Raw genomic sequence first — 121,896 nt, forward strand, 5'->3', positions numbered from 1 at the left:
ATACTAACAAAACTTACCACAGTCCTTCTCCACGGCTTTAGCGGACTTCGATTTTTCGAGAGAAAACCAAGTTGGAGGCAGGGCGTTCTTCTCCTCGGCGAGGACGGACCAAAGCGGAACCCGAACACGACCGATTAAATTGCTGGAGACATTGAAGAAGCCGTGGTAATCGTTAGGGTGGAAGAGGGAGACGATAATCTCTTCATCCAGGTCATGGATGCTGAATACGAACTCCTCGTACCAGACAGGGTTCAGGGCTTTATTCACGACTCTGGTCCGGGACTTATACTTGCCAACCCGAAGCTTGACATAGAAGCCCTCCACGGAATCCTTCACAGACAAATCCTTACCTTCTAATACGTACACGTAAAGCCTCATCTCGGTAACTTCTGCTTTTACTTCTTCTGCCGCTGTAAGTGACCGAAAGCAGAAGAGTGTTCTGAAGAACGTTTGGGTCCGAGAGAGGAGCAGGGAGGGAGGTGCTCTGTAACTATGAAGTGTCTGTTTCTCGCAGGACTGAAAAGGAAAAGTGTAATGTTACTGTTACCGAGCAACATAGCAACAACGTGGCCATGAAAGAAAGTAACACGATCACGAAAGACTCCACCGCTCCAGAGAGAGAGAGAGGAAAACGATTATCCAGACTCTTAAAGTCGGTTCGCTTGCGGTTGCAGAGACACGAATACGATCAATACTATTCGACTTCGACCTCGCCGAGTCCTACACAATCCATGTCAGCATTTTTTCGTTCAAATAAAAAACAAGAATTTACATAGCTGAATATTACTAAACAGAAAAAACCGCAAATAAGAGTTCCGACTTCCGACTTTCTAGAATTGGACGCTTGAAGCAGAGACGACTTCTTGGGCTAAACAGCGACTCCCTTCCCCGTTGTGTGCCTGTCTCCAATGGGTCCAAGGTAAGGCCGATTCTTCTTGGGGCCCGTTTGGTTTATAGCCAAAATCGGAATCGAAATTGAAATGGTCTATTTCCATAGTCTGTTTGTTTTATATAAGAATGGGATAAGAATTGGAATCAATAGAAATGGGATTTCATTTCCATGGGAGGAGTAGGGAATGATGACCTTTCCCTCAAATGGGGGAATGTCATTTCAGCAAAACATGAGAATGGGATTCTGATTCCGCTTAACCAAACAGCTGGAATTAGAATAGCCCATTCCGATTCCGATTTCAAACCCCTATTCCTATGAACCAAACAGGGCCTTAGAAGTCTAGAAGACTATGGCTGTCGATTGGCCTGTGGCTTCTACTACAATGGTACTTGTGATTCCTTTACTTTGTCGTTTTCATTATCCAAATCATGGTTTTTGAATTGCCATTGACCCAGATAGTTGGACTGTTTGGCCTGGGAACCGTCCAGGCAACCGGTTCTATTTTACCCCAAACCCGGTCCCTGGACAAAAATCATTGAATCGGTCAACGACCCATTGACCTGGGCAGCCAAACTATCAACCTATCAACCTGTTCAATAGTTTTTGGCCGTTTTTTTTTAATTTTTATTGTTAAAACGGGCCATTTATTCGTACCGTCAACCTGGAAACTGACGGCCAGAACAGTTCCACTTTTGTGTCATTTTTTAAAACAATGATCCAGACCAGACCAACAGCGAGGTTGGCATTGTGTTGCCTAACTTAGGCTTCCCACAAGTAGTCCGGTTTGCCAATCAAGACCACCCTGTAAGATCAAATGCGGCATTGGCCCTCACAACAGAAAGAAACTTGATCTTAAAAGAAGTTGATGGTACATTTGTTTGGTCGATAAATACAACTTCGAATCTCCTACCTACGAGAACTCTGCCCATGTTTACCCACAACACACTACCCCCATGAATTAAGAACATCCCTACATAATACCATGTAGGAGGATGAGATGTTCTCCATGTTATGTGATTGAGACAGGAAATCTCGTGCTCTTCAGGCTGTTTGGTAGTCCTTTGATCACCCAACAGATTGTTTGGTCCTAGGTCAGACGTTGATTGAGGGGCATAAACTCATGGCTAGCATATCCGCTTCAAACTGGACTCAATGTGTTCTATCACTTATTGTTACTAAAGAAGGTTTATTTGCTTTTGCTGAATCCGATTTTTTACAGGGCTATTTCAAGCACAAGATGTCTATTATCAAAGGGAACATTCCTAACAAACAACTAAGCTATGCGAGATTCTTGAATGAAAGTTTGACTATGTAATTAGGAACAGGATTCAATCAGAGCTAAGTCTATTCGAACAGCCATCATAACTTTGTATTGAAAATATTTTCCTATAAAATAAAATATAGAAGTATGGAAATATTTTCGATATAAGGCTATAAAGTCTGTTCGAACGGACTTTACTCTGACTGAAGCCCATCTCATGTATATAATGTCTACTGACTCAAACGTTGCAGATATTTATATACTTGCATCATCAATTCAATACATGAAGTTGGGTTCAGACGGGCATTTGAGAGTTTACAGAGAGTGTCTCAACTTCAGGCATTCAATTCTTAAAATCCGGAAGTCGGAATTCAAAGGTTTTATTTGAACAAAATAGGAAGAAGAAACCTAACTCCTGTTATTTATTTATTTTAAAATTTTAATATATTAAAAACAGAATATGAGGACGTTTGAAACGTCTATTGGTTGCACTTGCACATCTCCTACTCACACATATAGAAAGTGATGACATGACACCTGATTTTATGTACAAAAAGTTATTCTAAACAGGATAAACAACTTCAAACAACAATTTCGCTTCATTGAAGAGAGCACATTTGAAAGACACGTGTTATAAAATTAACTGACGTGTCCAATAATAAATAAATTAGTGAATTTGTTTTGACTAAAAATCAAAACATGGGCGTGAATAGGTAAACTGTCCAGAATGGGGTGCCCAGCTCAGAAATCGTCTCAACAGCCTATGCTGTTGGGCCCCAACAGCCAAAATTAACTCATAAAATGCTGATTTTCGAATTGCAGTGCACCTCCCAGATTCTGGATCTTTTGCTACAAACTACGTGAAATAAGGGCTACGAACCCCAATCAGCAAATTGCTGATAGGAAGTCCTGCTCACAAGAATTGGAGACGCCGGATCTCCTATAGGGACTATTGGAGATGCCAAATCTCCTATTCACAAGAATTCTGTTCACACCTACCCATAATGTACTATCCCCGTGAATTGGGAACATTTCCCACTATGCATAGGATGAAATATTCTCCATATATAGTTGCGATAAATGTGGGCAAATTCTTGTAGACAGGAGATCTAGACTCACTATTGGATTTAATTGGCAAATGGTTAATAGTAGACCCGGACTCATGCCTAGGCTGCACTAATTATTCATTCCATGTGACGGGATTACTCCTCACACGAGGCGCCTCACGTGCACGTCTACCATGCCTCACAGCCACATCTACTGTGTATTAGAAACATCTCCCATGAATAATGAATAATAAGTAATAACTACCGTATTCTCAATGCAAGGAATGCATGGTGAAGCGGGATATGCATGTGAAGCGCCAGTTGTGAGGAGCAGATCCGATCTCGCATTGGGAATACGGGAGATATTGCAACTTGCAAATGCATGCTACGATGTGCGTGTGAGACGCGAGTGAGGAGCAGATCCGGCCTCCACAAAAACAGAGCCAGGTCGCGATCAACAAGCAAGTGAGAGAGAGGGTAGGGAGTTGGAGAGCTGAGGAGGAGCAGGATGTTGCAGTTTCCGGCGTTCATGACACAATATCCGGGGAAGACAACCATGATCCCATCGTTGGTTCTTTTTCCATCATAATGGCCCCACCCGCAGGGCGACGAAATCCTCTTGGCCATGGAAGAGTCTGATCTTGAAGACAAGGTAAATTCCCCACGAAAATTTTCTTCTCATTCCACTAGTCTCCACGCTCCAGTAGTAAGTGGAGAAATCTCAGGTAAAGGTCCATTCTGCCATATAGCCTCTGTTGTCGGATTATTTTCTGGTTAAGAGGTTCAATTGCCTTGGTGCGAGTCTTGTCTTTCTAAGTTGTGCTTCCACCGGCGATTCAGCTCCATTATTTACTGTGGTTTCGACCCTTTTCAATCAAGAACTTAAGTCGCATATATCAACATTTGGTTAGGAAGACATCATGACTACTGCTTTTCTTTCTCCTTAATTCTTGAGTTTTCAACATTTTACCTCTGTCATTAGTTAAACCAGTTTCAAATTTATGTATAGACGTCCACTCATATTTACTAATATTTTAGATTAATCAATCAGATATAGCTGTTCGTGATTTTCTTGAGTGGAAGCTCGCGGTCTTACATATGTTATTTAGATTTTTCTTTCAGGCCATGTTACTGAAGTATACTGCTGTGCCTTCCAAAAATTTATATCAATCTGGGCCTACTGACAACTGGAAATCAACAATTGCTCCTACGAGAAAAAGGACATTACGAGTTTAGAAGACTCTAATCTGATTTTACTAACCCAAATTCATGGATACTTCGGCTTTTCTGTTCAAGCCTGAGTTGAAACCCGGGATACCATCTTGCCAATAATAAGCATAGTTTCTTATCAATGTGTTCATATACTGATACGTTTATTATCTCAAATATGATCTTATGCAGTACCCTAATTTGTTTAACTGAACTTAGGCTCAATTTTCACATGGTAATCCTTGATATAAGTGAAAAGTTATTCCGGACATCTAGTGTGGCAATTCAGAATGCAGTTTATTAGATTTCCTGTCATATATACCATAGGAGAATACCAATTATGTTGAATTTGGTGGCCTATTAGAGATAATAAACTTGTTAGCACATCAACACATTGATAAGAAACTGTGCTTTCTGGCAAGATGATACCCTGGGTTTCAACTCAGGCTTGAATAGGTGCACTGAAGTGAATTATCCATGCATTTGGGTTAGTATCTTCGTGGAAAGTTTAATTATAGTAATGTATTTGTGTTTTGTTTAGTACTTCTGTACTTAAGTTATACAGGTGGATGGACCTTTTCAATTTTACTGGATACTCATTTTGAAACTTACTGGTCCAAATAAAATTATGGAATTCATATCATGATTCATGAATCACGCTTTAATTTTTTGAAAGAAGTAGCATCTAAAGAATTGATATAACCAGCCACCATTATCATCATCATATGGGGTCCCAAATAAGGCTTGTCCCAAATATATGAGATTGGATACAAGAATCCTGTTGTGCTTCAGGATCCATTTTCATAGGAGTTTGGAAAAGTTTTAGTGTTGCCTGCCAACCTGACATAACCTCCTCCTCCTTTGTCTGGGCCCGGGATCAGCAGTTTAAGGGCTTGTTCGTTTCCTCTTAACTCTTATCTCTTAAGAGGAATCTGTTGGGACCCAAATACCTTCCCCAAACCCAACACAGGGAGTGGAGCAGGCCACTACCCATCAACAGTACTCAAGGAAGCAGAAAGGACAGGCGACAGCACCTCAGAATTAGTTACACACAGAGAGGGTGATTCTGTCGACAGAAGATATTCCCTCCATGATATTTCCCAGAGTTTGTTATCAGTTAGTTATTCTGCCAATCAGAGGATATTCCCTCTATGATTACACCTGTAGACCAGATATATAAAGCCATACTCTTTTAAAGAAGGCATGAATGAATATCCCCTGTTTTCTCTTTCACTGAATCCCTCTTTTCCTACCTTCCCTTCTCTTCTTCCTCTCCATTTTCTGTTTCAGGAGGTTAAGCCACCCTCGAAGGGGCTTCCGAGGTGAGCGGTATCTCACCAAGTTGGTATCAGAGCAAGGTTGTAGACCAGCTATGCCGCAGACAAGATCCTCTACCATGGAAGACAGAGTCGAGCAACTTGAGATTGGGTTCCACCAAGTACTGAACGAACTCAGGGATCTCAAGGTGGTCATCTCTAACCTCGCCTCCCAACAACAGTCCGGCAAGACCAGTCAGCCAACAGGGGCCGACGCCTCTGTTTCCGGTAGCCAGGGAACTGGGGGTTACCCCGCCGGAAAGGTTACTAAAATCAATTTTCCCAACTATTCCAGTGGAGATCCCATTCCTTGGATCTTCAGAGCAGAGAGATTCTTCGAGTATCATGAAACCCCTGCACACCAGCGCGTCGCCATCGCGTCGCCATTGCCTCCATTCACCTTGAAGGAAACGCTATTCTCTGGCTTCAGTGGTATCGACAAACCTATCCTCAGGTAGCTTGGGCGGAGTTCATAGAAGCTCTGTGCATCCATTTTGGGCCGACGGCGTTCGTGGATTATGACGAACTCCTCACTCGATTAAAACAGACGGGGACAGTAGCAGACTACCAGCTCGAGTTCGAAAGAATGGTGACCAGAGTACACAGATGGCCGGAGAAGGCCTTGGTTGGGTGTTTTGTGGGAGGTCTCAAAGAAGACATCTGCTTGGAAGTGAGAGCTCTTCGACCAGCGACAGTCATGGCGGCAGTGGGCATGGCTCGCTTGCAAGAAGAGAAGATTGATAGCATGCGCAGGACTAGCAAGCCATCCTATCCGAATGTTAGGGCTCTCCAGCGGGCCGAACAGCAACCCCAAAAACAAGTTGGGGATCCTCAGAAGCCCATTTTGCCCAGGCCCACTGTGCCTTTCAAGCGCCTCTCATGGGCTGAGATGCAGGCCCGACGCGAGAGGGCCTCTGTTACAACTGCGATGATAAGTTTGGGCCGGGCCATAAGTGTTGGGTCCAGCGAGTATTTCTCCTTCAAACAGAGGGAGAACCGGAGGGGACAGAACCAGAGCACCTCGAAGACTGTGAGCTGATATCAGGCGAACCAGAACTGGTTGGAGCCGAGATCTCTCTACACACTCTCATGGGCCTCAACCCTCTTCAGTCCATGCGAGTAGAAGGAAGATTGGGTGGCCGATCTGTGATGGTTTTGATTGACAGTGGCTCTACTTTGAATTTCATCACTTGCCGTTTGGCAAAGCAACTAGGTATGACTATACACCCCACTCCTCTCTTTTCAATCCATGTGGCTAATGGGAATCGGATGTTATGTGATGGTGTATGTAAGAAGGAAAGGATCCTCGTACAGGGCCATAATTTCGTGGTAGATCTCCACCCATTGGAATTCTCGGGGGCTGATATTATTTTGGGAATCCATTGGTTACGTGGCCTAGGTCCTGCACTGTGTGATTGGGCCAGAATGACAATGGATTTTTGCCAAAATGGACAGACCTGCCATTTGCAAGGGGTGCGGCCCCCTAGTCCCCGAGGTGATACCTTAGCCTCTATAATACGGGCCTCCAAGGATACTGGATAGCCCTTGTTTATGCATTTAGGCATTCGGCCCACAGTTCCAATTTTAAACAATCAGGACTATGACCAACCTACTGAAGCCCAACACCAGAGCCTAAGATCGATCATCGATCAGTTTGGTGACATATTCAAGGAACCGAACCAGTTACCTCCACCCCGGGCCCATGACCATCAGATACCCCTCTTACTCGAATCCAAACCAGCCAATGTGAGGCCATATAGATACCCTTATTTCCAAAAGCTGGAAATTGAGAAGGCAGTAAAAGAGCTACTGGACAAGGGGCATATACAGACCAGCACCAGCCCGTTTTCATCCCCCGTACTCCTAGTGAAGAAGAAGGATGGTAGTTGGCGGTTTTGTGTAGATTACCGGGCCCTGAATCAGATTACAATGAAGGACAAGTTCCCAATACCTCTCATTGATGAACTGCTGGACGAGTTAGGGGAAGCACAAGTGTTCTCCAAACTGGACCTGCGGTCCGGATATCATCAGATCCGGGTTCACCAGGCTGATATCCACAAGACATCCTTTAGGACCCACGATGGCCATTGTGAGTTTCTAGTTATGCCGTTTGGTCTTACCAACGCCCCCTCCACCTTTTAGGCCCTCATGAATGACATTTTCAGACCTTTCTTAAGGCAATTTATTCTGGTATTTTTCGATGACATCTTGGTTTACAGCAAGGATTGGGGCACCCATATGAAACATCTTAAACTTACCCTCACAATTCTAAGAGAGCACCAGTTGCATGCCAAATTGGCAAAGTGCTCCTTTGGACAAAGACAGATTCGGTACTTAGGCCATGTGGTTGCTGCAGACCAGGTCATGGTAGACCTAGAAAAGATAGGTGCCATCCAAAAATGGCCCAAGCCCACCACTGTAAAGGCTCTCAGGGGTTTTCTTGGGCTTACCGGTTATTATAGGCGCTTCATTAAGGGGTATGGGCTTATGGCCGCCCCTCTAACACGCCTGTTAAAGAAGGATTCTTTTGGGTGGGCTGATGATGCCCAACGGGCCTTTGAAGACTTGAAGACAGCAGTTTCTAGCCCTCCAGTCCTCACTCTTCCGGATTTCTCTCAACCCTTTGAGATAGAGTGTGATGCATCGGGTGTCGGAGTGGGGGCCGTTCTGATGCAAAAGGAGCAACCCATTGCTTATTTCAGCAAAGCTCTCTCAGCAGCTCACGAAAATCAGTCCACCTATGTCAAGGAAATGATGGCCGTGGTAATGGCAGTACAGAAATGGTGTGCATACCTATTGGGACGCCAATTTATCATAGGGACAAACCAAAGAAGTTTGAAGTACATAGCAGAACAAAGGGTGCACACCCCGGAGCAGCAAAAATGGCTTAGTAAACTAATGGGATTCGACTACCACATCGAGTATAAACCCGGACCTACCCACAAAGTAGCTGATGCCTTATCACGGGTAGAAGAGCTGACCCAACTAACCTTCTCTCAGCCCAGTTTTCCCTTATTTGAAGCTATACGGCAAGAAGCCAGATCTGATCCACAGCTGCAAGACATTAGGGAAAGGTGGAAAAGTGACCCTTCTCAGGTTCCGGGTTACCAAATTGTGGGGCCTGATCTTTTCTTCAAGGGTAGGTTTGTGGTTGCTCCAAATTCCACCCACAAAACTGAACTGCTAAGGTTGTTTCATGATTCCGCGTTGGGAGGACATTCAGGGGTGCTACGGACCCTAAAAAGACTCAACAGCCACTACCATTGGGTAGGAATGCGCAAGGATGTGTTGCACTATGCATCAGAATGCCCAACTTGTCAACAATAGAAATACTCCTCACAGTCACCTGCGGGCCTTCTACAACCCCTCAAGATTCCAGAGCAAGTGTGGGAAGACCTCTCCATGGATTTCATCACAGGACTCCCTCGTTCTGCAGGAAAAGAGGTCATCATGGTAGTGGTTGACCGCCTCACCAAGTATAGCCATTTCTCTGCTTTGCCTCACCCTTACACTGCAGCGATGGTGGCCGACATTTTCATACGGGACGTGGCGAAACTGCATGGAACACCAAGATCCATTGTCTCGGACCGTGACCCTGCCTTCCTAAGTTCATTTTGGAAGGAGTACTTCAGATTGCAAGGAACCCGACTAAACCCATCCATCACCCGCAAACTGATGGACAGGCTGAAGTCATTAATCGATGCTTAGAAGCCTACCTTAGATGCTTCATAGGGGAGAAGCCTAGACAATGGGCTCACTGGCTTCCGTGGGCAGAATACTGGTACAACTCAACTTATTAGTCAGCTGCAGGGATGACACCTTTCAAGGCCCTATATGGCAGAGAACCCCCTCCCATATTACCCTATGAATATGGGTCGTCCAAGGTGGCAGAAGTAGAGACTCGCCTACTGGAAAGAGACGAGATTCTTAGATTGCTCAAGGCCAATTTGACAAAGGCCCAGCAACGAATGAAGATCAGCTATGACTCTCACCACCACCCATTAGAGTTTCAGGTGGGTGATTTTGTCTACCTTAAGCTCCAACCTTACCGCCAGGTCTCAGTGGTAAGACGGGCTTGGCACAAGCTAGCTCCCAGGTATTATGGGCCCTACAAGGTGCTGGAAAGAGTGGGCCTTGTTGCTTACAGATTGGACCTCCCTACTACCTCGAAGCTTCATCCAGTGTTTCACATCTCTCTTCTCAAGAAGGCTGTGGGAAATCATACTCCTATCTCATCTAGCTTACCCCAATTCACTGAAGAAGGGGACATTTACACAGAGCCCATCAAAATTGTGGATTTTCGATGGGTCCAACGAGGTGGGCAGGTTGTACCAGAAGCCAAGGTAGAATGGGCCGGGCTGCCCCCAGAAGATGCCACTTGGGAACCTTATCTAAGGCTGAATGAGAGGTTCCCGAACCTAGACCTTGAGGGCAAGGTCAATGCTAAGGAGTGAGGAATTGTTGGGACCCAAATACCTTCCCCCAACCCAACACAGGGAGTGGAGCAGGCCACTACCCATCAGCAGTACTCAAGGAAGCAGAAAGGACAGGCGACAAGGCCTCAGGGACAGGCGACAGAGCCTCAGAATTAGTTACACACAGAGAGGGTGATTCTGTCGACAGAAGATATTCCCTCCATGATATTTCCCAGAGTTTGTTATCAGTTAGTTATTCTGCCAATCAGAGGATATTCCCTCTATGATTACACCTGTAGGCCAGATATATAAGGCCATACTCTTTTAAAGAAGGCATGAATGAATATCCCCTGTTTTCTCTTTCACTGAATCCCTCTTTTTCCTACCTTCCCTTCTCTTCTTCCTCTCCATTTTCTGTTTCAGGAGGTTAAGCCACCCTCGAAGGGGCTTCCGAGGTGAGCGGTATCTCACCAGAATCTTTTAACTTTAAGAGAAAAATGGTTGTTCGTTTCCTCTTATCTCTTATCTCTTAAAGTGTAATCATACAACTTTTTGTTTTCCAATGATACCCCCAAAAAGACAAACAAAAACACTCATATATGGGGTCAAAATGGATATTTGATAATTTTCTGAATTCAGAATTCAGAACAACATTCTCTGCATTCAAATGTCAGGCTTCAAGACTTCAGAGCAAATGAACAGGCCCTAAGACATGCTCAACCAGCAAAAAGAATATAAAAAGACAATGTATTCTGGGTTGGTTCCCAGGTCATGTTCTGTGTCAGGTACATTTCAGCTTTCTTGTGTCAGAAAAAGTAATTTTCTGTTCATCATCTTCTTTTCCTGTTTTCAGTTAAACTTAAGTCATGAATTAGGAAGTTTTGTGGTATATATGACTGAATTTTATTTGAACGATTGTACTTCACACCTATGGCTACATGGATTTCTTTCCCAGTACAATGAGATCAGAAGGACAAATAACAACCTCGTTGTGATGGGAAAGACAACTGTTGACAACGACAAAGAAGACTTTGATAATGATGCAGATGATGATGATGCTGATAACGTGGAGGAGTCTGAAGGTGATGAGTTTGAGCAGGAAACTGGTTAAGAGATGCAGTAAACATAGTGGGTATTTGTTGTATAGTTTCTGGAGTTATCCTGAGTTGCTTATTTTCATTGTGTGAAAATTCTGTTAGATGTGTGTAGGTACCTGTTATTGCTCAACCTTGCTTTTTCTGTACTATATTGCTGAAGAAATATGTGAGCTGTGTAAACCTGTAGCCTGCTTTTCCTAAATTTCCGTTGCACTGCTGAGAACTGTGTTCATGCTTAAGTGTTAGCAAAAAGTTTACCTAGTTACCATGTTTCTGCTATAGACCTATGCAGGGGCTGGCAGTTCCATAGTGACAACTGAAAATGACATGGTTGCGAAGTATTCAAATTGATGTAGCCATCTAGCATGTCAACTCCTAGAATAGTCCACTGTTACATTGCAAGGCAGCTCTGGCACCTAGGCTTGGTGAGTCATTGGCAATGAGTAGTTCCTGGTAATATGAATAACTTGCTTTGTTATTGGGGAAGCCAAGGCCTAGGAATGTAGGGGTAGATTTATTGGAAAGCTGTTGCACATGCAGTATTATGGGGCATGCAGGAAGAAAGGAATGTATGCATTTTTGAGAACAAGGAAAACTCCTTTGGGGCCTTGACAGGATGTCTGATTATCCTTTTTAGCTGTTAGTTATTTCTCTATGACGAGTTTAGGGAGATTATGTATGAATATGACCACTTTAAAAGTGGCATTATCTTTAGGGCCTATAAGTAACGCTGATTCCACTGAAGTGAAAATGAAAACTCTCTATGTGGAAACTTGAATCATAAAGCAATCCCAACTAGCCCTCATAAATGTTGAAGAAGAATTAGCCAATGCCATAAGCTGGTGCCAAAGAATGGGAAGTGGCCTTTGGCATCAAGTTCGTTTCCTCAACAAGACTAGGGACTCTTGACCTCTTTGTCAGCTGAGATCAGGTGGATTCCATGAGAGCAAAACAGTATTGCCAATTCCACAATAGATTAGGGACGGAGAGGGATTTCTTGTTTAGTAAATTAATACTCCCTTCCTGAATAGTTTGTAAATGGAATGACCTACTTTTATAGTTTTGTGCATCTATTTATATTCTTTTATGTATTCTTTTTTATTTATATACTTCATATAATTGGTACAGGTAGATCTTTTTCTTAATATATTTTATGTTTATATAAATATGTATGTATAAGCAATCTGAATCTGGCACCCCATTGGATGTGCCCTTTCTCAATACACCTATATGAGTGCCAAGTGACAATTTCTTTCTTTTTTGTGTTTTTATTTGGTACTATCATTACTTTAGAAACTTCTCTTTCAAAAGGAAAAAAAAAAATCATTACTTTGCAAACTTAGAGATGAAATTTAGGAGTCTTTCCCTGGAGAACTGGTATGCAAGGCACCTGTTGTTCTAGGATCACCCTCTATAATAATTTTTCCATACCCCATATACAGTAACTATGCAAATTGCAACTTTTGAAAGCAAGTTGTATTTGACAAATGTGGACATATCATACTCTTTTGACAATGAATAAAGAGAAATTTCATTAAAACAAAAAGGAGGTACATGAATAGATAAGGTGATGTGATAACACTCCAATCCAAAAGGGAGATGCATCATAAAATGACACTCACATTTTAATTCAGATTTCCTGATCAGAATCCAATTTAAGAGTATCCCAAATTCCCAACTCAGCCTGAAGGAAGACCGATTGACCTTAGGTCCCTTGTTTTTGGTGGAAATAGGTCCTTAAATATGTGGTCACAAAGAAAATATATCATCTGGATTGTAAGGATGGAAGACTTGTAATTTGAATAGATAAAAAGTTCTATAAAAATTCCATTATAGTACAGGGCACAAAGAAATGCCTCACATTGTTTTCACAATTTTTGCACACGTAGTATAAACTTGTCATCTTGAAGCCCCTCTTCTTCAAATGGTCAATTGTGAGAATGCTATGCAACATCATCAAACCTATCAGTTTTTTTAAAAATTCAAACCTAAAATTGGTTAACCGCTTGACTGGTTAAGTTTTTTGGTTTTGGTTTTTTGTTTTTATAATGTATATATAATATAAATACCATAAATACATATAATATATTATTGTAAATACTATAAATATATATAACTGGAAAACTAAAATTTTCAAAAATAAAAAAACCAAAACCAAATCGACCGGTTCGGTTAATCAGATTTTTTTTATTATTTAGATTACCAATTTTGATTTTCCGTTTTTTCATGAGCACCCCTAAATAGGGTTGCCACCAAGGTTCAAAATTTTGCAACGTGGACTGTATCGGCACGGAACGCATAGAAATTATACAGTTCCAAAACGATACAGCCTGATACAAGTCCCCTTCTCTCTCATTAATTTCATTAATAACCCTCTTATTTCATTAATAACCCTCTTATTCCAATTAGCAATAGCAAGATTCGAACCCTAGACATTAAGCTTTAAGAACTAAAGGTTCACCACTAAGCCACGCCCTTCTACTTGGTATTTGTTTATGCATTTTTATTTTTAAGTAATTTTTCTCTTTTTCTTAGTGTATGTTTATCAATAAATGTTAGAATTAATTATTAAAATTTATGTATTAATAAATATTAAGATAAATTATATTAATCATTTTAAAATCAACGCATATCAATATACATTTTAATTTTTTTTTCACGTTTTAGTTATTCCATCATTTGTCAATAGTTATTAAGTGTGCCTTGATATCTCAAATTTTATATAGACCATTAAAATTACAGTTTTTTACTTTTAAATAACTTATTTACAATCATCTAAAACTTGTAACTATCGTTATTAATATGTTTTTTAGAATTCATTTAAACTTTTTAGCATATTTATGCGTATCTTAATTTTTCGTCCGTATTCATACGATTCAAAGCGTATCCCGATACGTTTCTTAAAATTATTTTTTTGATATACCTTACATTTTCGATACTTTGAACCTTGATTGCTACAAATCCCTCTAATGTTGGTAGCCTCCACCTGGTTTATAATAATAGCACTATAGTATGACTTAACTGCAAATAGACCATTACATCATTCTTTCCACCATCGAGCTAGCGTAGAGGGTGAAATTTGCTAAACTTCTAGTTTGCTAAGTAAAGAAATACGCTTCTCAAGCTTCTACCACCCCATATCAATCATCTTCGCAATGTCTTATTCTTGACCTCTCCCCCGCTTTAAATTTAGTATTCCACAAAAGATGCTAAATAGTAAATATACATAACCCCCTTCTAAGGTCTGAACATGATATTGGCACCCCTAGAGTCAGTTAGAGATCCTATCCCAAGCTTACTACCAATTCTATGGCCTTGTATCTTTTTAGTCGGCATTGATGCTCTGGGGGGTATGATGAAGAGGATATATGGACACCATAACTTTTACAAGTTCTCAGTTGGCAAAGAGTTGGATTCTTAAGTGGTCCTCATTTCAGCATCTTTCTTTCTACTCCGAATCTTCTACCCACGAACTGTTCCCACATTCATACCCACAAGGCACTATGATATACCCAATGCGTGCCTATAATGGTGTCTTGTGGTTATGGATGTGGGAAGTAGGAGTGCAAATGGTATCCGATTATCTAATTCCGAATTCGATATCTGACGTAATTGAATCGAATTCCAATGTTTCGATGAATTTAATAGTTGAATTCAATTTTATACATTTTACCGATTAGCTTATCAAATTTGAATTCGAATTAGTGTTGATCCCGTTCGATTAAAATTCAAATTCGATTAATTATATACATTTAATAATTATTAGTAATAATTATATACATTCAAAGTCTTAAAGAGGGGTCATGTCCCTGGTAAAAAAAGCTGACAAATGATGCCACCTACACTTATCTACTTGAGTGGTCATTTCAATGACCCTCTCTCTTGTCCTTTCCTCTCCCTCTTTTAAGTTTTAATTTCATTCTTCTTCCTCCCTCTCCCTCCATCTTTTCTATTCGCACTTCTCTTCTCTTTCTCTCTCTCTCTCCCTCTTTTTTCTTCTCCTTCTTCTTCTTTTTATTTCCAATCTTTGCAAGCTATCAACACCGATGACAGCATCAGTGATAGCAGTCGAGTATTGGTCACCGACCACTACCATCTCCTCTGCCGCTGCTCAAACTCAAATTCAACACCTCAAGGCCCTCAAGTGTCCAGCATCACGGGTCATTGTTTTGCAACAGTCCAACATCACCAGCCAACATTGTTCACTACCATCGCATTTGCACCGTTAGGAACCCATGATTGCCTCTGTCACACACTCACACTTGGCCCACCGCCAGAAACCCATGTCTGTCGCCGTCAATCCCCTACCTCTTTTCTCAAGTTAATTACTTGTTTTTCTTTCCAAAATCAGTCATTTAAGATTATAAGCCTCGTGCCAGTCAAATTTGAATTGATTCGAATATTTGATTTAATAATAGAATTCGAATTCGAATTGAAACATTTGATATCCGACATCGATTTTGAATTCGAATCTAGCCTGATTCAATTCGAATTTGATCCGTTTACAGGCCTAGTGGGAAGAGTGTGTGGATAGGAGATCCGAGCTACTTTAATTTCTTTCTTGTTCACCTTTTATTTGTCAAGAATTAATCAGATCTCTATGTTTCTTCATTCCTTTACACAAAGGAATTTGGGAGGTTAGAAACAACTTAATTGAAGCACAAGTCGGTCATCCAACAGATTCCAGTAAATGACCGAAATATTGAGTTTAGATTGTGCCTTAAGAGGTAAACGAATTCCATGCCTTCCTTTAATTTGTCCCCAGGAGCAGTAGTGATTAAGAGGCTTCTGCAAGAAATCTGTAACCTTTTGTCATGGGGGTAGTTTTGCAGCGGAAGAAACCCGTGCGGTGTCCAGGCCAAGGCAAGTAGGACAAGCCTTTTGTATGCTTAGGGCTAGGAGTTGCCCGATGAGATGGCTCCACCAAGGTCAGTAACACTGGATCATGACCTCAAGTCGCATGGCCGGGGCTCTCGGCTGGCTCTTACCGGTCAATGGGAGGCGCCTCTTACGTGCTAAAGGGGGAAGGCCATGATGTGAGGTGACTTTGTGCCGATGTGAAGGGTCTCCTGTATGCCGATGATGTAGGCACCCGATGTACTGCTGATGATAGGCAATCGCTGGGCCGAAACACACCAGTGCGTTAGGGGCAATGGGATAGTTCATTCAGCTTTGGCAAGGGACTGGCATGGTGAAGGGTCATGCTTAGGCCAGGCTTGCATGCCAAGCCTCCCTTGAGTGTCGGTGGCGCAGTGCCGGTCCATGCACTGTCCCCATGAGCATGTGTGCACCCATGAGGAACCCTGATAGCCATGCTAGCCATTAACCAGAGCCACCCCGCAAGGGATGTTGGTCTAGGAGTGTCAAAGGTTAGGCACCCAAAGAGGTCAACCACCATTCCTCAAAGAGTAAGTTAAACTTTTGGTGGTCTGTCTGAAGTTGACATGGGATTTTTTAATAATCTTACAGGCAAAAATGATGATTGTGTCCCTTAACGTAAGTCCATCAAACATAGACAAGGCTAAGCTTGTATTGTGACACTGGCATTCTAGCACAATTTTGATGAGGTGTGCATAGGATTGTATTTGCATTGCATGGGGCAGGCCTTTTCATGAATGATCTATGAGATCAATTAATGCCTCTAGAAATTTTCACTTTCATTGTGAATTTAGGTCCGTACCCAGTCTACCCTCTCAAGACCCCCCCCCCAGCCCCCCAAATAGGTGGGATCAACATTGGTAATGGTTATTTTATTGGGAGTTGGGACCATAGAGACCGCCTTCTTAAGAAGAAATCGAGAAAAATATCTATGCAACACTTTGTTGACAAATTACAGAAAGAAAGCCAAAAAAGAAAAATATCTTTCTTTCTTTTTGGCAAAAGAGACGCAAAAATATATTAAGTATTAAAGGTTACATGTTTAGAAAGTTTGGAGTTAAAGTGCAAAGTAAACTGGCCTTTACAGCATGGTTTTTAAAACCGAACTAGTCAGGGCACCGTTTTCCGGTTCGGCAGTTCAACCGTCTGGGTCGAACGATTTGACCCGTGACGTTATAAATAAATAAGAAAACAAAAAATATTTATATATAATAAAAATACCAAAGAAATTTAAATAAAATATAAAAAATACACAGAAAAATAAAGAAAAAAAAACAACATATGAAAAATAAAATATCTAAATATAAAAATAATAAAATATAGAAAATTTTCCAAAAAAATACAGAAAATTTTCCAAAAAGTATAGAAAAAATTCCAACTATAGTACTTAGACCCTTTGGCCTACCTGAAGCATTTGTGCTAAAAGATCTGTAGTCTAATAACCAAAAACCGAAGGCCCTGACACAAGGCAGCTTGGCCCCATCTCGCTTTGGGATAGTCTAATAATCTATAGTTATGTACAGATCTGTAGTTCCAAAAGATCTGTAGTTCTGAATTTCCAATTAGAAACCAAAGAGATAGGTCTGGCATGGTTGGGCGGTTTGAAAAATTCCATTCTTTCCATTCTAAAATGCTCAGTCAGTAATGGTTATAGAATCGAATGAACTCTTATCTTCCAGCATGAACATCTAGAGATGGGTAGATAAGACTTCCCTACAATTTACATATATGCAAAAAAGATGTTCGAAATTAAGCGTCTATGGAGTCACCAAGTAAAAAATGCATCATTTTTATTCAAACATATTCTGCTTGTAATCTATCAACTTATCGTATGTTGCTCCTAATTATAAAATATTCACTAAAATCCTCTGCCTAGTAGGCCCAAAGCAAAATGATGAACCAAATGAAGAACAAATAGGGGTTGATGAACCAAATGAACGAAAAAATTCAAAAAATCAATTAAATCACAAAAAAAAATACCTTCAGGGATTCGTCGCCGGTGGGCTCGAGCAATCGAACTTGGTCACAGGCAAGTTGCCGCTGTAAGCCTGCAAGTGCTGCTCCAAGAAGTTTGACAGTGGGCTTACTCGCCAATGCCCAATGTCGAGTGCCAAGTGCCGCTGCAAGCTCACCGTCTGCCGCTACATGCTCGTCGTTCGCCGCTGCAAGTGCTGGTGTCTGGTGAATCTTTTCGCTGCTGGACGTCGTTGCAAGTGCTGGGGTAAAGGTGACTCTTTTCACTACTGCAAGCTCGCCGGTCACCGTCGGATGCCGGAGGTGATGGCCGCCGCAGGTGGTAGGGTGCGAGGGTTGAGAGGAGTGAGGAGTGAGGGGGAACTTGGGAAATAACCCTAAAGCTAAAGGGAAAACCGAATAAGGGATTCGAACTGGTTGGGATATACTAGGTACTTTATTTTTTGTTTTTTTTTTATTTAAAACATTAAAAATAAAAATATTAATCCACGAACCGCTGCTCGGGTCGAACGGTTTAGCGGTTTGACCGCTTGGGTCAATGGTTTTCTGACTTTTTCAACGCTTTTAACAAATTCTGATTTTTAGTAAAATCGAACCCGGGTGGTTGAGTGGTTACCGGTTTTTCTGGTCCAGTCCGGTTTTGAAAACCATGCTTTACAAGCTAAGTAAGCAAAAAGATGAGCTGTTTGGTTGAGCTGCCTCAAAATATGTACAAACTTTATAAATACAAAAGAGTATATTAAATGTTGCAGATGTCTTCTATGCAACTGCTCGAACTAGAAAGATACTCGATCAGTGTTTGCTAGCTCTAGTAAAGTTGCATTATTTGTATATACCAAAAGATGAGAGATGCCACTGGAGAGTGCCGTCCGTAGTCCTCCTAGAAGGGCTCGTATTTTGGCATCATAGTTGGTAAGGGCCCAAGAAGGTTTGCCTTCAGTGATGGTAAAATGTTCATGGGAGTGTTGGAGGACGAACCCTCGTCTTGCATTACCTATAGCTGTATCAAAAGAACCATTAGTATATAGAGTGGGAAGGAGAATTTGCCTTGGCTGATCCCGTTGTTGCTGCCTAGGCTGGTTTATTGGGATCTCCACATGATAACTTAACGCTGAGCTTACCACTTGTGTAGGATATTGCATGACATTTTTCAAAAATCTGTTTATTCCTTGCTTTCCATATGAAGTATAAGATGATAGAAAATATCTATGCAACACTTTGTTGACAAATTACAGAAAGAAATACATAATTAGTTGTAACTCTAATCAAGGTTTTTAAAATTGAATTGGACAACAACTCAGTCAGGGGTCTAGTTTCTGGGTTGAACGGTCCGATCGTTCAAATTAAATAGGATGGTCCGTTCTGATAAAAAATAAAAAAATAAAAAATGACCAAACACTTGAATGGTTTAAACGGTTTGACCGCTTGGGTCAGCGGTTTACTGACCAAATCAATAATTTTTGGGAAAATAACAGTTCTGGGGTAAAACGGAACGATTACCTAACTGATTCCCAATTTTTCCTGTCTGACTATCCAGTCTGGTCCAATTTTAAAAACCATGACTATAATAAAGATTCTATGGCCAACATATGAACTAAGGAATTGGCAAATTATAATTGATTAATAACACTTAGGAATCAAATGTCTTGACAAGGGCTCTGAATTGGTTTAGTTTTTCAACATTCCAATTTATAGTCAGTTGCAAATATCCTGGTTCAGTGTGACCTTGGAAAATCTGGTACAGAAAGCCCCTGTAGTTGCAAGTATCCTTGTAGGGTGACTTCACCGGGGAATGAGGGTCCAAATTAAAATGTACAATACTAGATACTAGAGGGGGAAGTGTTTTATCTCACTGTGAAGACCTCCACTGGATCCTTAAACTTGTTGAAAGATTAAATACAAGTGTAGACCTAAGAGTTCCCACTCGGCAATCCTACGGTCCTACCAGAGGTGAGAGGCCTTCACTTTTTCTGCTCCATACAAATGAATCATTGTATGTGAGTATTATTAACAGTAGTTGGGGAATCTTTTCATAGTAGGACATTCCGACCTATGTCACTCATCGGATAATTCATAATGTGCCAGTGCCACCAACGCATTTTCTGAATTCTGACGTAATCAATTCTAAGTAAAATCTGTCGAGATCAGAGTCGATTTCATTTCCCCATGGCCCATATAGTGTATGTAGGACTCCACTATGTGGTAAGTTGATAGGAATAATTGCCGTCAGCTTACCCCACTCTAGATTCCTAGCAGGACAGCGCGGGTGCATTATCATGTTCACGTTGCTCTTGTCCTGGAGTTCCCCTGTCCTGTGGAAATGAGATCCTAAACACGGTTCAAATACGATGAACTGCGCGGTCTGCGCGGGTTCCAATCTCCGGGGAATCCGTCAACAATGATGATGGATGATGGGGGCAGAGGCGCCATATGTTCCTCCTTTACCTTTCCCAATTCCCATGCTAATGCTTAATCTTTTCTTTGTTTAAGAAAAACAAGGAAAAATAAAATTAAAGGTCAAGGGCTCAAAAGCCACCGGTGATCGTAATTTGTAAAATATAAGAATCTATTGAATCTTCTATTCGAATCAAAACTCTGAGCCAAATCCATTTTTTTTAATACTATAAGATAATGATTTCTTCCTGAATTAATTTGTTGACTCGTTTATGTTACTTTCTTCTGTTATAAAAATAAAGGAAAATTTTCTTAAATTACCCTTATGATTTAGTTAATTAATTAATTCTACTCTTATTGTTTGCATATTATTTTATGATACCTTTATTATTTCTGACAATTGTCTAAAATCTCTCCTACCATTAATTTCCTATTATAAATCGTTCACATATAGCATCACTTGATTGATATATTTTTTAAAATCTTTAAAAATACCCATACACTAAGATTCTAAATACAGGCCGATACATCATAAGAAGAATGAACAGCCATAATGATAGAATGAAATAGGGCTTTGGTGATACTTTGATTTAATAAATTATAATTGTCAAAGTGGCAACAACCATAATGATGAATGAAGACAATACACAAGTTCGCGACCTCGACTAGAAAGGACAGAATTCTCGATGACAAACGGTGGAGAGATGGCCAGCCGGGGATCTAGGCAGATTACCTGATGTTACATAGAGGAGGAAAGGAGAAAGTGATTACAGTTTTTCAAATTTTTTATGAGTTTGGGTTTTATTTTAAAAATTTAAAGAATGGTGAAAGGCAAATTTGATATATTTTTTTTTCCATTAGTACTTTAAGATAATGTCAATTGTTAGTGAACTTAGTGATATTTTAAAATAATATATAAATAATAAGAATAAAATTAGTCAATAAGGGTAATTTAAGAAATTTACCAGAAAAATTGGAGCCGCATACAAAAAATTGTCCATCCCCCTTCCATTGGGGAATCATGTTATTGTCAAATTTATTAAAGTTTTTTTAAAAGAAAATAATCAGTGATGAAACAAATCATTATTGATTCTACTGAGAACTGTTTAATCAACAGATGTTTAGCCGTCCGCGCAAACTAGTAGCACCTTTCGTGAAAGCCCCGAGAGAAACAGGATAAAGCGTTCTTCGTCTTATTTTCTCTGCTGGTTCGTGAGATAGAGAGCTGGTATCGTTGCCATATCGCAGAGGCATATTTTATTCTTCTTCGGTCTTCCCCACTCGTTATCGAACTAATGTATTTTTCTATTCAATACAAGTAGGCAAAACACAGGTCCACTTAACAGCTTTCGAGCTCAGGCCTCAGAGAAGTATAAAGGGAGAGAGAAATAGAGAAATTATTATTTCCGATCTATCGATGCACAGCACTCGTTTCACATAATTGTTTTTCAGATCAAATTTCTCCCAAACACCAAGTGGCTTCCAAATAGGCCTTTGGACTCTGGGTGGCCACTGGCCAGCGAGACATCGTTTATAATGACTAATGAGTTTTACGTCTTTTTTGCTCTCTTCCCCCCGCGCGCTTTTCTCTCTCGTGTCGCCTAATGACTGATAAGTCTTACCGCCTTTCGCCTAATGACTAATGACTGATACCGGTTCCGGTTCATTGGTTATAAGTTTTTCCGGTATCAGACTCTTTTTAACCTTCACCTTGACAAATAAAATCCCATGCCAGTCGGTCCCCCCTCAGGTCTCAGCACAAGACACAAGAGAGTGAGCGGGCCGGATCTGCATCATCCGAAGTTCTCGCCTTGAATAAAGGAAAAGTATCACCGATTTTTTTCCTTCTCTTTCTCTCAAAATTCAAAACCTCTCTCTCCTCTCTCTCTTTAAGTTTAACCTTGGGTTGGGGAAAAAGAGAGATCGAGGACGACATCACCTTCATCATCACGATCCATTAAATCCTCTTTCTTTCTTTCATTCTCTCTATAGCTTAAGGCAGAGGGCAGCCCCTACTGGCTCATTTTCACATGTCTGCAAAATCCAACAAAAAACAAAAGCTGGTCAGATATCAGACTAATTACCAAGCAAAGACATGCACGCTACGGAAAAACATAAAATAAACTTAAAATTCACATCGAACAGAGCTTCTCGGATATGGCTACCCAAAAAAAAGAACCAAGGGAGAATGGACAGACTCTGAGAGAGTGACACAGAAAGAAGTAACGGTGTAGGGATGGCTACCGAAAGAAAGAACAAGAAGATGGACGGACTACGAGTGGAATGACAAAGAAATAATGATGTACGTGGCATATAGGACATCGACGCCAAATGGACACCTGCCTTTACAGTTTATTTCATTTGGAATAAACGACGAAGTTTGACGGAACGCAAACGGCAATGGATTTATACGCCAATGCAAAATCATGGTATCAAGGGAGACTTTGAATGAAAGAAGAAAACTCCCGATCAAAATTGGGACTGAAAATGCATTATTGGCCTCGCATCGGAGGCGCTTTTTTTTTAACGAACTACAGTCCGATTACATCAAATAACTTCTTCGGTTTCTTCTTCTTCGTATCCTTCAAATAACTTCTGTGTTCCTTTTTATGTTTTTTTAATCTTGTTTTTTTTTTTTCTTTTAGGTGTTATTGCCAGTGATTTCCATTGTGTACAAGGTAGATATGCCTAGGGTTCCCTTGAGCATGATAGCCATAATAACGGTATTTTCCGGTGGATTTCTCGAAGCAGATGGGATACCCTACCGGTGTGGAGATGTGATTGAAGCATCGATCGGTCGCCATGCCTGGAATAACCGAACGAGTTCCAGAGTACGGGTGGAACGATTTCGATGCTGCCGCAGCATCGGCACTGGAGGTGGTGGAGGAACTCGCCGAAGGAGGTGGTGATATTTTTTTGATGGATTTGGGCGGGGATAAGAACGCCCTGATCTTTAGCTGAGGAGGAGCCGACGACGTCTCCCTGTCTCGACTCATGTTTGCTCTATCGTATTCCTCAATGAGATTGGCGAGATCCTCATCCGAGGTAATCGAAACCAAGGCGTCTAGATCTTCAGTCGGCAACTGACATCTGAGACTCACCGAGGATCCACACAACTCTCCAAGCTTCACCAAAAGTTCTGTATACAAAATATCCAAACATCTCACTCTAAATCCTCCGAAACTGTTTTTGAATTGAACGGAAAATAAATCAATCGAAATTTCTCCTCTTTCTTTTGACATGAAGTAGATCCACTAACAGAGAAGATTTTTTTTTTCTTTGTTTTCAAAAAGAATAAGTGAACAGGATAACTGAACGAACCTGCAAACGGGGTGGAGCGATCAACGGCGAGGACCCTGGTATCTCCACCAACGTAACGGAGCTTTCCGTCAGGATAACGGGGAAGAATCTTGCCACCATAGCTACAGAGAAACTTGACGGTGTTGTTGATGTTGGCTGTTTTGGCGGCGACGTCGTTGGATTGCAGAGAAGTTCCGACCATACTTGTAAAGATTTTAAGCTTGCGAGTCAAGAAATTAGGAGAGAAGGCGAAGAAGAGACTAGAGAGAGAGAGATGCTCGAGCTGCGCCTTCAAGCCTCTCCCAAGCACCCTCTATCCCTTATTTATAGAGAGCTTTCTTGAGTTTCTTCTCTTCCGTCTAGGAGAAAGCATGCGTCTACCAAATTACCATCTCCACACGGAAGGATTAGGCATAATAATAATACTTAGAAGTTAGAAGAGGAAGTGTTATTGGGGTGGCCCACGAGTTCTTAGATCCTGACCGCTCAAATTCTGGCAAGGTAAATTTACATGTTGAGATTTGGGCCCTTCAGTCAGTCCATGATTCATTGATTTGGCAAGGCAAAATGACCAAATTGACCACGGGAGTAAAGGACCATAGTTATCAAATAAATCGTTGAAACACGTTATCATAGTTCAGTTGAGATGTGGCAGCTTCTGCCAGGCCCAACTGCCTTGCCTTCACTCTCTCACTCCTCAACTGGTTGGTTAACTGGTATTAACTAAACCCATAAAAAATGGCGCAGTATGGTATTGGTAACGCCTGAAAGCTGAAGCCCATATTCATATTCTACCCACATTCATATTCTGCCAACCTGATTGTCGTTACTACTTACTGTTAGCACAAAACTACAAAAAAGATAATAAATATAATGAACGAAAAACGGAAAAAAAAGAAGGAAGAAAAGAAAAAAAAAAAGGGTAAAAGGACAGGAAAATGGGTTATATGGTGGATGTTGGGCCCTTGGCCCGGACTGGACTCAGAATCAAGATTTTCGTGTTTATGAAGAAAAGTATTTTTTTTTAAACGGGAAATTGAAAATAGAAAAACAGAAAAAAGTGCAGAGGCAATGCAAAAGGAGTTTTTTTTTTTTTTCCTTTAATTTTTTTGCAAGCAGAACCGACCCTTTGGTTTGGTCGGCTTTGAGAAATACTTACCTGCTTTTTCCGAAGCTGATGGAGATGGACGCATCCATTTCCTCGGGATGTTGACGAGGACGACATATAATATGGTATGTTTTTCTTTTTTGTATTGTTAAATTGCTGACCTAGGAATATTAAAATAGGATGCCTTTTTTTTTTTTTAATTGAAGGAAAAGCAGAAAGGCATTTTCCTGTGTTTCTTCGGATTCCATACATCGGTGATATTGTGACGCAAGGTGCAGGACCATCACCATCCTCGGACCACAGATTTAACCCTTCTTCAACAGATTCATTCAGATTCAGATTGGGGATGAATAAGCCACACTCATCTTCATCATCTTGATAAAATATAGGGAATACAGCGACTCCTAATTTTGGACTGACTCCCTCACTTATCTTCCATCTGTAACCTTTCCCATCACCAGTTCTTATTGGTGAAGGTATACCCACGACCACCAAACTGCCAATTCAAGCATGCCAAGCCATGGTACTGGAGCAAGGTTTAAACAAGGTTTAGTTGAACGATTTAACTGTTCAGCGGGATGTGGAATTAATAATAAGATTTTACGGGTTAAGGTTTAAAATATCGATACTCTTGATATGTTGGTAGGGGTGTATCAGGTGAAACAATAATATTTTTTATTGTTTTTTTTTTTTTAACCGGTTCGGAGAGGGCTAGTTTAAGGCTCCTTCATCCCCTGAATCGGTCAGACCCCGATATACCTATTATAGGAGTGTATTGGAGGAGTCTATATGGGCCAATACATATCAATACTTTGAATCTAAATACAGGCCATAAATTTAATACTGACATAAAACCTTATCATTAATTACACAATCAATTGAACTGAATTCTCCTATTATGAGGCCTGCCTTAAGATCTGTACATAAATCACTTCCCTGCGTTTGTTGCTGATATTTATTTATTTATTTTCATATTTTAGGACCAGCTTGTCCCTCCCCTCCTCCACAAACCCAAAAGACTGAAGCTACAAGCCTACAAATATCAAAGACCACATCATACATGAATAGAGTTTTTATTAATCAATTGCTCCAAGTACACCAGATTTTATGTTTGGGAGAGTGTTCTTCTTAGTTATACTTCACTTGTTTTAGGGAGCATAATGCCCTGACCGAAACCGATTTTGCCTTTTCGGATTGGCTTCTTCTTCTTCTTCTCTTCGTTCAGAAAAGAAATTGGGCTTTTAGACTAAATACTAAAACTGGCCGGGTTTTTTTTTTTTAAATCACTATAACTCATGGTTGGCAATAAAAAAGGGTGCCCTTAAAAAAAGTGATGGTCCAAACTCCAAACAGTAATTGCATGATTCTAGATTTTTCTTTGAACAAAGAACCCTGTCCCACAGTTGAAAATAAATTTTCCCTCCTATTCTGTAATTTACAACAAAAATAAGAAATATAAATCCATTTTTCATTATTTTCTTATGCAAAGTTGGTTTATAAAAAAATAAAACTCTTCCCATTTTCATAAAGCTATTGAGAAACTCTCAAAACTGCCATAAATCATCTAATTCCTTATATATATGGCACAACTGAAATTTATTATTCTTTTGGTATATTTGGTATCAGATGGGTTTGACAGAAGAAATTTGAAAAAGAAGGGTGTTCTTTTACCCATTATTTTGGTCCTGTTGAAGCATGTGCAATAATGTTTGAACCATTATTTTGTAAAAGATTCCTTTTTATGACAATCAAGATTTTTTTTTTTTGAATCTTTTTGCAAAATACTCGTATATCTTTAATACAAAAATGCCAAATTAGACGAACATGCCATTTGGGTCCTACTTGGTTATTGATACATATCCACGTGTGCAGAGCATATCCAGCTTTTTATTTTTTTTGGTCTTTTAGGAATATTTGTTATAGGGAGGGGGGTGCCAAGCATATCCATCTTTTTTATCTCCTTATCCTCTTGGAGATCATCGGTGACAAATAAGAAACCAAATTAATTAAAAGGAAAGAAAAAAATTTATGCTTCCAAGTTCCAACCATAATGCCTTTTGCTGTAGCTGGGATATGCGATTACGATCGGCCCTATCTTCACAATGGAAATTTGGAATGGACCCAACCAGGCGTTAGGCGGCAGGCGCCAAACGCCAAAACCATCAAACTCGTAGGAGAGGGGAGCCTGGCCAATGGGCAAATAGAGAAGACGAACAAATGAAAGGGTAAAAGTCTGTTCGATTGACCGGCGACAGCAACAGTTGGTGATGAAGACCCAAATTAAACCATTATCAATTATTATACCTCAGGCTCTGTGTTTGGCATACAAGCTTTCCTGTCTCGTCCAGGAAGGAAGGCATAAAATGAACAAGAGCCAGCCAGCATGGGTCATGGATATCACTTAATTAAAACGTAAAAAAGGGTTGAACTTAAACCGTGTATATATGCTAAATTTGCTGTAATTCAGTGACGAAGGAGAGGTCAGTTGCAGCTGCAGTTGAGATATGGTCACTCACCATCAGTCCCAAATTGGAGGTTCCTTTTGTGGTGTGGCCAGTGGGTCTCAACGGGAGAGAAAGAGAAAGAGAAAGGATAAAATTCGCTTTGAAGAGAGTGGAGAGATGATTCTTCTATTGTGGATGGAGACGTGGTGATGCTGGTCGTCCAACGAATATACTTTCTTTGATTCTCAAACAAAATTTGGGGCTACGCAAACTTGTTACAAGTTGTTACTGTTGCCGACCTAATACTTATAAACGGGCCAACCCAATTAAACACAAGTCTCTCTGGCCAAGTCTAAACTAAAAGATCGCGCGTGGTCCTCTTGGTCTTTGAACGAGTAAAGACCAAGAAGGCGTTGAAATCTTCAAGGCTTTTGATCACAACGAGGAGACTTCTACAAAATAGAATATTCTTTACGCCAACAACAAGGGAAGTTGCAGAGTCTTCTAGCATTCCTAAAGTGAAAATTCAGCGTTTGCTGCTTTGGACCTTTTACATTCAAAATTTCAAATAGGAATATGAAGCTTCTGAATTCATGATGGGCCTATTTGTGTATGACTTTTGAAGAGTATAACGCCACTGTTGCATCAATAAACCGTAATATCAACTAGTGTAAATGCACGTACTGTGCTATGCATATGTACAATTAAGGCCTTATTTGGATTTTTTTGAAAGTTATTTATTGGGGTAAATGTGTTTATTTGGACAAATGTTTTTTTAAATAGTTACCTAGTTAATTACACTTATTATTATTTTTATATTTCTTAAGTAAAATTAATCAATGATTGTTTTATTCGTAAAAGTAATTTTTAAAGGAACAATGTTGTCTTTATCAGGTATTAGTTTTTTTTTTTGTGTGTGTGAAAGGAAAATAATTTCCTTCAATCTAAACGATTTTGATATATTAGTAAAGCACACAACATAATACTTACCCAAATAAATGACCACATTCAAAAATTGTTCTTTTTCCATGGGACTCAATACCAAAAAGAATGCAAATAAATTAGTCAATTCTCGCCCTACCAACTTACCCGCTCCCAAAACAAATGAGGCATATAGGTAAACATGTAATTTAACAAATCAAGTGGTATTTATTGATAACTCAAGAATAACATGATGAAAACTAGTCAAATTCAGTCTGAATTGAACGAAGTCTTTGACTGATTTTTTACCATATTGGTTAACACTCTTGACCAGGTTGGCAAAATTTCTTTGACTCGATCAAGTGTGTCACCCAAGTTGGAATTCAAATAATTTATATTTCTTTTTTTTTTTTTTCATAAGACTAGGCTAATCCCAATACGGGACCGGACCGGATTTAGTAGGTACAACATAAGTAAGCATGTTAAATGAACACTTAATAAATATTTTGACAACTGTCAAAAATTGGTTTTATTCTTTTTCAGAGATGGGCTGAGGATATGGTTCAAAGTATCGATACACTTATGCGTATCGGTACTTAGATACACATGGAAAAAGGTTTTTTTTTTCAAATTTTGATTTTTAGAGAGTTAAAAAAGGGTAGGGTAAATAGGTGTTTTGGAACCTAAAAGATACGATATGATACACCCAATATGGAACGTATTATATTGATTTTTTGAACCTTGGTTAAGAATAATTTAAGAGACAGATGTCAAAAAATTTCAACTGCTCATTGAACGTACTTGCAATGTTATACCTACCTGATCCTAACAGATCACAATACACCGGATAGGCTCTCTCTACATCAACAGATGGGTGGTTCAATTGGAACATTTATTGGCTCTTTCCAGCAGAGATGGAATCTCAACCAAATACCAAAAAGAAGAAAGAAAAAAAAATTAGGCTTTGTACATGTAGGTCTTACATACCAGTCCGATGCAGGGAAATCTAGATCTCCTGGGTGTGGAAATTCCGAGTAAAAGTCTGATTTTCCAACCACTCCTGATTTATGGTATAAATTGCGTAGTGGGATAATGAAGCTCATTGGATCTCCACATAATCTACACCATTTCTACAAGGTGTAGATAGAAAAATGTCTAAATATGGATATAGCTGATTCAAACCATCATCTAGATGTATGGAAATTCTTGGATTAGCTATACGTTATATCATCGTCCTAATGGATGTTGTATTGTAGCTCTCTCCAAATTGATATTAGCCATTCAAAGCTTCACCTTTTCAATCCAAAAAAATTCAGAAAAGAGATTATTATGGACACGTGGCAATACTTTTTAGGCTGATACTTCCTCCATGATTGAAGGATTATGAAAAGAACAAGTATAGCTTTTCTGGCATGTATATATATTGCCAAGTATATGGAAGAATACTTCCGATCAATATATCAAATCCAAAAATCCGATGAGATTCCCCAATTTTTGGCATCGGGCAGCTGGCAAGATGTTAGTTTTTTGTTATACATCCTATATCTGAAAAACCTGTGACCAATCAATCAGTATTATAAATGTATTAACCAATCAGAAGGTATATTTATTAACATTCATGGGTGGATTTTGATTGATTATAGATATGTAATCAATCAACAACGTAGATCTAATTTGAATTCTATATCAATTGAGCAGGAAATAGATTTCAAATATGGTAAATACTTTTATTATTGGTTTGGATTTAGATCCCCTGATTTGATCTTATTAAAATTCAACAGAACAATATTTTTAATAAATATCACATATATATACTAGTGTAAGAGCATGTATTATGGGTGTGTATAAGTAATTATAAATCATTTATGATACATGATGTCCAGCTTTAACTTGTAAAGATTTGCATGAAACCTAAGGCAAGTATCATCTTCATTTATTATTATAGATTATAAATAATTTAACATAAATTTATTAAAAGAGTTTTGTGTTTAATATTGTACTTTTAATTAAGACTATGTTTGGTTTGAAGGAAAAGATAGGAAAAGAAAGGGAAAGATATGGAAAACTTTACAATCCTTGTATTGGTTTCCCTGCCTTTCCCTTCTTTTCCCTATATAACCTTTTCCTTCAAACCAAACATAACCTAAAGGGTTGCTGATTCCATAGGAGTCCAAATCTCCTGCCCACGTTTATTTCAGCCATGGGGGGAAATGTATTGTGGGTGGGAGTGGACAGGAGATCCGGTGTCATTCCATAGTCCATCATCTTCTGTTCTTACTCCAAATCCGTATGAGTTCAATCCGACTCCCATGAATTAGATTCCATTTGAACCCAATATCAATTGGACTGATCTTAGATATTTTATGTCCATTTCAAACCACCCAAATGACAATCCTGTCAATGACAGTGAAAAGGATTGAGGGATCGGGTTGAGCTTAGCCATCCAAAATTTCAATTTTTTTCTTTTTTTAATTTCAATAAAAGAAGGGTTCAGTTCCGGAAACTAAAATTTGGTCCAAAAAAGAAGAGTGAGGAAGGGAACAAGTAGGACCGAAAATATTGTTGTTTGTCTAAGAAGATTGACTAGGATCGGTAGCTTGTAATCTTTCATTATTGTACAATCACATTGCTATTAATGACAACTTAGCTAGATCCCAGCAGGAGCAGAGCAGTGGATGTGCTCATCAACCCAACCCCTTCAGCCCCTCTTCACCTACTATACAAAGCTTTTAGCTAGCATAATGAAATGATGAAAAAGCTCTAAGCGCATTTAAAGTGATTATCTTTGAAATGTTGAAAATGTTGTAAGCTTTTATTCTCTAACAGCTATAAGTCTCTCCTTAGTAAATTGAGTATTATAATTAATGCCAATTAATACAAACTGAAGTCCATCACTTGAACAACCATTTCCACTGTAAGCATGCATGTACATCAACTCCTACCAAATTGTATGTAATTAAGTTCTCATATATTAACTTAGTAAGTGGGGCACCTCTAAAATAGATTGTGGACAAATGGAAAAGCTCATCATATGTCGTGGCCAATCAAGTAAATCAAAAAGAATAATCTCAAAAGGAATTGAAGCTTTCGGACATTGCACCGTGTAAAAAGTGAGAAAGTTTGTGGCTTGGAAAGTTTATACTCTCTCAACTCTGAAATCAATCTTGAAGAAGCTGCTTCCGAAGTTAAACCTAAACGACCATTGTGGCATTGATTGATTGAACTAGGATTCTCTCTCTCCCCCACAGTCGAGACGAAGAGCTAGATATATACTAGGATCCGTCAGCTCCACCAAGCGGCGCAAAAATCTCCAACTATTAAAATGTGTGAAAACTGAAAAGCAAAGTAACGACGTTAGGCATGAAGTGACGACGGAGCAAGTCTCCTCTTCTTTTCCTGTTTGGTCTGACCAAAGTGCGGAAACGCAGAGAGAAAAAATTGAAGATTGTATGGCGCTTTGGTTGTTACAAACAGTTATAATTTAAATTAAGTTGGGAAATATTTTGCTTGTTGATCGGCCACAGATGATAGTGTGGATCTAACAAATTAATTAACAACTGGATTGACCGGGCTTTATTTCCTATATTAATTAAGGGCTTGTTTGGTTCATGGGAATAGGGGTTTGGAATCGGGAATTAGAATAAGTCATTTCAATTTCAACTATTTGGTTGGGCAGAATTGAAATCGCATCTTATTCTTAATGAAATGGCATTCTACCATTTGAGGTAATGGCCATTTCCTCTCCTCTCTTGGGAATGAAATTCCATTCCAATTGATTTTAAATCTTATTTCAATTCATTAAAATAAACTATGAGAATAGACCAATCTGATTTAGATTATGCGAGATTTTGATTCTGATTCCAACTATAAACCAAACAGAAAAGTATGAACAAGCCCAATGTAAATTTCTGAATTTCACTATAAATCTATAAACATTCAAAATATCAAAAATCTTCCACTCTATACACCTATATCTGCCTGTAAATTAGCATCAATTGTAAACTGGCACCTACCCTATCTGTACTTTGGGCCTAAAAATTCTGACCCTGAGCTGAACCACCATTCTCCCTAAACCAAATGGACTCTAAATATTTTGTATTATTTGTTTCCACGAACCACAAGGGTATGAATTGGAAGCGAGTCTAATTGTGACAGCAACATAATGAAACTCCTTCGAATATGCGCCACCAATGAAGGAGGAGGAGGAGATTGCTACCACAATCCCTGTCTGTCTGCCATAAAGCATCTCACCAGTCACAAGAGAATTATATTTAAATTAATGATCGAACAGGACATGCCATGATTCATGTATCATTCATTTTATCTCTGTTTTGTTTATACAAATTAAATTAATTAACGGCAGTATATAGTATTTATTGAAAAAATTGATGCTGATTTCTCAAGTTTCTTTTTCCCTTGTCCGTTTTCTAGTTTCGTATTCCTTGAGGAATAAGTTATAAGGAGGTCGAGCTTGAAATTGGTTAATAAAAGAAATGTGAGAGTGAATATTCCTGTCTCTCTTGAACATTTCACGCTACAAAGCAAAGCAAGCGTCTTTGTTAGAATGTTAAACTTTTGTGGTTTACACATAAACGGGGGCTTGTCAGTCTGTACTGTAATTTACCTTAAAATATATTTTTTTTAAAAGCCAAATAGATATATGCTGAGGGCAGATTTGGCCCTCAAGTGAAATTGTGACACGTGGCACATCATGACAACTAGGCAAATACCCAGGCAAACAACTAAGTTGGTGTCCCACCCGGGCACCGATCTGGTTGGCCCGGCGCGACCTGCACGCGGCCTAGCATGGTCCGCGCGGCCTGCGCGCGGCCTGGCATGACTTGGCCGGATCAGCCTGGCACATGATCCGATCTGGCCGACCTGGCAACCTATAAGACGCCCACCGAGAACCATTAACGGCATACCCCGCGAGCTCGGTAGCTCACCAAAGAGCTCGCCAAGGAGTAAGGCAGCTCTCCAAGGAGATCGCCACCAAGGAGCCAAGCAGCTCGGCAAAGCTTGCCACAAGCAGCTCGGCATAGCCCAAGGACCTCGGCATAGCTCCCCCGGGCTTCTCGCCACTTGTAGGGTAGCTCGATACAGAAGAGTGGTTTGGCGTATCGCAGGAAGATCTCCTGCCTAACAACCTGGCCCAGACACCAACCCGCCGGCTGACACAGGCGCCGACCTGACAACCTGGACCAAACACCGACCCGCCGACTAACATAGGCGCCGACCTGACAACCTGGCCCAGACACCGACCCGCCGGCTAACACAGGCGCCGACCTGACAACCTGGGCCGGGCGCCGACCTGACAACCTGGCCCGGGCACCGACCTGGCCGCTTGACACAAGCGCCAGCCTGACAACCTCGAGGAGTTCACCACCGTATCCCACTTCTGACGGGATGTGACGAGTCTTACCGTTTGGAGGCTCTTCACCCACCTAACCCGCGAGGACTCCGGTATATAAAGACCTCACCCCCCAAAGGGGAGGGGGGGAGAAAAAGGATGGTAACCCGTGCTCTCTAGCTCTCTCATTTCTCTCCAAGCTCTCTGTAATCAGAATGCTAACTTAGGCATCGGAGAGTCCTCGCCGGGAAAATACCCCCGGGTCCTCTGGTTCAGTTCTCGTAGGTCCCTTAGCAACCGTCGCCTACAAAGGAGAGGAAATCACCTCACGCGGAGGGTAGTCGGGTTGCGTTGCACCAGGGAGCTCCACCATCCTCTGAATTGCAGGCCGCCTAGGAGCAAGTCAAGTGACGAGGCCTCCAGGGAGTTCGCCACCAGGCAGTTCGCCACCAGGCAGCTCGCCACCAGGCAATTCGCCACCAGGGAGTTCGCCTCCAGGCAGTTCGCCACCAGGGAATTCACCACCAAGCAGTTTGTCACCAAGTAGTTCATCACCAAGGCACATCACCACCTGGTCAAATAACGAGGTACTTAGCCAAAAAATTTATACATCACAAAAAATGGTACGTGACCAGAAACGGTTACATCAATTGGCGCCGTCTATGGGAACACGCAACAAAAAGCTAAGTTCTCATCCTACAAAAGCTAAGTTCTCATCTTACCAAAGCTAAGTCCTCACTTTTTAGAAATTGAAGCTATCGCTTTATAGTTTACATTTTTTATGAACTCAAAGACTATGCAAGGAGCTAACAGACTAAGTAGCTCTACCAACCTTACTTTCAATTCAGATAATGCCTCATCAGTCCTCTCCGCAAGGTCCCCCTTACAAAGATGAGCTCTTCGTGGCTTCCGCGGAAGTTGACGGCCAACAGACTACATAGGTGCCCTTACCGGTCGAGCCTTCCAAGGCTCCCGTGTGAGCTGGCGACCTAAAGTTAGTAGTGCTGCCCCCGAAGGTCAAGCTCCTAGTAGCTTCTTGTAGGAGTGGGTGACCGGCATTACGAAGCTGATGCAGCACAATCATAGCTCGACACTTCACAGGCAAAGCCTACGGGCCACATTACTGCTTAAGACCCGGTCGCCTCTCCAGCACGGGCAAAGTCAAAAAAGAGTAGACTATGAGTCACTCCCAAAGCCTACGAGCCACATTACTGCTTAAGACCCGGTCGCCTCTCCGGCATGGGAAAGTCAAAAAAGAGTAGACTACGAGTCACTCCCAAAGCCTACAGGCCACATTAGTGCTTAAGGCCCGGTCGCCTCTCCGGCACGGGCGAAAGTCAAAAAAGAGTATACTATGAGTCACTCCCAAAGCCTACGGGCCACACTATTGCTAAATATCCAGTCGCTTCCCCAGCAGGAGCAAAATCAGCAAAAGTGAACTATAAGAGCCTAAGGGCCACACTACTGAACTGGAAGGAGACCCCCTCGCCTTAGTGGCAGCTCGCCACATACAGGCAGCTCCCGAAGCCTAAGGAATTGGATCAGCACTTACTAGCTCGTCGACTTACGGGCCAAAAGAAATCTACTCCCTTCGTTGAGTTACTCTCAGCTCGGGAGTGGGGGGCAATTGATGAGGGCAGATTTGGCCCTCAAGTGAAATTGCGACACGTGGCACCTCGTGACAACTATGCAAACACCCAGGCAAACAACTTACCAAGTTGGTGTCTCACCCGGGCACCGGTCTGGCTGGCCTGGCGCGACCTGCACGCGGCCTGGCGCGGCCCGCACGGCCTACGCGACCTAGCCGGATCCGCCTGGCACATGATCCGACCAGGCCGACCTGGCAACCTATAAGACGCCCACCGAGAACCATTAACGGCTTACCCCGCGAGCTCGGTAGCTCACCAAGGAGCTCGGTAGCTCACCAAAGAGCTCGCCAAGGAGCAAGGTAGCTCTCCAAGGAGCTCGCCACCAAGGAGCCAAGTAGCTCGGCATAGCTCCCCCGGGCTTCTCGCCACTTGTAGGGTAGCTCGGTACAGAAGAGTGGTTTGGCATATCGCAGGAAGATCTCCTGCCTGACAACCTGGCCCAGACACAGACCCGCCGGCTGACACAGGTGCCGACCTGACAACCTAGCCCATACACTGACCCGCCGACTGACATAGGCGCCGACCTGACAACCTGGCCCAAACACCGACCCGCCGGCTGACACAGGCGCCGACCTGACAACCTGTGCCGGGCACCGACCTGACAACCTGGCCCAGGAGCCAACCTGGCCGCCTAACACAAGCGCCAGCCTGACGACCTCGAGGAGTTCACCACCGCATCCCGATTCTGACGGGATGTGACGAGTCTTACCGTTTGGAAGCTCTTCACCCACCTAACCCGCGAGGACTCCGGTATATAAAGACCTCACCCCCCAAAGGGGAGGAGGGGGGGGGAGAAAAAGGATGGTAACCCCTGCTCTCTAGCTCTCTCATTTCTCTCCAAGCTCTCTGTAATCAGAATGCTAACTTAGGCATCGAAGAGTCCCCACCGGGAAAATACCCCCGGGTCCTCTGATTCAGTTCTCGCAGGTCCCTCAGCTCCCGTCGCCTACAAAGGAGAGGAAATCACCTCACGCGGAGGGTAGTCAGGTTGCGCTGCACTAGAGAGCTCCACCTTCCTCTGAATTGCAGGCCGCCTAGGAGCAAGTCAAGTGACGAGGCCTCCAGGGAGTTCGCCACTAGGCAGTTCGCCACCAGGCAGTTCGCCACCAGGGAGTTCGCCTTCAAGCAGTTCGTCACCAGGGAGTTCACCACTAGGCAGTTCGCCAACAGGCAGTTCATCACCAAGTAGTTCATCACCAAGGCACGTCACCACCGGGTCAAATAACGAGGTACTTAGCCAAAAAATTTATACATCACAAAAAATGGTACGTGACCAGAAACGGTTACATCAATTGGCGCCGTTTGTGGGAACACGCTACAAAGCAAAGCATGCGTCTTTGTTAGATTGTTAAACTTTTGTGGTTTCCACAGAAATGAGGGCTTGTCAGTCTGTACTGTAATTTACCTTAAAATACTTTTTTTAGAAAGCCAAATAGATATATGATGAGGGCAGATTTGACCCTCAAGTGAAATTGCGACACGTGGCACCTCGTGACAACTAGGCAAACACCCAGGCAAACAACTTACCAAGTTGGTGTCCCACCCGGGCACCGGTCTGGCTGGCCTAGCGTGACCTACACGCGGCCTGGCGTGGCCTTCGCGCGGCCTGCGCGACCTGGCCGGATCAGCTTGGCACATGATCCGACCTGGCCGACCTGGCAACCTATAAGACGCCCACCGAGAACCATTAACGGCATTCCCCGCGAGCTCGGTAGCTCACCAAGGAGCTCGCCAAGGAGCTCGGTAGCTCACCAAAGAGCTCGCCAAGGAGCAAGGCAGCTCTCCAAGGATCTCGCCACCAAGGAGCCAAGCAGCTCGGCATAGCCCAAGGACCTCGGCATAGCTCCCCGGGCTTCTCGCCACTTGTAGGGTAGCTTGGTACAGAAGAGTGGTTTGGCATATCGCAGGAAGATCTCCTGCCTGACAACCTGACCCAAACACCGACCCGCCGGCTGACACAGACACCGACCTGACAACCTGGCCCAGACATCGACCCGCCAACTAACACAGGCGCCGACCTGACAACCTAGCCTAGACACCGACCCACCGGCTGACACTGGCACCGACCTGACAACCTGGCCCAGGCGCCGACCTAGCCGCCTGACACAAGCGCCAGCCTGACGACCTCGAGGAGTTCACCACCGTATCCTGGTTCTAACGGGATGTGACGAGTCTTACCGTTTGGAGGCTCTTCACCCACCTAACCCGCGAGGACTCCAGTATATAAAGACCTCACCCCCCAAAGGGGAGGGGGGAGGAGAAAAAGGATGGTAACCCCTGCTCTCTAGCTCTCTCATTTCTCTCCAAGCTCTCTGTAATCAGAATGCTAACTTAGGCATCGGAGAGTCCCCGCCGGGGAAATACCCCTGGGTCCTCTGATTCAGTTCTCGCAGGTCCCTCAGCTCCTGTCGCCTACAAAGGAGAGGAAATCACCTCACGTGGAGGGTAGTCGGGTTGCGCTGCACCAGGGAGCTCCACCATCCTCTGAATTGCAGGCCGCCTAGGAGCAAGTCAAGTGACGAGGCCTCCAGGGAGTTCGCCACCAGGCAGCTCGCCACTAGGCTGTTCGCCACCAGGGAGTTCGCCTCCAGGTAGTTCGCCACCAGGCAGTTTGCCACCAGGCAGTTCGCCACCAGGCAACTCACCACCAGGGAGTTCGCCACCAGGGAGTTCGCCACCAGGGAGTTCACCACCAGGCAGTTCACCACCAGACAGTTCATCACCAAGGCATGTCACCACTGGGTTAAATAACGAGGTACTTAGCCAAAAAATTTATACATCACAAAAAATGGTACGTGACCAGAAACGGTTACATCAATATATATTGACTGGATAAATATTTTTCTTTGTTTATATATATATATATAAACATTTTTGGCCCGCCCCGGCCCCGCCTGCAAATTTCTGGGCTTGGGCCTAGGTTTTTGTATGCAACCCAGCCCGGGCCCAGGCTTGCATCAAGGCTGAAAATTTTCAGTCCAAAATTGGGCCTATATTATTTAAATATATAATATACATATTTTTATATATCATAATGTGCATTATATTTTATATGTTATATATATACAATTATATTTTATTTTATATTAAGTGTTATTATTTTATATAAAATATAAAAAATAAAAATTTTACGTTTTATTTTAACATATAAATAAATATTTATGAATTGAAACCTGTTAATATATATATGTCAACACTTGAGTCAATTCAAGTATAAGAACTATACTCCTAATTTAGGCCTTATATAGATGAAGGCAAAGCATTCATTCTCATTCTTTAAGCAATGTAAGGCTTGGAAGGCATTACTATTTAGTGTTGCTCCAAGTCCCACAATGCTCAAGAATGGGAATGAAAGCCTTGCCTTCATCTATCAAATGATAGGTAATCCAAGTAGAATGAAGCCTATCAATTCAATGAGGTTCATGCCTTATTTTTTGTGCCATAGGCTTAAAGCCTAACAAGCCCAATTTAACTTGGCTTGTGTAATATTTTTTGTATGTATTACATTTACATGACATTTAATTTAAAAATAAATAAATTTTTATTGTTTGATATCTTAGGCCCAAAGTCATTACACATTAAGCCCGGAAAGCCTGTAAGCCCAAGGCTTGCAATATAGAACCAAAGTATGGGTTGGGCCGAGCCAAGCCTGGGCCTAACTTAAAACCCTTACCTTTGGTGCCAGGTCCATAATCATCCCTATCTTCACTCGACCTAGCTTGACAAAGAAAATCCTATATGTCGTTTGAAAGCTCATCTCCTCCTCGGGTTATATTCACAAGCTCTCCTAGCCTACAAGTTGGCTTTTGTCCCCAAACTCCTACAAGTGACGCATTTACTCACATCTCAATACCTAGTCCAGTATTTAACAAGTTTTAATTCCAAATGTGCAACATTGTGCCTATAAACAATGTTTAACTCTGAGGCCCTTTCACTTTTCTAGAAGTTACTTACCCAGTTCATGTTCATTTATTTCCCAAATAAATAAAAAAAATGACCCTTTTAATCATAAAAATCCATTATTAAAAGGGGTAATTTTGTCTAATCTAAGTATTAGTAACTTTCCCATCTAGGGAGAAAGTTACTTATCCACCTAAAAGATGGATATCAGTTACTCGGTTAAGTGATACCTGGAGAAAATAAACTTTCATAGACCCCACATAAATCTGAAAAAAGAATATAGGTATCTTATAAAATGGAAACCAAAATTTCATTGTCCAACTTTTTCCCTCTGAAAATCCAAAAAAGTCCTTAAATATAAGACGAGTAGCTGGTTGTATTCATTTTCAGTACAGCTGTACAAGAGGAACATCTCCCTTATCATTTTATAGGAAGTTGATCCCGTGAAGGTGTTTTTATGTGAAAAAGGTTTTCAATTCCATAGCAAGTGTGTGTAATAATATACATCACATCCCACGCCAACTTTGGAGCAGTGCTATGCAACCAATCCATTTCTGAGCCACAGGTATGGGATAAAAAGAATAAAGGAGCGGAGCCGACACATCACACATCAAATGGGAATCATCTTTCCACACACACACATGTAAGACTGTAAGAGGGACCCCATTACCGGGGTCTATGCTGCTGATGATTGCTACTCTATCAAGAACACCCATATACATCAACTTTCTCAACACAAACATCTCACTGCCTGTGTTTCCCTCCAGAGGCTATATGTCACTTTGATTACATCGCCTATCACCTCTGCCTGGCCATTTTATAGCAATGCTCACCCACCCCCACTCACTCCTCACTCGTCTGACTCACTACCATGCTTTTTTCTTTATTTTCTTTGTTTGATACTTTGATGCAATTGTTCATAAACTAGGTATGGTTCATGTTGTGACAGGAAAATTTTGGCATCGGATCGCTACTCTTCTATTTATAATAAATAAACAGGAAGTGTGCTTTTCCATTCTAAGCCTTGAATTTAAATAACTCTTTTGTGTTTCTGAGGAATGCCAGCTGAGCTGACCAATTTCCTACTTTCCTTTTTTATTTATATATGTAAACAGGATTTCATGTCTGTTTTGCCCAATTAGCAATCTTGACTTTAAGAATATATTAAGGAGAAATAAGATGATGGGATGGAAACTGTTGAAGTTGAACCAATTACATGCCAATTCTGACTTCTGAGCCATGTTTTTTTTTTCTTGGTCCATAGAGCATAGGCCCACGATCTTTGAGGTCATATTTATCCTTTTCTTCTCATTCTATCAAGGCCCATAGTAGCCCACAAAACACACTTTCTTAGTACTATAGGCCCATAAAAATACACAAGGCCCATCGCCCATGGAGTACCATTATTCATGTATAGAGGGGATGTCTAGGATTGATCATTATTATCCACTTTTGCTATGCTATTCTTCCATGTTAACATTTTGGCATCAGATGATTGAGTGGCATCTATGATAGAGTAAAGTGGCACATTATTGTCACAACATAATAGCATCAACCCCTGCCAATTTTGTTTTCTTGGTTCAAGCTACTAGAAATCCAAGAATAGAGGCCATGTTGGTCGAGAATCATCTCCAGTAAAAGCCATGGTTTTAAAAAACAACCTGGAAATGGAATCATTTTGACCACCGGTTTTCAGGTCGACGGTCTGACTGTCCGGTTTAAATGAATGAAATAAAAAATAATTAAATATAAAAAACAATCAAAAATCATTGAACGGATCAATAGATTGACAGTTTCCAAGTCAATGAATCATTGACCAATTTAATATTTTTAGCCAAAGACCAAATTTAGAATAAAATAGAACCGATTATTTAAACAGTTCTCGAACTGAACGGTCCGACCATCTGGATCGACGGCTATTCAAAAACCATGGCAAAAACACCTGCCCCACATCTCGCCTCGTCTCGTCAACAGAAAAGCCTCCTCATCATTCATCAACACACGCCCAAGCTTTTGCCAGCTCGGTAATCCGTTGTGAGTAGTTATGAACCAAATAGGGACCTCACCCGTTGTCTGACGTGGCTAATTAATTCGTTACAATTCATCCAACACTTGAATGAGTCTTTTTGGGAGGATATCTCATATATGAGGAGGGGGTGGGGTGCCTGATTTGATTTGTCTTGATCAAGGATTAGAATCCGCGAGGCGCGAGCCGTCCATTTGGTCCGCTCGCGTGACTCATCCTCATTCTTCCACCATCTCATTTTTCATTAATTAATTCTTAACAATTACTGACTTATAAACAAAGACTGAATTAATAAGTTAATTATATATTTGGTGGGAAATTAGTTAATTAATAAGCCGGCAGCGGCCGTACCATTTGACGAGTAAACGTCCATCTGGCCTCAATTCAGCAATTCACAACAGTTATCACAAAAAGTCCCCCCCCCCCCCACATGGAAATATAGCACTCGTCGCCGGCAGAAACTGATCAGATCCGGCACGATGTTACATTATCTTGTCTTCTTCGTATTCTTATTGTTCTCCCCCTGTTTCGCTCTCGATTTCTTGTTCAATTCCTTCAATTCCACCGATCTTCTTTTGCTAAATGACACCCGAATTGAGTCGTCCGTCGTCCGATTAACCAATGACTCCAACGAGTTTTCCGTCGGGAGAGCCTTCTATCCTGTCCGACTCCCTATGAGAGCCACTAACACCAGCACCACTATCTCTTCGTTCTCGACTTCTTTCGTCTTTTCGATCCTCCCCCAGATCACTTCAAGTCCCGGCTTTGGCCTCGCATTCGTACTCTCCAATTCCACCACACCTAAGGACGCCCTATCCGGCCAATATTTCGGCCTTTTCTCCAATGCCACCACCCCTTCTGTTGCTCCACTCTTAGCCGTCGAATTTGATACCGGTCAGAACCCAGAATTCAACGACCTAGATGGGAATCACGTTGGAATCGACCTTAACAATATCGAATCAGCCGTGACCCATACCGCCGGGTACTATAATTCCACTGGCGGATTCGTCGATTTGGATATGCGTAATGGCCAGAATGTCCACGCTTGGATCGAATTCGACGGGACTCAGTTTGAAATCAACGTTACAATAGCTCCAATAGGTGTATCTCGACCATCAAAGCCTCTGCTGACATACAAGAATGCCGCAATCGCAAACTATGTATCAGCCGATATGTATGTTGGGTTTTCTGCTTCGAAAGTCACTTGGGTAGAAGCGCAAAGGGTTCTAGCTTGGAGCTTAAGCGACACTGGAATTGCCAGGAATATAAACACCACTAATTTGCCTATTTTCCTGCCCGAATCCTCTTCGTCGTCTTCCCTTTCCGCTGGAGTTATAGCCGGCATTTCAATCGCCTCTGTTGTTTTTGTGGTCATATGTTTATCTGGGCTTTACTGGTTTTGGCAAAAGAAGAAGAGGATTGAGGAAGAAGAAGATGAGATAGAAGATTGGGAGCTTGAGTACTGGCCACACCGTTTTCCATACGAAGATCTCAGGGAAGCCACAAAGGGGTTCTCGGACAATGAGCTTCTTGGATCGGGTGGATTTGGCAGAGTGTACAAGGGGACTCTTGCCAACGGCACCGAAGTGGCAGTGAAATGCGTCAACCACGATTCGAAACAAGGGTTGAGAGAATTCATGGCGGAGATCTCCAGTATGGGTAGGCTCCAACACAAGAACCTGGTCCAAATGAGAGGGTGGTGCAGGAAAGGCAACGAATTGATGCTGGTATATGATTATATGCCCAACGGCAGTCTTAATCGTTGGATCTTCGACAAGCCGAAGCAGGTGATGGGGTGGGAGGGACGGCGCAGGGTGCTGGCGGATGTAGCGGAGGGCTTGAACTATCTGCACCACGGATGGGACCAGGTGGTGCTCCACAGGGACATCAAGTCCAGCAACGTATTACTGGATTCAGAAATGAGAGGTCGGTTGGGTGACTTTGGACTGGCGAAGCTGTACCAGCACGGGCAAGCGGCAAAGACAACTAGAGTGGTAGGTACGCTGGGGTACCTTGCGCCGGAGCTGGCGAACGTGGTAGCACCGACGGCGGCAAGCGACGTTTACAGTTTTGGAGTGATGGTGCTGGAGGTGGTGTGCGGCCGAAAGCCGATAGAGACGTGGTCGGAGGACGACCCACTGTTGATTGATTGGGTAAGGGAACTTTATGCGGAAGGAAAGCTTCATGAAGCGGGGGATTCAAGGATTGCTGGAGAGTATAAGGTAGAGGACATGGAGAGAATGCTGAAGATTGGGCTGGCCTGTTGCCATCCGGAACCACAGCATCGGCCGACAGTGAAGGAGGTTGTGGCGATGCTGTTAGGCGAGGAGGCGTCAGCCGTACCTGGCAGTTTATTATCGGAGTTGACACGAGGCGTAGATGATGGTGGTAGCGGCGAGGCGTCGGCGCCAGCGCCACCACCACCACCACCACCATCTCCTCCGGCATGATTATGCATTCCTTTTTTATTATTATTATTATCATTTTATTGTTTATCTTTCAGGGGGTGGAAAGTGGAAACTATTTTTCTTTATCTGTATCTGAAAGTCGAATTGGGTGAATAGTGAATAGTGACGAATGGGGAGGAGAGAGATGTGAGATGATACAAATACAAATTAGTGAATTACAAACAGCAGAAGCAGAAAATCACGGTAAAGCAAGTAATTACACAACACGTACCGTCAAGGCGTCAACATGGAATCGCGCTCCCTCCAAAGTCCAAAGTCCACGGCTCCACGCTGCTGCTTCTGTATTCAGCTCTCGGTGAAGTGAAGGTTGAGAGTTTACTTGGAACAAGATCCAAGCCGTTGAGTTTAAGGTGATAATGATCCAACAACATTTCAGTCGTTGGGCCTGGTCTGGGAAAGGACTAAGGTAAGGAGGTGGCCGACTAATTTGACCAGAGACCGAAGAAATAGAAAAATGAGTGAGCGGTTTGTGAACAAGCATTATGTCATTTTAATATCACAATTCACAACAACTCTCTGCTATCTCTATAGTTAAATCGGATCAAAACAAGGAGATAGAAAGATAAAGTCATAGTTCCGTGTTGGTTTTAATCAAGTGGCTCTCTCCCTGTAATCTAGAGACTAGAGTCACCCATCACTTATCTAATCTAATCAATAAAGGAAAAGAGGCTCTCTCTCCCTGTAAAAATTATCAGCCTCCAAACTGCAATTGCGATCAAAGCCAAGGGTAGTTGAAAATCGATTAGCTAGCTTCGTTAAACGAGTCCCTTCGCTAGTTGGCTGTTAAGGTACGTACTCGCCACAACACTCATTTAAACAAACACATGGGAAAGACAAGTGTTTTGCAAGTACAAGTTAGTTTGATACATTTGTCTTAAATTAATACAGAAATATTTTGATTTTTCTGGTAGCAGCAACAGATGTCGGCATCAGTCGCACCAAAATGAACAAATTTTTCATTCACATTATTCAACTCTTGAGCTGCTCTGCTACTTTGTATCTCCAGAGGAATCTCAAAGTTTCATTTTTATTTGTAAGTTTTCTTTTAAATTTTGACTTACATATACCCTTAGCTTTTCAAATGGATTTAAACATACCTAGTGGATTGATCTATCTAGATTTTCTGTTCTTCTCATCTATGAGTTTCTGCCCTATTTTCCAGACAAATTCAGAAGCTTGAGATAAAATACAAAGACCTCAATAAAAAAAAGCTACAAAAGTTTGAGTATCTGCTTCACAAGTAGAAAATAAAAAAAAAATCCTTTATAACCAATATGCTGCATTACCCAAAATCCTTTCTATCTTCATAAATTTTGAGTATCTGCTGAATCGGAAGTCACCAAAAGTCAACCCAGAATGCATTTGGATATCTTTTCAAGAATACAGCACATAGCAAACATAGCACTTGGGATCAGCTAACAAGTCCTTTTTCTATAACTACAAACAAGGCTGCTAACAGTTAATATTGGAATGGAGAGCCATTGTATTTGTAGTCAGTAGTCACATACACAGTCAACCATTGAACGAACCCGATGGGTAAAATGTAGACAACAAACCCCTGACACTGCAATCCAGAATTCGCCTTCTTCAACAGGGGAAACCAAGCTAAGCTAATATTGGAGACTTTGGAAAACGTTGGCCTTACTGTCAACATCACCAGAAGAAACTCCGCAGATGTTGTTGCGATGACCATGGCAAGAGGAAATTTATTGAATGTTGAAAGCTTAGGAAAGAAGATAATATTTAGAAGCCTTGATTTTTTGTTTCTTTTTTTAATTCTAATGCCTAGCTGCATTTTAAAAGGGTAGAATTATCTTTTTCATTAATTCCGTCTATTATAACGGGGCAGGGTATGTTTAAGTCCTTTTAGAAAACACAGGGTATTTTTATGTATTTATGCAAAACCCAAAATGTGTTTTAGTCTTGTTCCCAACTTTTAACGACTAATATAGGGATGCAAAAGATTGGATCCAATTTGGATAGGGTTATATCCGAATCCGATCCAATAATGTAAGTCGGATCTTACAAAGATGAATTCGAATACGAATCCCCTAAAGATGTTGCATATCTAATTCTATCTTATTTTATTGTTCATAAATATGTAAAATGTAACAAATTATTAACAGGAAAAAAAGACATTAAATAATCTATATAAACAAAAGCAAATATATATAAAGGATCTTTTATACATGCATATAAAAGATCGAATCAGCTTTGGTTGGATCAGATAAGGGGTGATTCAAATTCAATCCGATTTTTAAATGGATCCTATTTTTCAATCCAACCTGATTCGAAAATCCAATGGGAGAACATCCAAATCCAGCAAAGTAGGATCAGATCTCAATTGCATAGCCTAATATGATTTAGAAAAATAATAATAAAAGGTAAACCATATGGCAAACATAGACTGAAGCATCTGAATTATTGTGAAATTAATAAAAATAACTTCTTCTACTAACACTAATTGCAGTTTTACCATCATGAAATTTTATTTTATTTATGAAGTGAAAAAAAATCATGAAATTTTATTTTATTTTGTTTTTTTTTTATTTTATATTATGTTTAATTTTTAATTTTTTTTTTGTTTGGTTGTGAGTAACATTAGAGTGCAAATGGATGAATCAGATCGGATATGCTTGAGTATGTATATATGGTGTATGGGTCAAACTACAACTCGTTTTGTTGTACGTATTTCCCCCTAAATATCAAAAAAAAAAAAAAGAAGCAAGCAAAAGGAAATTTCATTGCAATTTGCTTGATTGTAAATTTGCAAAGTGCAAAATTTACGTCAAAGAGTGCATATCGCCGTATCTTAATATCAAACAAACACAAAAAATTTTGCATCCGAACATCCAATTTAGATTTGCACTGAATATTATTACCATAAAATTTAAAAGAAAACACACCTTTTTTCTTTAATTGTTGATCACACGAATAAAATAAAATTTAGATTCCAGTTTTATTCAACAGAATTTTCTCCAGCATTTACATATCCCATTAATTCTTGATAATTTGATTAAACCATCTTGGCCCGAAGCACCGAACCCAGTAAGACCCATGCGTAAGTCAAAAATTAATCCAAAGTCCAAACCAACCCCCACCATTGGCACTCAAAAATTAATCCTGATTTAGGCAATGTGTTGCGTTGGACATAAAAATAAGTAGACCGGTTTCTTAACAAGACTGTTAAAACTTGTATTCCAAATGGATGAGGCAGTGATATATTAATGGTTATTCCAGGAGTTTTACTTTTGCCCAATATGTATGCTTTTGCTTTTGAATTCAAACAAAAAAATCAAAAACAACTGCCACATTGTGAAACCCCAAAATTTTTAATAAACACGGCTGTGGTTTTTGTTTCGAAAAACAAAATCGGCGCAAAGCCCCCTCTGTCATCATCTCCGGAATCTGGATTTACTCACAATAATGATAATGTGCTTCACTGAATTGCCAAGCCAAGCCAAGTAGAGGATACTCTGCTCTGCATTGTGCAACGCGCTATCTACAAATTTCAAATGCAACCTGCTGCCAAAGGAAAACGTGGGCCCAGACAGCATTTATAGAGTTCACAAAAAAACAATTTTTATTTGAAATTTTGGTGGTTCTGGACCTTCTGGTTCATATATTTAACATACACACACACACCCCTCCAAACTACCAGAGAGGCATACATACCACGACCTTGCTTTTATCCTCCTGCCCGGCCCCGTGGTTAATTGGTCATACTTCCAACATCCATACCTGATACCTTCACTTTGGTGAGAAAATTGCTGAATTAACGTTCAGCACCAGAGGAAGCCCAAGCATCTACTAAAATAAAATACATTTGATCCATGCAGTTCCTAACACTCATGGTTGCAAATCTCAACAATTCCACTGCATGCGAGATGCCAAAATCCCCCCCTGCAGCCAGCCAGCAACACCGGTCGAGCTCCAGGTTCCACCAAAAAAATAGCTTTTTATATCATCTTCTCCTACGGACAGGTGAATTAGATCGAGATCTCTTACTCCTGCGGTTAGAATCATCTTTTAGTTAAAACCAAATTCTGAGACGGTTCCAGGAAATCGATTCTTTCACCTGAGACCTTTAGTGTTATGATGCATGTATATGCCTCATAACCTTTTTCTTAAACAATCTTAAAAGCATACTGCCACGAACATACCTGGTGGTCTCTAGAGAAGAGTAAGGAGAATGTCTGCGTTGAGAGTGCTTGCTATGCGGTGACCGCGAAACTTGTCTATAAAACATCCATCATACTGATTCGGTAAGTTAAAAGGCATAATTTAATACACAGAATGTCAGCCTTGTACAAAGTCGGTACTTAATAAGAACCGACCTGTTTGCATCAAGTTATTCTTCGTCTGACAACAATCATAACATATTAAAGAATAAAAGACAGGCAAGTATTTTCCCATTAGATAAAAGAAAAGATGCCATCAAAAGTAAAATATGAACTAACATAATAACAAACGACTATAATTTTCTTAGGCCCCACCAGTAGCATAAAACTCATGAAGTATTGAATGAAATGATAAGCATTCCAATCTGTCAGTCCTCACTATGGATGGCATTCACAGAATTAGAAGTTCAAGCCTCTACCCCAACAGGCCATGCTCAAAAACCAACACCTACAATACAAAGAACAAGGCCCATTCTAGAAGCCCAATTAGAGAAAATAGCTTAATAGCATAGAGAGCTATCAGCTGGCATGCCAACAAACCCAGTGTTTCAGTGAATGCACCACATGCTGGTACAGCGACCAGTTGGCCCTTGCCCCAGCAATGAAGTATGTGAACTAATTGGGAACCGCAGAAAATTCCAAGATCGTATTTCTTTTTTTTTTTTATCATGTTTTCACCTGAAGATATTTTTTTCAAGCTCGTTGTGGAATTCTTCCACAAAGAAAACTCTATGTTCCATGAAACTAGTTATGGACTCTTCTCCCCCAGATTGACAAGAAATATTTGGAATTTCACTCTGCCAACATACTTTACTCCTCAACAAGGTTCTTCTCCTTCAGTGCTGGAGCTTTATCTTCAGCTCCCATTGGGTTGGTGATAACTGATATTCTGATTAGGTTGTAATTAGGTTAGATTTCAATCCAGCCACATCCAACTCCAATCTGATTATCTAAAACTTAAATCTAGATTGATCCAAAATTGTATCAGATCTAGGGTCTTGGATTAGATTCAGATTAGATCCAAGTTTGTTTTATCATCATCTTAACAAAGAAAAAAAAAATAAAAGATAAAAAAATTAATCACCTTTTAACTTACATAACAAATTTATAAATTTATATAAATATAACACTGAATTTATTAACTATGAACATTATACAATCATATACTATCCATGTGTGTGTGCGATCATATAAAATTTAGTCAAAGTCAAACCTTAATCAGATCAGATTAGATCCCAAATGGATTATCAAGACTTTTGCCGCAGCCATAGTTGGTGAAACTACAATCCAACATCTGGGTTCAGGTAGTAAAACTATACCCATTTCCTCCCCAATTCCTATTCCCCCCACCTGTTATTGTTTTCCCTTTTCGGTATCCATACATGTGTATCAATAGTGTGTGTATATGTATGTGTATCAATAGTGTCTTGCTATACAATGTAATCTTGCCCTGACTCTTTGAAATCAACTCCCTGCACCACAATTGTTTCAATACATTAGGCCTTTGAACAGGAAAGTTTCACCAAGTGATCTTACCAATACCCATCAATATTTTACCAACAGTTGGAAGGGAAACAAGCAATGGTCCATGATCATCCGATTATGGTTTCAAGAGGTGAATTTGCACAGTAACAACCAATATGAAGCACTTAACTAATACTATCCAATTCCACACCTACAGGCTTGCAACTACATTACCCAATACACCAAAGCTATATTTGCTTTTCTCCTGTACTGAGGATTACAGTATCTACCAGATTTGAGCCACTACAAAAATGTTTCTAATAATACAACTACTACATTTATCATACAATAAAATTCCACCTGCCCAAGTACCACCAATGCACAACTGAAAGGATCACCGACACTGGTGCTGTACAGGTCCAAGTGGATGACTGGAAGATGAAAACCAACATAAGCTTTCTAAAATAATTGGGAAAATTTTTTGAGTAATCCTTATACAAATTTGTATAAATCTGAATTCTGATGGTCTCCCCCCAAATTGGGAAAATGACAACAGGCCTAGTTAATTTATTCATTCAGACACAACATGTTCTCATCAGAATGGTTCATGTGCAAGGTTCAGGGATGATATGGCTGTTTTCATCAGGATGGCTACCATCTGACAGAAAACTATGGACTATAGCTCCCTCAACCATAAATATTATTGTCTCCCCCCAAGTTGGGAAAATGATGACAGGCCTAGTTAATTTATTCATTCAGACACAACATGCTGTTTTCATCAGAATGGCTCATGTGCAAGGTTCAGGGATGATGTGGCTGTTTTCATCAGGATGGCTACCATCTCCCAGAAAACTACGGACTGTAGCTCCCTCAACCATAACAGCAAAATACCTCATCATGTACCAGAATGCTTCTATGTAAGTGGTATTTAATGAATTTTCCAATTTAAATGAAGGGCAGGACAAGAAGCAGTTCTTTGGCCCCTAATGAAAGAACTTGCTCTACTTATCGGGAAAAAAATAATGAAAGAACTTGCTCTGTAATGGAGGGTTAGGTGTATGGTCCATATATACCAATTCTGTCAATTCAATCACCATGTGTAAAAATCCTGCACCAACTAGAATATAAACCTACCAGGGTTTCAACAGGCCTTGTGAAAACATGAAATCAAGTGGAGAAAAAGTACCTTCGCTTAGACCTGATAGGTGATGGTGATGAGCTGCGCCTTTTTGAATGTGGGTTCCTGCATAGAAGACTGTAAAAAACCGCATGAAAGTGGGAACAGAAGAGAAGGGAAAGTAGTCAAGGATCTAGTTTTGAACCTTTGGTGCTTTGAATCTTCCGAAACATCATCACTTGAATCACTGGAATGACTGCCTACTGTATTCTCTCTGCTATCTCTACCCCTAGTGCTAATTGAAGAAGTGTGCCGTCTTTTATGCCTGTGCAAGTCCTCTCTTGCAGCTTTATGCCTCAATCTATCTCCCCTGTCATCCTTTGCCAATTCCCTTTTCCTGTTACTATCTTCTTTGACACTAAACCTTTTATCTTTCTCAACTTCCTCTCGTTCATCCTTACTATTGACATGAGTCGAAATCTTTCTGAAATCAGATTCCTTTACTTTTTTCTCTGATTTAATTCCTCGATCCTTCATCCTCTCTTTTGAGGCATTCCTGTCATCCATCTTTTCCTTTTTTGGATGTCTTTCATCTCTTCTCCTATGATCAGTGGAATTAGAATGTTTCTCAGATGTTTTACTCTTACTACTTTCAGCCTCTCTGGCAAAATCCTTACTCCCAGAACTCCTAGTTCCAGATCCATCGTTCTTGTCTGATTTGCTTCCAGCTTCTCTGCCATGAGAAGCATCCTTAAGTGAGTTCTTAATACTAACACTTGCATGCACCAGATCAGGTTTCATATGGTACTTTCCTCCACCAGTACCTTTTGACTCAAAAGCATTTGAGGTTTGCAGCATCTTTTCTCCATTGGTGTTGATCTTATCTTCCAGGATTCCAGAGACAACACTGGGAGCAGTTGTTGGATGCCCATCACTCCCATAATCCATATCCTTATGCAACCCATTGACACCCAGACAATTGTCAACTACATACTTAAATGAATCCCCGTTTGGGCCTGTTTTCAAGTGATCAGGCTCCATGTCCACTCGAGTTCCACTGGACCTTTCAGTTTCTGCTAGAGAACCGCCATTGCCTACTGCATCAGGCATATCTTCTACAAGCTTACCATTTGTTGACTGCTGATGCAGAGCATCTGTAAGCCTATTGGGGATGGTGGAGCTTTGAATCTCATCATTATCCTCATCAGAGGCATAATTTGCAAGTCCCAGTACATCTCCAGGAGAGCTAGAACTAGATTTCCCACTGACTTCACTTGATTCAGCCTCCTTTGCCTTAACTGGAATCAGAACCTTTGCAGAAGCCTTGGGAGTCACAACTACTGGAGGAGATGGTAATGCCTTCTGATTTGGTGCATCTGAGTTGTTATGAACTGAAACAGGTAGATCAATTTCATATAAACAATCAAAATATTTTAATTAGGACTAACACCAGAGGAAAAAAAAGATGTACATGTTTAGCAGTAACAGGAGACAAAGATACAATTAGAATTACAAACAATGGAAGCCTCAAAGTAACCATTTATGTTATATTTGTTTGAAAACCACAGCGAAGGAGATATTCAAGAGTACATTTATATTGCCCACACAACCATAGCAGGGGTGGATAAGAAGAATAGATGCATGTGCACATGTCAAAAAGAAGTGTTATTATAAGATGGCTTATGAGGACAGCAATGTTGCACAGAGCAGCTTGGAGATACCATAAAGCAATATGTCCATAAAATGGTTGTACCGCAAACAGGAATGCTGAGATGGACGAATGACAAGAATAGAAATAAGTATAGCCATAGAAATGCATGAATTCCTCAATCAATCATAAAATTAAAGATAGTACACCAAGATGTTTTCAATATGTGCATGGAATGCCATTACACCAGTGATAGGTGATCTGATACAAACTCATGCTTAGAACAAGCCAAAAAAGGAATAGCATGAAATACTGAAAAATTATCCATGGAATTGGACAAGAAGACCCTTGATAGTGTGTGATACTGGATCAGGATTCACATAGCCAACCCCATGCATAAATTCGGGAAAAGGCTCCACTAATTTGAATAGATACAAGATCCACAATGAAGTAATATGCTTCCTCTGTAATGGAAATATAAGACAATTAGAATGTTACACATACCTTCAACTGTCAGATCGTCTTCAGTGAGAACTTCTGTAGCAATCTCATCAAACAGATCATCAGTAACCTGTCCAAAACATAAAATTCAGCACTACAGAGAACATAGGAATGCAACACACCGTTGTTTTTAGTGCAGTTACAACCTTCAAAAGAACTTCAGTTAGGATGCGCTTTATTTCTTGGTTGATTGCTGCTGTCCTTGCTGCTTCCACATCATCCTACATGGATACAAAATGGGAGGAAAGAGTGCTCATTTTCTATAAAAGTTGCTAATTTCTACAAGAATTATATACCAACGATAATACCTCACATGCCTTCACAGAGAAAACAAAAAGAGTTGATAAACAATTATGGTTAAGAAATGTCAAGGAGAAAATGAAAGAACCTCATCATCATCCTCAGTTGATCTAGAAGAATCGATGCTTTTGCTATCTGCTTGATCATCTTTCCTGAAAGGTTTATCAACACCTTCATCACCAACAGGTCGAAAAGGATCCTCTTCAGGTTGCTCCTGAACAGAACTAGCAATGGCAGCTTTCTTCTTAATTATTTCCTCTCTAAGCCAATTGGGTACTGAAGCCTGAAATTTTTGCAGAACCCAAATCAATTGCCATTCAGCAATTGCTCAAAACATAATCATCAGATGAATTACTACCTTTTTGGGGCGTTCCAAGACATTAAGACCCCCATTCATGTCTCCAGGAAATGTGGTTGGAGGAATAACAGCAGTTCCTGCAGCCATACCAAAGGGTGCACTGGCCATTGGAATAGTGGGCCGAAACCCTGATCCAGGCATCCTGCCAAAGATTGGTGCAGCATGTCCAGAAACAGGAGATGCAACAAGAGAAGGATCAAACTGAAAATGAAGCAGGAATTAGCATTCTTAGATCAAGACCATAAGAATCAAGCAAATTATACATATGAAAAACTCAAACCTGTGGCCCTGCTGGGACTGGTGGAATTGGTGGATATACTGCCCCAAGAGGAACTGAAGGATTCCAAGCATGTGCAGAGGGCACAGCTGCAATAGAGTCCACACTGCCTACAGCTCCTGATGGATCAGGATGGATATAAGTACGTTGTGAATATACATCATGCTCATGATTAAACCTTGGTGTAAACTCTAACGGTCTATCACTCAAAACAGCTGTTGATTCAGCAGACTGATCACCATGCACAAAAGGAGGTTGTTCTGCTGAAATTGATCTACCGACAGTAGGCAATGTAGATTGCACATGATGTCCTTCCTCGCATGATGATATGGGCAAAGGTGGCTTGTGTAACTGGCTGTTTGGATTCCCAACCTCTTTACCTGCTATTTAGAGTGTAAAGTCAAAAGCTAGAAGATCAAGTAGCGGAAACAGCCCGAGTTGTCCACCAAATACCACTCTTCAGGACCTATGCAGACTATCTTTCCACCTTCTGCATGTTATCATGCAGCAATAGAAACAGACTTTCTGATTCTATGACAGACTGCTCGCAAAAGTGCAAACTAAACACCAACATTCTCAGAACCACAACTGTATTTGGATATATAAACCACAATAAGTTCTGTTCTCTTTTGTATCACTGCCAGCTGTTTGCTTTTGCATTACTTACTCTGCTAAGTGCTAACAAGAAATTTATTTATTTTGGTGGTATTTATCACACACATGGATGCAGAAAGAGACATGACAGAGAAAAAGAATCTGAGAAATACAATCTCTTAAAACACATTATGATCTCTTGTACATGTCCAAAAATTTTGCTAAAAACTCAAGACCTCTAATAACTTAGAAATCGATTCATCCATGTCAACCACCATGTGATTACAACATATGGAGTGCATATCAAATTAAATGGGGAAAGCATTCTCACGTGTATGTAACTTTCAGGGATAAATGGTTAGTGCATATCATAAGTTCTTATCAATGAACTTTGAGGACCATATGGGAAGTAAAAAAACTAGAATATAACTATGAAGGCTGCAATACACATCAGCTGTCAGCTCAACCCCAAAAGCCAGTGAGCCAATCAACTAATTTGACTTTGATGGAAATGAGAGAATTACGTCTCAGTAGCAAGTAGACAGATTTTGATGCAAGAAATTCATTCCAACTCCAATACCATATTCTCACATATCTGACAATTTTGACAAAAGGTCAGCTTCTAGATTCCACCTAGTGTAAATTACATATGAATTCCCTCAAAAGGGAAACCATGTGCCTTACCTACTTGATCCAATGGAATGTGTTAAAACAGCTACCTTACCACCAACATCCATTACTTTAGGTTCCCATAAATATTAGATTTGCCAGAAATTTCTTCAAATTAAGATAAGCTACCAATGAATTAATGAAAAAGTACATAGTACATAGGAAATGACATCACATAAGGAGATGGTCCATCCATGAGAAGACATAGTAAGTTTTTGTCTCAACTGGGGGGAATGTTGGGGAAGAAAACCCAAAGCTACCAACACAAGAGCTAACAAGCTTATCTTCCTATTCAAATATTTAGGCCTATGATGAATACAATTACAAATTAAAAGAGAATTATAACACTTCATGGTGAAGCATCAAAGAGGGGAAATACATATATAAATAAATTGAGGAGGGGGGGGGGCAAGTTGCTAGGGATAGAACCCAGCTACATCAGAGATACACTATTTACACAAATAAATCAAGGTAGACATCAGAGAGGCATCTATTTGAATAAATAAATGTGACAGAATAAGATAAACAAATGAAAATGCTTGAAGTTACAAATGTACATAAAACACCATCAAAATGTGATTCATATTCACTAAATCTGAGTTTGGGAGCAATTTAGAACATACAACTATACGAGGGCAACCTTATGACCTACTGTTCATGCAGTAAAACATAAAATGCAATTTCTCTTCGAAACTATTAACCTTTTCTATAATGTAACAATTATCTATTTTACCTAAGAAAGCAATGCAATTAAGCAGCATGTCAACCTGAGAACACCATAGTTGATTCAATGAGCCTCAAAAGACTGCACCATAAAATTTCCTGCTGACTCTGTTCATTTTATTTTTCAATATTGACCAGCAAACAGAATTTGCTAGTTCAACATTGTGCTTATCCTCTAATTATTTATTGTTTTACTAGATGAGAGTACATATCATGAAAATTTAATCCTTGCCCTCTTGGTTCTCTATCCTAAAGAATCCCAGGAAGGTAGATTCACAAGCTTATGTAGTCCTTTCTACACAAACTTCTTAGTACTGGCATATATATTTTAGTGGTTTGGCTTTTGGAGAAGTCTGGTTATCTCCATTACATAGCTTCTCATTGTATATGCAATACGGTTGATTGCTTTCTTTTCATCATCCATGCCTTATCCCAACTATATGGGGTTGGCTACATGAATCCTGTTTCGCCAATCCATTCTATTTAAAATCATATCCACTGTTAAATTGTTAGTGCTTCAATCATTTCTTACCACTTCTACCCATGTTCATTTTGGTCTACCCCAAGCTCTTCTAGCCCCTTGGATGTGTAACAAATCACTTCCTCTAACTGGGGTTGGTGATCTTCTATGCATGGGCAAACCATCTTAGCCTACTCTCTCTCACTTTATCACCTATTAGCGCAGTTTGTTTTATCAATAACTTATTGGCGCAGTTGATTACCTTCTTTTCAGCTTTTGGTATTAATACAAATATCAGAATCACCTAATATTTAAAAAAAAAAAAAGAGCTTTCACAATAGAGTGAACTAAATGCAAAAGATTTAAGAGAAATAGCAGATTAGTTCCACATGCTGCAGTCATAAGATGTACCTAGAAGGCTAGAACCACAAACGAAAAGGCAATACAATATTTTACTAGTCTCAAGGTCAGCACCAATAATGCCTCTAATCTAAACAGATAATTACAAGTGATGTATTGCTATTCTAACTACTATCTGACCTAATGAAGCAACTCTTTCACAATATTTTATCAACTGAAAAATCATGTATAAAAAAAATAATGATGAACCCATACACTCCAAGTGAATAATGATGCCAGTGCAAAAGAACTTAGCAAAAGATTGAACATTGACAATGGATCTATAAAAAGTCCCTATTGATCAATGATATTATTTAAAGAATTTTGAGAGGTTAGTTACGATACAATTTTACAGATACAGCTAATAAGCAAAACCAAGTAAAACAGCAGCAGTTCTTGCACATAATTATCACATGCAAATTGCTAAATGAAGCATTACCTGAAATGGAAGAATAACTAGAAGGTACCTCCTGCTGATAAATAGATGAGCTAGTAGGAACACTTCCTTGATGAGGAAATACGGGAGTTGAACCTTCAACCAAAGCACCCTCTCTAGACATAAATGGTATATGCCCATCTGAAACATACGAAGAAGACTGTCGAGAGCTGAAGGGAGAGGACTCCTGGAAATGATCTAAAGGTGGCCTGTGGAGATTCGTGGCAGAAACTGAGAACTGTTGATGGCCTGAAGAAAGAAGTGATGGTTGTTGAATATCAGTGCTATGAGGATCAACATTCTGATGTTGTTGATCATGATACATATTACTGGGATCTTCTGATTTTCCAACTGGAGGAAGCTGCAACTGAGGTTGCTGATTCTGCTGATTCTCCATTGCTGCTTTGGCTGCCGCCCATGCCCTGGCCCTGGCAGCCCAATCTTCCTCATTATTATGGGAAATGTTTCCATCTGCAAAACAAAACACATGCAAAATTGATTCCAGGTACTTTGTGTCTTAAAACTTCAGAGAAAAAAATAGGTCAAAATAGATTAGAGTCATAATATATTATGTGATAAAATGAAAAAAAAATACAATAACAACAAAATGGGAAAAAAAACTAAAACAACAATACCAATAACATTTATCCAACTTAGATGGGATACTCTTTCTGGCATTAATCCTTTCTAATATGGTGTTTGGCATGGTATTATGAAACAACTATCCACCTTCAAGAAGCATATATCCGTTGAGGTTGGAATAAGGGATGTGGGGAGACGACCATTTTGGTAGTATGCCTCGCTGTAAGGCATTTCCTCCTCCTTTGTACAACATGATGGTAGCTAGGCAGCAACAATCCAATAGGTGCCTAGAGATGGTGGCTAACAAAGTTACTGTTGGGTTTCTGCCGAACACAGACACTAGTTCGAAATAGTGTGACCTTGAGAAGAAAGAGAGAGAAGGGAGGGAGCGACAGGGAGGTTTTCTGGGTTGAAACAAGCTGTCTTTCTTATTGCCTTGGCCTTCATTTATAGATGTACAATTGGTAGTTGTAACAATTCAAGATTTCAAGAATCAAGATTCCCACTTGTATCTTGCATAGCTGGCTTTGTTCCATGTGTTCTTTTTGATAAACTTTCTTGACAACAGGCTTACTGATTTCTTTTTCTAACAGTTTCATATAGCCCAAGCTTTAGCAGGTATTAAATGACCAGGAAGTCAATCTTCTACTGTATCTCCTGGCTAACAATCAACTGAACAGATTAAGATTTTTTTTGGATCAGTAAATAAAGAGAATTTTATTAACATTAGAAAAAGAAATAAATACAATTAAAGTGTGCCAAAACACCCCTTACAACTTAGACTAGTCTAGCTCCATAACCCATTTGCAGATCCCTTGTCATAAAAACAAGTAACATCCCCAGGAAGTTTCTCCCCAAAATAGTTTGCTTCTGGTGACTCCTTGTCTTGCCAATGAGTCAACCAAGATATTTATTAGCTGATCTGTTGATACAAGCAAATTTTTCCTATCTTCTCTTATTAAATTCCTATACTGCCAAGAATCTATATTGTTCGTTTTAAACCACCAACTTGAGAATCATTTTACCACATAGATAAAGATTCCCCTGGACTTGAAGAGAGGATGTGAAGGTTTAGACACTGATCCTAGAAGTAAGATCCTACCTAACCATCATGAGCATGGAGGTAACATCCTTTATAATGGCAAGGTGCCAATCAGCTGGTTGGTAAGTTTCCTGCTGGTCGTAGTGGAGACTTGGGATCGAATCCCGCCTGCACCTGGGTTGGGGGGTTATGGGTTGGGGGATGGGCTACCCCCCGTTGTGTAGAGGGTGTAAGCCTGAGCTTTACTCGAAAAGCTATATAAATACCTTTAAGGAAGTCTTCATCTTTTTTATCCTTTTCTTTTTTCTTTTTTTTGATAAACAGATATGATTGTATTACTTGAAAGGAAGGAGAGATTCCCTCAAAAGAGATTACAAAAGATATTACATAAGGTATAATTCCAGCCTACTCTGAGTGGAAGAAACTAAACAAATGTAAAGTATAACACTATTTACTTACAAACAATATCTTCAAACAGAATTTCCTCCCAATTGCTTGAAAACTGATTTGGCCCCAAAACTGAGAAGTGAGAACTCCTTCAGTATACCTAATCATGCACCTCTCAATTTTCCCAACCAGCCTTTCTACCTCTAAGCTTTGATTGATCAAAAACTCTTAAATTGTGCTCTAGCTATATAGAGCATTTTATCTTTATCAGTGTAAGTCTTGAACTTTTTATCTCGATCAATAGGCAGTGAGGCAGTCTTGAACTTGACTGTATGGAGATATTGCAACTTTATCCCAGTCATGATATCTGCCCATTACTGTCATATAAAGCAATGGGACAATGGCATAGAATTAGCATCAGTAAATGGTATATAGTGTTAACTGGTAGGTTTGCTCTAATTTTGGGGCCTATTGACAACCCTCCCTTCCTTTTTTTTCTTGATAATAAACTAAAAAATATATATATTAAGACAAAGGAAGGAGAATACAACAAAAGTGACAAGTTATCACCCAGCCCAAGAAAAAGCCAACTCAGAAAACAGCCTCCCTCTACCAAGAAAAAAAATACCCAAAGACCCAAGAAAGTATACAGAAATTTACCCATTCAAAACTTAGGGTCCGTTTGGCTCACAATCGGAATGGGAATTGAAAACAGCTGGAATGGGACTTCATTCCCAAGGGAGGGGGAGCAAATGGACATTCCCTCGAATGGGGGAATGCCATTCACTAGGAATGGGAATGGGATTCTTGATTGCGCCCAATCAAATGGTTGGAACTGGAATGGCCCATTCCAACTCCGATTTCAAGCCCCTATTCCTGCAAACCATACAGGTCCTTAGTCCTCCAAAAGGACAAAACCAACCCAGAATTAAGCTGCAAAAGTTCAACCCAAGCCCCACTAACCTGCTAAAAGACAAACATTTACTCTGCTTTTTCAAGATCTTGAACACTGGCCTCCATAATTTTCTTGTCAACTCTTTGATTTTTTAACTTTCCTTGTAGGCCCAACACCCAATAATCACATCCACAATCACAAAGACCTTCAACACCTGAACAGTTCTGTAATTTCACTGATTTTGGAAACATCTTACCACATTAGGATTCTTCTCAATGAAATTCGAATTCATAGAATTATCTCTCTCTAGCTCCATAACCACATTTTTCCAAACTGATCTGCCTCCAACTCACTGTTCTCCTAAACCTTAGTCCCTTCTGATCCCAGGCCACTTTGATCATCAAAGCTCACTGCTTTGTCACACTCCACCCCAGGCTCCTGGTTTTTGTTCTTCCTCCATGTCCTAGGCACACCAAATTTTTCTTCCATTTTCTTGAAAGCTTCCCTTGCACATTCCACCCCACCAATATAAAACAAACCCAAAAAATTTGCTCATCTCCACCTCTGTATTTACCATTGTCTCAAAATCACTTCATGTGTTTCATCAACATTAACATCATCCTCTGAAGATTCCCTCAATGAATCATCATTATCCTTAAACTCAGAATTTCTTTCTTCAGTCTTACCTTCTCTTGCACATTCCTCCCCACCAATATAAAGAAAAACCTTTTTTTTCTTTTTGATCAGTAGCAAACCCAAAAATTTGCTCACCTCCACCTCTGTATTTGCCAATTGTCTTAAAATCAATTGCCCCTTCAACTTCATGTGTGTGTGTGTGTTTTTTTTTTTTTTTTTGAAAAAAGGTTAACTTTATTCAAAAAAAAGAGGTACATGAGGAGATGTACACAGCAATTAGACACTCAGAAAGTTATATAGTTTGTAGGGATTCAGTGGTTCTGTGTTCTGTGTTTGCCAATTGGTTCAGTGGTTCTGTGTTCCATTCCTGATTTGGGTCGGTGTAGTTTTATAGTTTGTGGGGATTCGTTGTCTGTCAATGGCGCTTTGGATGAGGGGCATTTTAATGGAAACCTTGAGAATGGAGTGAAGGTAGAGTCTCTTAAGCTGGATCTATAACACAAATCGGAGACTGCCGTCATCGAGGATGCCGTCAAGGTTCTGTTGCAGGGTTTGGGCGAGGATTCTAATAGAGAAGGTCTCAAGAAGACTCCACTTCGTGTTGCCAAAGCCCTTCAAGAGGGAACAAGAGGTTACAGACAGAAGGTAAAGGATATCGTGCAAGGTGCTTTGTTCCCTGAAGCTGGCCTGTATAATGGAGTTGGGCATGCAGGAGGAGCAGGTGGACTTGTAGTTGTTCGAGACCTTGACCTCTTCTCCTACTGTGAATCATGCTTGCTACCATTTCAGGTTAAGTGCCATGTTGGTTATGTTCCATCTGGGCAACGGGTGGTAGGCCTAAGCAAGCTCTCCAGGGTGGCTGATGTCTTTGCCAAGAGACTTCAAGACCCACAGAGACTGGCAAATGAAGTCTGTTTGGCTCTACACAATGCAATCAAGCCAGCAGGTGTTGCAGTTCTACTTCAGTGTTGGCACATTCAATTCCCTGAAGTAGAATCTAGTAATGCAGAGCAAAGTAACCATCTTACAGAAGTTCGACTTCCTTTCTCTTCTGAAGTTCAGAGGTGTAAATGTAGAGAACAACAGTCAATCTTCTCGGTGCCCATGCAGGTCTCTGGATGTGCCGACTTGTAATGGTCATACAAGCACAAGAAACTCCAGTTGTAGGGCTTCCACCAATATGGTGCCCACGCATCTTGCCATGATCACTGCAGTAACTTCATGTGTTTCATCAACGTTAACATCATCCTCTGAAGATTCCCTCAATGAATCATCATTATCCTTAAGGTCAGAATTTCTTTCTTCAGTCTTACCTTCTCCATCTTCTTATAATGGTTTTGTTCTGTACTACTTTTTCCTCTGGTACATTTTTACCTCATTCTTCTTGTTACCAACAAGTTCAGACTCTGTTTTTATCCTCTGGGTTGACCAACCTTACCTCCTTTCTAGTTTTTTCCTTCTCACCTCTGACTTCTGCCCCTTCAAAATCCAGACACTTATTTGAAAATCTTCAAGTTGCCTCCCCTCACCAATCTTTTTGTCAGAACTCTTTTGTAGATCCCCCGCATCTCTCTTTTCCAGTGATATAGGACTCCCTGCCTTCAAAAGATCCAGATCAATTTTCCCATCTCTTGCCACACGAGAATTTGCACAATCAAGAACCTTAAAGACTTCCAACCCCTTTTCCTTTTCACCTTGATTCAAAGTATCTCTTGCAGCTCCACCGCCACTAAAGAGAGATAACATCTGCAGTTCCTTCCTTTTTCCATCACTGTTAATTTTCCTAGAACCTTGCTTCTTGAATCCCAAACTCTTCTGGGAGAGGCTGCTAAAACAAAGAAGAAGATGCACCAATCACACCATCAACATGGTTATTTAATTGAACAGGTGCTAACTGGTCCAACCTCATTGGTTGAGCATAGCAATTTGAGAAACCGAGATCAGGTCACTCCACTACTGGATCCACTCTAAATAAATTGCACACTTGGCAACCATGATCTTCCTTTAAAGTTCCATTAACCCCAAATGTGCCTACCTTTCCCCAAGAAAAGTTACTATTCAACCCCAAATTTATTTTCTGAGTTAATTATATTTGCTTGCTAAGCACGTTAGTGGAAATTGAGAAAACTGGTGCTTTAAATCTACCAGAGGATGCCATCTGTGTAAAACATCCTCCCCTAGACTGCTCTCCCTTCCTCTTCATAAAAATGATGTTTTCAACCATTTGATGAAAAGAATGCAAACAACAAAGAAAAACTAATCTCCAACAAGTTAGATTCTTAGTTGAGCTTTCATAATAAAACATCTAAGCTGTATATAATACAAGCAACTTGCTTTCAGCAAAGGAACTCTGGGTATAAAAAATTAAGATAACACCAAAAGGCAGAGAGTTAAATGGAAATGTTTCAGAAAGTTCAACAGAAATACAATTACTTAATACCTAATACTTTTCCCTCTCAGACTGCATATATATAGCTATGGAATAGGAATTTGATAGATGGAAAATAAGTTATAGTCACCCGCATAAAACATGGGAAGGGAAAAAATAAGTTGAAGAAAAGCAACATAAAGAACCAAATAGAAAACTATAACTAACCTGAATATTCCCAACTTTGATGGTGAGCCCAATTTGGGTTTCCCCATGTCTACAAGCATTCAAGAATAAAATAAAAATGAGTAACAATATAAGAATAAATTAAGAAACACCACTCTGTATCGCCTTAGGAATATAATATCCAATAACAATAACCAATGCACAGCTAAACGAAGTAGAATAAAATATAAAAAATGTTGAATCCATGAAATTTAGCATTTGTATTATAAGTGTATCTTATAGCATCCATAAGCAAGTACACTTTCGGAAGGATATAAAGTATTGGTGATTGAATCAAGGTGATCGAATATGATCACAATTCCACATAATACGACGATGCACTATAAAATTGATTTATGTTTGGAACTATATAGATTCAATAAAAAGGGTACCTTTTTTTTAAAAGAATATAAAGATTTGGATTCACCAATAAGGCATTATTACATAAATGTCCACTATGAATCTTTAAAAAATAACCGATGTGAAATAAATTGAGCAGAACCAAACCATCCCACCATTCATGTTAAAACTTGGAAGTTGGAGGTCCAAAAAGAGATGAGTAAAAGAGAGAAAAATATACTCAAAAATCTGTTATATTATCTGTGAACTTGATATGTATTATCAAGCACCACAATGCAATCACAATTGTAGCCCAAAAATCAATAAATAGGTGAGAAATCAAATATCACTGGAGAAACATACTCCATGCATTTAAATGCTTTAATCTTGACTTCAAATATGATGAATTGTAAAGGATATTACCCAATGTGGGTCCCAGCTATCTGGAGTCTTGGGTGAAGTGGACTGGATACGGACCTAACTTTGGTTTTTTTAAGCTAAGTGGTGGCTCAGAGGCTATAGGGAAAGCTTAACATTGAATAGGCATAAAAGCCTATCAGGAACTGGAAGTTTTGGGGCTTCTTTACTCCAGACCCTCTTTAAGTTGAACGTTGGATTCCATTAGTGGAGGACCTTAACGGCCCTCCAACGTAGTTAAGAAACCCTCCAACACAATGAAGTTATTATACCTATCTAAAATCTAGAGATCACGCATCCCTTTCATGCATTAATGCCAGGTTGCCAATATGTTGAACACGCTATATTTACCATGGGATGATACCAGGTCTTCTATAAAACAGGCAGAGGGAAACCCCAAGTCTGAGCCATATCTTTTGCACATTTACTTTTATTCGAAGATACAGCTGCAAGTCTAATTTCTGATCTAGTCTGTTCTACCATAATTTTGTCGCCTTTCTTATCTGTTAATTTGTTTATGGGAACATATGTTTATTACACCATAAAGGACGCCTTAAGATGAGAGAGTAATTATATCAAGTACGTCCTGCCCACAGTAAAAAAAAAAAAATGGAAATGATGAAATGAGCCATATGACATCTTTGAATCATCATACAGCATTTCATACCCAGTAAGAACGAAATCTAGTAGCAATAAATTTGAAACAAGTTAGGAAGACATGATAACATTACAGTATCAGTGGAAGGGGAGGAAAAAAAAAATACAAATTCTAAATCCACCCATTCGTCAAGTGATAACGTCCAAAACAATTTAGCGAGAAAAGAATGGGAAAATTTAATACGTTCCACCCAGATGCACTATAAAGCCCAACATTCCTTTACTGACATAAACAAATAAACAGATAAGAAATGCGACGAAGTCTAGCTCTGCAATGGTAAGCATACAATCAATCGACTTATCCTTTCTCCATCCACAAGCGAGACAACATATTCAAAAACAAGGGAATTTTGAGCAAAACGAATGAGAGAAAGAGAGCTTGTGATTAAAAAAACAAACATTTAACCCTAACAGCTCAACATAGTTCAGAGTATGAATTGAGTACCTGATTGGACTGAGCATAACCTTGAGGATGCAGGGAATGGTGGTAGTGAGGAGGAGGAGGTGGTGGCAGGTGTGGTCGAGGAGGGAGAGGATACTGGTTGTGCTGAGGCTGCCCAGGATACGGTGGAACGGAGTTGTGGTGGGGCGTTGGATAAATTTGATGGTGATCGGAATGAGGGGGCCACTGCGGCGTCTGTTGTTGATGGTGATATGGAGGAAGCGGCGGAGGCTGCGAAGACTGGTACTGGAATTGACCGGAGTACCAAAGCCCCTGAGGCGGTGATGGTCTGGGCTGGAGGTCGGCCATGGATGACTGTGGTGTAAATGGTGATGGTGGTGCTCCCACCGTTGGTGGTCTCATGAATCTATGAGATTGTTGAAGGGCATCCATCTTTAATCTTTTTCTATCCTCTCTGCAACTGAGCTCGAGGGGGCTATTGATCGCGTTGGGTTGGGGATTGTTGATGCTTTGATACAGGGGGACCGATGATTGGGAACAAATTGGGAACAAATCGCGTTGTGTTGTGATCACCTGCAAACAAAACACGTTCCAATACTCTCTCAACGTCATCAGACACCGCACATCTCACCATGAAACGAAACTGAGACCTGCTACCAACGCTGTCCCAATTAGCCACTGCAGCCGCACGTTGGGAATATATTCACATGGGCGCCCCCACATGTGATCCGAACTTCGAACAGCCTTTACGGTCTTGCATCGGAAATATCTCAATACAAGGCTATGATGATTATTCGAACAGGCTTTGCACTGATTGAATCCTCCATAAAGCATGCCTTAGGGCAAATCTCATCATGCACTGGGAGATGTTTTCCATACATAGTGAATGAAGCAACCTCACAACCCCATCCCACCATATACTGAAAACGTCTCCCCATGAATAATAATGCAAAGTACAGAAGATGTTCTTAATGTATGGCTGAGACAGGTTGTGAGGTTGGTTTGAGGAGCAATTCTGGACTTATATTTTGTTAGGATGTGATGTGGGGCGGTCATAGGGCATCAATCATGTTATTATTTTATGAAAAAACGGTGTGGTTTTTATGGAGCACGTCTTCTTGATTTCTAAGGTGTGGTTTGGAGCACCATTTTTATGAAAAAAACGGTTCCAAGCATGTTATCATTTTCTAGAGCACCGATTTTCCCATTATGACATTGATGTGTCATCGTTTTTTGAAGCAACGAGATCGATGTCAAACACCACCTTATAGTTTGGAGGCAGTATCACAACCCCCTATAATCCTAATTATAGGGTATTAAGTTTGTATTTGAAACTCCCCTTTATTTATCTGTGATCCTCCTAAATTTACCCCCAACCACCACCCCTAGAAAAAATTGGATCAATCACACACTAAAAGCATGGGCATTCAACTGCACATTGAGAACAACTCTTCAAATCCTCATGAATTTAGAACACATGTACATGTACAGAAAATACTCCTCAATCCTGGTGTATGGTTGGTTGGATGTTGTATGGGCAATACTTTTGGTTTTAAGAGATTTGGGAGTCTCACACCCCCCGTAGGGATAAAAAGCACCTCTCTATTCATCTATACCTTTTAAACTAAAATACCCACGTCATTCATTTGATCTAAAGGTGAATGTCAAAGTTTAAAACCTATTCTGTATGAGAAACAAACAAGAAAGTGATGAAGTGAATTTCTGGTGTGTCGTGAAATTATTGAAGAACAAAAATAATAAGGATATTTAAACCAAATAAATAGTGTGGATATTTTTATCATAAAAAAGTAGTTAATAAAAGGATTTTTTTTCGGGCAATAAAGGATATTCATTAAAGACAAAGGAAAACATTAAACTACATAGCCGACCATATCATTGCTAACCAGACTCTCAACCCATTCACTCGGGGAAGGAGCCAACATAAAAAAAAAAAAAAAGACTCAAGCTCTCTTTTGCCTTAGCGCATGAGTCGTCACGACATTAGCTGATCTATTTGTTCTTGTTTTTTTTTTTTTAATTTCATTATTAGTGGTGCTTGTGAACCACTTCCATCATGGTCACTAATGGTGACCTAGCTAACAGAAAGCATGTAACTTATAAGTAAAAGCGTCTAACAAGGGAGTCCCAGGAGGTATCAAACAGAGAATCATAGAAAAGTGAGGAGTTTTAAATAAAATTCCTTGTATGTTTACAATAGAATGTAGATATTTGCCTAGGCCTAAGGCCTTACATCCTGATGATCATTTTATAGGTACATTGCATAAAATAAACAAAAGGCTATTTTTAGCCATGCAATAGCAAAATCGATGTCAAAGTAGGAGGAAGCTTGGAAAGTGAATGGTGGGCACTGATCCAAGAACTACAGCATGTTGTTACTCTCAACTTTTTGAAGTCTTTTCTGACTCAACAACAGTTGTAAACATAGTATTTATTTATATTATATAAAGTTGATATTTGTCTTTGTTTTGATTGAGGACATAAAAGTTAGGTTTGGTCATATAATATTAACTTAGATTTGATCATATACTATTAATTTATATTTTTATCCTTTTTACTTGTACAATGAAATCGGTAGTTATACAATTAAGCCTTTAAAAGAAAAAGCCAAGGAATTGCTGAGGTTTTTCAATAGTAAATCACTAAATCCATCTTTTGTTAGTAGATATATGAATGCACCAGCTCATGACTTGGCTTAATGTTATTGTAAATACAAAATATATAAACAGCAACTAGGGAAGTGGGGATCTATAGAAATCCTTGGGTGTTCATATTTATCAAGGAATGAAGTAAAGTTTTTTTTTGTGTGTGTACAAAATAAGGTCTGTAAATTGTGAGGGGCAACCCCATAAACCTCCTCTTGTTAGATAATAAGGTATGAGTTTAGATTTTGAGCTCATGATAATAATCCCAATCCCATAAAACCCCAAACCAATTATGTGATGAATATACATATATGTATATTGGCACATGAAAACATATCCCCTGCATTTTATACATGTTTCTAATGGTTTACAATTTTACATATATAATTTTATATAAGGTGTCTAAAACCATCATTTTATAGAGGATATGATTTATTTTGAGAAGAGAGCAGGTGATATTGCGGGTTTAATGCCAAATTAATAATCTATAAGCTTATGCTTATCAAACATATTCGGGTCTTATTAGCTAGGTTAAGCTCAATTATAACAATTTGTAACTTGGGGTGTGATTTGTGAATTGTAACATGCCACATTTGGTCAAATGGACTTACGTACGGGCTTCAAGGAAAAAGATAAAACCAAAAAAAAAAAAAAAAGCGTGACTGGAATAGGGCTGATTTATCAAAACCGAATCAACTGATAGCATGGTTCAAAGTATTGATACATATCATGTCATATTGTACAATACAATAATACCAACCTTTTTCCATCGAGGTCAAGCTCCTTGTAGTGGAGACAAGCTCACAATCTCATCCCTACCTTAAAGGCAAATTTCCTTTGGATAATCTCTATCTCAGCTTTCCTAAGTACCCTCATTACCTATGGGGCGTTGCTTTTTTTTTTTGGATTTTGAGAAAGGGGAAGAGTTGGTCAATGGGATTTTGATTTTCATTGACTAAGAAACCCATGTTCTTTTTTCAGATTTATGTAAGGATCAGTGAGAGAAATTTGCCAACACTAGAGTAAAACAAAAAATGTCATTTTTGATAATGGATTTTTATGGCTAAAACGACTATTACCTTATTTACATGAAAAATAAAAAAACATTGATATATACACTTATCCAAATAAACCTTTCTTGGAAAGCACTTACCTGGGTAAATGCATTTACCCAGATAAATAGCTTACTGAAAAACGAACAGGGCCCTAATAGTATACCTCACAGCTGAAAGTGAAAAACTTACTAAGAGACTCAGCCACATGGGATACGTACCCGTCTTCTACAGGAGCTGGTGGATTCAGCTATCCTCAGTAAAGTCATCTCCCTCACACCAAGCCCACAATTACACTCGGATAAGTTAATATGGAGGAGGAATAACAGTGGAGACTATATTGTCAAATCAGCTTATAAAACTTTCTTGTAAGCACACCCAATTCAAATGGTATAATCTTTGAAGTTAAAATCCCATATCACTGTATTCTCTTTGGCTTGGAAGTTTCTTTGGAGACAGCCTTCTGACTAAAGAAATATGCACAAAATGACAAGGTTCAAAATTTCGTCCCGTATCAGCCCGTATGTATCATATCAGAGCCTTCCCGACACGTCTCTACAGGGGATGTGATGTTTCAAGTCAACAAGTGGTTCAGGGGGTAAACCGGCCCATCTGAACCAGATCCGAAAAACAAAAAAAACAAAAAAACAATACCGATATTTTGAACCTTGCAAAGTGATTAAAGTAGGATGAACTGTCATGCAACTCTGCAAACAATATTTTGAAATTGTCTTACACCTCTTCTTCACCTGCCCATTTGCTAGAGTAGTTTGGCGTGAATCACAGCTAGGCTTCGCCCCGTTTCATGAACCACACCAAATCATCCAGAACTGGCTCAAAAAACTCATCAAGCTTAAGACCCTTCTAAAGGATTAGGAAAGCTCTACTAAACGATTAGTAAAGAAACATCAAAATCATGAAATAAATCCAAGTAATTATGCTGAGTTGCTGACTTCTGAAACACCCGTTTGACAACAGTTGAAATTGCTGAACTGAAAGGCTAAGTTAATGACATGACTTCCTACCGAGCATTAGAATTTTTTTTGGGTGAGCAAACAGACTAATTCATTAATTATTAGAAAAAGATAGTCGAAGCTTACATAACCAAGAGGGTAGATTGTTCTACCAGACCTCAAGAGAAGAAAAAAGTTTGGCTTGTTGGACCATAGTATGAGCCAAAACATTAAAAGCTTTGGAAATATACAAAAAAGTCTATCAATAATAATAATAATAATAATAATAAATAGTTCTCGATACTGTCCAGCCAATGCCAAGTAGTCCATGGAATTCCATCATCCCTTCCTTTTAGATCCGTAACAGCAATCAAAGAGTCAGATTCAACCACCAAGGATTTCCAACCCTGATAATTAGCAAACAAAAGAGCATTCTACATAGTTCCCTAACTCCAACATCAATACTCTTATTAACAAGATCCAAATTATAACCTGAAGCCACCAAAAAATTGTTCCTATTAGTAAATACACAAACCATAAGAGCCAATTTTATCTTTCCTTGATCCACCATCACATAGAATTCTAAAACAAAACACTGAACTAACCACTAGATCATCTATGAGATTAAAGCCAGGTCCATAAGAGAAATTAGGAGTATCAGGCACATTATCAAACTTCAAATCAAAAGAGATGATTTGCATCATATGCTTAAAAATCCAATCACAAGAACCAGAAATACTATTAAATAAGAGCATCAGAAGCAATATTCACACAACTCAACTACATTAACAATATGGCTATCAAACCCTAACCAAATTTCCAAAGATAACAATATATCTTAGACATGAATTATTGTGATCATCCATACATATTCCAGATTAAGCTTCTTAATAGAGATGAATTTCCTGTGAATGTAACGAAAGCTACCACAGACTCATAGACAGCAGATATAATTTCATCCAGGGAAAAGACCAAATACAAAAAGACGCAGACTCTATTCCAAAAAAAAGATACAGATAGAGACAAAGATGTATAACTTCTTGCTGGTGATATTTCACCTCTGAAGCTAAAGAAACTAAGGCCCTGTTTGGTATCGTTCCATGGGAACATTTCTCGTGTTCTGAATGTTCTCACGGATCAGAAATACATTTGGATGCATATTGTCACAAGAAATATCGTGTTCTGGAACAAGAACAAGCTGCCAGGTGTGTGTCTTTTTAGAGCACATCCTGCGGAAGTCAGAACCACGTGTTCCCACAACGTTAACTTAAAAAAACGAACACATGTGGGTATTTCTCACGTGTAAAGAGGGATGTTAATGTAATTTTGCTCAAATAAAAGAAACATCGGGCACAAAGATCCCTGTCAGCTATCTCTTTTCTTCCTCATCCCACTGCCACATAGTCCATCAACCAAAAAAGAGTAGTTGGCCAGAACTTTCTTCTGCTTTGGTTGTGGATTCACTGACTTGAACCGTTGCCATTTGAAGAGTTTGAACCATAGTTCAGCCTGAAAATAGCAATCAACGCACTAAAAAACGCCAGAACTTCTTCTTTTGTTTTTCTGCTATATCGTCACACAAACAGAGTTCAGCCTCCTTGTTCCTCTTTTCTCCCCCTTCTCTAACGTTTAATTTTATTTTTTTTGCAGGTTAGGTCAATCTCCTCTTTTAATCAACTCTCTTAGCCAATCCCCTTTCCAAAAGATAAACCCTATGTTTTGTTTTCTGATCATTTGTTGGCTGAAATAAAAAATCTGACTTGAATATGTTGTAATTTTTCATTTTAGTTCGCTTTCATTCCTAATCCAAAAGAGAAAATTTTTCATTTTAGTTTGTTCCCTAAAGTAGTAATCTAGAAATACTGGTTCCATTCATAATTTTGGAATAGGGATTAGCATTAATCCTCTCCCTCCCCTATTTAGTAGATAATATCCATGTTTTCTACAATTGAATCTTGGAATTTAATGTTTTAATTTTCCTATATTGTAGAATTTAAGATCCTAAGAAGAGTCCCGAGTTTTATCATTCTATTGTTCATTGGATGTTACTCTTTTATAAGAAGTGTTTCAGCTCTATGTTATTGAGCAATTGCATCATCTAGTTTAAATTTGTTGAATGTAAAAGAGAAGTGCCTAATAGATTAGTAACTACTATTATGATTTTTTGTATGTATATTGATATGAAGAATTAATCATAAGAAATAACATGGCTATCCAAACATCATTTCTATTTTTATAAAACAAAAATATGTTCTTTAAGAACAATTTGCCGCACAAGTCAGTTATTTTTCAGGAATAAGAAACTGGATTCCTGTTCCGGAACAGGAATTTCTCTAAGAACAGAAATAGGTATGATTTATGAATGATGCCAAACAGGGCCTAAACAGTTCCGCACCACTACTACTGTTTCTTAAGAGAGAAACTTGGTTCAGGGAATTATTATCACCATACCTTTTTTCTCTTTATTATCTTTCTAATATAACATCACGTATACAATAAGAAAGGAAAAAAAAAAAAAGGAAAAAGGAGCTAAAGAAGATGGCAACAAAGAGATATTCATCCTGACCTTTTATAGAAGCTATAAGCCACAGCAATGGATGCAACTGCCCCAATGACTGCAGCAGCAGCTAGAAAATCATCTTTCTCCCATGTTTCCATCCAGGCTGACAGGCTGCACAACCCATACTTTGCATTTGGTTTATTTTCAATCCCACTCTTTTCTTCCTTCCTTTCATCCCTGCAACAAGAAAACCCTTTGGCACCCTGGCAACAACTTGAACTATCCTTCATGTTTCCTTTGGTACTGCTTCCTTGGGTCTCTTTCTCTCTTATCTCCAAATTGGCACCATTTGGATAGGCTGTACCACCATTTTCTTGAAGTTTCAGGTCATCAACCTTTCTCTCTTTAGAAGAACCCATTTGGCCCCTGCAGTTTATTCCAAAAAATAAAATAAAATAAAATAAGCCTTCTCTTTGTTTGCCATAAGCACCAAGGTAATGAAATAACAATAGCCATAAACATTAATTAAAAATTGCAAAATCAGGTAGGAAAACATCAAATTATCCCATCCATTACAACCTTTAACAAATATCAATTCATATAAAGCAAATAAGATGTAGAAAAACTTAAAAACACTTCAATCCCCTAAACCCCAATAAAAATATGGTAGTTTAGGATTTCACAAAAAAAAAAAAAAAAAATCCAATCATGGGTCCTGCTCAATAACCAAACTTTCTAAATAATGGAATATGGTTGGGTGCCCCATGTGGTAAAAACCCATAAGCTTTTAATCAAAAAAAAAAAAAAACCCATAAGCTGACCAAATTGGTCCCCATAAACTCTAATTCCTACATCACTGTAGGAAAAGAAAACACAATGGCAGTATTATGCAATGCAATATGAATGTCTTCAAGGAAATGGAAATCTTCATAGATGATACGCATGGAAGCAGAAACCAACCATCCCCTTCTCTCACATGGAAACTCTACATTAATCGATCAACTGGACAAAATTGCAGGAGGAAATTAAACATCATAACAGGTAACTACTTGAAAATTGTAAACCATGTCTACTACTTTTCATTAATAGCCTGATCTCCACTATGAGGCCATTATCAAATACTGTTACTTTCTCAATCATTTCATGAAACAGCCCTGAACTCTAAAATGACAGGATACAAGTGGTGCAAATATGGTTCTTAAAGACTAAAGAGGTTAAGGGGGTTTCTACATGTTGAACCTAGAAAAGATGTTTTCACCGCAAACATTTGGAATTTGTAAGATCAAAGACTTCTATAGGAAAATCTCCCCCTTTTATAAGGAGAGAAGGGGGACAACCCATACAATAAATGTCTCAAAAACTAACAAGCTATTCTCAAATAGAGGTTCCCCAATAAGTCCAAAGGGGATTACCTGATCACGAAACCCATTGAATAACCATTCATCCAAGTGGCCAAGGATCAGCCCACCCTTATAAAGTGCAAAAATTAACACGGAACACCAGAAATTTGAGAGTCCACCCCGCAACAACTTGAGAGTCTCCCTCAATCAAGATTCTATCTAGTCCCTTGAATCTTATTCTGAAACCTAGTAAAAGTAAAAAAATCTCTGCTCTTACAGAGGCAAAAAAAAAACAAAAAAACAGAACAAAAAAAACAAAGCAAAAGCAAAAAGCCTTCCCAACCCATTAAAGAGGAAGCAAGAAGTCCCTGCCCACCCCTGCTTCCGCAAGAGCATCTGCTACTGAAACTCTATATCATACTAGTTCTATTTTTTTAAGTATTGAAACTACTATTATTTAAAATACTATTGTCTTTTAGATATGATAATTTGCCATGTTTTGAGAGGAAGTTCAATGTTCTTAATAAAGAAAGTTTCTATTTTTTCAATTAATATGCATGCTTAGTGGTATTCAACTAGGGAACTAATCTAAATTTTGAAATTGTTATTTTATAAAAATTGCCATTGACTAGGTGACTAGGCACTCCTTTGGTCACCTAGAATTGCCTAGACGCCCAGACGACATAATAGAATCCCTGCTTTTGGTGGAACAGGATCCAACTTAACAGCTTTGATTGGATACCCAAGCAGGTCAGAAGGGTTTCTATCAAGTGCTTTGAAAAAAAGAGTACCACAAGAAGATCCATTTAAGGTCCACAACCGAGGCTTAGACAAGAAGGTCCTACTAGGGTCCACACTCCAAACTCTATTATCGCTCCAACAAGGAGAAAGTTAAGGTCCCTTCTAAAACTGAAATCTCAAGAAAAGTCATTCAATAAGTGAGACACAAAAGAGATTGGAAGGTTCAGATGTGATAAAATAGAGTTTTAGGAATTTCTGGTGCAAGGGAATGCCAGCACTGCATAATCTTCCCAGAAGTTCTGAACCTTGAAACTTGATAATGGATTGATAGGTGGAGTCGTTGGCACTTGGAAGTGGATAACAGCTCATATAAATGCATGTTTCTAATACAGACAGAGGTTTTTAAACCTCCAATTCAGAACTGAACCTTTTCCATGCATTGGTGTGTGTGTGACTGATCTAACAGAGCATGTGCTATGCATTTTATAAGATTAAAGGGTAAAAACAATAATCTTAGATCTATATGAATTCCAATATTTGATTTAACTCTTACAGTTGCACAGAAACCAAGGAAAGTATCGGCCTTATATAGTATAGAAACTTTCTAGCAAAATGAATTGATGGTCAATGGTTAATAGAATAGATGGAACAAAATTAATTAGCCTGTACTACTCATCTTGGTGAAGAGATCTTCCAAAACAGAAAGACAAAAAGTTTCCTAATTGGTCAATAAGAGAAGCTCATTAATAAGTATCCTTATGGCTTATTTCTGCCACCCAGAGGAATTCCGTTGCCAATCCAGGCATTCCATCATAGGAGACCATCTGGAGTAGTCATGTCTTAACATCATCCACCACCTTGTAAAATAGATTTTCTAGAACAATACTATCTGTCAACAATGGCAATGCCCATGAGAATGGGTTATTTTGGAAAAGTGGCCCTAATCTTGTAACAAGTGGCAAAGGATTTTGGGCTGAAAGAATGATGCTAGAGAGAAGGAAGACTCGTTTTGAACCAAGAACAAGTTGCCTTGTGGAAGATTCCTAGGCAATTAGGAAACTTCTCCAAAGGAACAACTTAGGAAATCCCAATTAAAAAAAATCTGGTGGTTCGCAAGGTCGTTTAACATATAACCATAATGGTTATAGTTGAGCAAGTCAACATCACTCAACAGATCCCAGCAAGAACACTTGAAAATCTTGAGGTTTCACAAACAGTTCAGTGGTTCAGCATTCCATCCTCTATTACTGAATTCTGCAATTTAAAATATCATATCATATGAAATGCTATTCATTACTTCCAAAATTTCGGGCCATAGCATGTTCCTTTGGCAGTGTAGCATGAAGGTATTAATGGTGATACAGAATGCCACTTTAAGTAGCTTCAATTTGATTTTGTGGCATCAATTTATGGGTAGTGCTTTAGTAGCGTGCAGAGAGACATCTTGGGCAAAAGTGGAAAACAAAGTGGAGAAGAAGGGAAATATACCTCCAAAGTTTTTCTACGATCTCTCCCTTTGCAATATGCTGATCAAGCAAAGTAGGAACATCGTCAGGAGTAACATAGCCATACCTGCAAATGAAAACAAAAGAAAATAGTTGGTCCCACACAAGCTAACAGCTCTGATCTCTGAGCAAATCATTGAAGTGCGGGCTGCGAACTGCGGAGGATTTAAATGGTTTTTCTTTTCCACGAAGCAGACCCAAAACAAAGAGCAAATGAACAAAATAAAGCGATATATTGGCATATGACTTACCAATGACCCGAAACCTTTCCCTCTGAATCCTGACTGAAAATTATCAAGTTCCCAGCATACTTGTGGCCGCCGACGTGAGAGCATGGACTAACGAATACCTGATCCTTTAGACCTCGCAATTCAATCTCTTCCTTAAACTTATCAACAAGAACCGGGCCGCAAACACCACATCTCCGGTCTCGACTACCATGACAGCACACGAATACATGGTAACCTGTCAATGCTTCAGAAACTCCAGAAGCCCAAGCCGTGCCCTTTACGAGTACATCCTCAACGAAATTATCGACATCAAAGTGTGTCAGACCCCTTCATCAATTACAACAGTAAAGTAGAAGATAACCTCAGGCGCGATAAACCCACTTTAAAATGTTCTAAAAGAAGCAAATGGATGCAATCGTTACTTTTACCTATATCTGACCATCTCAGGGAAAATCAAAATATCTCCATTCGAAGACTCCGTCCCATCTCGTCCCTCACATAATGCTAGACGAGTCTGTTCCAACACAACAAAAACCAGATCTTGACTTTTCTCAAATTCAAGAAGCAGGAGAAAGGTAAAAAAAAAAGTTAAAAACAGGATAGTCGGTAGGAAAAGGAATGGTCTTTATGCAACCAACCTGCCCTCGAATATCGTTTTTGCGGGATTTAAGGACCGCAGCTAGAAGCCTCGGAAGTCGATCGAATTGAGCATCTTCAACTCGAGAAGGCCAGCTTTCAGCATTCTTGTAGCATAGAAAGATATGACGATCGTAGGGTTCAACAGTTCCGGCCAGAGAGCTCTTGTACATTTCAGGTCGCTTGAATCCGAGCTTAGAGTCGTCGGTGTCCTGAGAATCGGCGACGGCTCCTTCGACTTGTGAGTTTGAGGCATCAAGCGTAGGGGAAACAGCACTTCCGGAAAAAGAAGAGAGATCCTCTCCAGCTCCGGCCATGATGAAGGTGAGGGTTTGCAGAGATGAGCAGGAGCGGACTTTACTGAGTCTGATATTGAGAAATGAAGGGGAGAAACAGAGTGTCATCCGTCGTGTTGGTCTCGCGAGAGAAAAAAAATACGAAGGATAAATCGGTCAGGTGCGCAGTGCGCATCCGTCACGTCACGTGCACCAATATTTCAACTGAATTTTTTGGTAAAAAGAATTTTCAACTGATCTTAACTTTAGATCTTTGGCTATTCAAATATTTTAGAAGCGTGTAAGATTTTAACTAATCACATTAAAAAACTTCACATGCTATACTTAGCTTTTATTGATTGGTTTTTGATGAAGGGAAATTTGGCCCGACGTCGCAATCACCCGATACGTGGCAAAAGCAAACAATTCGGGACAGCGGAACGCCCAAAACGAGCACCAAAAGTAACGAAGTTCAAACTCGCTACCGAGCCCGAACTCCAGACCGCTCTACTAGGAGTCTGAGGTCTCTACCAAGAGTCCGAGCTCCCCACTGGGAGTCCGAGCTCTCCATTAAGAGCGAGCTCCCTATTAAGAACCCGAGCTCCCTATTAAGAACCCGAGCTCCCTACTGAGAACCCGAGCTCCCAACTGAGAACCCGAGCTCCCTGCAAGGAGCATGAACTATATTGGGCCCCAAGCCTCACAATGCTGACCCGAGCTGGCCCATGGCAGCTCGGAGCACTCCCCAAACCGAACTCAAGACATCTCGCCCGCCACTCAACACTTCGCTTCCGAAACACCAGGCTGACCAAACGTACTTGACACCAAGGACGTCGGTATCCAAGGGCGACGCACCTTACTGATTTAGGATCTGACGCCTGACAGCCGCACTTTAAACGGCCTCCTGCTACCGCCACCTGCCACCGTCGTTAGTAGCCGCAAAGACGGCTCCGACAAAAGGAGCAGTGGCGGTTCTGTCCGGCCAGAGGAAATGACATCCGAACTGGCAGGAGTTCAGAAGTAATCATGTCCGATCTGACGGAAGCCTGGAAGTGAGTGCGCGAGGTGGTTATAAAAGGCTCCTACCCCCCAGGAACGAGGTATGTTAACTTTTGCGCTATCTGGTCTATCTTGCCTTTGAAAGACTCTAACTTGAGCTTCGGAGCCCTTACGCCAGGTTCTCCCCGGAGCTTCTCTTCTCCCTCCGTTTCAAGTCCCTGCCACCCAGTTCAGAGGCAAGATCATTGATAGCTAAGATCGGCCGGATTGTGCATCATCAATTGGCACCGTCTGTGGGAACGCTTCAAAAGTAAAGGAGGCTCTGCTCAACTTCCAGTCACACTTCATCAAGCAAATCCCGAGGTCAGAGAACGCTGAGGCCGACGCCTTGTCCCGACTAGCTAGCACGAGCCACAACGCCAGGAGAACCGTGTACGTAGAGGACTTACCTCGGCCCAGCATTCTCGGTGGGGCAGAAGAGGTCGCTCCCGTCACTGAAGCAGAGCCAAGCTGGATCGACCCACTCGCGAGCTTCCTGCAAGACGGAACCCTCCCTGCGGACCGCAACGCAGCCAAGAGGGTGCAGTGCCAGGCAGCCAAATACGTCATGATAGACGAACAGTTGTACCGACGATCCTACACGCTCCCCTACCTGCGATGCTTGCGCCCAGCCGAAGCCGAGTTGGTACTCCGCGACACCCATGAAGGCTTGTGCGGCGGACACCTGGGGGGCAGAGCCCTCGCCCAAAAAGCACTTCGACAAGGATACTACTGGCCAACGATGAAGACAAAGGCAATCGAGCTCGTCAGAAAATGCGACAAGTGTCAGAAGCATGCCAACATCCACCATCAGCCCGCTGCCGACCTCAAATACCTCACCAGCCCATGGCCCTTCGCCCAATGGGGCATCGACCTCCTAGGGCCATTCCCGCCAGCGACAGGCGGGAGAAAATTCCTAGTGGTGGCAGTAGATAACTTCACAAAGTGGATAGAAGCTGAACCCCTGGCAATAGTTACAGCCCAAAACATACAGAACTTCTTTTGGAAGAACATTGTATGTCGCTTCGGGCTACCTCGGGTATTGATCTCCGACAACGGCAAACAGTTCGAAGATATCAAGTTCCAAGAATGGTGCCAAAGTATGGGAATTAGTCAGAACTTCACGTCGGTCGCACACCCGCAGGCAAATGGCCAAACAGAAGTAATGAACAGAGCCATCCTCCGCGGACTGAAAGCACGATTAGACCGAGCCAAAGGTTTGTGGGCAGACGAACTACCAAGTGTTCTATGGGCTCACCGAACCACGGAAAAAACCGCCACAGGAGAGACCCCCTTCAACCTCACCTACGGCACCGAGGCGGTGATCCCGGCGGAAATCGAAGTGCCTACGTTGCGACTAGAAGCGTACGACGAACAGACAAACGAGGTCGAGTTACGCACCAACCTCGACCTATTGGACGAAGTGAGAGACCTCATGCACATCCGAACTGCGGCCTACCAACAAAAGGTAGCTCGGTATTATAACACGCGAGTAAAGAAGAGGAACTTCCGCGTCGGTGACCTGGTTCTCCGTAAGGTCATGGTGCCCGAACCCGGCGTAGGGAAACTTGGACCAAACTGGGAAGGACCCTACAGAGTAATGAAAGCACTCGGTGGGGGAGCATACGAGCTCGGAACCCTAGAAGGAAAACAAGTACCCCGAGCATGGAACGTCGTCAACTTAAGAAGATACTACCTATAAACGAACTGAAGGACCGAAATGGTCAGTTCGGCAAAAAAAGCAGCTCGAAGACAGGACAACCAGAAAAACAAAAAGCCATTTCATTTGTCAGAAAACGAACTGAAGGACCGAAATGGTCAGTTCGGCAAAAAACGTAGCTCGAAGATAGGACAACCAGCACTTGAACAAAAAGCCATTTCATTTCAGATAGATGTGTACATTCAAAAAAAAAAACCCATTACAAGCCAGGGGCTACTTCATCATTATCAGAAGCCACTTCGACAACACCCGAAGGACCTGCCTCCCCCTCGGAGTCCGGTTCGGCATCCGCAGCATTAGCCATCTCTTGAGTAATGCGCGAAGTGGATATGGCGCTGGTATCAAGCTCGGGGTTCGTATTCCGGATCATCCACCGGCTTAGCTTGAAACCCCTCCTATAGGAGTTCACCATCAGATCATCAAAATCCGGCGAAGCAATATAATCACCGACAGCTTTCTTCTTCGCGTCTTCGATGCCTTGAGAGAAGATCTGAGTCCTCTCCCTGATATCCTCCTGAAGATACTCGACCTGGTGCTGCAGGTCCAGTTTCAATTCCGCCATATGCTTCACCACCACTCCCATGGCCTCGGCATCTCTCTGAGACCTTGCCTGCCTAGACTGCGCAAGGCGAGCAGCAGCCTCAACAGCACGAGCAGCCTCCTCGGCAGCTCGCGCCTGCCTCGAGCATCTCTCCACCTGGTTCGCTAAGGCGTGAATAGAAGAGTTCACCTATCAAAGGAAAACGGGATCAAAGGAACGAATAGAAGAATAAAAGCCGAAGAACTCTAAAGAAGGGAGCACTTACCACCATAGCATGAGTAACGGCATGGCAGGCCACTTGGTGCAGAGGGAGCTCGGTCCACGCCGCAACTTCCTCGGGAAACATGGCCTCCTTACTCCGTTGAAGAGCATGAACAGGCGACAGCACGCTCCTGAAGTCCCCCGGGGCCTCCGAGCCCGACGGCCCAGCTCGCGTATGGGCAGACTCGGAGTAAGCGGGAGCCCCTGTGTGTGCGGTTTCGGCATAAGGAGCCCCCGCCGGCTCCTGCATAGGAGGAACCATCTCGGGCTCCTCCGCCGGATAGTCCGGCACCTCGGGCTCCGCACCCTGGGGTGGATCGGCACGAGCTCGCTTAGCCACCCGTTTTCTCCTCTTCATGCCCTGGAACAAGTGCCCACCTCGGGTCCCTCGAGAGTCCATCGTACCTGCGAAAAGGAGTTCGGCATCAGTAAGACACGTAAAAGAAAAGCAAGACATGATCGCTAGGGAAAGAACCTACCCGAACTCAGGCCCGCAGCAATAAGTTTGGCCTCCGTCAGATATCGTTGACACTCCATCCCAAGCCGCGCCCATTGCCGGAGGCCCTTCGCCGTCTCCTTATCGAGTGTGACGCCGGAGTCGGGAGCGGCCATCCCCCAGCCGGTCTGAAACGACCACCCCAGCGCACTTCGCACCCCGAAATAGTCCCGCTTCCACGCCGGGACCTTATTAGGGAGTCCGTGTAAGAGCTTGAAGCCTGGGCGAGGAGACAGGTAGTATGCCCGCCTACGCCCAGGAAGGGGACCCGCTTGCTTTTTCAGCATTAAAATAGAGGAGAAAATCTCCAGATCCAAAGGAAAGTTCTCGTCACAAAATAAGGAGATCGTCCCCACTAAGTTTCTAATGGAGTTCGGGTGAAGCTGGCCGACCGTCACACCGAAGTGGTTTAGAACCTCGACGAGAAGAAGATGAAAAGGCAGTCGCAGCCCCGCAGCAAGCTGTTCCCGGAAAATCACGATCTCATCAGGACCGTGTTCCCAAGGGAAGCTACCCGTAGGGATGAAGTAGGCGTGCTCCCTGGGCAAGTCGTAGTAGTCTATGAGGGATTGAAGTCCCTCAGGCGTCATAGTCGAAGGGCCGAACTGATCTACAACCCGGCCACGACGGGAAGTGGACGCCGACCTACCCGAAGCACCTCGGGCTGTAGGCTCAACCCCTTCCTCAGGACCTACATCGGGCTCACTTGAACTACCGGGGGACGCAAATTGGTTCGTAGAACCTACATCAGACCCGCTTGAACAATCTGAACCCTCCGAACTAGACATCAGAGAATGGAACGGGATTCCAAAAGCACTCACCCGGGAAGAAGACTGAAGTAGACCACGAAAGCTCGAACAAGCAAGGAACCTGGGACGCGAGCTGAAGAGCCTGGATGCGAACTGAAACTTAAGCGCGAGCTCAAAAGGAACAACGGTAGCAAGGACGCCCCCCCGCGCGCGCTATTTATATCCACAGCGGCCGGAAAGCGACGGTCCAGATCGAAGCCAATCCAACGGCCCACAGCCGCGCTAAACCGCACGTCTTCCGAGGCCAATCAGCGCACGTCTTTCCGAAACTGTCGAGGCGTCGCGCACGTCCTGTCAAAGGACGGGTGTCAGCACGCACCTTCTCGAAACTGACGGGGTGTTGGCGCACGTCTCCTCGCAATAAAAGCATCTGCAGCTCAACTCTCGAACAACTGCCGTCACGTCTCCCAAACGCGCGCCCTTTTTTGAAAATCAAATTAAAGCAAGCGCCCTCAGCACGGACCAAAACCCTCCTGCTACCTTACGAACTCCCCGCGCCAAGACAGACCCTTGTCGCAGGGAGTGGGGGGCAATTGATGAAGGGAAATTTGGCCCGACCTCGCAATCACCCGACACGTGGCAAAAGCAAACAACTCGGGACAGCGGAACGCCCAAAACAAGCACCAAAAGTAACGAAGTCCAAGCTCGCTACCGAGCCCGAACTCCAGACCCCTCTGCTAGAAGCCCGAGCTCCCTACCAAGAGTCCGAGCTCCCCATTAAGAGCAAGCTCCCTATTAAGAACCCGAGCTCCCTACTGAGAACCCGAGCTCCCTGCAAGGAGCACGAACTATATTGGGCCCCAAGCCTCACAATGCTGACCCGAGCTGGCCCATGGCAGCTCGGAGCACTCCCCAAACCGAACTCAAGACATCTCGCCCGCCACTCAACACTTCGCTTCCGAAACACCAGGCTGACCAAACGTACCTGACACCAAGGACGTCCGTATCCAAGGGCGACGCACCTTACTGATTTGGGATCTGACGCCTAACAGCCGCACTTCAAACGGCCTCCTGCTACCGCCACCTGCCACCGTCGTTAGTAGCCGCAGAGACGGCTCCGACAAAAGGAGCAGTGGCGGTTCTGTCCGGCCAGAGGAAATGACATCCGAACTGGCAGGAGTTTAGAAGTAATCATGCCCGATCTGACGGAAGCCTGGAAGTGAGTGCGCGAGGTGGTTATAAAAGGCTCCTACCCCCCAGGAACGAGGTATGCTAACTTTTGCGCTATCTGGTCTATCTTGCCTTTGAAAGACTCTAACTTGAGCTTCGGAGCCCTTACGTCGGGTTCTCCCCGGAGCTTCTCTTCTCCCTCCGTTTCAGGTCCCTGCCACCCAGTTCAGAGGCAAGATCGTTGACAGCTAAGATCGGCCGGATTGTGCATCATCAGTTTTTTTAAAGAAGTGCTTTCACATTTTATATAAGGTGTTGTATCATAGATAAAAATTAATGAAATTTTCTAAAATAATGATAACTTAAATGATACATAAAATTTAAAAATGACATATAAAAATAGGAATGGCATTGGGGCGGGTTAGGGGTGGGGAACATATTCTCCGTCCTCGATTTATGTTGGGGATAAAATTTGTCCTCCATCTTCGATCCCCGATGGGGATGGGTTCTTTATGGGAACTCAAATCCTTTAATTTTTTTTGATAATAGTATTTTTTTAAAAAATAAATTTACTTAAAATAAATAAAAAATTTAAATTATAAATAATGTTTTATTTATAATTTAAATCAGGGCGGGGCGGGAACCTCAATCCCCATCCCCGACCCCAACTCCATTGGGTCGGGGAAGTCGGGTCCCCGTCGAGCATGGAGATGGAGAAAGTGTCATCCCTATATAAAAATATAAAATTTGTATCATAAAAAGCTATCCAGATAATGCATGGGGCTAATTTTAGAACACCTTAGATTGCAATCAATCTATTGCTTTGTGAGACTATTTTAATGGGCCTAGAATTTTTAGTTGGTTTAGTACATTATTTGGTACAAAAAGCTTATAATAGTTAATTTACTTACATTAAGATAACACTTTGATGGCCTAGATGTTAAGATTGATTTAGTACATTATTTGGCTGGGCTAGATCAGGAAATCAAGGTATCGATACTCTTGATAATGCATCATGACTTTATATCAATTGACTATTTTTTTATTTCATATTTTAATAGAGGACATGTCGCATCAAAATTTATCATACAAAAAACAATTAAAATAATCAAAATCTCATATATTACCCGGAAAATAGATACATATTGTAGGATATACTAACTACCATAGGTATATACATTATTTAATTAGATGGCCTACGTTTTTTTCATGTATTACTTGTATGGTTAAGGTTAATTGAAATCTTTGTATAATAATTGGATGGTTGAGATTAATTCACTGATCTTATATATTAGGACATTATTTTGAATGCATAGATATTTTGACCAGATAGGGTACATCCTTTGGATGGACTAGATTAAATGAAATATTGGTAAATTATTTGGATGGTTGAAAATTGAAACTAGTTGCTTGGTCTTAGAGTGCTATCTTGATGGCCTAGATCTCAATAGATCATTTTGATGTGGCTTTATTTTATATAAATTTAAAATTAAGAGTTAGTGGAAAGAGCGAGATTCTCGATGGAAATCTTGGTAACTTGCATATATAAACAATGGGTGGTGGGTAATTTGATAATTGCATACTTCACTCATTGTTAACACTGTTACAGATGTACAAAGTTTGGAGGGGAACTAATTTGATGATTGCCCACTCCAGCAGGGTTATCTTGACCAAAGAAAATTAATCATATTATCTTACCCCAGTTAGGCAAGAATAGAGTATAGAAGGGCCATTTACACAAGTAGTTGCATTGAAGCTATTTTGAAAGTACACAGACAGACGAGTGCTCAATGTTTTTTTGGTCAGTCTCCTTATCTCTAGTCTAATAATGACAAGACTGAACTGAGTATACAATGAGATATATAGGATCTGAATATTGATCCGTGAATCCATTCCACGTATATATGTAACAGTAAGATGTGTTTTCAATCTTCCACATGCAATTTGAAAGAAAAGATTCAGCTGAAATGAAATGGTTCCACATTCTACAATACGGATGATCTTTTCATCTCATTCTTGGGTAAATTGCAAATTAAATATCCCCAGTATTTTGGGCCTAATCTCATTTTGGTTCCCGAATTTAAAAATCTATCAATCTAAGTACTTGAACTCTTAATACGTAACGTTCCTGTTAGTTAAAAGTCCAAAATCGTTAATTACCATTAAGTAATATGTGAAAGGATATAAATGCCATTCAGATGTCATCTAATTTTTTTTATCAATCATTTAAATGCTCAAACTTGAAAATTGATTTGCTAATCATCCAAAATGCTCAAATCTGATGTTTCCATTTCCGTCAGCTTCACATACTTCCTTGGCTTACGTCTTTGAGTGTGATTGGTAACATTGCCTGCATTTCAGCTTCTAGTTGTGACAGATCTGGAGCCCCGTTCAACATAATACGATCCAGTCGCTTGGTACTTAACAATGGATAATGTATGTTTTATACAAGTACAGATTAAGGGAGGCTAGGCTAGAAGTGAGAAGCTTTGCTCAAATGCCCGGATCATCACATAATTGGGGTTGTTCATCATTGCTTTGGTTCAATCTTGAGGAAGAAGATGATAAGCATTATCTTATTCTAAAGGATATTTTTTAACATTTTTCAAAAACTATAAGTTGTACATGTCATCACATGATAAAGACAAATGATAAGTCGCTAAAGATAAAGACTAAATTGAGAAATTTCTAAAAATTCAGGTACTTAATTGACACATTTTAAAATTCTGATACCAAAATGAAACAAAGCCAAAATTACAAGATACTAATCTGCAATTTACCTTGACTAATTGTTCCCCTGCCTGTAATTGTCTTTAGTTGGTATTTATTTTCCAAAATTCCTTCCAGTGTGTATGAGAAATGGAAGTCTGAAGCTTCAGAGACTTCATGACTGAGTATAAACTGGCATTACTTCTTTTCCAAAGAAAATGATCAGGCCAGTTCTGCTGCTGGTTTGTGATGATTATCTGGGCCATGCTAAACATCTGGAAACAATTGACTGGTGGAGAGCTTAATTCCATTTACCATCACAAGACCCAAGTCCAATAGAATTTGGTTATTCCCTGCTTCATGTAATTAGCAACGACGTAAAGCCCAACTGAGTCGGAGGCTCGGAGCCTGACCTCACATCGAATAGAAATATAGAATAGACGGCTGGCCCCTTTTGAATTGTGATGGTGGCCGCATGTATCACGTGCACGCAACTAACTCGTCAGAAACCCAGGACAGAAAATGTAGGCTGCGCAACGTAGGTAGGACTGATTCTTGAGTTTCGGGATTCAAGCTTCTTTCGTGTTTTCAACCGTAGGATGTGGCAACTGGCAAGAAAAGAAGGAAAAATGGGGTCCCGCCACTGCCAGTCGGTGCGGCAGAGACCATATATATAATCCGGTAGTCTCCATCTAAAAAAAGAGATACAGCTCCTGGGCCCGGGACCAAGGTCCAAGCACATTCCTAATGAGATCGTATCTGCTCCTTACACCTCGCGCCTCAATGGCGTCTTACACGCATATCCTACTATGGTCATTCCCTCCCCATTTTTTGAGAATAAAATCTTATTTCAGCTGATTCTAATTTTCATTCCTATTCTAGTCTGAACCAAACAGACCATAGAAATAGACCAGATTCTCACTGGAAGGAGTTTTGGTTCTGATTTCAATTGTAAATCAACCGGACCCTTAATTAAGCACATTCCAAGTTAATGCTTTTATACGATTCTTGATTCTTCACACCATCTATGGTGTAATCATGAGAAAGAGTTGTTCTGCACTCTCAGCAAAGCCCGTTACTTCATACAAAGCCCTACAATCTTAATTTTTTTATACGATCACCCCGAATGAGTTGAACCAACCAGTCTGCGATTAAGTGGTTTGTTTTGTTATGAATCGAATCTGAAATATCCAACTCAATCAAGTAAAATCAGATCCATACAAAAGATTAGGGTTGGGCTATAGCTTGGGTAGCCCTAATCTGTGCCTTAGATTTCTGGTCTTTGGGTTGGATTGTAGCTTCAAAAATCAAGGTCAAGCTTTGTTTCGGTCTGACTTGGGGTAGAACCTTCATATAGTTTTAGTCTTACTCAACCCAACCTTTTATGATCATCCTATACATGCATGCATACACACATGCATAAATATGTTAAAAGTGTATTTATATTGTAGAGTTTATCAACAAACTCATTAAGAGTATTAGCAGTTTGAACTCAAGTGTGCAATTGTGCCAAGTGATTCTCATCGATTGAGCTAAAATTGTTGATAAACTCTTTTGAAGAGTTTCAATGCTCTAAGAGGAGCAACTATGCCAAATAATGAACTAATTACTCTTCAAGAGAGAATCATCAAGTTCCAATGCTTCCAACTTGTGTTTACTTCTTTTAGGACTTGATGTAATTAGGGGTGTCAATTGGACTGGATTTGGTCCAATCCGATCCAGTCCAATGTGAGTCCATTATAAATGGACCATGCCCAATTCAGTCTAATGAATATTTTGGACCGGTCCAAGTCAATGTGTGGACCATCTAATTTGTTCGATTTCGTTTTGATTTAGATTGGTTTTAACCCAAACCTGGTCCATTGACACCTAGATTCTTATGTTATATCAATGGACCAGATATTGGCTTAATCTAATCCAATACAATATAAATTTATTACGGACGGACCAGGTCCAATTCAATCTAATAAATATTTTGGACGATTGGTCCAATCCAATATGTTTTCTTGGTCCATCCAATCCATCCAAATTGATTTTGGATTAGATGGGGTCCAATCCAAAACCGGTCCATTGACACCCTTAGGTGTAATCATTTACACGAAATCACACAAAATGGGCTTAATTGATTGACTTCAATTTAACAAAAACATTAAAGAACAAATGTTAAATGGTTAGGCTTTCCTTAGACTTTATAAGGAGCTTAAGTGTGAAAATTCTAAGTATGGAAGCGTAAGGAGTTAATTCTTAGATGTTTGGAGTCACCTACTTGAAGTTTCTAAGGAAGGATATAGTCATTAGTTGACTATTCATAAGGCATTAGTTGTCTACCTGTGACAGCTAAGACCAATGCCACTAAGTAGTTGACTACCCATGAAATAACTGACTACTTATGACAGTTGAGCCTAGTATTACACTAAACTTGGTCAATATTTGACTATTAAAATAAGGGTATTTGACTTTGTCTAACAACCAAGAGCATGATACACTTGGTAGTCAACTACCAAGAGGTAGTAGTCAACTATTAGAAAGAAAAGATTCTCTCTTGTGAGTGGTAATCGACTACCTAAACCTAGTAGTTGATTACTTTATTGTAACAATTGACTACTTCGCGATGAACAAGAAATTTTTTACATTTGAATGATCAATTACTATTTCCTCTTTCAACAAGCTTACAACCTTGCTGGAAATAGACTTTAAACATTTCTAAAATTGGGTTAATCCATTCCCAATGGATTTATAATTGTCACAAGCTCTAAGCATGATTCATGCTATATATACATAAGTTTGAGATAAAAATTTGAAGGAAGTGCATCAAGCTATATTGTGAAAAGAGAAAAGAGATAAATAGCAAGACAATAACCTTGTTTGAAGAGATTGTGAGCTAAAAAGATTTTTTATCCTTAGAAAAAAAATACTTGAAAATGTTACATTTGCTTTATTGATTCTCTCCAAGAATCCTTAGTCACTTCAAGTTCATTAAGCCCATATTTGTTTATGCTTATTTTTGAATTTGTATAGTTTGATTTGTATTTGTATATCTGCCTGATAAGAAGCATTATCTTGTGCTTTAATTGTTTATATTTGTTGTAATTGATCAATCACTAGTTTTCTAGCTAATAATTGTTTAAGTGTTCAAAGATTGAACATTAGAAAGGTTAGGATAACAATAATAAGCCTATCTGATTTAAAATCTTATTGGCACTTGTCCAATTGTTGTGAAGGTCTTAAGGCTTTTAGTTTAGTCTTATAAGGCTTTTAGTTGGAAGAAATCGTTAGAACCAAATTTACCCCCACCACCTTGGGTTAGGCTACCTGGGGCAACACTTGTTCTGTTTTTCATCCTCTTCTTGATAGTTTCAATAGATTTTTGCCATAATTTCATAAATGGCAAATGCTTTCTTCTTTTGACACTTTCCGCTTGGTAGTTTTACAATAAAGACTTTAATGGTGCCAATGATGGTATCACCACAATCACTAATTTGAGGTTTTTGGACTTCTGTAGTGGGTTGTTCACTATCACATGCATTCGCCTCAACTCTAGGGGGTTGTACCTATACCCCATGTGCCATGGAAGTAGAAAATCAACTAGTAGAGGCTAGCCCCCCAAATATCACATCAAGACAATTATATTCTAAACAACCCATGATGCAAAGCCTTTGTTAACGTGATAAATTATATAGTCTTTGAAAAAAAAGGTTTTGATTTTATTTTCATGTCTATGGCGATTTTGTGGTCATTTGTTTTCATCCCATCCTAATCCAATTTTTCAAATCTCAAATTTGAAAATTCAACTTCAAATTTTAAGTTTTATTGCTAAACTCAATTTGGTTTCAGTTTTTTCAGTTTTTTAATAATTCAGTTTTATGTTTTATACATTTGGTTTTTAAAAATTCAGTTTTTCGGTTCGGTTTTTAATTGAATAAATCGAATGCTCACCCCTAGCTGGTAGCTTGGTACAATTAGGGCTGTCAATAGGTCGGGTCTAAGTCGGGACCAGGTAGAACTGGAATTGACCCAACATAAAATAACGAGGACCTAGAACCAAATCAAACCCGATAGAATCTGGAATTTTTAGAACCAAAACCAATCCAATCAATTCTCGGGTAACAGACCCGATTATAATAAATATATATATATATATATATATATATATATATATAGGGACATTATATCGGGACCCAGAACCAACCCATCTAGAACCAAAACCGGCTCAACCGGTTTGGGTCCATCGGGTCAGATCCGACCCATTGATTGCCCTAAGTACAACCAACCTCTCTAAGCACATATTTATTCAAACATGCTTACATGCATACATGCATAAACACGTCACACTTACAATGAAACAAGAATGATAGTTAACAAATAAACAAATTAAATGCAGTCTCACTAGAACTAAAATATCCGAAACCTAACATGCAATATCCAAAGCACTATATATAGATAACCTTTCCGTGGATAACCTGTCATGATAACATGAACATCCAAATCCCTATGGACAAAATTTGTAGTGATAACAGGTTTATCTAAATCACCATGGATAACTTGTAACGATAGCATGAACATCCAAATCCCTATATCCGTATAGAAAACCTGTCTATGAATAACCTACAATTATAACATGAATATCCAAAAATTCCTAAAGATAACTTGTAATGATAATATGTGTATCCAAATCACTCCATAGATAACCTATATAATGATGGAGAATTGAATTGAACTGAATTCTCAATACATAAATAGAATATAAGGGTATATAACATACTGTCTCATGAGAATAACAGAATGAACAAATGAGAATCTAAGAGACAGTAATAAATCCCAAACAAATCCACACAAAGAGAATCAAATGTGAAAACAATGAACCATAAATGAGATTGACAAAACTGTAGGAAGAAAGCAATTAAATTTCTAATACATGAGAATCCGAAAGGAATAATAGGTCCCAAGCAAATTAGTCCAAGCTTGAAATGTCAGATTCCAGCTTAGGTTTAATCACAACACATTGCTGGTGCTAAAGTACAACTGATGTTCCTGATGCACGGTTGGATGAATGTGGCTTGTAATGTATTGTGGTCAGCAGATCTAAACTCTTGAGTGTTAGGTCCTAACCTTTGAGTTGATCTTAATTTATCTACAACTTTAAAAAACCCTCAAAGAAATAAGCTTTCTTTTTCATTCAAGTTGATGGTGGCCAAGGTTCAACTTGAAGTCATTAATGGGAAGAAAGTCAAAGAGACAAATTTGAAGGAAAAAAAAGAAGCAAGGAGCACTATGAAGAAAGATCGGTTCCGTCAGTGCAAATTCATGCCCACATTGTTTCAACAGCCTTTTATGATCAGGAATATCTCTCCATGAAATAAAGCACATAAGTATAAAGATATTCTCAATTCAAAGTAGTAAAGGCTGTTTGAATAGGCTTTGTCTGACCGAAGCCAACCTCGAGAAGGAGGTGAGAAAAAGATATTTCGACCAAGACAAGTAATGGAGTTGCAACCAATAGGCTTTGATGCAAGAAAGGTTTTACTTAATTAGGAAGAGAACTTTTGCACCGTTGAAATTATAGATACGGTCACTTTTTTTCACGGTGGATGTTAAAGCCCTTTCATCCAACTTCCAACATTTTGAAAATTTTCAGAAAACAAGGAGACACGGACTCAAGCAATTGTACCTATAATTTAAAAGGACCAAAGCTGTTTTCTTACTTGCAGGGTGTTAAATAACATTTTTAGTTTTGCTTTTGAAAATAACTACCACGTCAATAGAATTATATTGTTTTTGTTTTTAAAAATAAAAATAATCATATTGTAGAACGTGGCCGAATCTCCTGCCCACACAAACTTTGTCCACGTCTACCCACATAACATCGCAGTCACACATGGAGAACATCTCATCATCCTACATGATATTATGCAGGGGGAGATATTCCCAATTCAAGGGATAGTGTGTTGTGAGTAGACGTGAACAAAGTTCTCATGAGCAGGTGATTCGGTGTCTTGTAGAACACCCCCCCCCCCCACCCTTATTGTTGGTTTGGACTTCAGATTAGTTATAAATGGATAGTGTGTTGGGTAGCGGTGTTGAGCCTGTGGACTATGGAGTGGATTGTGTTGGCATGGTGTCGTTATAATTATTTGGTTCTTTCAGGGATTTAATGATTACCATAGTTCCTTCACTCTCTAAAATTAACAAGCATACCTGGTTGGTATAAAGTGATGGTGAAAGAATAATATCAGAATTAGCTGAACTTGATGACTGTTTTAGGGGATGTTTAACCAATAATAATAGAATTTGGATCTATCATTCAAAATCTATTAATCTACTACAAGACATTATATTCATACATTTGGAACATCTCCCCATAAATGACAACATATAAGTATAAAAGATGTTCCTTATACGAGGCTGTAATATTAGATCCCAGATTCATATATAATAAAAGTCACTGTGGTGCATTTACACTCAATGACAAATATAGGTAGGGCTGGAAGTTGGGTTGCCCAACTAGAAGAATTTCAACCATATTGGGTTTGGTTTAGGTTTCGGGCCCATTGAAAATATAACAAATTTTCACAATCCAACTTGGCCCAAATTGCACCCCTAGATGTAGAGAATTATTGTCAGTTAAACAGCCCCTAATGTAACCATCAAGTGCAGCTAATCCAAATTCCTAAACATGACCCGAGCTCAAAAAAATAAAAAATAAAATAAAGCATCCACCGTAGAAGATGTTTTCCATGGATGTTAGTGTCTTGTGGATAGGGTGTGAAGTTCAAATGAGCCCCCCACAACGTCCCACAGCACATCCCCGCCATGTATTGGGAACATCTTCCGATGATGACATATCATCAATTTTGGTATTATCATCAGGAGATGTTCCCAATACATGGCAGGAATGTTCTGTGGAATGTTGTGGAAGAGTCAATTTTGTGAGGAGTTGATTTGATCTCTAGGGTGTGGGCAGCAGATCCCACAGATGCAGTGCAGACTCCCTACTCTGACGATCTGACTTCGCTTGAGAGAATTTAGTGAATGGGCCACAGCCACCCATCAAAGTGGATAGGGGCGGTGCGGAACCTCCCAGTTTGAACTTTGAAATTTGCAGATAATGACACACCCAGAAAAACCTGAAACCACAGATTGAAAACAACACCTCCACCTCCAGAGTCGTGATGGACATAATCCCACTGGGATGAGGATGAATAGTTCTTCCATGGATTTCCATCGAAGAGACTTTTCATATCATATCTGTAGAAAAAAATTAATTGAGATCATCTAATTATTTTATTGAATTCATTTCTTGCTAGTTCGTAATTCTAATTCGAAACTTTGGGGGGGGGGGGGGGTATTCGACAATGTGGATGGTTTTGTTTTCCAGAAGAAAGACAATTGTCAATTGTATTGTTATTTAGAAGCATTGAAGAAACAAACAAGAAATAATGCAAAGCTTAACACATACATAATTGTTGTGGTTCTTCTTTCTACTTGCTGATACTGTGATTATACTACTACAAATGTTTCTAAAGCTAGTAATTTGATTAAACTAATATGACATCATTTAATAAATATATGACATCAGTAATCTCATAACAAGTGATCCGTTGTAAGGGGTTAAAATTAAAGGCTGGGGGCAGATAAAAAAGGCAATGAGTTAAATGAGTTAAAGTAAAAAAAGTATTAAGCTCATAATTTAACAATGAATATGACATTAAATAGACTGAAATGAAAAAATAGGATTCATGTAGGACATGATGATGATGATAGAATGGGAAATTAATATGATGTACAGGTTCAGTGCAAATATGCACTCTAGTTCAGTTTTGTTGGCGTTTGGCAAGAAAGCATTTGTGTAAAAGTATATTTCTATATTGGGTTTTGCATTTGCATCCATTACAACTAAAAATCGTTTGATAAGAAAGTAAATTTTTTCCATGCAAAATTAACCTAACTTTGCATCTGTATAAATCAAAATGTACTCTGCATATTATATTTGTATTTACACTTTATTTGCATCATTTCCACCCTGCAACTTACTTTGGAGCATGCGTAAATGAGTAAGGGAGGAAGTTAAACCCTTCCCAAAATTTTATCGGCATGGCTAAAACTTAGTTGGTCTTCTGTTGAAAGAGAAAGGAAAATGAAAGAATCAAGTGACACGTCTCAATAAGTAGGAAAGCAAATAGTGCTTTCAGAGGGCCACCACCCCATTTTGCGAAGTAGTTGAAAAGGCAAAAGCATACATGACCAACCAAAGGCCGCCATTTCAATCATTTTCAACCCGCTGGCCTTTTTGTCTCAAGACTCCAAGGACCATAAGCATTCTTGTGTGTTGACCTAGTTAAAACCTCAAAAAATAAAAGAAGAGTCTAACTAGGTGAATTCAACAATATTTAGGGTATGCTAAATTAAGATTTAAACCAATCACATTAAAAATGTCATATGATCTTATTCATTATATTCTACAAAGTATATCTATCACTGATTCACACTTTTAGCTGCACAATGCAATTAATGCACCATATTTGCCTAGAAAGAAGGAGATATGTATCAGTGATTAAATAATCCTTCACCCATGTGCATGAATGAAGTGGGTTTACGCACTGATGATGAGTATGAATCATTTAGCTTGGACCTGGACCGCTAAAACCATATGTTAATTTTGGGAGGAAGCAAGTTTCAAATTGTTTTTGTTCTAATCTGTGTAATGGGGGCTTAGAAGGAGAGTTGAATTGCAGAGAGAACAAAAGCACGTTGGAGCTTGGAGAATGGAGAGTGGGGTGGGCGTAGTCAGTGATCCAAGCGCCTACAGACCTTGACAAAATTAAAGAGAATCTCTTTTCCCTTTTACCACAGTACTGGACCCCCTATAAACTGCCAAACCCATATAACTTCCTTGCTCGCCCCGTCTCCCTTGCTCTGATAAATGCGACGAGAAAGCGATAAGAGATGGAGGAAGAGAATATTATGTCACCGTCGGAGGAGGAGGAGCGATCTCCTGAAATAGTAGAGCTAGGAGAAGGCAGTGAGATTATAGTAACTGCAGGCAGCAGAAATGAAGGATCTCGCGACGTTTACGTGGCTGTCGGAAAAAACGACTTGGATGTTCTGAAATGGGCTCTCGATCATGTTGTATCTCAAGGAGCTCGCTTGTATCTCATCCATGTCTTCCCTCCCATCAATTACATCCCTACTCCTGGTAACATAATTAAACTCAGCCCTTTGTATCTCTACTTTTTTTTTTTTTTTTTTGCTTCAAATGTTGTTTCTCGGATGCGAAGGAGCAATTTCTATAATATATGTATATAACGATTACATCTGGCTACGTCTAGTCCAGAGATCACACTGATCATCACTTGTTGGAGGAGCTTAACTGGGAGGACTAGTAGTACTCTGTGTGGTAAATGAGTTTTTGGAGCTCAGTGTGGCCATAAAACATAGTTGATTGTCTTTATATCTCAAGCTGCCTAATTAATCCAGGAAGGATATGGGTGAGTTAGCCTAGTCTTTCTTCTTTGATTCTCTTAGAAATTAATTAACCAGTCAGACTGGGTTGAGGAAGTGCCCACTGGCCACTCCCCAAAGAAACCCGGCTGGACTTAAACAGGTCTGGGGATAACCATTGAAATTGCAAGGTTTAAGAAATCAAGGTGCACTTAAAGAATTATTCCAACCCCAACTAATCTAGTGGTGACAGGTGATCAGGTACTCGGTGCTATATCTATCAGACCAAAGGAGTAAGAATAAAGGAACCGATTGCCTTGTGTGTTTTTGTTTACATAAATAACATTCAACATGGTTCACCAATTAAGTATATATTAGACGCACGCACTAGACAGGCTTGGCATACCTATGTTCTCTTTAATTTTATAGACACTCTCAAATTTTAGATCTCTGATCAGGTCATAGTTCATCCAACTCCAAGTGATTGTGCACTACTTGTCACAAGTACTGTCTGAAAATAAAGCAGTCAGTAGGGAGTATTTGTGTTTTATTGGTCACACAGACTTTTTATACATCTCTTTGACATTATCTTCCCTCTTAAAACTCCTGACTCATAAATGTGGTTGGGTTTTTCTTTTTTTTTTTTTCCTTTTTGTGGTGTGGGTGTAGTTGGGAGAGTAGCAAAGAGTCAAATGAGCCAAGAACATGTGAAGGAGTACATCCAGGTGGAGAACACCAGGAGGGAGTACCTCTTGCAGAAATACATTCGCTTGTGCCGTGATGCGAAGGTGAAGGAATGTTTTGCGCTGTATTTTTTATTCATATGGGTGCGCCTTGGAACTGCCACATCTTAATAAGATTGATGCTTACGTTTTCTTGTGTCAGGTAGCTGTAGACACAATGCTTATTGAAAGCGATCACACAGCCAAAGCAATTCTGGAACTCATTCCTGTTCTTAACATTACCAACCTTGTCATGGGAACAAAGCGAACCCCTTCCTCTAGGTAACCCTGGTCATTTTTATTCTTGCCTTTACTCTCTTCTAACCAAGCAAAGGGCTAAAGTAAAACTACATAAAAAATGGATACGTAAGGAAAAAGGTCAGAACTTGGAATACGATACCTCTTTCTGGTTTCTGCTACAATGGGGAATTATATTATCGATCCGGGTTGTCTACTCTATCAGATGGGAGACCTAGTTACTAGTCACGTTTACAACAACACAGTCCACATTACTCCTATAGACCTATAACCAACCTTATATTAGAGGTAAAGTTTTGTCCAACTAATTATATCCCTTAATCTTTAATCCGACTCTCTTTCAATTAAAGCCCCAAATTTTTGCCAAGTGGAAGTTCCTGAATTGCTTAGGGAAGCTCGCTATACAACTCAACCAGCAAACATGCTCCCCATATATGCATATTGAAAAGGGTCAAACAGCACGGCTTCACAGATCCCCTGCCCCATTGGGAATTGTCACACAGTTCTTGGGAACAGAGTCCACTACCCACCCCCACCCTAGTCTTTATATGACAAAAAAAGAAAAAAAAAAAAAACAATTCAGTTATTCTTACATTCCCCAGAGAGGTATCCCAGGTAATCTTCCCTGGTCCTGTCCAGCCATGAATAGTTTTTTGTTTAGCTTGTAAATCTGTCGAACCTCGTGGCTGAAGAGTTGAGTTATCTTTGCAGGCGGTCGAGGAAGGGATTGGGGAAAAGTGAATTTGTCCAGAAAAATGCTCCTGAATTTTGTGAGGTCAACATTGTTTTTGGTGGTAGAAAGGTTGTACGACAACGAATAATGGAAATGCAATCTTCTCCACCATCAAGTCGACAGAAACCAGAAATTACGCGAAATGCAGAAAGGAGCTTCTTTGAATGCGTGTGCTTTTCAGCAAAGTCTAATTGAGGGATATCATATGTTTCTCTGGCTCTCTATTGGTCTTAAAATATCTGAAACCATGGTCTATATCTGCAAGACTAAAAAACCTATAATGGTTGTATAAGGAAAATGCTTCGTGGCAACTGGCAAGGTACCTGAAAGTTTCGAAAAAATGGGAAGAGTATACATGCTTGCATGCAAGCGAGTGTTCACTGAATTAGTCAACTCCACAAGGACTGGGTGCACTATTGTGACTCCCTTTGGAAGGAAAGCACGAAACTGACTTACTGATCTAACGTCCGAATGAATAATAACTAGCAAGTTCTCAAGGATTTTTTAAATAACGCATTTACCTTGGTGTCTTGCTTTAACAAAAGTTGGTGAATAAATTATTGAAGAAAACGAAATGTAACAGTAGTTCACGGAACACAGCAGAAACCCTTCGTCAATTATGAACTCTCGATCAATTTTTGTGCTTGTTTGTAAATGGGACAAGTGAACCTGACCACCTATTTAAGTATTGAAATTAATTTAACTTTAACCATATTTTCTTGCACCCAAATTATCAAGCACTGGTTAGTGGCAACAAAGCACCCATTGGGCTAAAATCTAACCCTTAACTCACCATGGTTGCCAAGACGGAGACCTAATAGCATCCTTCCCTTATTCTTGCAGTATCCAGTATAAACTGGAAGAACGCAAAGGAGACATTATTTGTAATTATCTAATGTAGCATGCAATAGCATCCCTTCATGCAGACCTACTCCAAAGAAGATAATGTCGATCTATGAGATGTGCAACTCTACTAGATGTTCTTAATGGAGCTTCAGGCCATACCAAAAAGCAACAAACATCCAACAAGAGTTGCAAGGTCTCTACCATTTTGGTTTCAGTGCTTAACCTGTACCCAAAAAAAAAGCCTTGGGAGGATACAAAACCAGAACTAATCCACTGAACCGATGAGAGTGAACCATTGCACAATGCTGGTAGGGGTTACCTCTTAAATTATTTGCAGAACCTTTATCTTAAGACGCATGTAAAATTTACAAGACTCATCCGAATAATGATCTAGATCCTAAATAAATAAGTAATAATCTTGAAGAGCATGAATCACAAGTTATACTTTGCTTCTAGATTTTTTTTTGGCGCCTCTAGATTGTTAAGGTATGGTATGAAATGCTAGCATCTAGACAGTGCCACAGTAGATATGTGAGACTGCTCAAACTCATAACTACAGCCTGCCGAAAAATACTACCTACAGGTTCCTACGAGTAACAGAGAGAAAAACATGCAGTCATTCTAACTATAAATTTAAGATCCAGCAAGCATAGGTCCAGAAAGTGCAGTTCTTTGGTTAAGAGAAACAGTGGACCTAATACCAGCAGAATGATGACACTCAATATTGATCTGTTAGAATTGAGGAGTACCACCATTAGATGATTACCAAATGTTACCCAAAGCTCTCCCACAGCATGCACTCCAACATCTCCAAATAGTTGAGGAATTTCAGTAGTTGGCTTCATTTTTCTGTATGACCATGCAAAACATTTCTACAATGACTCTGGCTCTGCTAAAAACAAGACATGTGCAATGGGCTACCAGAAATCATTTACGTTAGCTGTGGATAGGGGTTGGCAGAAGAAAGAAAAGTAACTTCTTTACTCGTTTTTGCAGGACTTATCATGCTTAATGCAAATAAAGAGTAGTTACATGTGCAACTGAGAGCAGCTACAACTTCTGATCTCCTTGCCATGGAAAAGAACCATTCAATCACAATATCTTACCATCAAACTGGTGCAACTTACAAGAATCAAAAGAAATCAATCTCTAAATAATTACCTGAAGGCTTCACATCTACTCCTGGCATCTTCTCATTTGTTGGTGCCTTTGGCACTTCTGTTCTTGTTGGGAAGTCTATTACAAAAGGCTTTGGCACATCAGGTGGACTGGCACACCGGATAAGTGCCCAATTGACACTTTGAAAGAATGGATGCTGCTTAACTTCAGTGGCCCCACGCCTATATGCAAGGCGATGTTGTGGCTCTTTCACAAGTAAACCTCTGATCAAGTCTCTTGCAGCAAAACTCACAGTAGGTGATTCAGGAAATCTTAGGGGCTGCCCTACCACATTGAAGAGAGTAGCACGGTTTCCTGAACCTTTGAATGGAGTCTTCCCAAACAAAAGCTCATAGAGAAAGATACCAAATGTCCACCAATCTACAGCACTGCCATGGCCTTCACCTTTGATGATTTCAGGGGCCAAATACTCATGGGTACCCACAAAAGACATTGACCGAGCATTTGTAGGTTCTGCAATGAGCTCTGGAAGCGGAGATACCTGATTATAAACTTCATTTTTTGGTTTTGATTTCTTTTCTTTCTTGGGTTTTCTTGACAAGAAACGTGGTGCAAAACATGTTGGTTGTATGCAAGATGGCTGGATCATGCAAGTTGGCTCGATGCAAGAAGGCTGAACACAGTAGCCAGAGTTCTTTGCTGAGTCCATGTTTGTGTTTGTGGACCTCACCAATGTTGGACAGACTGCACATCTTAGAGAGAGATCGAAATCTGAAAGCATTATATGGCCATCTTCCCTCACTAAAACATTCTCTGGTTTAAGGTCTCTATAAATGATCCCAAGCATGTGTAGGTACTCCAAAGCAAGGAGAACCTCTGCTACATAAAACCTGCACCATGATTGCAAAAGTTGATTCAATGAAACTAAAGCCAATAAACTTTTAATCCACTTGTAAAAAGCATCCACACTCCACAATCACCAAATTGATACAAATAAGTTGTATACATGATATGAGGTTGAAATGTAGTGTGCAGTGCATCAAGACATGTCTGTAACACCTACCATATGCATACCATAGGGGACATAACTTGGTGTAATGGTACAATCTCAGGCTGACAAGCATGAGAATATGGGTTCAAGTTTGAGAGCATCTATATTGATACAAATAAGTTGTACATGATATAAAGTTTGAGAATATGGCATGTCTATAACACCTACCAAATGCATACTATAGGGGGCATTGCTCGGTGTAATAACAAAATCTCAGGGTGACAAGCATGAGAACATGGGCTCAATTCTGAGAGCAGCCACTTTGTGGGGGGAAAAGTTAGGTCCATACCCAGTCTACCCCTCCCAAGACCCCACATATCCTCTTTGTACATCTTTCCTTAATATTAATGAATCAGTTTCTGTTAGTCATTAAAAATATACGACCCCACATAGCTGGGATCAACATTGGATAACGGCCTTTCTAAATATACATGAATTTTGCCCATATGGAATAGTTGTAACTTATTACAATCTAAAACCAGGTTCAAATTATTTCACTTGTTCACAATTTTCTTTTGGGGTGGGAATGGGTATTTAGAAAACGTAGTTCTAATTCAAGAACAAAGGAGGAAGAGGGACTGGGAAGAAGCAGTGAGCTTCCAAATGATAATAGGAATACAGAGAAGATTGGCAACAAAAATGTTTCTCCAGTTTAATCCTGTGTGCAAAGTGGAGTGGATAGATGTGTCTTTTACAAATTGCATAGGTTAATGCCCAGAGAAGCACTGAAATGTGGAAAGCAATTGAAAGATAGTTAATGAATTAAATAAGAAAACTAAAGAATGCCAGGAACTGAGCAAAGGGAAGAATTCCAGGCATGTGGAAGAGAGATGATATGATGTGCTTACTTATTCTAACTATCTTTAAAGTAACTTGGTAGATTTCAAAGGGAGTTCGGAGGCCATTGTTCGTGGTGGTGAAGGAAGAACAGAGTCATCTTCTTTGTGTTAAAAGCTGGAACAATGGTAGGGTTCATCAATTATAAATGACCCTAATGATGATAAAATGAAATTAAAAAGATCCTGGTTATGATTTACAAAGAAAATCACAAGTGATCCAGGCAAAAAATCATTTCGGAAATAATTAAAGGTACTTATTGACCATGCTAGCTCTGTACAGTGGCTTAGGTTCGGGATCATGACAAGATTTAAATATCTTCTATCATCTGAATAGACAAAAGCGCATATTTCTAAGTGATTGTAGACATGCATTTGCATGGTCAACTTATATTATATCGGTATTTTGCTTCTCAAAGGTTTAACGGCAGGAAGTCATTTTTCGTATGCCATCCTGTGGATTTATGCAGAGGAAAGTTCACCAATGCTAAAAAAACATTATATAGATTATTAGATTGTTCAAATTTTAGTTAGAAATACATGTTCCTTTTGTACATCTTCTTTACCTTAAAGCATTGGCTACTTGCTCAGTTTAATAAGTTTTCATATGCCATCAGCTATAAGAAAAGAACCAAAGGAAATAAGAACAGGATTAGGATTATACCGAGCTGCATGCTCAGGAAAATACTTTCCTGGTTGTCGTTGACGGAGTGCATGCAGGTCTCCTCCTGGGCAAAACTCCATGACTAGGCAAGAGAACTTCTCTGTCTCGAAGTGTGTATACAAAGTAGGCAGGAACGGATGATCCAGAGACTGCAAAATCTCTCTTTCTGTCTGAGCCCTCAGAAGCTTTTTCCGACTTGCTAGAGCTGCTTTGTCCATGACCTTCATGGCAAATAAGCTTCTAGTCCCAGTTAACTCAGATAGGTAAACACTACCTATATCTCCACAGCCCAACCTCCTCAAGAGCCTGAAGTGATTCAATCCCAACACCCCATCACGAGAACGAACAGCTTGAATTGCCTCCCATCTTCTATCATTCCCTTTGTGGGGTTTGTATACAGCACTGCTCATGCTACTTGAACTACTCTCATCACTAACATCACTGCCAGTGCTTCCTCTGCAGATACTAGTTTTCCTGCTCTCTACAAAATCACAGGAGTTGCTAGCTTTGGCACTTCCACCAGATTTTTCCACACTGCTGACACGGTCACTAACATCTGTGGCAGCAAAGCTCTCCTTAGCTTCTATGTATTGGGCCTCAGTGCAGAAATTGTTATCAGGACTAGGATAACGGTTGATGCCCGAGTGTGGTGCTAATGAGCTGTTATCTGGATCTTCACAAGGATCCGAAACAAAGCCTTCTTGCTTCGGCAAGCAAGTTGACTTAGGAGTCTTTGAATCATCTATGTGATTTTTAATGCAAGGTTCCGGCTCCGGATTCGTTTCTGTTAGAACCTCCTCCTGAGTGGTTGCTCCAGCCATCTTGCTATCCTTTATGTCCACCGGTAAAGGTTGCCCTCTGTTCGATTTATGAGATTTTTTCAAGGAACTGGGTACTTCTTCCTTCTGCAAATGGTCTTGGATTGTCTTGTGGGAATGCTTCTGATGCATAGCAGGAGCTGCTGGATAGTTAGTAGTCTTGGTATCGTGATCCGGTGCGGTCACATATGAAGTGGACGAGACTCCATTACTCGATTGTTTTGGAGAAGACCGTGGCGGTGGTTGAAAAGAACGAGGATTTGCTGAGACGGGGGAAGAGTTAGAACCTGGAACGGAAGCAGAATCATGAGCTTTGGAGGAAGCACGAATTGCATCGGGCAGGAATTCTTTGGAGCAATTTGGCGTCGAAGCTGACGCGCTGCAACTCAACTCTTCAACCATAGGTTTTTGGGAGGAAGCGGTATGTAGCTCTGGAGCTGTAGCCATCAATGACACGATACTCAACTCAAATCGTCCTCTCAAGTAAACGAATCAAGACAGGGATTCTGCCGTACAAGATCAAGCAAGAAGGATAATTCAGACAAAGCGATTCAAAGATTCTCTCTTTTTTCCTCAAAATCAAAATTTCCAAATCTGCACACACGCGTTACCGATACCACCATTATTATCCCAGACAGTGAAATTGGATTCCTAAGGATTATGGAAATAAATATCTCCCGCCAAAGGAGAAAAGGGCAAGATTTAATCAATTTACGCAGTCGAACGAAAATTAAAAATAAAACACCCGGATTTCCATTGTAGTCTGCCAAGCTATTGCTGAAAGAGATTCAAAGAGAATAAGAAGTACACAAATGGGAAGAAAAAAGAAAAAAGAAAGAATCGATTACCTGATCACTGATCAGAGAATAGATCTCAGAATGCAGAGGGGGCGATCTTTCATGGCTGGAAAGTAAAATGAGACGCTTCAGAGCTGAAAAGAGAGAGAGATTTTTTTTCTCTTTTTTTACTTTTCAGAAAAGGGCTTAATAGATCGGATCCAAACAGGAGAAGGGGGCAGTACTGGAGCTGAGAGAAGAGAACTCTACCGAATTTCTGTTATTTCGTCGTCACTCGTCTTGGAGAGATTAGACGAAACGAGTCCAACTCCAGCAGGCACCAGCAAGCAAATCAAAGCAGTAGCAAATGCAATGCAAATCAATCCGTCTTTATCTTCTTGGATATTCTCTCTTCTCTCTTCCTTGTGATTTTCTTTTTCTTTTTATTCTCTCGTTTATTTTTTCCCTTTCTCTTCGGTTCTTCCTTGTTCTTCTATAGTCTACACCCAGTCACCAGCAGCAAAGCGAGAGAGAGACAGAGAGACAGAGACAACTCCTGAGAAGACTCAAGACCGAAGGCCGAAGAGAGCGCCTTTTCTTTTCTTTACCTCGGATATTAATTAATTAACTAATTTCTTTTTACTAAAAAAGAAAAAGAACTATACGTATTATTTCTCTCTTATCTATTAGATAAAAAGAGGTATTTTGTCTGTCGTATTAATAGTAATAATTAATTAGAAAAAAACAACAATAATTCTTACCGAAAAAACAATTATCATTAAGTAATAAAAAGTTCAAGCCCTAAGTACCGTAGACTGTACTACTACGACGAGTACTGTAGGGTCTATTTTGGAGTTTGGTCCGAAACGAAATCTTTCTTTTCAACTCCCGGTTTAAGCTCAGGCTCTGCTGCGGTCGTGAGTCGTGACTGATTGACTCAATACTATAGAGAGCGGATGGACGCCGCTGGTCCAAGAAACTATTGCGCGAGTGGGATTTGTATAAATCGTCGACCGCAGTCAAATTGCATCTGACCATTGGATCAGAATCTAATATTTTTAAAGCTTTCTTTTCTTTGTCCCCTGGGGCTGGGAGTGTGAAAGAAGACCAAGATTTGACAGGGTTGTGGAGGTTTGGAAGAACGGAGACAAGAATAGAAAGGCTTTGATTTGATAAACTGAGAGAGTAATTAAATTAATTAATTGGGGTAGAGGAGTTATGTTGGATTCAGATGAGAAGACAGTATGAGAGGAGTAGAGGTGCGGTAGCACTGTAGCACTTATCTTGTATGTATATATCACAACTCACAAAGCATTTTTTGGGTTGGGGGAAGATGGGAAGATTCATGAGTCATGAGGGTGTGTGTGGGGGGACTGAGGAGGTGTCACATGCATGCACGTGAACCAGGAAGGCAAGATGCATGTGGATCGCTGTGTCAAATGGTGGCGCATGATAATAAAATATGCTTCCGGTGCTTTTTAGTTTTTAACCGCCCAAGGCAAGGGAGGAGGGGGGAGCAGGCGCTCGATCGGGGCTTCTTCCTCTTCTTTTCCAAATTCCAATTCCAATTGTGGATGAATCCAATTTCCCAAAAATTTATTTGATTAAAATAATGTAATATTTTTGGGGGAATGGATTCGATGGGAGATGGGGATACCCTAACATCAAGTGAGTAGGGTGGTTGAGTGCAGTGCATGGAGATGGGAGATGGGAGATGGGGAGGAGCAACACGTTCACATCAGGACGGGAGGATAAGGAAGAAGGACCTACTCTTTTTTTCGTGTCCCAATGTCCAAACGAATACGACACAGATGGCCAGGGCTCCCACATCCCACTGGCCACTAGGATCATCCATATGATCGGTTTTTAGAATTTACTTTTACACTTGGGGCAGGACTCACCAGGAGGAGGCAAATTGCGATGTGAGCGAATACCAAATAGGCAAATACTCAATTCCTTTCCCTCTCTCTTACTGTGCTCTGTGCTTCATCCACTCTGTACCTGTACGATTGCCACGTGCCAACAATTTAGCCACCTCAGACTACCATTCATCCCATCATTACCACCTTGTTGAAGCCAATCAAAAAAAAAAAAGAAAATCACATTCGATGTGCAGAGTAGGTTATGCTTGTCTCCTTTTGTTTATTATTATTATTGCTACTGATTGCAGCTTTTATTATTGTTTAGGAGGAAATCCAAAGTCGGATCCGGAGGGCTCAACTTAACTAAATTTGATGACTGGCACATGGGTTTACTTCTGAACAACAAGGTGCAACGTGGCTAACCTACAGACGAGGTCCACTAACTTGCCACTTGTCTCATAAGCTGTTACAATGCTCAGCGAGTGACACAGTAACCTATAACCTACTTCTGGTTTTCGATTCACTATTTCACTCTACCCACGAAACAAGATCCACCAACTCAGAGGCTTGGCTTACCTCGGGCTCAGCTGAACAAACTCAAGCCCATCCTCCTTCCAACTTGCACGAATCCCTACGCAATGCGCGAAGCTCAAAATATGTCCAACTAAGCGAGAGTGCAAGAGTGCGACACAACAGTTCATTTCCGCTGGTGTCCTCCCAAGTACTCCACTGATGAATGATGAATGATGAATGATGAACATGAACATGAACATATATATAATCAGTCGGGTAAATGTTCTGTTTTTTCAAGCCTTTTTGGAGTTGCGTTTCAGCCTAGGAGTCGTATGCGTCGTCCTTTGGGGAGCTCGGAAGCCTAGGAGTCGTATCCGTCTGCCAAAGTATAAAAATGTACCAGATCCAAAGCCCAAAGGATCCACCCTTCCATCTATGATTTGAACCGGCTCTTAGTCGAAAAAATGAGCTGGGGTAGCCTCCAGAGATCGGCTCATGGTCTGAGTATTAAGAAAAGGGTTAGCTCACGTCACCCAATCACAACCTGGTTTGATGGTATACATTTGCAGGGTGGAAGCCTGTTATATTGAAGATAAATTGTGTTTTGATCACTGGTATTGGCATTTTGATGCACACTTTCCAGAGGTTCACCAAATTAAAGAAAAAAATAACTCCTACATTAGAAAATTAAAGCTTCTCATAACAGTGTGCTCAGTGCTCACTGCTTTCCTTTAATCTGGTGCAATCACACTGATAAAGAATTTTGTGTTTGGTGAACCTCTGTAAATAGTGCATCAAAATGCCAATACCAGTCATTTTGGTCATTTTCAACAATTGTTCAGCAGAATCACCATACTCTGATCTTCGAAATCACAATCATGAGAATCAATGGTGGTTCAGGAAGTCGAAGGAAAGTACCTACTTAATGGAATCTCAGCTGATACTTGTTAGCCAACTGCTTAGTCCTGATTAGGGTATACATAGTTCTCCAGCAATCTGACCTTCCCATGAGATGTATTCAAGTACTCGAGAAGTTGGATGGTTTTGTAGTGACAGATATAGAGTATGAACAGAACGCTTAACCTTCATTCATTCACAAATTTTATCTCCAAACATTCCCTCACCCCCAATCCCCAACAAAAAGAATGGAAGTACAAATTTTATGGTTAAAGGAGGAGAATGGACAGTGGGTGGTAATAGTACGTGGCTTAGTCATTCCCTCAGCCCACTCTCCCAGTTGACTGTACATTAAGCCCCTTCCCTCTGGGTTCATATTTTCCACTTAATGATGAATTACATCTGAAATTGTGTAAGCTTGGCTTTTTCACACTTTCCCCACAATACATGTTCTGCCAAAAGAGAAGCAGACATCAGGAGTAAAACAATAGCAATGCCACAAAATGCTTTTCTGTCTTTGGCATTTGTTTCCTTGACAATATGTTGGGACATTTATGTCAAACCATTAATCAGATGCCTATGTATATACCCTGAAATGACAGTAATGGCATAACTTTTGCATGTAATACAGTCATATAATTAAAGTGAAAAATTTATGATGATCTCACCAAATCTAAACAATGGGTAAAGGATCAGCACATAGATGAAAGACACAAGCAAAGCTACATAATGTGCTCCTTCATGTTATACCAGCATCAATACAGATCATTCAATCAATCACTGGATATACACCCTCACCTTTACTCAATAGGTGGTCCCTTGTAGTGAAATGGCTTTTGGACTCTAGTACAATTAAGCACTTAAATATCTAGCTTCTGAGCTCTGCTAAGCTGAAAACAACTAGAATTTTGATATTAGAAATGCAAACAAGTTTTTCTGTTTACATGAGCTGAAGTTTAACCAATGGTTTTTAGGTTTTTGGTTAACAAATCTGCTGATTTTGATCAAAACTTCCATATAATTACTCTTATGGTGCCTTTTGTTTCAATATTCTTCAATAATTAAGATTGCATATGAGACTACACTATAGGCTGAAAGTGACAAACAAATAAAAGAAAGAAAAAAAAAATCCAAAAAAGGTGGGAGAGAGAGAGAGAGAGGGGTTCATTTGTAATGGACCATACAAGCATGGAGTGTTGGGTGTTTGGAGTTTCTTTATGTTATACTCCTTGCATTGACAGCATTATACACAACTTAAAATCAGAGTAGCAGACATGGATGTATGCTCTTTATTCCACTCCATTGATAAGAAGTTTATATTGTAATACACAGAGGTGACACAACTAATCTGAGAATCTGGTGTTGATAAACACCTCTAAAAGAAAGTAGAGCATGTATGGAGAAAGTGGTGCTGCTGCTTAGCTGTACAAGGAAATGCAATGTTAAGTTTAGCATTGTCAAAGTGATAGTCTGGAGGAGGGAAAGCAAAACAGCATCTTCCTAATATTATATTGAAATTAGATAGTTCTATTTTTTCATGATAAACTTTCAAGTTAGCTTGAACTCATACAGTGTAAGAAAAGAAAGATAAAACCAAACAATCATACAAAATGACGAGACTTATAGATAACAATAAAGAGTCTCCACCATGAGAATAAGCCTGTCTGAACCAGGACCTTTATACATAACCCAAATTGAAATCCCAAACATACTACGGAATCCAGTATCAATGTAAAAAAAAAAAAAAAAATCATGGATTTTGACCATGGTTTTGAAAACCGGGCCAGAAATGCAACCACTTTGGCCACCGGTTCCCGGGTCAGACGGTTTTGGGTTCCAAAACCTGACTGGACACATGACTGGTTCCCGGGTCAACTAGTCCAATTCAAAACCATGGTTTTGACCAGTAGTTATACTTTTCTCTGAAGGGGATTCTAAATTCTAGTCATCAGGGGGGTAAATATTTGAGTTAGAATTTGGGCAATAGAAACTTCATGGGTTATGATTGTACCTAGCAACTATTGACAGCTCAAGAATCAGAAGAAGGTAACCAAATGAGATAATTTCTCAGGAAAAACAGAATGATGTTTGTCAAGTAGTGAAATCTGGTTTAAACACTTTGCCTATACCCACTATTAAGAGTATATTGCCGGTTTGATCATGAAAGAGAGAAGAAAAATTAAAGCAAGCTTAAGTTCTAGTAAAGATATTTTTCCACACAAAATTCCCAGTTTTTATAGTTCAAATTTAACCATTTACGACTCCCATTGATTACCTGAATGAGAATTTTAATTCAAGAATGTACCTAAACAAAATTAAATAAATAAAGGAGATTTAAGAAGACATGACGAGCATAAAGATGTTACTCATATCCCATAGGCCAAAACCCAAATGTGTAAGAGAGTGTCAAGCATATTCTTACAACAATGTGGTCAACGATGAGAGCAGCATCCACCATTCCACCTCCTCTTCCCCCGCTACAGAGAACACTGTAGAAGTGTAGAGTTCTTATCAAAACATCATTTCACCATCACAAGGCAATTAAGATATTTTTCCTGTCTTACTCTCAAGGAAAAACCCAAACCTATTTGTTGGGATTTGTGTCTTGGATTACGAGGAAATCGCGTAGATTTCATTGGATGGTTCCCCATTTGGAAACAACACTATTTTTTATTTTTATTTTTCGTGTTTCAGTTTTCTTGTGAGAAGAGGAAGTGGTTTCTTTGCTGTTCTTTCATATAAATTTATTTAATGCTTGAGAGACATCATTTAGGAATGTGAGAAATATGGCTTCTTTATGATTTCCTTTATGTTTCTGGCTTTCAGCATTACATATATCTTGAAGTTTGTTCTTAGAAATTTAGGTAATGGGATTGAGGAAAACTGGAAAACACTCAAACACGTATTATCATCTGGGAATTATTTCGAACAGTTGAAAGAGTAGAAGGAAAGAGTACCGTTTAAACATCTCCACATTCATTTGAGTTGAAACTAATTCAGAAAAGCAAAGTGATAGAGGTTAGATCAATTAAAACACGAATGGAGCTGAGCTCAAATAATCACTCACAGAGGGTGAGAAGGAAAGCATTGAATGCAGAAGTTCTTAGGCTGAGGAGTATATTCCAATTTTCGTCATTGTAGAGTTGTAGCTGTAGGGGTAAATTTTCTCGAACCCCTATCTTTATGCAGAAAACTAAAACGCCTCTGTGGCTACAGAAAGTTCCAGCCCTCTCCCCCTATAAACCACATCCTGTCCGTGAATTTAACATCAATTTACAGTTAGGATGCATTCCCCTGTGTACTATATGGGCTGATTGGTCATTATCCCAAAATATTATTCGGATCATCAGTCTATTATGCGTTATAATAAACAAGAGAAGAGAGCCGAGAGCCGTTGGGTTGTGACTTGTGAGGGGCACAGAAAACTGCACCAAACATTCGCAATCACAGGCAAAGAATAAGGAGAACAAAATCCAAGAAATAGGCTGCCACGCGGATGACCCGGACTATGCCGTACTAACCGAACTAACCGGACCAAGCCGACCCGAGCACCGAGGCGCTGTCACCCTGCATGGCAGCAGAGAGCACTCAGCAGATAATAGGTGCCGCAACAACCCGGGCAATGCTGGATTTGAGCATGAACACAGTTCATGTCTCAGTTCTTTTCTACTTATTGATTTTTCTTTTTCTCTCTTTTGAAATACATAAGAGAAGGTGGTCACTTATAAAGAACTATATACTAAGACTCGGAAAAAAAAAATGGTTTTCTTATTGATGCGTTTATTTCAAGTTTCAAAATGGAATAGACATAGTTTATCAGGTGAAACTTTTTTGTAATAAACGAGGTATTGACCGTGAAATATTTTAGATGAAATGATGGTAGATGTCGGAAGGAACCGTTCAACATAAAAGCATATATTTTATTCTCGCCCATAAAATTTAATTAATTATAATGGAAGTCACCAGGATAAAACACTAATGTGGTGTTTGAAATTGTGTGCATTTATTGAATAAATGCTGTCATATAGGCATTATATCAGTATTTTCCCATTATGCGAATCCCTAATCATAAAGAATTGTAAAAAGAGGCCTTGATTTAATGTGCATGCCTATCGTTATGGGGAAGCTTCAATTTAACGATTTTCCTAACGGGTAACGTTTATTCATGATTTTGTAGATATGGGCCTAATGACACCTAAGTGTCAATAAACGGACTTATTATTATTTTTCTTTGTTTTATAAATAAATCAAATACAAATATTTAACGAATAAATGCCCACGATTCCAAACACATACTTAAACCACTTACTCAAATAGGCTCTAATACCATCTTAATTCTTAATGCTGTTCAACCTAAAAATTTAAGTCGTTAGGTATGACAGCATTCAATTTTAAAGGCCCCGTATAAAGAATTGAATTTTGGATATGCACATTGGAAATTCCCACTTAGGAACCACTCCGTGGTATAATAATGGTAAAATTTTAGGATGACAAGCTTGACAATGCAAGCTTGAATTTAAAAAAGAAAGTCCATCCTATGGTTTTTAAAACCAACCCAGTGACCGAATCGGTCAGTGGTCCGATTACCGGGTCAAAGGTCCAACCGTTTGAATCAAATGCTTAGTCCATTTTGACAGAAATAAAAATAATTAAAAAAATAAAAAACAGTCTTCGAACGTTTGAATAATTAACCCCCCAATTTAACAGTTCACTGACCAAAATCAACAGTTTGGGGAAGAAATCCAGTTTTTCCAGTTTAACCGTCCGGTCTGATCCGGTTTTAAAAACCATGGTCCACCCCTTCCAAGACCCCAGAGAGCTTGGACGGACAACATTGGATAACAGTCTTTTACATGTTTAGGGATGAATTTTATCTCTTATCGTCTTAAAAGCCGTAGTTCAAAATATGGCAATATATCAGTCCCAATTGTACAATATGTATTGATTTCCAGGGTCACCCATGTGCTCTATTAGGACTTTTTAATGTGTTTAAATGATAATATTATTTGTATTTATTTGTACATATGACAAATTGAAAAAAAAAAAAAAGAGTATTGTGCACTAGAAATATATTGTATATCCACACCATTTTGATACTTTGAACCAGCTTATGGCATTCTTATTTCCGAGCCAAGCTTGGAAATGTTAGTTCTTTTAGAGGAAGAGAACAAAGGAAAGATCTATATCCATTTCCAGTTCACCATTCTCAAAACCTCAGATTTTTAAATCTGTTTTCTTATAACACTATGTCCAAAGTGAGCTAGAAATTGTGAAAACAATCCTAGGCCTACCAGTCATTAACCAAAACCCTAAACACCATAGCTTCCCGACAACACCTAGCATCTAATTAGGGGTGTCAATCGGACTAGATTTGGTCCAATCCAATTCAGTCCAATGTGAGTCCATTATAAATGGACTAGGTCCAATCCAATCCAATGAATGTTTTGGACCAATTTGGATCAGTCCAATTCAATGTCTGGACCGTTCAATATGTTCAAATTCATTTTGATTTAGATTGGTTTCAACCCAAACCCGGTCCATTGATACACATATTCTTATCTTATATCAATGGACCAGATATTGGCTTAATCCAATATAAATTTGTTACGGATGGATCAGGTCCAATTCAATCTAATAAATAGTTTAGACCGAATTGATCCAATCCAATATGTCTTGTTGGTCCATCCAATCTATCCAAAAAACCAATCCATTGACACCCTTACATCTAACCCATTTCAGATATGCTGACTAGCCCCGGTGGTTGATACGCATACAGATAAAATACAAATGGTATATAATAAATGTTTGGTTTGAAAGAAAATGCAGGGAAAGTTAGGGAATGGTAAAACAATGAAAGGATGCATTGTATTGTGGCTTGGTAAACAAATATAAATCTCATTAACACCTCTCAATCAATTATTTTTTTTTCATTTCGAAGTAAAAGTGTAAAACATAGTAGCAAGGACTCTAGTCATTCATGTCAATCCAGAATGAATTTGATTCTTATCAACTTCATTCAATTTTAAGGGTAAATTATTTTATTTTAAAACTCCCATCAGATTTACCCAATAACCTATGCCCCTTTGACTACCAAAATATAAAAAGTCTGTAAACAGAGAGATATAAGTAATTTACCAAAATATTCCTAACAAATACCAACGAAGCATTGGTTTCTTCTGAAACTCACAAGTTATTCTCATTTATAAACAATAAATATGCAAATAACAACGAAGCATTGGTTTCTTATGAAATTCACAAGTTATTTTCATTTATAAACACTAAATATGTTATTACTATCTCATACCTTTATTTTGTTTTCTTTTGTTATGAACCTATTTTCAATTTCTCATTCCCATCTTAATGTTGGTTGAAATATCTTGTCCCTTCAAAAAAGTAATACAAATAAAGGGTAGTTTTGTATATAAGAAAAAACAACTGAAAAGGGTAACAACTTTTAAAGGGTTTATTTTACATGTCAAATCAACATTAAAGATTATAAATTTGATGGCAGATTAAAAGAGTTCCAAACAGACGTTCAAACAGCCACCACAAATTCCAACACAAAAGGGAAAAGCACTGTACATCATGATCATGGATAAGAATCAAGAATATTTTTGTTTTCATTTGTTCTTGAATTCACCACTTCAAGAGAAGAAATAAAAAAAAAAACATTTTCTTGAATTGAATTCTAGTTTTGACAATCAATAACAACTTAGTTTCTTTTTCAAAAAAAAAAATTATATTTTGAGAACATCAAAATGATGGGTTTTAAAATAAAAACAAATCTCGCAGTACAGGTTTTATATGAACATGATACCACTTCAAACCAGAGAAATTCAGCAGCATTTTTAGGATTCAATTTTGTAAACAAAAAGAACATACAACCCAAAACATTCTGTAATTTTGTCTTAAGAACCAAGTTTTCAGACAAGATGGCTTTAAATTGATTATGGAACTCTTGACAATAAAAGCAAATCAGCTTAGAGAAGACCAAGCTGTGCGGGTTATTTGAAATATTGAAACTCTTTCATTTTTTTTTTTGGCATCACCATTAACTTATCATGAATTCTCGGTATCTCCAAAGACGGGTGAGCATTCAGTTGATTTAGTTAAACTCAAATTGAATTAATAAGATTATCAAAAGAAAAACCGAGCAAAAAAAACGAAGCTAACACCCTTACAACAGATCACAGTTAGACTTGGACATTTGAAGTTCAAATCAAAGTTCTTGAAATTTGGGCTCAATTTAGAAAAAATGCAAATACAATCATATACAGTGTAAATACATACAAAATAGTACAAAATACAAGGTTTTGCACTCTACATATTTGTATTTGTACTCCTTCCAAACTGAGCGTAGGGTTTCACCTTGGACAATGTTGGGGTTTTGTTAAAGGTAGAAATTTGAATAGACCCAATGCAATGTACATTCTTCAGATCAGGGACCCAACTTGCACCACCTATTAAAACAGGCTCATCCTTTCAGTCGAATAATCGAACAGAATGTTGGGCAAATTGAAGCGTTGAGGAACTGTAAGATGAATGAACATGAAACAAGGTGATTCTAAATTAAGAGTATTTAGAAAAGTGGGAGGGCTTTTCAGATAACAACGCCGTGTGAGCAGGCAGAGCAGAAGGGATTCTACGAAGATAATAGAGCAGTAACTTTCAGAACCATGTGGAAAGTTACTTTATTGAAAAGTGACTATGCATAGACTCGTCATTAAGCATTAAGAGCCTAACTAAAGGTTGATCAAATTTAAGGTTTGCATGCTGTTATTGTTATATACTTGTATGTTAGTATCACAGACAAGAAAAGAGGGGGGAAAAAGAAAACATCTCAACACTAGAATAAAACACATAAACCGCTACAGGAATAGAAACTTCTATCACTTAATTCTTAGCAACAACATAAGAAAAAAGGGTGATTGAAAAAACAAAGCGGACACAAGTAAATGCCAGCCCTCTGTTCTTGGTAAACGGAGAAAAAAGGGAAGAGGGGGAGGAGGAGGCCGAAAAAACAATAAATAAGAAATCGCTAAGGTAACGTAAACCTGCCCGCAAGTTGGATATAAACCTCTCCTCAGAAATCTTTAAGCCAAGGGGAGAAAGCACTGAAAGCAAGGATCAGACTATTTATCTAGCACGGTTCAGTAAAATTGAATAATGCTACAACTTGAAGATTTGTTCTTGTTTTGCTGCTGCACTGGATAACCACCGTCTTCCATGGATCTCACTACCTTGCATAAGGATGGTATCGACCACCTCCACTACCTCCATAACCACCTCTGTTCCCATACAAGGGACCTCCACCACTACCTCCATATGCACCATCCAGGCCAGCATCATAACCAGCACCATAGCCACCAGCAGCAGCACCGTATCCTCCATAGCCCTCACCTGGTCCACCATAACCACCTCCTAGATCATAACCTCTACCAAAGCTTCCACCATAGCGGCTTGAGTATCCTAGAGATGGCTCTCCCCTATACGATCCTAATCCACTACCAGCATAACCTCCATACCCACCACCAAATTCACCCCCGCCGTATCCACCATATGCACCGGGTCTACCCCCATAACCCCCTCCTGACCTATAAGAGCTAGCAGCATAGCCACCACCACCACCGCCAAATCCACCGTAAGCATCCCCAAATCCACCATCAAATGCCGGCCTAGGATTGTTAAAACGCTTAGCTGGTGGTGGCAGTGGATTTGAAGCTTTCTTTGGTTCAGCCTTCTTGATCTCCACCTACAACAGAAGAGAAATATATCAACGACCTAGACTGTCATTCTTTAGAAGCCATCTGATTTTGAATGCAACAGCAAGACTGGAATTTACTGGTTTAGAAACTACCATAATCAGATCAAGATACTAAATTATAATCAATTACATTCTTAAAACTAATATAACACAACTTCAAAACACAACCATGATTTGTTAAAGCATGCACTCAGTTTCCCAAGTGAACTATTCCAGTGAAGCAAACCAAAATAAAATGCATCGCTGAAATAAGAATTTTCAAACCATGTGGTAAAAAAAAGATACTGAGAAAGAACCCACTATCTTCCTCAAAAGCAACTTTAGCAGGAACAGTGATACAACTTATCAGAATTATACTTCTAATAGGTTTTGTACTCACCTGAGCTCCAGCAAACTCCAACTTGTTGCCCTTGGCCAAGAGATCATCAACAGCTTGCTCAGTCTCAAATGTAATAAATCCAAAACCACGAGAACGGCTAGTAGCATGGTCCCGCATGATTTGATGCTCCTTGACCTCTCCAAACTTTGCAAAGAAATCTTTGAACTCATCTGCCCCATTCAAAATGAAAATAAGATTTATGCTTGGATCAGATACAAGACAGTCAACAAAACTACATAGATTGGCTAATCATTACAGCCTTTACAGGTGCCTACTGTATTTTGTCACCGGCCAGATGTCAAACCTAAACTGAGCTTGCAAGCTTGTATTAGATAGATATTATATTTTATATATTTAAGCTACAACATACATATATGCAATATTATAATCCAATTGCAGCTTTTGTTATATTGCATTATTAGGATTAAAAATTACAAAATCGTAAACCATACTTCATTTCTGGAAGAAATCCAATAATGAGCTAATATGGTCCAAAGCAAGCCTATACATAGTAAAACCTTTAACCACTTCAGCCTAAAATCCTCATTAGGCTCCTCAAAAGCCTGAAGCTTAAGCACAGGGGCTGGGCTTCGGGCCCTGGGCTGAGAAATCTTGGACTCAATCTTTATTCTTCTTAATATAAAAGATTTTTTATTAAAAATAAAGAAAAAAAAGAGAGCTTCCTTCCTCTTCTTCCTCCTATCCTTCCTCCTGACCCCCCTCCTCTTAAGGAGGCGTAAGCCACGCCTGCTTGTGCTCAAGAGGCTTATGCCTCTTACGTTCTGAACTACGCCTCACACCTCTAGGTAGTGGACCGCTTAGCGTCACGCCTCCGCGTTTTAAAACATTTGTTGGGATAAGGCTTGGATGATGATGATGCAAACTAAGGCACCTGTCTTCTTCATAAGGAACCGCTTCTATTGCAGTTGGAATTGCCAAATCTCTTCCCTATGTAAAATTGCAAATTAACTGAACTGGTAAGGGCATTCTAATACATAGGCCACTTCACTGTGATTCTATATACAAGAAGCACACTCTACACACAAAAAAGATGCATGCTTCGTAAACCATAACTTGCCTCAGTCTAGGTGAGATGCAGCACATGAACATTGTTATGCTCCAGCCCCTAGACATCATGCCTCTTGCAGCCTATGGCAACACCAAGTCACCAATGTACCTAAACTTTCAAACTTGTATCAGTTATGGCCACATCATAGTTGCCTAGGTGACGCCTAAGTGATAAGAATTTGTATAAAATAAAAACTTGTATCATTCAGAATGCATGATATTTTCAATAAGTAACAGAATGCATTCATGAAAAGACACCATACTGCTAAAAAATGTGTGCAGTAAGCAACCTAGTACAATGTCCAATTCAGATCATCAAACAAGGTGTCAACACAACATAAAATGAATCAAAAGAAATCAACTTTTACATGTTATACAACCCGGCCCCGGGCAACCCCATTCTAGGCAATCACTACCAACCCCTGCTTGTGCAATGAATCAGCAAGCACATTAGAGCTCCGAGATACCTAACTGAATGAGGTATTCAGGGAGGCATTTACTGATTGAGCCTGTCTCACCAGTGACCTAAATTCCCATGGAATTTGAACATTTGTCCGCATTCCACTTGCACATTTCCCAATTCCTGCATCACCAATAATTTTAGACCTTGAATCAAGGCCAAAAGTTCAGCCCTTGGGTAAGTTACCATGACCAACCAAATCCAAATTGCTAAGAATTATCTTATCCCTAATAATTCCACCTACCCTGGAAGCCCCTGGATTTCCAAAATCTTGAATCATTACCCATACATATTATTCGAAAGAATAGCAATTTTCTTTATCAAGAACATTAAGGGTCTGTTTGGTTCACAGTCAGAATCCGAATCAAAATTGGAATGATCTATTCCCAAAATCTGTTTGGTTCAGACAGGAATCAGAATGGAAATTGGAATAAGTTGAAATGGGATTTCATTCCCAAGGGAGAGAGAGAGAAGGGAATGGCCATTCCCTCAAATGGGAGAATGCCATCCACCAGGAATGGGAATGGATTTCCAATTCAGCCCAACCAAACAGTTGGAATCAGAATAGCTCATTCCAATTCCAGACCCCTATTACCACAAACCAAAATGGGCCCTAAATTTTACTCTCCAAACATGGCAAATCATCATATCTAAAAGATAAGCATGTCGATATTTTCAAAAATAATACCAATAAATATTTAATAGAGAAATTCCATATCAATTAGCAACTAAAGAATGTTATAATTTTGTATGACAAAATTTAAGATAGAAAGTAAAAGAGAAAAAGATCAAAGGTGAAGCTACTGTTTTATTTAGCACAAGAGAGAGAGAATGGAAAAAAGCAAAAAAAAAAAAAAAACCTCTTTATACTTTTATTTTTTCTTTCCTTTTGTCTTCCTAAAACCCTTTGATCTTTTAAATTTCAATGGCAAAACTTTAAAAAAGTATAGATAATATATAGTAAACATTATAATGCATATTGACACGCATATTAGTAAGACAATAGCAAAATGAATGAAATTATAATAAGGCGTCTGCCTTGTCATTTTTGTCACTTAGACAGCCACCTTGCTGTTACAAGTAAAGATGTTTTAGGCAAGGTTCCCAGCCAATGTCACCTAGACGATGCCCTGACAACGAGCCAGACCCACATTAAAAGGGATGGTAATATACTTGGCCTCCAAATTCAGCCTCCTATCATTCTCAACTTACCTAATTCCAATCCTTCCAGCAATCTAGAGGAGGGAAAATGCACCTATAGAGAATGGCAAGTTATATAAACCATGCTGTTCCACATGGAAATTTTACATTCTTAAGATATTTGTCTATCACAAATCTAATTCAAAATTTGCATAACTTAGAATCATATTCACATCAAAACACCCATAATAACTCCATTATCCTAAACTCATCAAATATCCCTTTCTAGTTTCTCCAATGGCATGTGCTAATCTAAGACAACGAAAGCTTAAATTCTTTAACCATTGAACATCAAATACATTCTATAGATTTAGGATTGCCCACTTTGCTTCATATTGGGGCATGAAGTTCCCAGTAGCAGCTCTGATTCTTCATGATCCTAGGCATGGTTGATGGAATTAAAAATGTCCTTCAGTCAAACTGTCAATCACATTTAGCAAGACTGGAATAGGTAAGTACTGTAGAACAAATTTATAGCCTCCAATGTTATAGCAGCCTGCATTATTAAAAAGGGGATTTTACACCCTCCACAATCTATGAATTCTTAATCTAGCAAAATCCCCTTACTGCACCCCCACCAGGAAATGGAAAAAAAGTAAACCCTTCCCAATTCCTTGTAGCCAGAAGCCCTAGAGATGGCTTGATCATGACTCATGTTGACAGTTCCTGTAACTTCAGTTAGGGTGGGGGGTATGGTGGTTTTTTCAGAGATCATCCTTCAGAGACCAACCTTGCTTTCACACCTGAATCCTGAAGTATAGCCTGTTCTCAGTATCGTGCTTGAGTCTCAAATCATAGCCTAGGGTTCACCAATTGCAATAAATAAGGGTACTTGATCGCTGCTAGTTGCAACCTGCTCCACTTGCTCCATTCACTACATCTCACATGGACACTAGATAACAAAATCAACATAATCTTCTATTTCCTTTGGTGATTCTCTAGCCTTGCATCCTTAAAATTAATTCTCTAGATGTCTGGAGAGAAACCAAATGAACAGACTTGTTGGTTGGCTACCAATTCCCCTTTGGACTTTTTCTGCATCCACTACATTCCCATGAAGTGCTTCAGGTGTTATCTTTGGGAATGCTCAGAAATACCCTCCACAAATATCTTGTCTTACTTTTCTAACAAGTCAAGACTCAGGAGCCCCCACTAACCAACCCCCCCCCCCCACACACACGCAGATGTTGAAATAGCATGACTAAGATCTTATTGGCTAAGAAAAAGTTTACTAACCATTTGATGGATTAAAAGGAGGTAACTGCAAATACTAGGGTAAGGTCAAACTAGAAGTTAAAAATCTATGCAGAATCTTTAAGTGAAACAGAGAAGCTAAAAATCTATGCAGAATCTTTAAGTGAAACAGAGAAGCTAAAAATCTATGCAGAATCTTTAAGTGAAACAGAGAAGCTAAAAATCTATGCAGAATCTTTAAGTGAAACTAGAAGTTCAATTTAAGGAAATTAGGGATGATTTTTTTTCTTTTTGATAAACAAGCAAAGTTATGGATGATATTCAGGAAAAACTTAGTTGAGGCATCTAATAGCTACTTCAACTAGAAGGCATCAAAATTGAGATGTTTTAGAAGACATCTCACCACTTCATCATGCTAGGCATCGCACACCAAATCATAAAGGCTTATAAGTTCATCAGAATAGCTTATTTTGTATTGCAATATTGGCCTGTATTTTGTAGGCTAGTCGGGCACAACAATGAGGTGAGAACCTCAAAAGCAACTAATTCGTCACTAACAAATTAGGTAGTACCTATCCATCAAAACAAATTAGAAAGTAACTAAATATAAGTTAGGCCTAAGATAGCCTCTGATCAGGAACCTGCTTCAACAAAAAAGCAAAGCCAATAGTGACTCGAACACAAAGGCTACAAAGAATAACCTTTTAATTCTTTTGCCGTGGTGTTAGATATACTCAAAGCACTGAAACCAAATAGAAACTACTACTAACTGAGAAATACAAAAAAAAAGAAAAAAGAAAGAACTTAAGAAACAAGAATAACCAAATGCCAAACCATTACAGAGCATTAAATTGTTAGTATTTTGGCCATAAAAATTATAGACAAATGGTGTTCTTGGGACTTGCTAGGCATCTGCTTAAAATGATTTTTTTATCACACCAAATTCAAGGTGATCCAATGTTCTTTTGCATCATGGGAAACCAACCTTCAGTCACTGCTGTTGGAATTCCACCTACAAATATCTTCTTTGTCTTAAAATCTTTAGATCCAATAGCTCCTTTTGGTATAGTTCGCTTAATTTCCACCTAGAAGTCAACATTTTAAGTCAATTAGTAATAGAAAGAAAATTAAACCCAAGGTTCATATCCAAAATAGACTTACTTGTTTCCCATTGATAACATGAGTGTCTTGAATGACTTTGTCAACCACAGATGGATCTGCATATGTCACAAATCCAAATCCACGGGGTTGCCCTGACCTCCTGTCCTTCATTATTACAGAGTCCGTAATTTCACCATATTTCCCGAAATGCTTCGTAAATTGAGCTGTACAGTAAATAACATACCGTGCATAAAAATAAAAGTGAGACAACAGACTGTGGTAGAAAGAAGAAGATGATGAAGTAAATGTCGAAGAACGAACCAGAAGTTGTCTCCTTTGCCAAACCTCCGATGAAAATCTTTCTGCAAATACGCATGAACTAGAATTGTGAATGCATATCGAACACTTAAAAGCCAAGTTCTCTAGCAAATAATGAGTAAATATGAAGCAAAATGAAGAAAACAGAAGGTTTTGGACTCCCACAAAAAACAAAATCCTTCTTGAGTATGCTGGAGTAACAAGCGGCAAGAGTCAGTTGCCTGACGGAAGAAGGAGAAAACTTCAAAAATCAGTAAGACAAAGGATTTCTTTCCCTAATAAAGAGAGGTCATGAAAAAGAAATCAAGAAAACATGTTCCAAATCATATTAAACAAATTTACGAAGAAAAGAGATGGGAGAACGCAGGATTGTGGCCCCATATAAAGAGCAGATTAGAATAAGTTCCCAAAATTATAAAATAACGAACAGATAAACAGATAAATCAACTAAGATATGGGAAAAGAGGGAAATTTAAAAGAATATCATCAGTTAATTTAGGATGTGTTCGGTTTAACAGAAAATAAGAGAGAAACATAGAACTTTCCCTCATCTTTATTTTTCTCTCTTATCCTATCAAACAAAACATAACCTTAGGAGAAATCGAAATAGAGAACGTTTTCGGTAGAATACAGACTAACAGATGAAGAACATTTGAATGAGAGATGAAGATAATTACCCTGGACTGGCTCCCTCTCCCGTATGAGGATGAGACTTCTCCTCTTCTGCGTGCTCTGACGAAGGAACATCATTAGCTTCGACCTCTGATGGAGGAACATCATTTGCCTCCGAGTCCATGATAATCGACTCGACCGGTTGCCTTGAGCTACGCCGACGAAAAATAAGACAAGAAGGTTACAGCGTCGGCGGCGACAGCAGACACAGAAGGGAACGAGACTTTGCCTTTGGGGTTTAGATTTTAGAAGGGAGAAATGAGAATGAGCAACTGTGACTTGTTAGGACTATACGTAGCCCTAGCTAGACGAATAAATCCAGCACGAAGGGGTTTAATTTAGTACATACTTATTTATATACGTAGCCTACAGAAGATGTGCTGATGAACGGCGTTGATTAGCTCCAAAAAGACCACATATTACGTGGGCCCCTCGAATCAGGTTCATCAAAGATCCCACCTTCCGATTTTCAAACCTCGTATTTTATTTTATTTTATTTTATTTTATTTTACCTACATGGGGTTGAAGTAGCATCTTCTCAGTGACTTTTCCTAGCCGTCCGATTCATATACTAAATTTTCTTCTTTTCCCCCTCCCAATTGTCGAACGTGAGATCTCATGCTCCGTACGAGGAAGGTGTATGAACAGTTGAACACAAAGTAAACTCTCAGGAGTGTTACGAGCTTCCACTGCCATGGGGCCATACGGATCGAATTGGATATGGGTTTGATCCAGATTTGATTCATTGTAGTCGGATTCGAATGGAATCTTATCCATAAGATTGGCCCAACTGTTTAGTTTGTTTTTATGCCTTTTAGGCCCCGTTTGGCATCACTCCTTAGAATCAATTATGTTTGATTATGGAGATTCTTTTTGGAACCGAATAGTTCAGATTTTTTATG

General features: G+C 39.9%; 8 protein-coding genes, 1 long non-coding RNA gene and 1 pseudogene across 19 annotated transcripts in view; 3 read left to right on the forward strand and 7 right to left on the reverse strand.

Moving 5' to 3' along the window:
- Nucleotides 1–527, reverse strand: part of LOC104593084 (C2 calcium/lipid-binding and GRAM domain containing protein) — a 6,570-nt gene extending 6,043 nt beyond the window's left edge. Inside the window, exon 1 of the mRNA XM_010252760.3 lies at nt 18–527. Within this exon, the coding sequence (XP_010251062.1) occupies nt 18–378 (361 nt within the window). The 5' untranslated portion in view covers nt 379–527. The remainder of the gene's footprint in view (nt 1–17) is intronic.
- Nucleotides 528–21,039: 20,512 nt separating this feature from the next.
- LOC104593086 (RAF-like serine/threonine-protein kinase PRAF) lies at nt 21,040–24,153 on the reverse strand. Of its 2 annotated transcripts, XM_010252763.3 has the most exons (3): nt 23,804–24,150; nt 23,248–23,621; nt 21,040–22,516 (listed from the first exon to the last, which is right to left on the reverse strand). In XM_010252763.3, the coding sequence occupies exons 1-3, from the start codon at nt 23,982–23,984 to the stop codon at nt 22,469–22,471; spliced, it is 603 nt and encodes a 200-aa protein (XP_010251065.1). In that variant the 5' UTR covers nt 23,985–24,150; the 3' UTR covers nt 21,040–22,468. The 2 variants fall into 2 exon arrangements, with proteins under 2 accessions (XP_010251065.1, XP_010251064.1); XM_010252762.3 differs by lacking the exon at nt 21,040–22,516 and having other exon boundaries at nt 22,932–23,621; nt 23,804–24,153.
- A 17,339-nt stretch (nt 24,154–41,492) lies between these two features.
- Nucleotides 41,493–43,826, forward strand: LOC104593087 (Concanavalin A-like lectin protein kinase family protein). Its single transcript, XM_010252764.3, has one exon. The coding sequence runs from the start codon at nt 41,660–41,662 to the stop codon at nt 43,628–43,630; it is 1,971 nt and encodes a 656-aa protein (XP_010251066.1). The 5' UTR covers nt 41,493–41,659; the 3' UTR covers nt 43,631–43,826.
- Nucleotides 43,827–47,204: 3,378 nt separating this feature from the next.
- On the reverse strand, nt 47,205–65,614 carry LOC104593088 (cyclin-like protein). 6 transcript variants are annotated; one of them, XR_016084355.1, is made up of 12 exons: nt 64,769–65,614; nt 62,914–62,962; nt 56,779–57,246; nt 53,498–53,874; nt 53,218–53,418; nt 52,948–53,142; nt 52,706–52,780; nt 52,563–52,629; nt 50,616–51,801; nt 50,480–50,536; nt 47,812–47,905; nt 47,205–47,658 (listed from the first exon to the last, which is right to left on the reverse strand). XR_016084355.1 is itself a non-coding variant. In XM_088901814.1 (12 exons), exons 1-12 carry the CDS (start codon nt 65,336–65,338, stop codon nt 47,613–47,615), a joined length of 3,366 nt encoding a protein of 1,121 aa, XP_088757940.1. In that variant the 5' UTR covers nt 65,339–65,614; the 3' UTR covers nt 47,205–47,612. The 6 variants fall into 6 exon arrangements, 4 of the variants coding, with proteins under 4 accessions (XP_088757940.1, XP_088757939.1, XP_010251069.2 ...); XM_088901814.1 differs by having other exon boundaries at nt 47,812–47,886; XM_088901813.1 differs by having other exon boundaries at nt 47,812–47,886; nt 50,480–50,548.
- Nucleotides 59,485–62,072, forward strand: LOC148800934 (GTP cyclohydrolase 1 pseudogene; annotated as a pseudogene).
- Nucleotides 65,615–69,537: 3,923 nt separating the features above from the next.
- On the reverse strand, nt 69,538–76,773 carry LOC104593090 (Sucrase/ferredoxin-like family protein). 2 transcript variants are annotated; one of them, XM_010252772.3, is made up of 6 exons: nt 76,349–76,772; nt 76,139–76,224; nt 75,732–76,037; nt 75,464–75,547; nt 71,961–72,320; nt 69,538–69,886 (listed from the first exon to the last, which is right to left on the reverse strand). In XM_010252772.3, exons 1-6 carry the CDS (start codon nt 76,748–76,750, stop codon nt 69,880–69,882), a joined length of 1,245 nt encoding a protein of 414 aa, XP_010251074.1. In that variant the 5' UTR covers nt 76,751–76,772; the 3' UTR covers nt 69,538–69,879. The 2 variants fall into 2 exon arrangements, with proteins under 2 accessions (XP_010251074.1, XP_010251072.1); XM_010252770.2 differs by lacking the exon at nt 69,538–69,886 and having other exon boundaries at nt 71,951–72,320; nt 76,349–76,773.
- Nucleotides 76,774–93,937: 17,164 nt separating this feature from the next.
- On the forward strand, nt 93,938–96,825 carry LOC104593091 (U-box domain-containing protein 36-like). The gene is made up of 4 exons (XM_010252773.2): nt 93,938–94,498; nt 95,413–95,531; nt 95,629–95,747; nt 96,435–96,825. The coding sequence occupies exons 1-4, from the start codon at nt 94,249–94,251 to the stop codon at nt 96,649–96,651; spliced, it is 705 nt and encodes a 234-aa protein (XP_010251075.1). The 5' UTR covers nt 93,938–94,248; the 3' UTR covers nt 96,652–96,825.
- A 1,430-nt stretch (nt 96,826–98,255) lies between these two features.
- On the reverse strand, nt 98,256–103,159 carry LOC104593092 (serine/threonine-protein kinase D6PKL1-like). 4 transcript variants are annotated; one of them, XM_010252776.3, is made up of 4 exons: nt 102,837–103,159; nt 102,639–102,721; nt 100,973–102,296; nt 98,256–99,311 (listed from the first exon to the last, which is right to left on the reverse strand). In XM_010252776.3, the coding sequence occupies exons 3-4, from the start codon at nt 102,235–102,237 to the stop codon at nt 98,435–98,437; spliced, it is 2,142 nt and encodes a 713-aa protein (XP_010251078.2). In that variant the 5' UTR covers nt 102,238–102,296; nt 102,639–102,721; nt 102,837–103,159; the 3' UTR covers nt 98,256–98,434. The 4 variants fall into 4 exon arrangements, with proteins under 4 accessions (XP_010251078.2, XP_088757399.1, XP_010251076.2 ...); XM_088901273.1 differs by having other exon boundaries at nt 100,973–102,384; XM_010252774.3 differs by having other exon boundaries at nt 102,639–103,159.
- A 3,960-nt stretch (nt 103,160–107,119) lies between these two features.
- LOC104593093 (uncharacterized) lies at nt 107,120–109,515 on the reverse strand. The gene is made up of 3 exons (XR_016084070.1): nt 108,796–109,515; nt 108,261–108,327; nt 107,120–107,260 (listed from the first exon to the last, which is right to left on the reverse strand). It is a non-coding gene; the product is annotated as an uncharacterized LOC104593093 (long non-coding RNA).
- Nucleotides 109,516–113,663: 4,148 nt separating this feature from the next.
- LOC104593094 (RNA-binding (RRM/RBD/RNP motifs) family protein) lies at nt 113,664–121,319 on the reverse strand. The gene is made up of 6 exons (XM_010252777.3): nt 121,000–121,319; nt 120,326–120,366; nt 120,065–120,228; nt 119,889–119,988; nt 114,982–115,151; nt 113,664–114,590 (listed from the first exon to the last, which is right to left on the reverse strand). The coding sequence occupies exons 1-6, from the start codon at nt 121,116–121,118 to the stop codon at nt 114,075–114,077; spliced, it is 1,110 nt and encodes a 369-aa protein (XP_010251079.1). The 5' UTR covers nt 121,119–121,319; the 3' UTR covers nt 113,664–114,074.
- Between the last annotated feature and the right edge of the window lie 577 nt (nt 121,320–121,896).

Source organism: Nelumbo nucifera, chromosome 3 (assembly GCF_055504915.1).
Source record: "Nelumbo nucifera cultivar China Antique chromosome 3, China Antique-T2T, whole genome shotgun sequence".
Classification (NCBI taxonomy): domain Eukaryota; kingdom Viridiplantae; phylum Streptophyta; class Magnoliopsida; order Proteales; family Nelumbonaceae; genus Nelumbo; species Nelumbo nucifera.

Bases quoted from the DNA above. Each gene is read 5' to 3' on its own strand.
- LOC104593091 (XM_010252773.2), top strand. From the start codon at position 94,249: ATGGAGGAAGAGAATATTATGTCACCGTCGGAGGAGGAGGAGCGATCT. The intron at 95,532-95,628 runs GTGAAGGAATGT...TTCTTGTGTCAG, and splicing joins GCTTGTGCCGTGATGCGAAG to GTAGCTGTAGACACAATGCT. The intron at 95,748-96,434 runs GTAACCCTGGTC...TTATCTTTGCAG, and splicing joins AAGCGAACCCCTTCCTCTAG to GCGGTCGAGGAAGGGATTGG.
- LOC104593092 (XM_010252776.3), bottom strand. From the start codon at position 102,237: ATGGCTACAGCTCCAGAGCTACATACCGCTTCCTCCCAAAAACCTATG. The intron at 99,312-100,972 runs GTATAATCCTAA...ATCATGGTGCAG, and splicing joins TTTCCTGAGCATGCAGCTCG to GTTTTATGTAGCAGAGGTTC.
- LOC104593088 (XM_088901812.1), bottom strand. From the start codon at position 65,338: ATGACGTTGAGAGAGTATTGGAACGTGTTTTGTTTGCAGGTGATCACA. The intron at 53,419-53,497 runs GTTTGAGTTTTT...CTTCATTTTCAG, and splicing joins CAGTCCCAGCAGGGCCACAG to TTTGATCCTTCTCTTGTTGC. The intron at 52,781-52,947 runs GTTCTTTCATTT...GTATCCATGTAG, and splicing joins CAACTGAGGATGATGATGAG to GATGATGTGGAAGCAGCAAG.
- LOC104593086 (XM_010252762.3), bottom strand. From the start codon at position 23,984: ATGGTCGGAACTTCTCTGCAATCCAACGACGTCGCCGCCAAAACAGCC. The intron at 23,622-23,803 runs GTTCGTTCAGTT...TTTTGTATACAG, and splicing joins TCGCTCCACCCCGTTTGCAG to AACTTTTGGTGAAGCTTGGA.
- LOC104593094 (XM_010252777.3), bottom strand. From the start codon at position 121,118: ATGGACTCGGAGGCAAATGATGTTCCTCCATCAGAGGTCGAAGCTAAT. The intron at 120,367-120,999 runs GTAATTATCTTC...GCGTATTTGCAG, and splicing joins GGAGAGGGAGCCAGTCCAGG to AAAGATTTTCATCGGAGGTT. The intron at 115,152-119,888 runs GTTGGTTTCCCA...TGAATGGGGCAG, and splicing joins TCCAACAGCAGTGACTGAAG to ATGAGTTCAAAGATTTCTTT.
- LOC104593090 (XM_010252770.2), bottom strand. From the start codon at position 76,750: ATGACACTCTGTTTCTCCCCTTCATTTCTCAATATCAGACTCAGTAAA. The intron at 75,548-75,731 runs GTAAGTCATATG...TTTCATTTGCAG, and splicing joins GGAAAGGTTTCGGGTCATTG to GTATGGCTATGTTACTCCTG. The intron at 72,321-75,463 runs GTATATTTCCCT...AATAAACTGCAG, and splicing joins ATCGTAGAAAAACTTTGGAG to GGGCCAAATGGGTTCTTCTA.
- LOC104593087 (XM_010252764.3), top strand. From the start codon at position 41,660: ATGTTACATTATCTTGTCTTCTTCGTATTCTTATTGTTCTCCCCCTGT.